The sequence below is a fragment of the Sarcophilus harrisii genome, chromosome 4 (genome assembly GCF_902635505.1).
Source record: "Sarcophilus harrisii chromosome 4, mSarHar1.11, whole genome shotgun sequence".
In the NCBI taxonomy this organism is placed as follows: domain Eukaryota; kingdom Metazoa; phylum Chordata; class Mammalia; order Dasyuromorphia; family Dasyuridae; genus Sarcophilus; species Sarcophilus harrisii.
This window is the reverse complement of record NC_045429.1, coordinates 281091843-281236021: the sequence shown is the minus strand read 5'-3', so window position 1 is coordinate 281236021 and position 144179 is coordinate 281091843. Positions and strand designations below refer to the sequence as shown.

Below are 144179 nucleotides of genomic sequence, written 5' to 3'. Positions count from 1 at the left end.
CTCTGAAGTTGTGGGTAAAGGGATAAAAAGTAAAAAAAAAAAAAAAAAAAAAACACGTCATAGGATAATGGACCTAGAACTGGAAGGAACCTCAGAGACCCTCTAGTTTAACTCCCTCATTTTACAGCTGAGAAAAATGAAACCCCAAAGATGAATAACATTGTAGAATGACTGGATGAAAGGAGTATTTAAACACGTCATAGGATAATGGACCTAGAACTGGAAGGAACCTCAGAGACCCTCTAGTTTAACTCCCTCATTTTACAGCTGAGAAAAATGAAACCCCAAAGATGAATAACATTGTAGAATGACTGGATGAAAGGAGTATTTATGTGTCAACTACCTTCTGCCTCCCTGTATCCTGGGGACAATTTTACAAGAAAGCGTTGGAGCTCCTGAAACTCACTACTCCACTCCACTGATCAATTGCTCACAGGGGTACCCAGGGATTCATTCTTGGCAGTCTGACCAGTCACTTTGAGTCAAAGCAAGTGATCCTGTACTCCAGACTGATTTCTCTCTTCTCCCCATTTGGCACAGAGTTCTAAACTTTCCTGGGGGGAGCAGGAGTTAAGAACCTTTCCCATCACACCCAGGGAAACTGGGAGAGCCATAGCATAACACCTTTTTTTCTGACTATTCCACAGTCTCACAACTCCAGTTAAACTTTATCCTGAAAATCTGCCTTTAGGATTGTCAGGTACATCTGTCACCCATTAGAGACCTATTATAGATCACCCTCAGTTAGTCAATAAACATTTATTAAACACCTGCTGTTTGCTAGAGACCGTGCTAAGATTCAAAGAAAGGCTAGACAATCATTGCTTATAGTCTAACAGAGGAAGACGACATAATAAGAAACTGTCCGGCATGGGGCAGCAAGGGGGCACAATGGAGAGAGGAAGACCTGAACTAAAATCCAGCTGAAGAGACTTAACTGTGTGACCCTGGGCAAGTCCTTTAATCCTGATAAACTTAGTTTCCTCATCTGTAAAATGAGCTGGAGAAGAAAATGGCACACCACTCCAGTATCTTAGCCAAGAAAACTCCAAATGGGATCATGAAGAGTTGGAAATGACTGAAAATGACTAAACAAAAAAAAAACCCAACTACCCAGCATGGAGAAATGTCCTAGTATTCCACTTTTAGTAAAGGATCTCGGAGGAAGTCTCTGTGTCCACTCTCTACCCTGTTATCATTGCCCCGTAACTAGGACACTTTCTCCTCTTATCCAGAGCCACTGAAGTTTAAGTAACAGATATCGAAGGAAGGAGATTCCTTGGGCTTCCTGAGTAATGTGTGAAAATATCAACAGGTTTTAGACAGATTTTTCCCTTTTATTCTTGAATCCCTTTTGCTGCAGAAATATGTAATTTTGATTTCATCACCTGAACTAACCTCCTCCAGAAATTTGAGTTTGTTATTCAGTGTCCCCCACTTCTTTAGTTTTCCTCATTTTAGGTGCCATTCATTTTTGCTTCATCACCAGGGGCCCCAGAATTTTTCTCCATGTTTCCTGTTTTCCCTTCCTGTAGGGAACCCAATTTATGGCCCTCCCATTTTAACTACTTGGTCAACCAGAGAGGCCTACCAAGTCCAGACCCATATCTAGGCCTACACTTTAGTTCCCTGAAGCATTTAGGGACAGTATATTTCCCAGGGTAGGGTACACTCCAAGCTTAGGTTATTTGATTTAATGTTCCTTTATGACCCTGGAAAGATCTAATAGCTGCTTCTGACTCTACAGCTACATCTTAACTTGGATGAGAATCAAGCTGAGTATCAATTGTGACCTTAGGGTAAGCAAGTCACTCCATTTTTCCATTTTCCTGGATCTCAGTTTACATATCTGTAAAATGAGGGTTGGATTAAATCCCTCTCTTAAGTCTCTTCCAACTCTATGATAATATAAATCTTTGGTCATACATAGGACATTGATAAGAGTTTTCTACAAAATGATGGGGTTAGACTATATGATCTCTAGCATACCCTCTTGTAGGTATTCTCTGACTTTAAATTAAATGCTCTGGGATTCACTATATCAATAAGGAAGAGTTCCCAGGGAAAGTGGAGCAGTGGATGCCAACATCACAATTCATGGAAGGGAGCAAGAGGATCAAGAAAAACTCAAGAAAGTCCCTTCCGTAGTGACAAGGGAACTGGAATGGGAGGAAGTAATGGTCAGAGTAGGAGGGCCGGAAGAGGCAAAAGAGCAATAGAGAAGTGGTCAGAAGACAGAGGAAGAAGTTATGAAGAAAGAGAGAGAGATAAATAGTGCCAACACCAAATGGCCAAAATAGAGAATGAATTCTCTAACACTGGTACTTCTAGGGAATTAGGGACCTTGGATTGTCCTTGGCCTGGGACTGACCCTGCCTCAAATGCTTTTGATCAGTCCTAAGGAAACACAGGGAGAGATCATGAAGAAAGAAGGAAAATGTGTTTTGTTTTTTTTTTTCTAAAAATGAATGAGCAGGAATTATTCAACCTAAATAAAGCTGAGAAAGCACCAAATAATTCTTTTGCTCTTTGGAGGTTACTAGCAGAGGGTGGAAAATGTATTTTTGTCCATTTATATACAACTGTGCAGGAGGGATTAAGACCCAATATTGACCACTTTCCAACAACTGAGAGCTATAAAGATTTTTGTTTGTTTGTTTTTAATTTGTTTTTAAGAGTAGATGACTTTATTGTTATAAAGACTAGCTGAATATAACTTAGGTGATTCTAATTTTGTTGGAAACATCCAAAGCATCATTGCCTTGGGCAAATTAATAGGCCTTCTTAATTCCATCAAGCCAGATCAGTGCATTGACACTGATAGGACATTGATGTCATATCTTTACAGCATGCTTCATCTGATATTTTTTAGCCTTGGCATCCACAGTGAATACCAGGGTTATTTTCCTTGATCTTGTTTAGAGCAGATTATCTGGTCAAGGAAAACTTAATAATGGCATAGTCAATCAATCAATAAAAACATTTATCTAGTACCTACTGTGTGCCAGGTACTGTGCTAAAGGCTGGATTATTTCTTTTAGGGGCACTTTTTCATGGGCTATCTTCAAACCAAAGTGTTTTGGGTCACCAGAGGATAAGGAAAATTTCATTTTTTTTTTTATGTACATCCTTCAACACTGTTTTCTTGGCCTTCAAGAATTTTTGTTCCGGGGGAAAGCATATTTCCTTCTCCTCATTCATTGCCATTGTGGGGGGGAAAAAGGATAAAAGCTTTAAAGTTTTTTTTAATTTTAATTTTATTTTTTAAGTGGACAAAAATTTGTTTTCTCTCCCTCCTACCTAGTTGCAGGAAAAAAAAAAAAGGAAAACAAAACATTTGTGACAAATATGCTGAACAAGTGCTGAACAGAGAAAAGTTGGCCCCTCTCATACAAAGTATTTTCCTCAGATGATGAAACTGGGAATTTGACAGTCAATGGGGTTTCCTTGCTTCCTAGTTGGTGCCCTTATCTCTAAGTATGGGTCTGATGATATCAGTCATTGTCATCAGTAATTATCTTTACAATCAAATACAAGCTCTTCTATTTGGCATTTAAACCTGATCCCTTAAGACTTCTCCAGCTTTATTTTGCATCCCTTATCCTTATTCTCTCTACATTCTACAATCCAATCAAACCCTGTTCTCCATTAGATGCTATATCTTCCATCTCCATGACTTCCCACTAGTTGTTTCCTATGCATATAATTCACTTCCTCCTCACCTACATTTCCTAGAATCCCCAGTACTTTCAAGGCTCAACTCAAGCTGCATCTCCTATATGACGTCTATCCTGATTCTACCAAATCCTGGTGCCTGCCATTCATTAAAATACCTTCTATCTGTTTTGTTTATTTTCATCATAAGCCCATATTGTCTCCCCCAGTTAGATGTAAGCTCCTTGAGAGAAGAAACTAGTTCATTTTTTATTTGTTTCCTTAGTCAGTAATAAGCACAGTGCCTCTTATGTAATTGTTGTTGTTCAGTCATGTCTTACTCTTTGTGACTCCATTTGGGGTTTTCAGTGGTTTGCCATTTTCTTCTCTAGCTCATTTTACAAATGAGGAAACTAAGATAAATAGGATTAAGTGACTTTCCCAGGGTCACATAGCTAGTAAGTGTCTGAGGCCAGATTGGAACTCCCAACAAGACTTTCTGACTCCAATCCCAGTGCTCTAACCCCTGGACCACCCAGCACATAGTCCATAATAAATATTCTTTCTCCTTACAAAGTTTTTACAGTGTCAAACTCAAAACAGAAAGGAAAAAGTATTTCTGTATCCCACATTTTGACTTAGAAACCACATAGTAACATTAGCTATGTTCTATTGAATTTTTATTTATTTTGTGAAATGTTTTCCAATTACATTTTGATCTTATTCAGCCTCCCTGGTGTTTGACATCTTTGCGATAGCTCATTGCCTCAAATCCAGATCTGTGCTCAGGAGCATCCTTGATGCCTGTGCTAATTTAATACCCAACATCACCTCCACCCCACTCCAGGGTGGGATAACACAGTGGCCCACCTCTAAGTAGGTAGAGAGCTTCCAAGAAGGGACTGGAGTGGACCCAAAGTGTTCTGTCCAATGCAGGAGAAATACAAGGAGAAATCCTACACAGAGAGGAAAGAAGGAGAATAGGAAAAATCATGTGAGTGGTGAAGAAGGAGTCAATGAGCAACTCTCAGCCAGAACATTCTTATTTAGGACAAGTGTTTGTTCTGCTCCCTTCCTTGTGGGGTGGGGGGATGTGTAAGGGTGGGAGGAGACTAAATCTGCTACCCTTCCCCAGAGCCTGGACTTCCTTCAATCATTATACATCCCAGACTTGGGATGTATAGGAACACGAGGAGAAGAGAAGTTAGCAAATGGACCTGAATTCAAATGCAGCTTCATATATTTACTTATGTATTCATATACTTACTCATGTATTCAAAATTTAGCTGTGTGACTTTGGGCAAAGTGCTTAACTCTGTAAAATGGTATATGGAGTAATAGGGAAAACTCTGATCTGGCATCAAAAGACCTAAAATGCGCTCCTGACTCTATCCCTCATGATCTATGTGGCTTTGTGTGCTTCAGCTTTTTCCTCCGTAAAATGACGAATAAATGACCTCTAGAGGAAAAATACATCCCAAACTGAGGGACCTCGGATTGGTTCTGCATTGCTCACCATCCTTGAGATCCCTAGGTCCCAGCCATAATACTCCAAGGTGGCCACACCCCTTTCCTGACCCCAACTGCGCTAGCCAGAGCACACCCTATTCAGGAAGCCATAGCTCTCTGAGGTTTGCCAACCTCTCTGTCTGGGGACAGGCTCTGAGGCCCTGGCTTCCTGGAGCCCTCCCTTCTCATCATCCTAATACCCCACTAGGGTATTTGGGCCCACAATAGTTACAGCCCTGGAATCTATTAGCTTTAGCCCTTCCCCCAGCTTGGACTTGTGTGGGCCTTGCCTAGGGAAGGGCAGTAGCAAGAAAGAGAAATGAAGAAGCTGGTTGTTAAATTGGAAGAGATGGCTGGTGTGATTAAAGTGAGGTGGGGACTGAGGAACTGCCCATACATAGACAGAAAAAGAGTAAAGAGCCAGAAGAGGAACAAGGGACTTTAGAGATCTTTTAGTTCTTGGGTTCAGACAAAAAAATTACAAACATATTAAAATATATTTATTGTTCTATTTCCACATAATTGGTTTCTGTTGTTGTCCTGCATATTTTATTTTGTGCATTTAAAAAGCATACTAAGAAGCACTTTACCAGATTTCCAAATGGGTCTTAAAAATGCTAATCCTTCATTTAGACCTACTTTCTCATTTTAATCACTGGGGAAACCATTTCCGAGAGAAGGGAATGTGACTTAACCACAATCACACAGCTAGTTCTCTTTCTTTCTACCCAGAATGGAAGTAGAGCAGGGAGGCTTTAGGTGAGACATGAAGAAAACTGGTAGGGTATTTGTGATGTGCGCTGAGCATCATACTTAGAGAAACCTGAAAGCAGAAGCCTTTTCCTGAAGGAATGTAGCATACATGTACAAACTTGAGGCAGCTCAGGAAGAATCATACAGACCCAAGAGAATTAATACAAGGTGACCTTTGTCTGAAGAAGGGAGGCACAATCATTTGTTTGAGGTTAATTAGAAGAGGTTTTTTAGAGAAAGAGGATGGCGTTGTTTTGTTCTTAGTTGATTATTTAGCCAGGTTTTGACAGAAAGTAAGTATGTATAAGTTGTTCATTTATTTCTGATCCTTTGTGACTTCATTTAGAGTTTTCTTGGCAAAGAAACTGGAATAATTTGCCATTTTCTTCTCCAGCTCATTTTACAGATGAGGAAACTGAGGTAAATAGGGTTAAATGATTTGCCCAGAATCACACTTCTAGTAAGTGTCTGAGGTTAGATTTGAACTCAGGAAAACAGATTTTCCTGATTCTGGGCCTGATACTCTATCCACAGTACAACTTAGCTATCTATAGACAGGAAAAAACCACTAAAAATAAGGGAGATTGGATCATCAAAACTTTCAGTCTCCCCAGGTAACTCTCTAAGACTGTAACTTTGAGGAGAATTGCCAGTCAGCATCAGTTGTGGGATTTCCCTACATTCACAGGTCTGGACCACAAAATAAATAAATAATAATTTTTGAAATTCATATGTGTGTGTGTGTTTACATATGGGTGTGTGTATGTCACTCTGATGTATGGTTTCTTCCTGCTTTGTCCTTACTTGCTTTGTTTTGGCTTTGGTCCTGTGATTTAGAATGGGGCAGCCATTCTTCCCGGATGCTACCTAGCACCCCCCATAAGTCCATAGATTTACCTACCGTTGGCAAGCTCTATTCCTCCCAGCCTGGGGTTCTGTTACTACAGTCAAGAGCATCACCCTCACAGACTATAGGTAGTCCCCAAACTTCTAGTGATCTGTTCAATATATGTTATTCATGGATTTTCTGGAATCTTTCTTGACCTAATTCATTATAACACTTCAGAGATCAAGCATTGGAGGTATATTAGAAATGCTGATGCTTTAGTTAGTGTCAAGGCTACAAAGCAAGACCCGGCTGAGCATGAAAAGAGAAAGGATTTCATCCCTCAGTACTGCTTCTTATGTCTTGTCTGCAGTATAATGTATACAGAGCACCAAATTTCAACCAGTTCTTAATTTGGAACCCACAAAGAGTCTGTGGATAGAATTAGGGGGAGAGGTGGTTCATGAATTTGAACAGAAAAAAAAAAATTCATATCTGAATTTTTATTAATATCTAATTGAAATTTTGGGCAGATAGGGGATAGAGTGGATAGACGACCAAGCCTGGAATCAGCAAGACGCATCCTCCCATGTTTAAATCTGGCTTCAGACACATATTAGCTATGTCATCATCCAACAAGTCACTTACCTCTCTTTGCCTCAGTTTCCTCATCTGTAAAATAAACTGAAAAAGGGAAAGGCAAAACCCTCCTGCATCTTTGCTAAGACAATTCTAAATGGGGGCAGCTAGATATCACAATGGTTAGGACACCAGCCCTGAAGTGAGAAGGATCCAAGTTCAAATCCAGCCTTGAGTATTTAATACTTATTAACTATGTGATCCTGTGATCATTTAACTCTTATTGCCTTGAAAAAAGAAAAGAAAACTGCAAATGAGGTCATGAAGAATCAGACATGACTGAATAATGACAAACTGAAATTTAGCATTTCCTTCAATTATGAATCTTTAAGAAAAAGAAATTGTTCTGAGAAAAGACCTATAGACGTTAAGAAATTGCCAAAACATAGCAGAAAAAAAAAGTTAAGAAGACCTGATTTAGAGTCTCAAAAGTCTGGATTTAAAGCTACCTCTAACATTTACTATCTCTGACACTTACAATCCAATTATTTTAACTCTCTGATATTAATCAGTAAAATGGTAATTTTAACCCCTTTATTATCAGAGTGATTGTGCGAATCAAAGTAAGAAAAAATCTTTTTCAAATGTTAAGGGGCTACATAAGAATCAGTTTGAGGGTACAATCCTCTGGAAAGCACCTCATCAGGCCTCCCTATACCCATTGCATGGCTGTGAATAAATTAAACCTTGGCTGTTGACTCTGAACGTCTGCCAACGCCTGACTTAGAGTACAAAAAGCAATACTTACTCTTATTTACCAGAAATTTTCTCCTCTTGAGCTTCAAGGGGCCCCCTTGTTCTAGTACAGCCAGGATTTCTCAACAAACTAGTGTTTTTCCTGACCATTCCCGTCATGATTTTATAAACTTTGATCTGATCCCTTCTCGGTATTTTAAAAATATACATTATAGAATACCATAGAATCATCTCTTTAGAACTGGTTGGAACCTTTGAAGGCATGTTGTAAATCTTCAATTTACAGAGGAGGAAACTGAGGCCAAAAGGACTAATTGACTTGCCCGGGATCATCCAGATATCTAGAGTGGACTTTTAAGAATATCTACTCCAGACCCCTTCCTTTCACAAATGACGAAATAAATGCCAGAGCAGTTAAGTGACTTGGAGTACATGTACAAACATGAGCTATCTGGAGAATAATTTAACAGAACAATATGCTAAGAAGGGCAAGTTATTACACTACTGCCTTTGTGCTGCCGAGAAACAGTGTGGATAAGTGGAAATAGAGCTGGCCTCTAAAAGCTAAGAAGACTTGGATTCTTCTGACACAAACAGGCTGGGTGACCCTGGCCAAAAAAAGTCACTTAATCTCTTACTCTGAGACCATGAGTTGTGGAGAAAGTAAAGGCTTCCTTCCTTTGTTAGATTGAGTTGACTCTCTGAGAAGTTCCCTAAATCTATGAAAGCACAAGTTGAGTCCTGATCCCTTTCCCTACCTTTGTGATAAGTGGGAAGGCAAAACACACAAAATGGGCTTTAATCAAAATGGGCTTTCTGCAGATGGGAGGGCACAGAAATCATTCAGTTCAATGCCTTTATTCTTCACATGGGAAAACTGAAGAGGAAATGACTAGCCTAAAGTCACACAATGGCTAGATGAGAGGGAGGAGGTGATTTATGCCAAAGGAGAAATGACTTGCCTAAAGTCACACAATGATAGGATTGGAGAGGGGACGTCATTGCTCAAGGTCACATAATGTTGGTGTTCAGACTATCTTACTAGTGTCTCCAGGTTCCTTGGTCATTCATTACTTTTCTCACTGCATCAAAATACCTCTCAGTTTGTTCTCCTGGAGTTTCACCAAAACTCATCCTTTTCATCATTTGGCATCTGAACCTTCTCCTATGTTTACCTTGAGGTCTTTCTGGAGGTGCACCAACCTGACAGTCCTGCAGGCAGAATGCCAGTTCCAGACACATCTGGGTGTGGAAAAACTGATGGAGAAACAATGAGTGTTTAATGGATTTGAGGATTGAGGCCCCACTTTTGTCCCTTCACTCTGTCATTCTGGAACCCATGATCTTTCTAGACCTAAAAAGGACTCTCATCCAAGTATTCCTTGGACCTTGTAGTCCTTGTCTGGAGTCAGGAGAAGAAGGGCCTTCTGCACTTAGTGAAGTCCTGTGCTGTCCTGTGCTCAATGGGCTGGAACAGAAACCTTTGTCAAAGTTTTGTTTGGGGACTGGAGGATTAAAACAATGACCCCTTTCCCAGGTCTTGTCCCACAACTTGTACACGGTGCTGCACATTCCTCATGACCCTGTGGCCCTGGAGGAGCACTTTCGGGATGATGATGATGGCCCAGTCTCCAGCCAGGGTTACATGCCCTATCTCAACAAGTACATCCTGGACAAGGTGAGAGCCAAGCCCTGGCCCCCACCCCCACCTTTATACCTCTCTCTTTTAACACCTCGTAACTCTCCCCACCTAGTTGCCACTTTCATATATTTCTGTCCCTCCTTGACCTACCTCATTGTCTTGGGTTCTCAAACTGCAACTTTTTAAATCTACCTTCTACCCTCCAATTCCCTTGACATTTCTCTTCTCCCTCATCATCCTCCAACCCACTCCAAGTTACTTTGGCGCCAAATCACTATTCCTAATTTTTCTCACTACTCGGTTTTACTCACTACTCACTCCTTCGCCAAGCCCACTACTCCAAATCCTGCTCCTCTACTTTAACAACTATGAACGCAACTTCATCAAACTGACCCGTTACTTCTTCTCCCTCGCTAGTTTTATCCACGTCTTTTTACTATGTCTCCTTCCTCTGCTTCCCCTCTAATTCCAAACTCCCCAAACTCCACTTTCTCCCCTTGGCTGGGATGGGGCTTCTTAGCAGGGTGACATCACATCAACTCATGTGTCTCCAAACCTAGAGCTCTGATCCCCTAAGGGCTTGGCAGGGCAAAGCAAGCTGAGACTAAGTTTGGGATCACGCTGGGAGTCTAGTAAGCCACCCACTCCTGAGCCCGGGCTGATGTCTTGGCTCTGATCCCAGGTGGAAGAGGGGGCTTTTGTCAAGGAGCATTTTGACGAGTTGTGCTGGACTCTGACGGCTAAGAAGAACTATCAGCCCAACCGAAACGGGAATAGCACGTTGTCCAATCAGGATGCCTTCCGACTCTGGTGTCTCTTCAACTTCCTGTCTGAGGACAAGTATCCCCTCGTCATGGTGCCTGATGAGGTAAGGGGATGGAAGGGGACAAGGAAGAGGGGTTCAGGAATAGTCAGGGGAGTTCTAAGGAGGACTGACCCCCTAAGAGAACATTGAACTTTCCACATCCTAATGGCCATCCCTTCCCTGCTCCCAGATGCCCAATGCTGTCCCTATAATGCCAGAGAAACTGAAGCAAGAGGTTGGTTTATAATCTTTTAATGTGGAGAGTTCAGACTAGCCAGCCAAATCAAACTCATGTTCAAAAATTATCTAACCCTGAGGAACTGAGACAGGGAACTTTTATAGCTAACTAGGGTTTGCAAACAGAATATATAACCTGAGTATGCAATCTTAATAGGGGAAACAAAGATAGATAAGGGGGTGAGAACACTGGGTGAGTGGACAAGCCATAATTCCAGGAAAGGATCATAACTTAATCCTGACAGGATTGGGGTCAATATAGGAAAGCCTGGAGACATCTAGGAGAGGGGTAATATTCAAAAGGAGGGGGAATTATCCTAGCAAGGATTGAGATAAGGAACCTGGATTTTATTTTACAGTGGAATGTAAAATGGCCAGAACTTCAAGGTTTTTCCTGACTCAATTCTCCCAGTCCTAATGACAAGGAAGAAGAGGAAGGGGATGTACTATAATAATTTTATTCAGGGCATAATGTCACCAGTCTCTAGCCACTTAAAACTACCCCTGAAATCATGAATTCCTCAAAGAATCAATCACTGAGCATTAAGTGCTTCCTTAATGTGTGCTCAATATGGAATCTTCAAAGACAAAAATGAAAGGTTCTGTCTTGAGAGAACTTAAATTCTATAGGAGACTACATATAAATACAGGATAAAGTCTGGACCAGTCATTTTGGTGGGATAAGAATCCCAGTGAGGATCCTGGTCTATCAATGCAAGTTGGTGCCTTCTCCATTTTAGTCTTGGAGGAGACCAACACCGGAGTTGTTTAGGACAATGAGGTGTCAAATGACTCCTACTGGTTTTGAGGTCAGCTCTCTATGATTCCACCACATATATAAAATATATTCAAAGCAAATACAAGGCAACTTTTCTTCTTTGAAGGAGAGAAAAAGGAAACTCCTAGTGAGATGGTAAGATGGTGTTTGTGCAAAAGCTAGAGATGAAGGCTGTCCAGGGCTTCAAAATAATCCTTTTCTAGATCCTCAGTCCTCAGCTATCTTCAATCAGAGCTGATATAGCTGTTTACTGTGAAGGTGGTATAGTAGATGAAGCAGTGGGCCTAGAATTAGGAGTTAGGAAGATCTGAGTTCAAATGTCACCTCAGATATTTACTATCTGTGTGACCCTGGACTTTACAATTGTCTGCCTCAGTTTCCTCAACTGCAAAATGGGAATAATGATAGCCCTCACTCCCGTGTTATTGTGAGAATCAAATGAGAATATTTCTAAAGCACTCAGCACAGTTCCCAGAACATAGTAAGTGCTTAATAAATGCTTGTTTCATTCCTTCCTTGCTTCTAAAGTCCAAATTATTTGGTGGCATAACTAAGAGTGCTCGATTTAAAATTAGGAAGGTCTTGCACTAAATCTCACCTCTGTCACATATTAGCAGTATGATCCAGGAAAGTCACTTAACTAGTTTCCATATCTATAAAATGAGGATAATAATACCTTACTGGGTTGTTTTGAGGTTCAAAGTAGATAACACATCAAGTGTTTTTACAAGCCTAAATGTCAATTATTTCTGTTATTAAAGGGTTAACCTTGGCCCCAGTATTTGCATTTTAAAAGAGATTACCTGGAAAGGCCCTTCCCCTATAGGAATGAATGGTAGTGATTGGAATTTCAGAAGGTGGTGTTCTGGCAGGCTGGGAGGAGAAGTGTTTGGGAGGCAGGGAGGCCTCTGCCAGACCAGTCAGATCCTGCCATTTAAGCAACATGACTGTCTTTGGCCTGGAGCATTTCTTTAAATTATTTTCCTTATAAATTTAATACAAATAACCACAATTTAATTCACTTTTACAGAGCACCATACAGTTTCAAATAAAATAAGCAATATAGTTTCCAATAAAACTATATTGCTATATATATAAATATATATATATATATATATATATATATATATATATATATAAACACATATATGAACATTATCAAAACAAGAGTTCACTTGGGATCAAGATTAGATCATAGTTTGAACTGAAAGAATCCTCAGAGGCCATTTAATTCTTTCACTTTCCAGAGGAAAAAAATAAGACACAGAGAAGTCAAATAATTTGCCTAGAGTCACAGCTAGTAAGTGACTAAGGCTTGTACTTTTCCCACCCGTAAAATGAGGGCATTGGCCTTGGTGGTCCCTTCCAGCTTTAAATCTAGGCTCCTGTGATCCTTTATGATCCTTTTTTTTTTTCCAGCTCTGTACTTTTAAGTCAGTTTGTGTTAATGTCTTCTAATTCCTCTTTCTTTGATCCACATCCCTTGGTTTGTCTTTATTCTATATGTCTTAATGTTTTTCATATTTATTTATCTTTACAAAGCAATAATATTCCATTATGTTAATATGCCAATCTTTAGCCAACCTTTCTTCAATTGTTAGAAACATGAATTATTTGCAAATGAGCTCTAGTCCATCCCAAGATGATTACCCAAGAGATTTTTCTTATCTTTTTAGAATATTATTTTATTTTTACATATACATGCAACAATAGTTTTCAACTTTCACTTTTGTTTTGACTTTGTATTCCAAATTTTTCTCCCTCTCCCTCTCACCTCCCCAAGAGAGCAAGCAATCCAATATAGGTTAAACATGTGCAATTCTTCTAAATATATTTCTGTATTCATCATGCTATGCAAAAAAATAACAGATCAATAAGGAAAAAAACATGAGAAAGAAGGAAAAAAATACCAAGCAAATTTTCACAAAGGTGAAAATACTATGTTTTAATCCACATTCAGTCTCCATAGTTCTCTCTCTCCTTTCTCCATCCCAAGTGTATTGGAATTGCCTTGAATCCCTTCATTGTTGGAAAGAGCCAAGTCCATCACGGTTGATTATCACAAAAACCAGGTGATTTTTCTAAAGCACAGAACTAACCATATCATTTCCCTACCCAAATCAACTCTTGTGAGTTGTTATTCAATTGTTTCAATTAAGTCTGACTTTTTGTGATTCCATTAGCGATTTTCTTGGTACATATGAGAGTGATAATCTGCCATTTCCTTCTCCAGGCCATTTTAGAGATAAGGAAATTGAGGTAAACAGGGTTAAGTGACTTGTCCAACGTCACACAACTTGTAAATATCCAAGGTCAAATTTGAACTCAGAGAGGAATTTTCCTGACTCCAGGCCTGGTGGTTTATCTACTGAGCCACCTGGTTGTCCTATTACTCATAAAATGTAATATAAAATGTCCAGTAAAGCAATTGTGAATGTTTTTGTTCAGTTATGTTCTAGGAGTAGAGCATCATGAATTTAGAAGGGCCCTAAGAGATCATCATTTTACAGATGAGGAAACTAAGACTCAGAGAAGTTAAGTGTCTTTCCCCAAGGTCATAGAGGTAGGGAAAGTAGCCAATCCCAAGTGTGAACGTACATCCTCTGCCTCTTTTTGGAGTCAGTATCCTCTGCAGAACCTTTATCTCCCATCTCACCAAACATCTTGGTTTGTTTATGCAGAAAAGTTTGGAAATAGAGAAAGAGATGAAGAATGATTAGAAATGGAATACTTAGGACTATATACAAAAGAAGCTTGTTTGGAATTACAGAAAAGGATGTTAGATGAGAGTAAGTATATGGAGGTTATATATGTGTGGCGGGACTGATGTTGGAGGTCCTTCTAATGACTGTTTTCTCTTAGTTCAGAATTGATGCTGGGACAAAATGAAGTACTCAAAACAAGTTAACAAAGTTAACAAAAAGATGTTTGGTTTGCCCTAACCCAGCAAGAATATGCAATAAGGAAAGAGTGGCACTTAATTTCTCTATAAGAGATCCCCTTCACCTCTGTATGGGAAAAAAATACAATCATGAGAGCAGGATATGACAAAGGCACACTGACTCAAGTGGTCTTCATAAATCTATGAACTCAAAAGAGGCCCCCGGTTTTATTTGGCATAGATTTTTTGTGCTGTAGGTAATCAGGAAGTTTCACCAGGCAATCTGGGGCTAATCAGGTCTTGGGATGGATTTGTTTCCTTTTATTGTTACTGTTCATTTATATCCAATTCTTTGGGGTTTTCTTGGCAAAGACACTGGAATGGTTTATTTACTTCTTCAGTTCATTTTACAAATGAGGAAACTGAGACAAACAGCATTAAATGACTTGCCCAGGATCACACAGTTAGTATGAGGCTAGATTTGAACTCAAGAAAATGAGTTTTTCTGACTCCAGACTTGGCACTTTTATCTCCTTCACTACCGAGCTGTCATTTCCTCTTAGGAAAAACTAATTCCTCTCCCAGGAGGAAAGGGGGAGGAGAAGGCTCAAACCATTATGTGGAGAAATACTGGTAGATATTAATCCTATCACAGACAAAGTAGGAAAAGGTAAAGCCATCTAAATTATTTTGACTAGAGAGGCCAAGGAACCAAGTAATGAAAGAGAGGGAAAGGATCCTGAAAATTAGGAAAGGTCCTTTTCATTATAGATGACATGTACATTTCTTTTACTATCCTTGGAAAATAGAATAAGGTAGTTAACATTAGTGACATTTACATAGCAATCTAAGATTTAAAAAATTACATATAGATATATATGTACATATATATAATCCAATTCATATTTAAGTACATATATTTACACACACATGCATACATACATATATATATACACATATATAATTCAATTTTTTGTTGTTTCTGTTTTTGAAATAATCAGGGTTAAGTGACTTTTTCAGGGTCACACAGCTAGTAAGTATGTGAGGCCACATTTGAACTGAGGTCCTCCTGATTCTAAGCCTGGTGCTCTATCTACTTCTCCACTTAATCCTATATACCACTTAATTTAACCTTCACAACAATCCTTCAAGAAAAGTACCCTGGTAGTATTACCTTCATCTTACAAAAATAAGCTATCTGAGGCTCACAAGGGTGACTTAGTCATGATCACACAACTAATAAATGTCAGAAATGGATTTAAATTCATGTTTCTCCTGCCTCTCTATGTAGCACTTTTCCTACAACACCATGAATTCTAGCCTTCCTCATAAATATTAATGAGAAAGCTTTTTTTTTAATTTTAAAAGTTCCTAGAAGAGACTCAAATAGAGTTCTTTTCCAAATGATATATTTTGTTAATGTTCTATAATGTTTGTAGAGACTCAGTCAATTAATGAGCATTTATTAGACATATCACTGGAATTATTGTACAAAAAAAAGCAAATTCCTTAAGCTCACACTTCAAATAATTCAGTGTAATGGAGGAGACATGTAAACAAGTTTGTGCAAACTAATTATACAGGATATATTGGAAATAAGCCACAGAGAGGAAGATACCAGCTTATTAAAGGAGATTGGAAAATAGGAGTTCAGTTGAGATTTGAAAGAAGCCAGGGAAGCTAGGAGGTGAAGATGTGGAGAGAAAGGACTAGTGAAAATTCCAGAGTTAGGTCCAAAGAGGCTAAGGTCTCTGAGTCACATAGGGGTGAGGTGTAAGAAGCCTGGAAAGGTAGGAGGAGGTCATATCATAAAGAACTTTGAATATAATGGTGATGATGATGATGATGATGATAACAATGACAATAGTGACATTGATGATGATGATATTCTTGTTTAGTTATGTTCAACTCTTTGAGACTCCAAGTACACATGAAATCTTTTTAGGAAAGATACTGGAGTGCTATTTCCTTCTCCAGTATATCCCCATTTTACAGATGCCAAACTGAAGCAAATAGGGATTAGGTGATTTATCTAGGTGCACCTAATTGATACAGTGAATAGAGTGTCAGGCCTGGAATCAAGAAGATTCATCTTCCTGAATTCAATTTTCTGAGCATAATCACATATTGCATCCAATTGCCCAACAAACTGGGACCAGACCCCTTCCTCAGCTTAAGATTCAACAAGAAATTGACTTTTTATACATTAAAAATAATTGATCAAACAAGACCAATTAGTTAAAAAGAAACAATAGAATAATTGGATTTCTAATTGAATGAAAGATTAGGGACTTTCCAAGTTGGAAGGGAGAGAGTGAACAGATAAAATTTTCTAAATTCAGAAAGAGATATCTCCCCAAGTGTCTGTAAACAACCATAGGAATATGGAAACAATACTGATTGAATAATATAGGATCAGTTTTCAGATAAGACATAGGGATTATTTGAGGAACATAATTGTGAGAAAACTGTGTTAAGCTTTGAATCTGACTAAATTTCTGGTCAGCATAACCTAGATCCTTAGTTAAGGGTCTCTAAGCAGCAGAGAAAGGTAGTCCAGTTTCCTAGCCAGGTAGGACTAGGTTCAAACAATAAAATAAGTTTTCTTCCAATTCCCTCAATTGAATAGTTTTCTTACAGGCTAGAAATTGGCTTAGATGGATAATCAAATAGAAAGGGAATTGAGCTAGCTCTAGAAATGAGTGGCAAGATGGAGTCAGGGTGGTTCACTCATTCTCACAATTAGCCACTTGCTGTTCTAATCCCCTCAGCTCCCTCAGTCTTAGTGCCTTCCCTCTGAAACTACCTCTATATTAAAGTATATGTGTGTGTGTGTGTATATATATACACACACATATATACACACATACACACATATGCATATGTATGCATACATTTACATAACAAGAGAGAGAGCATATCTATCTGGAAATGAAGCTGGAGAAATGGGCTGGGGCCAGACTGTACAGGGCTCTAAAAGCTAAACAGAAGAACTTGATTTTTGATCCTAGAGGCAATACAAGTCAATGGAGGTGATTGAGTAGCAGAGTCACCTAGTCAGATCTGTGCTTAAAGAAAATCACAATAGGAGCATAGAATGGACTGGAATTGTGTCATAGTTTCCTTTTATTGTCCTGCCTCAGTTTCCCTAAATTGTTCTGCCTCAATTCTCTTAATTGTTCTGCCCCCTCTTTACCATCAGGACTGAGATCTGGCCACTCTGGCATTCCAAAAGAGTCATGAACTGTAAATGTATAATTCCAGATATGGGGAAGTTCAGATTTCTTGGCTCCTAAATCCTCCTAAGTTATCAAGAATTTATGATCCTTACTCCCCCCCCCCCCCCCCCCCCCCCCCCCCCCCCCCCCCGCCCGTCAGAACCAGATTGATGGTCACTTCTTGGAAATTCCCGCCATTTGCCAATGTTTGGACTCCACCCCCTTGCCTACCCTGATCTATGGAAACACATATAATTCATTGAAATCTCACATTCCTTGCTAATGCTGATGTTGAATGCTTTAAGACATCAGCCCTGGGACCAAAATGGATCCTTTGGTCCCAGAAAATCTCTCCCTCTTAGAAATCCAAATAAAATATTAAAAACTCTCTATCTTGCCTCAGTTTCTCTAACATTACAGAGTGAGAAGAACCTAGGCAAGGAGACCCATGTGAAAACTATTGCATAAACTAGGCAAGATATGATGTCCTTGCTATGTGAGTGGAGAGGAGTCAGATGTGAGATGTTGTGAAGGAGAAACTGGAAAATTTGGGGAGGGAGAGGTAGATGGCACAGTGGATAGAGCACTGGCTTTGGAGTCAGGAGCACCTAAGTTCAAGTCTGGCCTCAGATACTTAACACTTACTAGCTGTGTGACCCTGGGCAAAACACTTAACCCCACCAAAAAAAAAAAAAGCAAAACACAAAAACCCCAGTAAAATTTGGTATCTAATTTGATATGGGAGGGGGCAATGAGAGAGAATGATGAGTCAAACTTTATGGACCTCACTGATTATAAGGATGGGGACAAGAAAAATAAGAAAGTTTGGAAGAGGGAAGGTTTTAGGGGAAAAGATGATGAGTTCTAATTTGGACCTGCTGAATTTAAGATTTCCAATTGGAAGAATTCAATAGACAATTGGTGATGAAAGAGGGACTGAAGTCTAAGGGAGAAACTGAGGCTGTATGTATAGATCTTGGTCATCTGCACAAAGATAATAGTGTATCCTCCCTACATCCCAAGTAGGTTTGAAATCTGATGACCAGCTTTTTGATGCTTTGTAGCCACATCTGCCCCATTACAGTCACATCCAGGTGTGATCTGGATGAGGATGCTGCAGGCTAGTTCACTGTTGAGCTTCTTCCTACAGATTACTCCTTAGGATTGAATATGTCAGCAGATTTAGTTTCCATTGAACTCTAAGATTCCAGTTCCTGAAACTCTAGTAGCTTTTAAACTTCTGAAAGTCTCAAGGATAGTTTAGCCCTTAACTTCCCCAACATTCTTTCACTCAAGAGAAGAAAGATACAGAGACAAGGAAATGGGCCCTCTGTATTTACAGCTGGCATGGTAATCCCATGTGGGAGATAAGGGAGCTTCTCTTCCCACCTGAAGCATTTTAACAAGTCTTTCCTCAATCACAACTCAGAAGGAAAGAAACAATTAGTTAGTTGCAGCTTAGCCAATTAAAAACCAAGTTGTAGCTTGGTTTTTGTTGTTGTTGTTGTTGTTGTTGTTGTTGGTTGTTTTGTTTTCTTAACCACACAGTAAGCAGACCAAAAGTAATCACAGAATACCTGAAACAGGGCAAGCCCCTCCAACAACACATCATCATACACTTCCAGAACCAGATTTATCTACCACCTTTTCCCCATATGAGTTGGCAATAGGCAGAGTTTACTGAATATACTCAAAGAGATGGACCCACCCATGCTCTCACCTGGAATTGGCAGAAGGAAGCCCATGATAGAACCTTGGGGAATGCCCACAGTTAGAGGGCATGATATGAATGATAAAGCCAGATGAGGAGACCAAAAAAGAAGGATGAAATAGGAAGTATGGTATGAGGAAAACCTAGAGGAAAATCCAGGAGTGAACAGTAGTATCAAATGCAGCAGATAGATGAAGAAGGATGAGGCATGAGGGGAAAAAAACACATATTATTTGACAGTAAAGACATAATTGGTACGTTTGGAAAGAGCAGGTTTAGATGGGTAATAAGGTTAGAAACCAAAACTTTAAATGCCAAACAAAAGAGTTTACGTTACTGATAACTATTGCAATTTATTAAGGAAAATGGTGACTAGTCAGCATGCTCTTTAGAAAAAAAAATCATTTCTGCAGCTCTTCATTCTGTTTTTCAGTTTTCCTAGTAGTTTTTGTCAAATGAATTTTTGTTCCAAAAGCTTGAATCTTTGGGTATATCATACACCAGATTACTATGGTCATTTAGTAGAATGCAATTTGCATCTAATCTGTTCTTGATCCACCTCTCTATTTCTTAGCCAGTATCAGATTGTTTTGATAATTATTTCTGAAAAAAAATTTTTTTAAGATAATTATTTCTGTATAATACAGTTTGAGATTTGGTATGACTAGATAATCTTCTCTTGCATTTATTTTCACTGATTCCTTTGATATCCTTGAACTTTTGTTCTTTCAGATGAATTTCATCATTTTTTTCCAGCTGTAATAAAAAAAATTTTGATTGGTATGACCCTGAATAAATATATTAAGTTAGGTAGAATTGTCGTTTTTATTATATTCGTTCAGCCTGTATAACCCATGAACAATTTAATATTTTCCCCATTGTTTTGATCTGGCTTTATTTGTATGAAAAATATTTTATAGTTGTGTTTTAGTTCCTGTATTTGTTTTGGCAAGTAGATTCACAAGTTTTTTGCATAGTCTAAAGTTATTTTAAATAGAATTTCTTTTTCTCTCTTTTGCTGCTGGATTCTGTTGGTAATACATAGAAATGCTGATAAAACAACAACAATTAAACAATCTGTGTTATTAAAAAAAAGGACTTCTTTGTCCATTTTTTAAAATAGTTTATATAATATTGGGATTAATTGTTCTTTACATTTTTGGTAGAATTCACTTGTGAATTCAGGAAGTCCTAGGGATTTTTTCTTAAGCAATTCGTTGAAAGCATGTTCAATTATTTTTCTAATATTGGGTTATTTAAATATTTTACTTCTATTAATCTGGGTAATTTATATTTTTGTAGATATTCATCCATTTCATTTAGATTGTCAAATATATTGGCATAAAATTAGGCAAAATAGCTCCTAACAATTGTCTTAATTTCTTCTTCATTGATAGTAAATTCACCCCTTTCATTTTTGATACTACTAATTTGGTTTATTTCTTTCCTTTTTTAAATCAAATTAACCAATAGTTTACCTATTGAGGTTCCCCCTCATAAAACCAGTTTCTAGTTTTATTTTTTAATTCAATAGCTTTATTTCAATTTTATTAATCTTTTCTTTGATTTTCATATTTTCTAATTTAATGTTTAAAGAGGATTTTTAATTTCTTCTTTTTCTAATTTATTTTGGTTCATTTATTGATCTGTTTTTCTCTGTTTTATTAATGTAATCAATTAGAGATATAAATTTTCCCCTAAGTAATGCTTTGGCTATATCCCATGAATTTTGGCATATTGTCTCATTGTTGTCATTTTCTTTAATAAAATTATTCTTTGTTTCTGTGATTAGTTCTTTGGCTCATTTTTTTAGGATTAAATTTTTAAATTTCCAATTAATTTTTAATCTCTCTTCTCATTATCCATTACAGAATATAATTTTTATTGTGTTATGATATGAAAAGGGTGCATTTACTCTTTCTGCTTTTCTTCATTTAATTAAAGGGTTTTTATGTCCTAATACATGATCGATTTTTGTATAGGTGTCATGTGCCACTGGGAAAAAGATATATTCTGCTCTATTCCCATTCAGTTTTCTCCAGACATTTATCATATCTAATTCTTGCAGAATTTTATTCATCTTCTTAACTTCTTCCTTGGTTTTTTTTGGTTAGATTTATCTAATTCTGAGAGAGGAAAGTTGAAGTTCCCCCACTGGTATAGTTTTATTATCTATTTCCTCCTTTAATTCCTTCAATTTCTTCAAAAATTTAAATGCTATACCATTTAATGTTTTATATATAATAATATTGATATAACTTCATTATACCTTTCAGCAAGATACAGTTTCCTTCTTTATCGCTTTTAATTAGATTTTTGCTTTGTCTGAGATCATGATTGCTAACTCTGCTTTCTTTGTTTCAGCTGAAGCATAATAGATTCTGCTTCAGTTTCTTACCTTTACCCTGTGTGTATTTCTGTGCTTTAGATTTGTTTCTTGTAAATAACACATTGTAGAATTCTGGTTTTTCATCCATTCTGCTTCTGTTTTATGGGTGAGTTCATTCCATTCACATTTAGGGTTATGATAATTAACTGTGTATTTCTATCTGTGCTATTTTTGTTTACCCCACTCTCTCTCTTGCCCCTCCACCTTTTCCCTCCTCACAAGTGTTTTACTTCTGATCACCGCCTTTCTCTATATACATTCCTTTATATCAATCCCTTCTCCCCTTTTTAATATCCCCATCCCTTTTTAGGGTAAGATAGATATTTATATCCAACTGTGTGTGTATTATTCCCTTTTGGAACCAGTTTAGAGAAGAATAAGATTTAAGCTTTGCCTGCCATCTCCATCCCCTGTCTTCCCATCTTGTATAATAGCTTCCTCATGCCTCTTTTATGGGGGATAATTTACCACATTTAATCTCCCTCTTTCACCTTCCAGTGCAATTTTCTTTCTCATGCCTTTATTTTGTTTATAAGGGTGTCATCCCATCAAAGTTGCCTTATATTCACACCTTCTGACTTATTCTACATATATTCTTTCTAATTGCTCTTATAGTGATGAAGTTGTTAAAAATTTTAAATGATTATCTCGCCATATAGAAATATAAACAGTTGAATCTTACTGAATTTCCCTTTTTTGTTTCTTTTTTTTACCTTTTTATGTTTTCCTTGAGTCTTGTATTTGGAGGTCAATTTTGTGTTTTTTTCCAGCTCTGGTCTTTTCATTAGAAATGCTTGAGACTCCTCTATCTCAATAAATATTCATTTTCCCCCAAGAGATTATATTCAGTTTTGTTGAATAGGTGATTCTTGGTTGTAGTCCTAACTTCTTTGCCTTCTAATATATCATTCTAAGCCTTCTGGTTTTTTAATGTGAAAGTCAAATCCTGTGTAATCCTGACTGTAGTTTCTTATCTTTGAATTGTTTCTTTGTTGTTTGCAATACTTTATCCTTGATCTGTGAATTCTGAAATTTGGCTATGATGTTCCTGGAGTTTTCATTTAGGGATCTCTTTCAGGCCGGGATTGATGGATTCTTTCAATTTCTACTGTACCTTCTGATTCTAATATATTGGGCCGTTTTCCTTGATAATTTCTTGAAAGATGTTGTGCAGGCTTTTTGTTTAATTATTATGATGGCTTTCCTGGATCTATTTTCTAGAGCAGTTGTTTTTCCAATGAGAAATTTCACATTTCTTCTGTGATTTTTTAACTTTTAAAATTTTGTTTTATTGTATCTTGATGTCTTATAGAATCATTAGTTTGCACATGTTCAATTAATTTTTAAGGAATTATTTTCTTCAGTGAGCTTTTGTATTTCCTTTTCCATTAGACCAATTCTATTTTGTAATGAGTTATTTTTCTTGGTTAATTTTTGTATCGTTTTTCCTGTGCCATTGACTCATTTTTCATGATTCTCTTGCATCACTCTAATTTTCCACCCATTTTTTCTCTCATTTGCTTTTTTTCAAATCCTTTTTAAGCTCTTCCAGGAATTATTTTTGAGTCTGAGACCAAATTACATTCTTCTTTGAGGCTTCACATGTAGCTAGTTTGTCCTCTTCTAAGTTTATGCCTTGATCCTCCCTATTATCATAGTAACTTTCTAGAGTAAAATTTATTATCATTTTTTTGCTCATTTTTTCCCTGGCTTTTTTTTGTGTGACTTAGTCTTTTTATGTGAGTGTTGGGTTCTGGTCCTGCACTATTTCAAGCTTTCTGTACTGAGGCTCTGGGTCTTACTCCTGGTTTTTACTAGGCTTCAGTACTTAGCTGCTTGCTTTCTCTTGAGGCTAGGTTTCCCTTCTGGCTACTAAGGACTGGGGGAGTGGCAGAGGCTTTCCCTTTGGCCTACCTTGGGTGTAGGATTTAGCTACTGGCCTGCTCCAGGGGTGTGGCCTTGCTGCTGGGTTGTTATGGGTTGTATGGTTTCTGGTAGCTGGTCTTGGTTGGAGGTGAGAGCTTGCTGGTCTGCCATAGGGATGGGGCCCTGTTGCTAAGTTGCTATAGAAACAGGGTCTCTCAGATGGTAGGCAAAAAAGACAAGATTTCCCTGTTGAACAGCTTTATACTATTGGTCAGCAATAGGGTCAAGACCTCACCTCATGGCTTATGCTGGAGTGGGGTGGCTAGAGTGGGGTCTTACTACACTGTACTGCTTACTTGCCTAGGGGTCTGCTGATTTGTAAAAAGGTAGATTGCCCCAGGTTTGGAGCCATGCAGTGAAGTTGACTGCTGCTGCTGCTGTTGTACCTTACTCCCTTCCCACATCAGTGAGAGAGACCTTTTCTGCACAATGCTAATCTGCATCATTTCTGATGTGATTTTTCTAGTTGTTTAGAGGGGAATTTAGGAGGATTTCCTTTGTACTAGAAGTCTCCCCAGATTTCTTCAAGACTCAGCTCAAATCTCACTTTCTGCAAGAGGACTTTTTCTCATCTCTCCCAGCTATTAGTAATATCTTTCCCTCTGAGATGGTTGTCCATCCACCCAGTACATACCATGTATATGCTCATTTATTTTCTTATCTATATCCTCCAGACAGAATGTGAGCTCCTTGAGAGCAAGGCTGGTTTTGTACTCCCCCCTTTTTAAAATTTCCACTGCTTGATGCACATTACCAGTGCTTAATCTACTGACTTGAACTGACTTGCTCTGGATCTTCCTGCCTCAAGTCTCTCCCTACTCCAATCCAGCTTCCACTCCACCATCAAAATAATTCTCCCAAACCACAGATCTGACCATGTCATCCCCTATTCAATAAAGTCCAGCAACTCCTTTTTACCTCTCAAATCAATTAAAAAACCCTTCATTGGGCATTCAAAGACCTTCATACCCTGTCCCCCTCTTCCTTTTCCAGGCTTCCTATCACCCCCACACACTCTAACATCCATTGACCATGACATCCTTGCTGTTCTTCCCACAAGACACTCCCATTTCCATACTCCAGGCATTTTCTTCATCTGTGCTTGGAATGCTCTCCCTCCTCATGTCTATCTTTTTTTCAAGTTCTAGCTAAAATTCTTCCTGATTACTTTTAATATTAGTGCATTTACTCTATAAATTATCTCCAGTTTATCCCATCTGCAAGATATCTCATTTTTACATAAGTTGTTTTCATATTGTCCCCCTAATGAGACTGTGAGCAGGGACCTTGAGAACAGGAATTATCTTCAACAACCTTCTTTGTATCCCCAGCACCTAGCACACACTAAGCACTTAATAAATGCTTATTGACTTATTGACATAGTAATTAGTGACAGAGTGGTTACTCAAATAACCCTCATCCATTATTTTTTCTATTATATCATTATTGCTGTTTTTCTATCAAAACTACTCAATAGGTCATAAGGTAAGGATAGGGAGAAGAGATAGGCCTATGTGTTACAGTGGGATGAGACTAGGTTTGAGAAGAATTTGAGATGGGTTTTCAGTCAAACATTGCTGATGAGAACTGCTGAAGATACTAAGTATTTCTCTATGACCTGCCCCCAAATCGTCAGCAACTATGTGCGCAGCAGCAGGATACATGTAACCCAACCACTTCCTGTTCCTCTTCAAGAGGCTTTCTTGGCCCTGCCCTGCGCCCCATCCTCCCAATCCTCCCACCCCCAGTCCCCTCATCTTCCCTCCAAATGGTAGATTGATGTAATGGAAAAAGAAACGAGTTGTGGTCCCAGCTGTCCCAAACTCTGTGTGACCTTAGCCAAGTAACTTCCCCCCTTAAGGATCCCTGTAACATGACAGGGTTAAACTATAGGATCTCTAAGATCCTTTAGAGTTCTAACTTTTAATAATTTAACATATATTTATGAAAAAATAACCTACTTCCTAGTTTGTATGTTTTCACAGGTTTAATTAATATCTTTTTGCTTGCCTTCTCAGTAAGTGGTGGAGGGATTATAGGAGGGGAGAGAATTTGAAACTTAAAATTTAAAAATAAACTAATAATAAATGTTTAGAAAGGAAAAATATAATAAAACCCTACTTCCTCCTGCCTTTCCAAAATTTTTTTGCAACTTTATTCCTCTCAATGCATTCTATGACAATCCAGCAACACTGGCTTATTTGCTTTCCTCACTTGTTGTTTCCATGCTTTTGTCCTGGCTGGACTCCATTCCTGGTATGATCTCCCTCCTCATCTTTCTCTGCCTCTTAGTTTCTGCTTTCTTTAAGACTCAGCTCAAATCTACCCCCTGTAGAAAGTCTTAGCTATTAATAGTACTCTTCATCTTAGATGACTTTCCATCACTGTATAAATCTGATATGTCTTTATTTATTTTCATGTCTGTCTACAGACAAAATGTAAACTATTGAAGGCAGGGCTGTTTTTTAACCTTTCTTTGTATCCTGAGTGCTTAGCACAGTGTCTGGTACATTGTTGGTGCTTAATAGATGCTTAACTAACTATCCTGTCTAACTGGCTGGTTGACTAAATGTAGCTGACTGCATAATCAGCCACGAGGGTAAAATTAGTCCCTGCCCATCATGGAAACACCATGGCGTTGTTGTGGTAGTTCAGTTCTTTCAGTCATGATCCCATTGGGGGTTTTCTTGGCAAAGATACTAGAGTGGTTTACCATTTCCTTTTTCAGCTCATTGTACAGATGAGGAAACTGAGGCAAAGAGGGCAAAATGACTTACTGGTGTTCTACCCACTGTTCCATCTTCCTGCCGCTTATGACCAGACTCAGGAAAATGATTCTTTCTGACTCTAGGCCCAGCACTTTACCCACTCTATCACCTAACTTGGCCTAGAAAGGGAAGAGAAGAGAAAAGCAAGACAATTAGCTAGGAGGTAGTTGTAAAAGTCCAGTAAAAAGGTCACAAAGGTTCTTTGTAGAGGAAATAGGATGGAGAAGACAATTAATGTGATGTTATGACTTATCAACCAATTGATTTATAAGAAATGAAAGAATCTTTAAAGTGTTAGCCTTAGTGACTAGGAAAACAGAAGAATGAATAGAAATAGGAAAAGAAGGAGAAGGCAGGGGGAAAGATGATGGGGCTACTTTCGGACATTTGAGTTTGAAGCAGGGAATTCAGGGAAAAAAATCTCCCTGCTAATTTTCAATGCTAGGCTGGAGTTTCAGGATTCAGAACCTAGATTCAGAATCTATAGATTCTGCATTGCTGTTCAGGTATGTGTTTTATTTTGTGCTTTTTATAAAGATCCTGGAGTGGTTTGTCACTTCCTTCTCCAGTTTACTTTACAAATGAGGAAACTAAGGCAAATGGGTGACGTGCCTAGAGTCATACAGATTTGAATTCAGGAGGATGTGACTCCCAGGGCCAGCACTCAGTGCATTATGGAGCCACCTAGTGGCTCCCTGTCATCCTAGAACTTATAATTGAAGCATGGGTGTAGTTAGTTACCAAAAGAGAAGTGAAGATGTCCACTGATGGAACTTTGGGGTTTACTCACCCTTGAGGAATTAAAGGAGAATGGAAACAGAGAAAGATTAGTCAGAGTTAAGGGTGGGGGCGGCAGCTCTGACGTATTAAAGCAAGCCTTCTAAGTTCTTCTTTGTTATAACTAATATTAGTTCTAAAGTTTACCAAGCTGTTTATATATTCATTTGATTTTACCAACTAACCTGTGATACTGATGCTATTATTATTCCCATTTTATAGTTGAGAAAACTGAGGCTGAGAAAGGTTAAATTACTTCACAAGGATCTGAGATAGGATTTGAACTCCAGGCTTCTTGGCTCCAACTTCCTGTCTTACACTTTACATAGAAGTAATTTTTTTTTTTTACTGAATATATTTCATTTATTTATATGAAGCAATCAGAGTTAAGTGACTTACCCAGGGTCAAACAACTAGTAAATGTCTGAGTAAAGTGTCTGAGGTTATATAAATCTTCATATTTAAATTCTGATCTTCCTTCCACTGTGCCACCTAGCTTCCGATCTTTCATTTATTCTTAGAGAATTAAATAAGAACTATTTTCTGGCATCCCTCAAAGCCTTCTGCATTTTTAGGTTAGGTGGAAATAAAGATGCTAGCCACTCTAGCAGAAGATAGCGTTAAAAAAAACTTTAATTTTTGAAATAATACAAAGATTTCTCCAACAGTATAATTTAAAAAGATGATTGCACATGACAGTACAAATCTATTATATACAACTTGCTATTCCTTTTAAACATATAATATTATGTAACTTTCTTTTTCCCTTTTTTCTTCCTTCCCCCCCCAATAGATAGCTTACCATTAGACATAAATATTTACACATATATATATAATTATTCTATACATATTTTCATTCATTAGTTCATTCTCTGGATGCAGAGAGACTTTCATAGGTCTATTTGTAGTTAATTGGGCATTCATAATAGTCAAAGTAGTTGAACAAGTTGTGCTATACGTTCCTCCTGAGCAGTTTTGGCTCACTTCCTCTCATCCAACATTTCATCTCCCATCTCCATGCATTTGTATTACCTGTGCTCCAAGGCAAAAATGCTTTGCTTCCCTATATTCACTTCTCAGGACCCCTGATTTCCTTCAAGATTTAGCTTATGTCCTACCTTCCACATTTCCTGGTCCACTCCAATTATTTGTCATCATTATTTCTTTAAACAGAAAGGAAAGAAATCCAGGTTAAAGTGCATGGGATTTGGATAGAGCTCTGAAAAGGATTGGGTTTCCTGCAGGTTCTCACTAATCAAGAGAATCAGAGATTGTCAAAGGAACCTTAGAACTGAGTGTGCTTTGGTATTGTGGAAAGAACACTGGATCTGATGTCACTGGACCTGGCTTCAAATCCTGCTTGTGACCCTTACTATCTGTTTGGCTTTAGGTAAATTTTTTAAGTTCCTCAGGTCTTAGTTTGCTTTCTTGTTAAATTTAGTGTTGGCCTCTGATTATTATAAACCAGTGTAATAAACCTATGATTTTAGGGCAGTGAGGGAGCACCATAGTGTCTGAAGTCAGGAAGACTCCTCTTTCTGAGTTCAAATCCGGCCTCAGACACTTCTTAGTTGTGTGACTCTGGGCAAGTTACTTGATCACATTTGCCTTAGTTTCCTCACACATGGAATGAGCTGAAGAAGGAAATAGTAAACCACTCTAGTATCTACCACAAAACCCCAAATTGTGTTTGGACAAGATTGAAAAATGACTATGATTTAGTCATTTTGATTCTCTTAGAGAACGGACAATAACCAACCAGTCCAACCCTTTGATCATAATTATTAATAATCTAATAATGATTATAGTATTTATATAGTGCTTTAAGGTTTGCAAAGCCTTTTATAAATATCACATTTTAGGTTCACAATTATCACAGGAGGTAGATTCTATTATTATCCCCATTTTCCAGATGAGGAAATTGAGATGAACTTGCCCAGGATCACATAGCCAAGTGTTAGTGGCAGATTTTGAGTTAAGGTATTCTTGATTCCAGGACCAGTGTTCTAGCTATCTTGATGATCCATATACACAAGAATAGTCCTTGGTTCTTAGGAATCCCAGAATCTTTTTTTTTGAGCTCTTGGTATGCTGAGTCCCTGGTAACCCTATGTCCTGTAATCCTGTATTTTCTGGCCTGATAGCCCTTTCTCATTGGCTTTCCTCCCTCCCAGGTAGAATACCTACTGAAGAAGGTCCACAGTAGCATGAGCCTGGAGCTGGGATTTGGGGAGTTAGAAGAACTGCTGACTCAGGAGGTCCAGTCTCCAGGTGGGCTGAGTGTCTGGCAGTTTCTGGAACTCATCAACTCAGGCCGTTGCCTGCGGGGTGTGGCCCAAGACACACTCAGCATGGCTATCCATGAGGTCTACCAGGAGCTCATCCAAGATGTGCTTAAGCAGGTGAGAGAAGGAGGAGAATTGCACTGCCAGGTGGGGGAGGAGGTGTGAGACAACAAATGCTCAATAGTACCCCTATTCCATGTGCAGGGCTACCTATGGAAGAGGGGGCATCTGAGGCGCAACTGGGCAGAACGGTGGTTCCAGCTATTACCAGGCAGCCTGTGTTACTACGGGAGTGAGGAGTGCAAAGAAAAAAGGGGTACTATTCTCCTAGACCCCCAGTGCTGTGTAGAGGTGAGGAACCAGCAAAAAAAAGGGGATCTGAACCTCAGATTTTACTGTACAATGAAAGGAGAGGAAACAATCCTCTAAGGTCTGATTTCACCTTATGCATAAATTTCTGAAAATTGTCTGAGCTTCAAGACTAACATGGAGACCAGGGGATTACCTGGAGAAGTGGGGGTAGTCGGGTAGGAATGGGGAAATGGACATAGATGATGGTTGGTCTGAGGCAAAGTTGGACAAAGAGGAATGAAGAGGATGTGGAGATATTTTAGTACTGTGATAGTTGTTGTTTAATTATGTCTGACTCTCCATGGCCCCATTTGAAGTTTTCTTGGCAAAAATACAGCAGTGGTTTGTCATTTCCTTTTCCAGCTCACTTTACAGATGAGGAGCTGAGGCAAAAATGGGTAAAGTAACTTGCCCAGGGTCACACAGCTAGTAAGTGTCTGAGACTAGATTGGAGATTCTTCCTGACTCCAGGTGGGGCACTCTGTCTACTGTATCATCTAGCTGCCCTTACTCCTGTAAAGCAGAGGGCTTAAATTCTGAGGACCAGGACCATGGGAAAGAAAACCTAAATCCTTCTTAAACTTTTCCCATTAGCAACTCCTTTTGACCCAAGAAATTTTTATACAACTTCAGTTATAGAGGTATATCAAACATTTACTGATAATAAATCATAATTTCATGACTCCCATTTCAGTCATATAGTCATGACCCACAGTTTAAGAAGCTTTGGCTGAGACCAGACAAGGCTACCAATTTTCTGGTGCCACAGATCAATGTAAATGGAATAAATTAGTAACTAAACTCAAAGTACTTACAATGTACCCAGCACTGTATTAAGTCTCTATGGGGCTAGTAGTAAAGTAGGGTAAGATAACTATCCCTGCTCTGAGGGAGGTCTATTTGGAGAATATCTGGAATGATACCTTCCCTCATTTAATTATTTCCCATTTTTCTTCAAAATAGTGTATACATATTTGTTTATTTTCTCCTCCATAAAATTGCAAGCTCCATAAGGGTAGGGATTGTCTTTTGCCTTGTATCTTCAGTACTTAGCACAGTGCTTAGAACTTTCTAGGTACTTAAATGTTTGTCGATTGATTTATTAGTGGTGGAAAGAAGCCCTGATCTTTCAGTGGAAGATCTGAGCCCAACTTCTGATTGACATTTACTGGTTACGTGACCCTGAGAAAAATTATTTAACCTTTTTATGCCCATTTCTTCATATGAAAATGAGGATGATAAAAAATAGAGATGATTCTATTACTAACTTTACAATACTATTAGGGAAGGAGAGGGAGGAAGAAGTTTATCCTTTTTCATAAAGTGCAATTGGAGTGTAAGCTGTTGTTATAAACATATCAGGGAAAGGAAAGAAGTCAGAGGTCGTGGGACCATATTTATGAATATATATATATATATATAATATAATAAAAATATATATAAATATATAAATATGATCCTGGGATCATATTTAATCTTTTGACACTTACTAGGCAATCTTGACAAATCACTTTTCCACACTGAGCCTCAGTTTCCTCATCTGTAAAATGAAGGAGCTAGATTAGACAGCCTCCAAGCAAGGTTCTTTTAAGCTCTGGATGAGGGATTCTTAACCTGGGTTTATGAACTTTAAAAAAAAAAATTATTATTTTGGTAACTATTTCAACAGAATTGATTTCTTTTGTAATGCAATTTTATACATTTAAAAATGTTATTCTAAGAAGGGATTCATAGGTTTCACCAGATTGACAAAGGGATCTAAGACATCCCTCCAAAAATCTTTAAACCCCTGCTTGTTTTAGATGTGTATGAACATGTGAAGAAAACTCTCACTATAAGTCAGTATATAAATGCCAAGTGTGGTTCTAGAGGAACCCAGGAAAGGAGAAGATCACGGTGGGCTGTGCTAGTCAAGATAGTCTCCATCCAAGAGGGAGCACTTGACCAAGGATCAGCTGAGGGTGATGTGAAGTGGAATGATCTGTCTCCCCCAACCAGGTGCTACCTGACCGGGATGGAAAGCGCTGCATGTTCTGTGTGAAGACAGCATCACGCACATATGAGATGAGTGCTTCAGACACCCGTCAGCGCCAGGAGTGGACAGCAGGTCAGTTGTGCGATGTAATTCTGAAAATTACTTCTGAAAGAAGTAATCACTATAAAAATCAGGAGACTCAAGTCTGTCACGTACTAGAAAAGCAAAATCAAGTAACCCCTCTAGGTCTTAGTTTCTTCTTCTGTGAAATGGGCATTTGAACTTAGGTCTTCCTAACTCCATGTCCAGCATTCTATTTACTGAACTATCTATTTGGCACTAATAATACTACGACTACTACCACCACTACCACCATCACCACCGCTACACTATTATTACTCTTCCTAAGCATTTATCTAGTTCTCTAAGGCTTGCAAGGCATTTTACAAATTTCTAATTTTATTCTAATAATGACCCTGGAAAGTATCATCCTCCAAGGAAACTGAGTCAGGGAGTTGACTTGCCCAGATTCACATGGCTTGTAAGTGTCTGAAATCTCACAACCAAATGCAGAAAGACAGAAATAGTAAAAAACTTCCTTTTCAGACCATTTTGAAATAAAAATTATATTCAATAAAGGGCCAAAGAAAGATAAGACTAAAAATCAATTGGGAATTAAATAATTCAATTCTAAAGAATGAGTGGGTCAAAGAACAAATCATAGAAACAATAATTTATCCAAGAGAATGAAAATAATGAGACAACAATAATGAAATACAAACCTATGGAATATAGCCAAAGCAGTTCTTAGGGGAAATTTTTTTTTTATGTCTCTAAATAGTCATATAAATAAAATAGAGAAAGAGGATATCAATGATTTGTGCATGCAACTAAAAAAGATGAAAAAAGAACAAATTAACACCCCACCCCAATTACTGACATCCTTTTTTTTTCTGCTGAGGCAATTGGAGTTAAGTAACTTGCCCAGGGTCACATAGCTAAGAAGTGTTCCATGTCTGAGTTCAAATTTGAACTCAGATCCTCCTGACTCCAGAGTTGGTGCTCTTCCCATTGTGCCACCTAGCTGCCTCTAAAGCCCCTCAATTAAATACCAAATTAGGAATTCTGAAACTCAGAGAGATTAATAAAATTGAAACTAAGAAAACTATGGAACTAATTTATAAAACTAAGAGCTTGTAAGTGTCTGAAGCCAGATTTGAACTCAAGTCTTTGACTCCAGATCTCTCCATTGCACCACTTGCCTATATGTATAAGATGATGTCTCAAGGTCCCTTCTGACTCTGAAATCTGTTACTCTTTAGTTCATTCTGGGCATCTCTGTATCTGAGACCTCTCAGTCTCCCTACCTCCTTATCCTTGGCTCCGTGGCCACTGAATCTTATTTAGTCTCTAGCCTGAACCCCACACCCTTCCTGCACTTAGACACTGGTCCCTCTGTTCCTAACTGACCCTTGTGCTTCTTGCTGCCTCCTCAGCAATTCAGACGGCCATCCGGCTGCAGGCTGAGGGAAAGACCTCTCTTCACAAGGACCTGAAACAGAAACGCAGGGAACAGCGGGAACAGCGGGAGCGGCGCCGGCTGGCCAAGGAGGAGGAGATGCTTCGGCTTCAGCAGCTGCAAGAGGAGAAGGAGAGGAAGCTGCAGGAGCTGGAGCTGCTGCAGGAGGCCCAGAGGCAGGCGGAACGATTGCTGCAGGAGGAGGAGGAGCGGAGGCGCTGCCAGCACCAGGAGCTTCAAGAGGCTCTGGAGGAGCAGCTGCGAGAGGCTGAGCAGGTGAGCTCCAGGCTGAGCTGCGGGTCTGAGTAGGCACCCCTACGCCCAAATAGGAAGTAGGAGGCAGTATGGTCAGAGCTGTCAAATACTCTGCCCGAAGGCCAAGGCTGCAAAACTTCAGAGTGCAGGCTAGACCTGGTTAAAATGCTGTTATTGTTCAGTTATGTCTCACTTCATGATCCCATTTGGGGTTTTCTTGGGAAAGATTCTGGAGTGGTTTGTCATCTCCTTCTCTAACTCATTTTACAGCTGAGAAAACAGAGATAAATAGAGGTAAGTGACTTTCTCAGGGTCATACAGGCTAGTAAGTATCTGAGGCTAGATTTGAACTCAGGCCTGAGCTCGTCATTCTATCCCAAAATTGGACTATTCTGCAATAGTCCAAATGTATTAAACACACACTAGATTAAAATATAATTGGGAAACATTTAACAAAATAAATTAAAAGACAGTAAAACATAGATGATGTTAATTTGTGATTTTCTGAGCCAATATGTGGGCCAGCACTTATGTGTGGTCTAGTGACATCCATTTCTGAGTTGACTGCTCTAGTCGAACAGCCTCATTTGACAAATGAAAAAAACTGAAGCCCTGAGAGTTTAAGTCACCAGCGCTACACAGGTAGTGAATAAGATGTAAACCTAGGTCCTCTGCCTATAAAAGAAGTGCTCTTTCCAGGAAATGTTCTTCCCCTTCAGTGCCAAGCTGCCCCTCATAGTTCAACTCTTTGTGACCACATTTGGGATTTTTTCATCAAAGATACTGGAGTGGTTTGCCATTTCCTTCTCTAACTCACTTTACAGATGAGGAAACTGAGGCAGACGGGGTTAAGTAACTTGCCCAAGGTCACTTCAAGGAATCTAGCTGGAGAAGACAACGTTTATATATACAGAGAAATCCAAGGCTACAAAGGCAAAGTGATTTTGGGGAAAAGATTTTAGTAGCTGGAGAGGGTGATGTAGAAAGTAGTATTTGAGCTGAGTCTTAAAGAAAAGGAGGAATTTTGAGAGAGAGGCAGAGATGAGGAGAGATTGCATTTTAGGCATGGAGGACAACAGTCTGTGCCATAATAATCTTCTGAAAAAGTCTTCCTAAAATTCTTTATGGTGAAATGTAGGAGATTCTAAGGTCTCAGATTCTTTTTTTAGTTTTGTTTTTGTTTTTGTTAAATATTTTTATTTTGGTTTTTTGTCATTTTTTTATTTTGTTAAATATTTCTCAATACATGCAGAAAATAAGTTTTGAGTTCTAAATTCTCTACTTCTGTCCTGCCCTTCTTCCCTCCTTGAGAAGGCAAATGATTTTATATCAGTTATATATGTGAAGTCATGAAAAACATATTTCTATATTAGCCATGTTGCAGAAGAAAATGCAAATTAAAAAAAAAAAAAACAAGAAAAAAGAATTTTTTTAAAAGCTTCAATCTGCATTCAGGACTAATCATTTGGAGTCCTTTTTCATCATGGGTCCTTTGGAATTGTCTTAAAATCATTCTCTTGATCAGTCGCTAAGTCTTTTACAAGTATGTATATATATATACTTTTACAAGTCAGTCATCCTTACAAATCTTGTTCTTGCTGTATACAATGTTCTCTAGCTTCTGATCATTTTGCTTTGCATTAGTTCACAAAAACTCCTTCCAGGTTTTCCTGAAACCATCCTGCTCATTATATCAATAACACAAAAATATTCCATCACAATCATATATCACAACCTGTTCAACCATTTTCCCTCAATTTCCAGTACTTTGCCACCATGAAAAGAATGTCTATAAATATTTTTGTAAAAATAGGTTCTTTTCCCTATTCATTCCCTATTAAAAAATAGGTCATTCCCTATTCCCAGATTCACAAAAGCTATGTTAGTAGAGGACAAGTCCTGCTAGATTTGTATCTCCTTGTCTTTTATCCCCAGGTATCTGTATACATATATGTGGTAACCTCTCTACCTCCAGACTGTAAGCTTCTTAAGAGTAGGAACTATTTTCATTTTTGTTTTTACATTCTCAGTATTTACCATAGTATCAGGCAAATAGTAGACATTTAATAAATTCATTTGTACTGGAAAGGCTTTGAAGGTAGAGCTTTGTCCATAAGGGTCTAATCCCTAGTAACTAAATTAAATTACCTCCCCAGGCACAAAAAGGGCTGCAATCTTCATTAATAGAGGGGAAAGTCCATGCAATAAAATCCTTGAAATATCAAAGTACCAGTAATATGATCATAATTCTTCCTATGTATTGTATGTGGTAAATTGAGTTCACGGAATTGAGTTGAAAAAACACTTAGTAAGTGCTTACTAAGAAGAGGGGCAGCTAGGTGATAGTCAAGGAGACTCCTCTTTTTGAGTTCAAATCTAGCCTCAGATCAGATTTACAAGCTATGTGACCTTGGGCAAGTTATTTAACCCTGTCACTGCCTAGCACAGTGCCTGGCACTTAATAGATGCTTAATAGATGCCTATTGGTCCACAAGTTTGGGCTTCCGACCCAGTGCCCTCAAAAATTCTGTCCCATTATGTCCTGGTTCTTCTGGGCTCTTAATGACCCTGTGCTTCCTCCTCTGGATCAGGCACGAGCTTCCATGCAGGCAGAAATGGAGATGAAGGAAGAAGAGGCTATTAGGCAGCGACAGCGAATCTCTGAGCTGGAGGAGATGCAGCAGAGGCTACAGGAGGCTCTACAACTAGAGGTGAAGGCTCGTCGGGATGAGGAGTCCATGCGCTATGCCCAGACCAGGTAGATTATACCTGCAAATATCCAGAACACCCTGATCTTCCCCTATATTGAACCCATTCTCAACCCTTTCTCTGCATCTACTGAAATTTACCTCATCCCACTGTTCTGTAAACCTCCTCCCATTCCACTCATATTCCTGTCTATCTCCCACTAGGGCTTTGTTGTTCAATTATATCAGAATCTTTTGCCAAGAGGCAAAGATACTGGAGTAGTTTGCCATTTCCTTCTCCAGCTGATTTTACAGATGAGAAAACTGAGGTAAACAGTGACTTAGGTCACACAACTAATAAGTGTCTGTCTATAGTATGTATATATATATATATATATATATATATATATATATATATGTATATATATACACTATTATTGTAATATATATATATATTAGTATATTACAATAATAGTAACAACAACAATAATAGTGACTCATGTGTAAGAAACTTTCCTATTTACAAAGTTCTTTACCTGGATTTCTCATAACAGCCCAATGTAAAAGAAAAAAAAATGAATACTATAAAATACCAAACTGATACTATAAAATTAATATTGTAATTGATGTTGTAGCATGCCAGCAACAATTTTTAAAAATCAATTTTAGGTTAATTTAAATCTTATCAGTGTTCTGCTTAACTCACTTAATCTTTTGGAAACCTTTGGCCATTTTCCTAAAACCACTTAATCCTTCTCTGATCCATCTACCCCAAGGGTTCTTCTCTTCATCTCATCAAAGGTGAACAGAGACTTCTCTGTGATCCTCACCATAATACCTGCAGGGCAGAGAGAAAAGCAATGATCTTTATCTTTGAACACATCTTAACTAAACATGAGGAATGCATAGTCAGGGGTGTTCTGATAAATGTTTAAGATAAAAAACACAAGCTTTTAAGTTTAATCTGAGTTTTTAATATTTTCTTCATTAATTTCTTAAGTAAAAATGATCAACAAAACAATAAATCAAGCCCTGGTTTGTAGCATCTGCTCTTTGCCAGTTTCCAAGATGTTCACTTTCTAGGTGAACAAGTTAACAATCGACTCTTTCAGGCCCAGTATGAGCTGGCTCTAACACAACCTGGTGGCACAGTGGATAGAGTGCTAGACCTGGAGTCAGGAAGCCTCATCTCTCCCTCTGTTCTAAACTGACTTCAGACACTTACCATGTGTATGTGACTCTGGGAAAGTCACTTTGCCTCCGTTTCCTCATCTGTAAAATGAACTGGAAAATCACTCCAGTGTCTGCTAAGAACATCCCAAATGGCATTCAAAAACAACCACTACCTTTAATCCATTAGTTTTTTTAGTAACATGACTTTTAAAATGCTTTCCTAAAAGACAGAGGTTAGTCCTAAGAGAAAGGAGGGAAAAGGGATTTAGTGGAGGACATTGTTTCCAAAAAAATTTGATTAAGTGCTGATAAAGTTTCCTTCTTTCAGGCAAGTCTGAAAAGGACTTTAGACCAGATAAAACTATAGTTCATATATTTCTAGGTGAACTAAAAGGAGGCTTTAATATGCTTCAGATGTCGAAGCATGAGTTAAATCGTGCCAGAAATAATGCAGGAATAATTTTACTTTTTACTACTCCATTATATAGAAGAGGAAACTGAAGCCCAAAGTGGGAAAGTAATTTGCTCAAGATCACACATGCAGAAAGGGCCAGAGCCTAAATCCAAAAATCAGGTTCTTTTATTCCATATCGGCTCTTCTATCTTTTATACAACCTGCTCAGTTGTCTAGGTACTATGATGTTAGTCTGTATTGTTTAGTCAAATTCTGCTCTTCACAATCCTAACTGGTTTTTTTGTGGGTGAATTTTGCATTAGTTCACAAAACTCTTTCCACATTTTCCTGAAACCATCCTTTATACTGTAAATACCAAACTGATACTATAAAATACTAAAAAAAAAAAAATAATAATTAATATCTTTTAGCATCTGCTATTTCCTTTTCCAGCTCATTCTATCTATAGATGAGGAACCTGAGGCAAACAAGGTTAAAAGATTTGACATAGCTATTGTCTGCAGCCAAATTTGAACTCAGGAAAATGAGGTCAAGAACTCTATCCTCCGAGCCACCTAGCTACACAAAATATTAACTAACATTAATATAGTGCTCACTGTATGGTAGACTAAGTGCTATACAATTATCGTCTTATTTTATTTAGACAACAACTCTGGAACTAAGTGCTATTATTTGCTCCATTTTTAGTTGAGAAAACTGAAGCAAACAAGTGATTTGTCCAGGGTTACCCAGCAAGTGTCTGAGATGGGATTTGAACTCAGGAGTCTCAGTTTTCCTGCCTGCAGGCCGGCCCTTGTGCACTCAAGTGCCACTTAGTTACTCAATGTTAGACTCTAGTCCTTCCTATTAACCTTCCAATCCCCTGATCAGGCTTTTGGAGGAGGAGGAAGAGAAGCTGAGGCAACTGATGCAGCTGAAGGAGGAGCAGGAGCGTTATATCGAGCAGGCGCAACAGGAGAAGCAAGAGTTGCAGCAGGAGATGGAGATCCAGAGTCGCTCTCTGCAGCAGGCCCAGCAGCAGCTGGAGCAGGTGCGGCAGAACCGCCAGCGGGCTGATGAGGATGTGGAGGTGAGTCCAAGATCCCATTGTATTATTGTATATAATCTTCCCCTCAACATGTTGTTAGGAGAAGTATATAAAATTGTTCTTCCCCTCAACATGTTGACAATCTAAAGGTAGGGGAAAAAAACCAAACCACTTTTTTTTTTCCCTTGGAGGTTTTACAAAGATCATAAAGGGATTTACCAAAGATCAAAAGGGCACTAGTTGAGATCAGGAAAAAAAAGACATATATTATGTTTTTTCTCCTCTTTTAGCATCCACTGCTCTGGTAAGGAAATGGTTATCGGTACAACCACTCTATCCTTTTATTCACTGTATCAATCTTTAGTGGGAATAGAGTCTGGTTTTTTTGTTTTTTGTTTTTTAAAGGGGGACCTGTGAGGCCCAATTTAAAGGTTTTGCAGTCTAACAACAATGGTAGTGGTTGGGAATATTTGGACCTATTTCTCTCAGGTCTCCTGATTGAACCCATATACTTGAAAAGGTAACTGACCACCCAAGGCAGTGTTAAGTAAATGCCAGATGAGGAGTTGCTAGTATTAGATTGTGTGTATGTGTGTGTGTGTGTTTGTGTGTGTGTGAGTATTTTTTACTCTGCCATTCCTTCTGTCAAATTTTCTGTACCAGTCCAAAGTGGATTCTCATTTCATACTCCTTTCTCTTTGGTACTTGGCCATTATTGTAGATTCCCAATATAATAGAAGCATAGATTTAGAGTTGTAAGGGACCTTGGAGGACATCTCCCCCTGTTTTTACAGATGAGGAAACAGAAGCCCAAAGAGGCTACTTGCCCAAGGTTATATAGGCAGTAAGAATTGGATATAGGATTTGAACCCAGATCCTCCTACTCTAGTGATTTTTTTTCCCCACTGTGTCATAATGCTGTTTCTTTAATTCCATTCTATTCAATGTACATTTATTAAGTACCTACTGTTTACAGATGACAGATTTGTTGCTGGGAGAGATGGAGCTGGATAGGTAGTTATATGTATGAAAATAATTTGCAATACTGAACAAATAAGTGCTTAGGTAAGGTATAAACCAGATATTTGTGGGGGATTCCAGGAAGTTAGTACCTTGTGCTTAACCCTAGACCCTTGTATCTACCACAAGCTAGCACAACTCACTTTTAGGAAAGGTGATCCTATGCCGAAAGCCATAGCCTTGCTACATTTCTCCCTCCTCTGGGCCCTTCTCTGCCCAGAATTTCTAACAGCTCTGCTCCCTTTACTTCCTGGCAGGCGGCCCAGCGGAAGCTTCATCAGGCCAGCACCAATGTCAAGCACTGGAATGTTCAGATGAGCAGACTCATGCATCCGATCCGGCCTGGAGGTGAGGGGGATAATGCCTGAGACTACTCCACCAGGGGCTCCCACAAGCTTCTGGTTAGGCAGCTAGGGTAGGAAATCAGAGCAAGAGAAAATAGAGTATAGAAAGACAGCATTCTAGGCATGGGGTAACAGCAAATAAAACAGTTGGTTTGAACGATAGAGTACATGAGGGGAAGTCATATGAAACCAAGTGATGGAGAATTATTCCTATAGTACTTTGGATAGAGCTGCCATAGTCCAAACCTTCTGCTCTGTATGGTCTGAGAGGGTTGGAAATACAGAAGAAATAATGACAAGGGGTGGGGTGGGGGGAAATGATACCATCTCTCTCTTTATGCAACTTCCTTTTATTCTTCTCCCCTTCTTTCTCGACAGACAAGCGTCCTCCAACCAGCAGTTCCTTCTCTGGCTTCCAGCCTTCACTGCTGGCCCGGCGAGACTCTTCTCTGAAACGTCTGTCCCGCCGGGCATCCCGGGACAGTGAGATAACCAACAGTTGTGAGGCACGAGAGTCCCTGAATAAAGAGGGTAAATCCTCCACCCTTGACCCCACCTCTCAAGAAGAGAAGCTCAATTTGGAACCAACCAACTAACCTCCCCAAAGACCTTCAGCCATGATTTTCACAGCTGGACTGTGGGTGAAACCAGCCATCTGCTAGAAGAAATCATTTAGCCCAGGATATCCAGGGGTTCCATACCCTCAAATTCTGTACCAGTCCACAATTGAGTCAGGTACACCTCTTCCATGTGACTTTTAACCTCAGACAATTGAGAATCCTCAGGTTACTGATCTTTGACTTGGCCCTAAGAGTCTGCCAATGAAATCTGAGACAGAGGGAGGAGAGGGGAAACCAGGGAGCCAGGAGCTCTCTGCGCCCTCCTATACACTTTCTTCATTCCTCCAAACTGCCAATACAATGGATTTGTTAATGTGTACAATTCTAAATAAAACTCTTAAAATTCATAGACGATGTGGGATTTATCCTTTTTTGGTACCCCAATCTTTGCTTATCTCTCGATTACTTAGTAAGTATGTTAATCGTTAATTTGACATGTATTACTAATCCCTCCTTTGTGCCTGATGCTATCTTAAACTTTGTATAGGATACAGAAATAGGACAAAAGATGGTCCTTTACTATAAGTAATTTACATTATAGTTGGAGAGATAACCCATAAAACAGGAATGGGTGATATATGGCAGTATAGAATTTTGTGATCCAAGCAGTAAGTGCTATGTTTGTAAAGAATAAATGAATCAGTGAAAAATATTTACTAGAGAAGAGCTGAGATGATGGAATAGCAGTAAGTAGAATTTGGCTTTCTACTCCAACTCCTCCAATCCAGAATATGCAACAGATTGGGAAAACCAAGAAAAACACCATCAGTCATTTTTCCAGGCTAGGTCAGCATAGTTTTACAAACACTAAGGATAGGGTCTAGGCAGACTCTCCCTGAGCAGAGCATTCCAATGTGGTAAATGAAAGAGGACCAAGATTGTCTACTAGGCAAGGAGAGATCCCATACTCAGAAGGGCTCAACCCTTGTGGGAAGTACCAAGTGGCGGTTCTTTTGCTTACTATTCAGATCCAAGTCATGCATCCAGAGCAGCCTGGGCAGGGGATGCAGGGATGGTTTTCAAGGTAAGTATTGAGGTTGTAAACTCTAAGCTGAATACTGAGAAAGCAGGAAGTTCAGAAGTAAGCACTAGCTTGGTTCAGAGTCCTGGGGAGTCTGTGGTGGTGGTTGTTTATCTTTTGTTCTCAAAGAGGACTGATGACATCAGAACAGTGATGTCTTGACTTATAAGATTAACTGGATTTAAGTGAGGCAGAGCTGTGCAAAATCATCAACCTCAGTCTCTCCTCCAAATTCATAGGAGTCCAATGGCAAGACACAGGTCAAGATGATTGTCAATCGTCTCCGATGCAGTGGCCTTTTTAAGCTAATGTCTTTCTCAGGTCTCAGTTTGTCTAATGCAACACCCATTTACTGTTAAAGACTAGGTAAGAATCGAGGCAAAAAATGTTTGTCTTCACAAAAGAATCCATCTGGGAGGGGAAGACCCTCAGAGTTTTTATGAGAAGAGGGAGAGGTGTCTTTTTTTTTTTTTTTTTAATTTAATAGCCTTTTATTTACAGGTTATATGTATGGGTAACTTTACAGCATTAACAATTGCCAAACCTCTTGTTCCAATTTTTCACCTCTTACCCCCCCCCCCCTCCCCCAGATGGCAGGATGACCAGTAGATGTTAAATATATTTAAATATAAATTATATACACAATAAATATACATGACCAAACCGTTATTTTGCTGTACAAAAAGAATCAGACTCTGAAATATTGTACAATTAGCCTGTGAAGGAAATCAAAAATGCATGTGTGCATAAATATAGGGATTGGGAATTCAATGTAATGGTTTTTAGTCCTCTCCCAGAGTTCTTTCTCTGTGCGTAGCTGGTTCAGTTCATTACTGCTCCATTGGAAATGATTTGGTTGATCTCGTTGCTGAGGATGGCCAGGTCCATCAGAACTGGTCATCATCTAGTATTGTTGTTGAAGTATATAATGATCTCCTGGTCCTGCTCGTTTCACTCAGCATCAGTTCATGTAAGTCTCTCCAGGCCTTTCTGAAATCATCCTGTTGGTCATTTCTTCAGAACAATAATATTCCATAATATCCATATAACACCATTTATTCAGCCATTCTCCAACTGATGGGCATTCACTCAGTTTCCAGTTTCTGGCCACTACAAAGAGGGCTGCCACAAACATTCGTGCACATACAGGTGAGGGAGAGGTGTCTTGCGGAGAGACAGAGACTATCTCTATCAAAAAGAGACAGACTCCGAGACTGGCAGTATGAATTTTGACAAGTAATTTAACCTTTCAATGCTCCAGGAAACTCTCTAAGTCTATAACTACAAAGAATGTACTGACCTGCATGGTAGAAGAAATTTTATATGTCAGGGAAATTACAGTTCTAATCCTTATCTGCATCCCTAATATAAAAATATTTTAGAATGATATAAATAGAATTTATCCTAAACAAAGAGAAACTGCAGACATAAGTTGCTTAAGTTCTCAAGAGTTTGGTTAAAAAAATTAATTGAGCTAGAAATGGTCTTGGGAAAAATTTCTAAACTAATCAAAGGGATGGAATCTTTACCTATAAGAAAAAAACAAAAATACTAGAGCCTTTCATTATGGCTTTATGACTAACCAAGGATATTGATTAAGCTCAAATATTTTTATCATCAAATCCCTAAAAACTAGAATTAAGGTAGATATCCTCTCAATATTAGTCATGGAATTGTGCAGCAGGAAAGTAAGTTGGCAATTGACTCATTTTACTTATGAAGACATTAAAACCTAAGAAGTTGAAGTATGAAAATAAAGTGGGCTGTTTCATTAGATAGATTGTGAATTCCTGTCAGTGGAAATGCTCAAGTAAAAATTGGAAACTGGAATGCTTAATGTCCCCTTAATGACCCAATAGAAAGAAAATATTATTAATATAATTTAGGTTATTTACAGGTAATTTTTAAAAAATAATTTAAACCCAAAGCTATATTATTATTGGGAAGCAGTGTATTTTAAGAATGAGTTTATTGTCATTCAGTCATTTTTAGGTCATGTCTGACTCTTCATGACTTTATTTGAAATTTTCTTGGCATATATACTGGAGTAGTTTGCAGTTTCCTTCTCCAATTCATCTTACAGATAAGGAAGCTGAGGTAAATAGGGTTAAGTGACTTGCTTAGACTCTAGATGAATCTGGCTAGGCCAGATTTGAACTCAGGAAGATAAGTCCCCTGGCACTTTATCTACTCCACCACCTAGCTACCTACAAGAATGAGTTTATTATTTTTTATATATGCTTCTAAGTGTAAAGTATCAAAAAGCATACATCCCTAAAGTGGATTTCATATTGCCCTCTTAATACCACAAAGTTAAAGGGCCCAGTAAAAACTGACACAACTAAAAATATGCTTCAGAAAGGATCAGCACTTTAAATCCAAAATTTCTAAATTCTCAATTGATTTAGTATATATCTGAGGGCTTGAAAGGTTGAACACCTTTATTTTTATGGAACAACTACGTTAGAAGGTTCACTTTGCTAAGATTTCTAAATTGAAATCATCAGTAAGAATCAGAAAACAAATTGTATGCAGTGAACACAAACAGTGGACTTGCCAACTAAGACCCTCACTAGCTTGACACCAGAAAATGAGGCTCCCCATGCAATGCCATGCTGCCTTCAATACATACCATTCACTCTCTATTTATTTCCATCATATCCCATTCTTGCAGGTCAGTCCAGAGCTGCCTGTCTTTTGAGAACAGATAAGAAACTTCAAGTCACAAATTTGAGTTGTAGACAATGATGAATGAGTGTAATGAAAGCAAAATAGATGAAGAATTTATGTCCGTGCAAAAGGTACCCATCACAAAGCTGTTCTATCTCAAGAGGATATAAATGAGAAGTTTGGTGGCTTGAGAGGCAGAGGGGTGAGGGGAAGAAATCCAGCTTCAGAAGAGCAAAAAATAGAAATGGAATTGACTATTTGGTGTGAATTTGACATCAAAAAGTAGCTTCACTGTAAACAACTTGATTTAGAAAGATATTGGAGATGGATAGCAGCAATGCTAAGGAGATATGTTGAGTACAGCATTTGGAGTAAGAAAACATGGGTTCACAAAAAAAAAAAAAAAAAGAAAACATGGGTTCATATCTTACCCCTATTCTTAATATCTTGAATTAAGTCATTTTATCTCTTCAGATCTTGGTTGTTCGTCTGTAAAATAAAGGGTTTAGTTCTTATGTCTGTGAGCCCATGAAGAAGATTATTGTTTCAAAAATCTCAGACTCTAGGAGCTATGTGGAATTTCAGTTCCAGCTTTCAGCTCAGTGAGAGTTCTAGCACCCCTTCTTTCAATAAACATCAGTGGCTTCTTATCACCTCTAGGTACAAATATATGATGCTCTGGTAGGCAGTCAAAGTCTTTCAAAATTTAACACTCCTCTACCTTTCCAGTTTTCTTACACTTTACTTACAAGTACATTCTCTTTGATCCAGTTAACAGTGGTCTCCTAACCATTCTATGAAGATGAAACTCCGACATCTCTTGTTTCAGACATTCTCTCTGGCTGTCCTCCAAGTCCAGAATGCTTCCCCTCCTATACTCTGACTACTGATCTTCCTGGCTAAGTCCCAACTAAAATCCCCCCTCCTATGGAAAGACTTTCCCAACCCCTCTAAATTCCATTGCTTTTCCTCTGTAAATTATTTCCTATATATCCTGTATATAGCTTATATCTGTTTACATGTTATCTTCCCCATTAAACTGTAAGTTCTTGGAAGGCAAGGGAATACCTTTTGCCTCTTTTTGTCTCCCTAATACTTAGCACAGGGTCTGTCACATAGTAGATGCTTAAATATTTACCGAACCAATAAATTAATCAGCAGAGCTTTCCAGCTGACTATTGATAGTGACTGAATTTATCAATTTACTGAAATTCCAAATAGGTCAAATCTTGCTGGTCAGACCAAATGAGGTCAGGAACTTTCAGAGTTCATATCAGAAGAAGAATCAGAATTTGCTCTTTTGCCTCAAGAAAACAATTTGGGCAAAACTAGAATTCCTGGAAATGAGTTTTTTTTTTTTTTTTTTTTTTTTTAAGACTTTAAAGTATTTTTATAATCACAATGAGAGTACTAGAAGAAAAAATGGAAAAGAGAAGAAATATGGATGAAATAATTAGAAAAAGAATTAACAGCTTGGCAAAGTACAAAACCTTGCTCAAGAAACAAACTCCCTAAATATGACATCATGAAACAACAAGAAAGATTAAAACAAAGTCAAAGAACTTAAAAAAGAGAGAAGGAGAAATACGATACCTTGGCCCTTTTTGCACTGAACAAAGAACAGTAGTGCAAAGCATACTCTCTTCTTTAAAAAGAAGGGGCAGGACATCAATTGTGGTGTAGCTGAACAAGTTGGGGTATATGATTGTAATGGAACATTATTGTTCTATAAGAAATGATGAGCAGAATTTTTTCAGAAAAACCTGTTAAGACTTAAAGGAACTGCTACAATGTGAAGTGAGCAGAACCAGGAAAATATTGTACACAGTAATAGCAATATTATATGATGTACCTGAATTAGCTATTCTCAACAAAACAACGATCTAAGACAAATGCTATCTGCATCCAGAGAAAGAACTGATGTGTGAATACAGACAAACATATTATTTTTTATTTTCCTTTTTTTGTTGTTTGTATTTTCTTGCACAAAAATGACTAATGTAGAAACTACCCATGCATAACCCATATTAGATTACTTACTCTTTCAGGAAGTAAGGAGGAAAAGGAAGAAGAGAGAGAATTTGGAACTGAAAGCAAACAAAAAAATAATTTTAAAAATTGTTTTTACATGTAATTGGGGGAAAACAAAATATTATTTTTAAAAGGGGGAAGGAAGCAAATAGAATAAAAATATGAGAAGAAGATTGAGTAAACCACATCATTATCAATGATTACTGAATGTCAATGGGATGAACTCACCCACAAAAGAATAGCAGAATGAACAAGCAGAATTCAATATATTCTTTACAATACATATACTTGAAACAGAAAGATTCACACAGATGTAAAAGAAAGTTTAGGGAAGAAATTATTATACTTTAGCTGAAATAAAAAAGGCAGGGAGAGCAACCATAATCTCAGACAAAACAATAGCAAGTAAAGATGTATTTAAAAGAACTAAACAGGGAAATTACATGTTACTGAAAGATACCTAGACAATGGATTAATAGCAAGACATGTGTACACCAATTGATATAGTATCTAAAAACTTAAAGGAGAAGTTAAATAAGGCTGGAAAGGCAGGAAGGGGGCAGATTATAAAAAGTTTTAAGTGCAAAACAGAGAACTTTCCATGTGATGCTGTAGATAATAGGGAGCCACTAGAATTTGTTGAGTTAAGGAAGGGCAGCTGAAGCTACACTTTAGGAAAATCACTTTGACAGATGAATGGAAGATGTGTTGGAATGGAGAATGACATGAAAATGGGAGACCATTTAGAAGGTTATTGCATCCTCTTCATAAGGACCTGAACTAGAGTGATAGCTTTATGCGTGAAGAGATGGGAGATGTATAGTAGAATTATGATAGTAGAAATCACAAGATTTGGTAATAGACTGGAAAAGAGAGAAAGATAAATTTCATTCAAAATACCTACAGAATGTAAAAAAAAAGTATTTAGGAGTTTGACTATCAGGATACTGCAGAAAATATATCATTGTAAAAGATTTTAATGAAAAGGAATTACCATCTGATTTGCTGCTGCATCTTAAGACCCATAGGACATCTATCCATCTACTTTGCAGCTGAAATTTTTCATAGATAAAAAAAAAACTATTAAAATTCCTTAAAAGCAGGGACTATCTTTTTTTGTTTCTATTCTTAACCCCTAGCAAAGTAAGAGCTTAATAAATGCAACTCATTCACTCATTCATTCATATATGAAAACAAATGCAAAACATCTACATTAAAGATGTAACCTAATACTTATTGTGTATCTAATTTATATTTTAATATATTTAACATCTAGTGGTCATCCTGCCATCTGGAGGAGGGGGTGGGGAAGTAAGAGGGGAAAAATTTGGAACAAGAGGTTTGGCAATTGTTAATGCTGTAAAGTTACCTATACATATAACCTGTAAATAAAAGGCTATTAAAAAAAAAAAAAAAAAGGTGTAACCTAGCCAGTCCTTCTGTTACACTGTTATGCCACAGTTCTCTTTTATTGTCCTGACTCAGTTTCCCTAATTATCCTAACTCAGTCCTGCCTCGGTTTCCCTCCTTCTCAGTTCTGCAAAACCTCCCCTCCCTCTTTATCAGAATACTTGATAGAACAAAAGAATGTCTCTCCCCATCCCAAACTATTAGAATATCAAATACTGTCTTATCAAGATGCCTCTCCCCCTGTTTATGTCATCCCCATCTCCAGTGGCTCATCCCACCCTGTCAGTCCCCTTCCCACTCTCAGCATCCTGACTCCACCCCTGCCTCAGTCTATCCTCTGCATCTGAGCCACTTATATATATGTCATTGAGAACTCACATTGGCTCCTGGATTCTTGGAGATGATAGTCTCATTCAGCCCTGGGACCAAACATGGATCCATTGGTCTCAGTATATCTCTCCATTTAATAAATTATTAAATACTCTCTAATCTCTGTCTTGCTCAATTTCTCTGGCATTACAACACAAGAATATAGATAGACTTAAATAATTGGAAAAATATCACTCTGCCAATATAAGAAAATGACAACAGCACCTAAATTAATGTATTTATTCACTACTCTACTAATCAAACAAGCAAAGGATTACTTTATAGAGCCAGAAAAAATTATAGAAAAAATAATTTTCATTTGGAAAAACAAAAGACCAAGACTCTCAAGGCAAATGATGAATAACACTGAGAAAGAAGGGGACCTCATTGAAACAGATTTTTTTTTTAATTAAAGCTTTTTGTTTTAAAAATATATACATGAATAATTTTTTACATAAACCCCTACAGAACCCTGTGTTCTAATTTTCCCCCTCCCTTCCCCCTACTCCCTACCTCAATTGGTAAGTGACCCTGAATTTCCTTTTTTTTACAGATTAAAGGAGACAGTTTCAGGATTCATCCCCATCGATTATATACTGAATTTATGATATATTTAGAAGGAAAAGCAAGCAGTACATAATAGAGATTGTTTCATTTGCAATTTTTTTTCAGTTCTACTTTGTCCATGGAAATGGTTGTTTAGTGTTTAGTAAATTGAAAATAAAGAAAAATAAAATTGAAAAATACATTTATATGTCATGATTTCTTAAGTTGTTCTTAAATTGATAGGTACTACTTTTTTTCCCTTCTTTTTTGTTACCACAAAATGTAGCTATAAATATTTTGGTATAATATAAGTCCTTTGGTATATATAAGTCCTTTCTGGTTGCCTTTCATATTTTGGGGAGTATATACCCATTAGTGGACCAAAAGATAGGAATAATTTAGTCACTTTTCTAGCATTGTTTTTAATTTGTTTTCTTTTTCCTTTTAAAAAATTTCTTTTTATAACAAACTTAATAATCAATAAATATGAATGTTTTAATTTAGGAAGAATAAATGGGACATTATATCTGAAATTGTAAACTTCACGTATGGGATAAGCTGAGTGAAGACTCTCTCATAAGGATGTGGCTTCGACCTATGTCCCAATTATGACTTGAGACTTTGCAATAACAAGTTAAGTTATAGCTAAAAAGTTGCAGGTGTTCAATTGTCTTGAATGAACATTCCCCTCCTGTTTCTCACCATCTCTTAATTAGCATTTAAGTACTTCTTTTAAAGACAATTTATTCTTTTGTTTCTGGAATAGATTTCTGTGTTTAAAATATAAGCCTGGACTCCCCCAGACAATGGGAAAAAAGGTCACCGGGGACTTTTGTTCTATTTAATCTTGTTTTCCAGTTTGTGCTTTGCACTTCTTTTCTGACAACACCTTGTCAGATGGGAGTTGTTCTTTCTCCCTAGATGGTAATAAACCTTTTTTTTTTTTTTTTTTCCGCTTTTCTTACTCTGAAAGTTTCTAATTGTTTTTGTGGTTGCTATTGTCCCACACACTTCGTATGATTTTAAAATGTATATTAAGTTTCACAAGACAACAATAAAATTGCCTTATTTGTGTCTTCAACTGCCTTTTATTTTTCTGAACATTTTCAATGTTTTACCAAGATCTTTTTCTTTTATTTTTTTGAAACCTCCTTCACTACTCAAATCTGCTACCTCTCATTTCAATTTGTTTTGCAGAATTGTTTTGACATAAACTGAGATCTTTTTTTTGGGGGGAGGGTGGCAGAAACAGTACCCTCTTTGTGAGTTCCCAGACCCTGGGAAAAATCTGCAAACTCCCAAATTAAGTGGTTTTATTAAATTGGAGAACTTGGTCAATCACTGTCTGTTGGAATCTTTACAAAGTGTTAAGACATTGGAGTTGATAGAGACGGTAATTATCTAATTTGGCATGGTTCAATATGATTGATTTGATCTTAGAAAGAGAGATTTTGGGCCAGAACTTGAAACAAGGTACTAAGTACAACTGATAGAAATGATGCTTGTGTTCACACCTTTAGAGAGCTCATAAGTATCTAAGTACTCAATGGAGTTCACTCGTTTGGGAGAGTTCAGGGATTAGTATGAGATCCAAATTCACACCTCCCTTAGGGCCAGAGAGCATTCTGGGAGATAACCCAGAATCCCTCTCCCTCCAGAAGGCGGAGTTAATCTTTGGGAGATCATATATATCCAGGAAGATCTTAGAGCTGAAAATAGTTTCTTGAGAGAGGTTCTTGGGAGCATTCCCAGGAGTTAGAGAGGAGCACTCTGGAAGGAATTTCTCCGGAGACATTGACTGGGGTTGGAGAGGAGCACTCTGGGAGGAAGCCCACAAGCCCTATCTTCGAGGCAAAAGAGATTCATTGCATCTTCCAACTTGGTGCTGGCTGGAGGCTGAAGAAAGCAGAGGCAGAAGCCAAGGACAAAGCTGCAAGATCTCTTGGAACCAAGCAGAGAGAAAGACCTCTGAGCTCACCAGGCTATATTGAAGGACACAATAAAAGATCTGAACTCTTTTATCACCTGGCTGTGTTTTGGAAAAAGAAACACCAACATTTTGGTGCCTGACAGGGACCCCAAAAACCGTCCATTGGATTACCACAAAACTCTCATCGGTTCAGACTCCCAGATAAAAGATTTTATTCAATTAGAGATCTCTGTCTGATGGTCCTCTATTGAGTACCCCATATAGCCCCCAGCCCCAGGCCAAGACTTATCCCATACAATCAAGATTTTGTTAATCCATCTCTTGACAAATTCCCAATAGGGAGTTTTACCTGCTAAGAAAGCTTCCTTCTTAGTGAACAACAAAAATCCCTTTTTGACTGGAACAGGAGGTTTGGCAATTGTCAATGCTGTAAAGTTACCCATACATATAGCCTGTAAATAAAAGGCTATTAAAAAAAATTAAAAAAAATAAAAATCAGGTATATATAACATAAGAAATAAAAAAAAAAATCCCTTTTTGCCACACAGATTTCGGGTTTGGGTATTATTTCACATAGGACTCGTGCCTCGCTCGACCAGAGGGAATCTCTCCCTCCCCCCTCCCCCATTCCCTACCTCAAGAGTTTGATTAATTTCAGGTCACTAACAGCCACTTCCTATGTCTCTTTCCTCAGTTAATAAGTATTTATTGTCTATTATGTTTCAGGCTGTGCTAAGTGCAAAGGATACAGAAAGAGGCAAATGCAATGCCTGCCCTCAAGGAGCTCACAGTCTAAGAACAGACAGCAAATATCTAGGAACAAGAGGCACAGAGAGAGGAGCGCTTGGAAATAATAAAAAAAGAAGGCAGGCACTAGAATTAGCGGAAGTTTGGAAAGCGGGTGGGCTTGGGTCCGGCTTTGGAAGTAAGGAGAGGGGGTGACGGTTGTTCAGGCGTTGTCTGACTCTTCATTGCCTCATTTCGGGTTCTTTGTTTGCTTTTAGCTCAGAAGCCGCAATGACCACGGTAGAAGACCCGAGTCCAAGGGCTCTGCCTTTATTAAGTAGTTATTTGGTCTTGAGGGACTTCATTCAGCTTTTCTGTGTCCAGATTACCTTCAGCTCCATTCCTCTCCATCTCCCCAGTCTAGTGACGCGCTCTCCATCAAATGCAACGACGCGCGCAACCTGCCTGGCCCAGGATCTGGCGCCGAATAAGTGGCTGGTGGATGCTTGTGGCCGGGCTAATTCTCTCCTCCTCTTCCCTCCCCCGGGGAGTCCAGACTTGCAGAAGTCCAGACCTGGGGCCTGTCGATGCAAAAGGGCCACTCCCACCTTGGGCCCCGCAAATAGCTCAGATTCCTCCCGATCGGAAAAGAGCTAACTAAGCAAAAATCCCAGCCAATGCCGCAGGAGGTCACCTGCGCACGGAACACCTTACCTGTCAGCCTCGCCCGCGATGGGACGCCAGGGGGCGCTGTGGCCAAACCCAGCAGCCTCAGGCGCGGCTCGCCGCAGGCCGCCGGTCTTGAGAATCTCTCCACAATTAACCACCGTCCGTAGCGGGGATGGGACGAGGTCGGAGGGAGGGAGGGTGGGAGGAAGGCTACGTGATGAAGGCGCCGGAGGGAGGGACCGGGAGAGCCCCAGTGGGAGGAGGGTGGGCGGGGCGAAAGAGGGTGCGTGGTGACGTCACCGTGTGAGGGCGGGGCCTTCCGGGGCGACGCAGCGTGTGACGCCTCCGCAGCTGTGCCGGGGTTAATGGGAAAAGTTTTGGCCGGACCGAGGATCCCGGGGAGTCCGGGAAGCCGCCGCGGAGGTGGAGGTTTAGCTGGTGCCGGAGTCGGGGCGGGCGGCAGTCCGGGCAGGTAGGCCGAGGACGCTGGGGTCCCGAAGCTCGAGTTCGCCTTGAGGGGAAACGAACACTCCGCGGGAGGGCGGAGGGGGCGGGGGAGGCGGCGCCGAGCGGGCTGGGGGCGGCCCAGGCCGAGGAGTGCGAGTGGGGACCGTCCGAGCGCCAGCCGCCGGCCAGGCCCGCTCTCTGCACTCCCCGCTTCCCTCCACTTCTCCGCCTCGTCCTCCTGGGGTGACGTCTCCGCAGCCGCCGCCTCCTCCCCGTCTTTCCCGTCTAGTTCCTCCCGTCTGTCCTGTCTCTCCTCCCTCTTTCTCCCCTCTCCCCATCTCGTGTCTCCTTCCCCGCCCCCCCCCCCCGTCATCCTTCTCCCTCCTCATGTCTCATCTTTCCGTCCCCTCTCTTTTCTCCGTCTCCATCTGTCCCACATTTTGTCACCTCCCGGTTCCTCCTCCCTCCCTCCCCATCTCTCCCATTCGTTCTCTTCTCTGTCTCTTCTCCCTCCCTACATCCTTCCTCTCCTCCCTCTTTATCTCTCCCATCCTTCTCTACCCGATTTCTGCTGTCCATTCTCTCTTACCCATCTCTTCGCCCTCCCCCCTCTTTCCTTCCTTCTCCATCTCCTTCCCTTCTCTTTTCTCCATCTTCACTTCTCGTCCATCTTTTCTTCTACTTCTTTCCCTCCCCATCTCTTACTTTACTTTCCCGTCTCTTCTTTCTTCTCCTTTCCTATCTCCCCCTATTCCTCTATCACAAATCCCTCTTCTTTGCCCTCTCTTCCTTAGCCACCTCTCCATCTTAATCTCCCATCCTTTTCTTGTTTCTAATTCTCCCTGCCCCTAATCGTTCTAGATCTCTACCTTGTCCCCATCCTCTACCAGTGTTTCTATACTCCCCTTCTCCCAAGCTTGTGTCAGGACCATTTCTGTTTTGTCTTGGTTTCTACTATACTGTTTCCTTGTTCTTCCTCTCCTTCTCTGACCTATTGTGCAGTTTGTCTTAATGCCATCCACATGCCCCACAAGTGTTACCTCTTAAACTGAGGAGGAGATTGAGTCCCATTTTCTCACCATACTTCTAGTCCCCACAGGTGCATCTCAGTTCTGTCTTCTTATCACCTTCTTGTCTGCTTGTGTTTTCTTTTCTTCCATCAGCGTGTCACTGTTCCCTCTGAGTTTATTCCCCTCCTGCCCCAATCCTTGTCAATCTTCTTATCCTTTTCCCTATTCCCCCAGTTCTGCCCTCTTATATCACCTTGTTCCATGTTCCATGAATATCCTGGTTTTTTTTCTTTTTTTTATTTAATAGCCTTTTATTTACAGGTTATATGTATGGGTAACTTTACAGCATTAACAATTGCCAAACCTCTTGTTCCAATTTTTCACCTCTTACCCCCCACCCCCTCCCCTAGATGGCAGGATGACCAGTAGATGTTAAATATATTAAAATATAAATTAGATACACAATAAGTATACATGACCAAACCGTTATTTTGCTGTACAAAAAGAATCAGACTCTGAAATATTGTACAATTAGCTTGTGAAGGAAATCCAAAATGCAGGTGGGCATAAATATAGGGATTGGGAGTTCAATGTAATGGTTTTTAGTCATCTCCCAGAGTTCTTTTTCTGGGCATAGCTGGTTCAGTTCATTACCGCTCCATTGGAAATGATTTGGTTGATCTCGTTGCTGAGGATGGCCAGGTCCATCAGAACTGGTCACCATATAGTATTGTTGTTGAAGTATATAATGATCTCCTGGTCCTGCTCATTTCACTCAGCATCAGTTCGTGTAAGTCTCTCCAGGCCTTTCTGAAATCATCCTGTTGGTCATTTCTTACAGAACAGTAAGAATATCCTATTTTGATCCCTTTATTATTCCAGGGGCTTCATCTCTTGTTCCAGTTTTCTTACGTCGTATTGTTTCTCCAATGTCTTTTTTCCAAACTTTTCATGTTCTATTCTCCATCCTTGGGCTCTCTGTTACTATACTGTATGTGTGTGTGTGTGTGTGTGTGTGTGTGTGTGTGTGTGTGTGTGTGTGGTTTTTTTTTTTTTCAATGAAGATCCCCACCCTAATGTGTGTTACTTTCTCTGTCCCCCTATTTCCCTTTGTGCTTCTCCTTAAATTGTCAACTTCTTTTCATACCCTGTTGACCTGATCTACTTCCCAGTTGTCTTCTCCAAGTCCTTGTCTCTGCCTTCTTTCCTAAGTCCTTGTTGTTTCACCTTGTTTTTTAATCTCTTTTTATCAGTTTCTCATCTCTTCATCCTTACCCCTAATTTTTCATTCAGACAAATCCCTATTATCCCTAATGGATTCTCATCCCCTTGCCCTGGTGGTGGAACATTAGCACCACACATTGTTTTCCCTTTTTCCCTTAGGCATTTTAAAATCCTGTCTGTAGTGCCTGAAGAGTCAAACTTGAGGAAGATAGGAATGTAAATATGGAGAGTGGGAGGGAAGGGGGAAGGGAAACGAGGCAGTGAATGTGGTATTCCAATTAGTAGGAAATTTTTTGTAATCTCAACTCTAGAATTTCCCTCTTTATGGCCAATGACTTCCAGGAACCTTCAGGGAATGAAGAGCAGCTGAACTGGATATGGGCCAAGGATTGCTAGAGGCCTCCTCCAATTTTTTCCCTTCCAGGAATAGAGACAGACAGACAGACCAACTGAGAGAGGGAGAAGGGAGAGAGAGGAAGTATTTCTGTCTGTCTGTCTGTCTCTGTGTGTATGTGTGTGGGGCTGAGTAGGACCAAAATCCTCATTTTCCTTAAGATTTTTCCATAATATCAATTGGCTCCAAGCTTGTCCTTGTTATCACTTAGCCTAAGAATTACTCTCCAATTCTGGTTTTAGAACCAGATTTCTAGTCTGATAAGCTCTGGAATTTCCAGATATCTATCCCTTTTAAGATGAGAGATAGTGGAGTAAAGTAGTTAGTAGGCCTGTCATGGGATCAAGAAGACCTGGATTCAAGTTCAGCCTTTGACACATATTAGTACTATGATCCTGAACAAATTACTAAACCTCTTACTGCTCCCCTGATCAATATACCCCTGAGATAGGCTTTCTCTACTTTCCCTCCCTGCCTCCGACCTCCTTTCTGGACTGCAAGTTATAGATGATTTACTATCTTCATGGAGGGAATTTCCACTCCTGAAATTCCCTGCAATATTGAAATCACAGAGTTTTTAAAAATCAAAATCTTCCTCAATCTTTTGTAACTTAGCACTATTAGCCTTTATTCCAAAGTTCTGACCCCCCATCTGTCTATGAGTCCCATTTTCCCACTTTCTGAGATGTAGACAGAAGACAGGGAGCCTAGAACTCTAGTTTCTTTCTTCATACTGTAGGGTGGCCCACAGGCACAATTTTGTGGTCAACCTACCTCTCAGCAGTAGACCAAAAGCTTAAAGAGAATAGAGAACTCTACAACAGGAATGACTCCATTTTTAAAAGATCCCTCAGAGAGGAAAAAGATCCTACCATTTTGATAACTTCTCATTTAATTTCTCTGAAGGCAGTTAGTGATTGGTTATTTATTGTGATCTTCTGTAGAAACTTCTATTTAGATGATATAAAACACCTTTTATTTAGGTCATGTATTTCTTGGCTTACGTTGGAAGATCCTAAAAGTGGAAAAAAAAATGAAAATAAAAATTAAAAAAATTAATTTCAGAGCAAAACTACTATTCGGTTAGACTTCAGTTTTATGATCCTTTGGCTTTATAGAATTGTTTGATTTTTGTTTTGTAGGCTGAGTTGGATGTAGTTGGAAAATATAAGGGGAGCAAAATTCTCAAAGATTTGGAATCAGATCCTGAGGTTCAACTAAAGGAGCCTCACAAAGGGAAGCAAAACTTGCAAGTAGTATGGTTCACAAGTGAACTTTAATGTCAAGAGATCAAAGAAGTCCTATTGGCAGAGATTGGATGTGTACTTATCTTCGATGTTGTCTGAGGGCCCTTCCCACTTTGTGAGCTTGTAGAAATAGGATAGGAGGAGATTAAGGAGCTTCCATTTTTCTGTGGACCTCTTAGCTTTGAGATACATATCAACCATAAAAGATGGAATGGCCATCTTGTTTTTCTTTTAAAATATTTTCTTGATGCACCTTTTTTTCACATCATTGTCTTATCCCTGTAATCACTGCCCTTCTTATAATAAAGTCCAGCTGAAAGGTATATTATGCTATTTTGCATTGATAAACCATCAACATAATGCGAAAAGGCAGGAAATGGGCTTCCTCATCAGTCCTTTGAAGTCGTTGCCCTTTTGTCTTTATGAAAAATTTCCCTATGCTAGATCTAAAACTACATTATAAAGCTGCGGTCAACAAGACCATTTGGTACTAGCTAGAAAATAGAGTGGTTGATCAGTGGAATAAATTAGGTACACAAAAACCCAATATTCAGTAACTATAGTAATCTATTACTTGGTAAACCTAAAAACACTTGCTTCTAGAATAAGAACTCACTATTTGACAATTTGACACTATTGTTGGGAAAACTGGAAAATAGTATGGCAAAAACTAGGCATAGATGAACATCTCTCATCCTATACCAAAATAAAGTTGAAATGGGTTCATGATTTAGACTTTAAAGGATGATACTATAAGCAATTTAAAAGAGTAAAGAATAGTTTGTCAGATCTTTGGAGAAAGGAGGAATTTGTGCCAAAGAGGAAATAGAGAACATTATAAAATGAAAAATGGATAATTTTGATTACATTAAAGTTTTTGTACAAACAACAAATGTAACCAAGATTAGAGGGGAAACATAAAGCTGGAAAACAACTTTTACAGCCGGGGTTTCTTTTTTTTTTTTTTTTTTTTTTTATTTTTTTATTTTTTATTTTTTATTTTTTTTTATTTAATAGCCTTTAATTTACAGGATATACACATGGGTAACTTTACAGCATTAACAATTGCCAAACCTCTTGTTCCAATTTTTCACCTCTTACCCCCCCCCCCCCCTCCCCTAAATGGCAGGATGACCAGTAGATGTTAAATATATTAAAATATAACTTAGATACACAATAAGTATACATGACCAAAACATTATTTTGCTGTACAAAAAGAATCAGACTCTGAATTATTGTACAATTAGCTTGTGAAGGAAATCAAAAATGCAGGTGTGCATAAATATAGGGATTGGGAATTCAATGTAATGGTTTTTAGTCATCTCCCAGAGTTCTTTTTCTGGGCATAGCTAGTTCAGTTCATTACTGCTCCATTAGAAATGATTTGGTTGATCTCGTTGCTGAGGATGGCCTGATCCATCAGGACTAGTCATCATCTAGTATTGTTGTTGAAGTATATAATGATCTCCTGGTCCTGCTCATTTCACTCAGCATCAGTTCGTGTAAGTCTCTCCAGGCCTTTTACAGCCGGGGTTTCTGCTGAAAGGCCTCATTTATAAAATTCAAATGTATAAGAATACAAGTCATTTCCCAGTTCATAAATGGTCAAAGGATATGAACAGTTTTCAAATGAAGAAATTAAAGCCATCTCAAATCATATGAAAAGATAATCTAAATCATTATTGATTAGAGAAAAGCAAATTAAAACAACTGAAGGTACCACTTCACTCCTATCAGATTGGCTAAGATGGCAGGAAAAGATGATAAATGTTGGAGGGAATATAGGAAAACTGGGACACTAATGCAATTGTTGCATTAGTTGTTGATGCAGTTGTGAATTGATCCAACCATTCTGGAGAGCATTTTGAAACTATTCCAAAAGGACTATCAAACTCTGCATATTCTTTGATAAAGTAGTGTCATTACTGGGTCTATGTCCTAAAGAGATCATAAAAAAGGGAAAAGGACCCACATATGCAAAAATGTTTGCAACAGCTCTCTTAGTGGTGACAAGGAATTAGAAATTGAGTGGGTGCCTATCACTTGAGGAATGGTTGAATAAGTTGTGGTATATGAATAAAATGGAACATTATTGTTCTATAGGAAATAATGAGTAGGTTGATTTCAGAAGAGCCTGGAAAAATTTGCATGAACTGATGCTGAGTGAAATGAGCAGAACCAGGAGAACACTATACACAGTAACAGCAAGATTGTGATCATTAACTTATTATAGACTTGGTTCTTCTCAGCAATGCAATGATCCAAAATAATTCCAATGCAGTGATTCCAAAATACTAATGGGAAATGCCATCTGTATCCAGAGAAAGAACTATATGGAGACTGGATATGGATTGAAGCATCTAATATTTACTTTTTTGTGTGTGGTGTTTTTTTCCTTTCTCATAGTTTTACCCTTTTGGTCTGAATTTTCTTTCACAACATGACTAATATGAAAATGTGCTTAAAATGATTGTATATCTATAGTCTATATCAAATTGCTTGCTGTCTTGGGAAGGGGAGAGAGGTAGAGAAGGATGGGGAGAAACATTCAGAATTCGAAATCTTACAAAAATGAATGTTGGAGATTATCTTTACATGTGATTGGAGAACTTGTTGGGTTATTTTAGTCAGGTTATAGAAGGACTTTTAGTGGTTATCTCTGGCCCCTGACCTTGAAACAAGACTTATACATTGCAAGATGTTAAGATCCACCTTATTCTGACTTTGTTCACTAATCTGCCCTATTGTTTGCCAGTTCTTTCACCTAATCAGACTATGGGACATTTCAGAAGATTTAAAGCTTGTCTGATAATAAGTCCAATTGGAAACTGACAGGCCAGTGGTGATCCTGAGGTTGGCTTAGGCTCTGGCTGTTCCAGCCAAATGAATCTCTTTGCTCAAGTGAATAGTGATATACTTCCATATATAATTCCAAGTCTTGACAACTAGTTTATATTTAATAGTTCACTTTGAGGCTGTATTTTCTCTTTGATTTTTAAAAGGCCTAGCTTTGAGAGGTACCTCATTCTCCTAGATTAGGTCTAGTAGCTGATTTACTCATATTCATATCTTATGTCTAGCCACATGAACTTGACCTGGTTTATTGAGCTTTGGGTTTGCCTTCTTGGCCTCATCACTTTGGAAGATGTGGCATCTTCCTTTCCTGAATCCACTATCTGAGATCTGCTCCTAGTAAGATTTCCTGTCCAATATTCTAGACAGTCAAGGTTCTTCCCTGAGATCATCTAAATAAGTCCAAGTAGCACAGTTTTAATTATGGCCAGGGGACCTATCAAGTGCTTTCTTTTGGCATGATTTAGGAAAGAAGGCAGCTGTCCTTTTCTTTATGCAAGCAGTCCTTAGGGCTTACAGATCTCAACATGTTTTCAAGCACTGTAGGCCCCTGGGTCCCTTCCCCTTTTCTTCCCCATCTCCCCAAGCCAGGAGGAGTTGGGACCTGTCCCTTTCCCAGATTCCACATACTTGTGGAGGAGGAAGATTATCTTGCTTACCTTCTTTTGACTTGTGAGCTATTATTTTATACCATCTATTCTCCAGGACCGACTCCTGCCAAGTCATAGTACCCTGCTCCTCAGCCCTGAGCGTAGAATCTCTTTATTGCCAACCTTGACATCTCCCAGTGCCTTGTCTGTTTCTTACATGTCATATAAAAATACTGTGGATGAGGGAAAATTTGGAAAAGAAAGTTTTGCAAGGGTCAGTGTTGAAAAATTACCCATGCATATGTTTTGTAAATAAAAAGCTTTAATAAAAAAGAAAAGAAAGAAATAATCTAGGTGATTGATGTTCATGGGATGCCACATAATGTCATTTAATCAGCCAGCAATCATTTATTAAGTACCTGCTAAAACTAAGGCAAAAAAGACAAAAGATGAACCTGAGAATCACCTCCTAAGGACTTCTAGGAGCTTGCCTCAGGGTAGGCGATAATATGTCAGAGTCTGTGATGAACATCTAGTCTGAGAATAACATGAAATGAATTACTTCTCTAATTTCAGACATGTGAATCTTGCCTCATTGGCAGATGGCTCCTAGCTTTCATTTTGACAAGGACTTAGGATGTGACTTAGGATTTGTCTACAAACAGCTTTGGAGTTACAGAATCAGATCTGACTTGGGGTGTTAACATTTTGTAGGATTGTTAACATAATTGATGTCTTTTTTTTAATTTAATATTTTATTTTCCCCCCTAATTATGTGTAGAAACAATTTTAACATTTTTTTTCCAATTTGAATTCCCAAATCTCTCTTCTCCCTCCTTGAGGAACCAAGGAATTTGACACAGGTACATGTAGTCAAATAAAACACATTTTCATGTAAATCATACTGTGAAAGAAAACACCAAACCCTCATCCCCACCCAAAAAAAGAGCAAAAAACAAGAAAAGTAAAGAAAATGTATCTTCAATCTGTATTCAGACTGCACCAGTTATTTCTCTGTAGGTGAACAGCATCTCTCTTCAGTCTTTCAGACTTGTCTTGGATCATTGCTGAAAATAACTGTTATTCACAGAAGATCATACAATATTTCTATTACTGTATACAGTGTTTTCCTGATTCTGCTTATTTCACTTAGTAACAATTCATGTAAGTCTTTCCATGTTTTTTTGAGAGCATCTTGTTCGTCATTTCTTATAGCACAATAATATTCCATCGCAATCATATACAACTACTTATTCAGCCAATTCCCTATTTGATAAACATCTCAATTTCCAGTACGTTGCCACCATTATAAAAAAGCTGCTATAAATATTTTTATACATAAAGGTCTTTTTCCTTTTTGTTTTTTGCCTCTTTGGAATTCAGGCCTCATAAAGGTATTGTTTGGTTAAAAGATACAAATAGTTTTATAATCCTTTGTGCATGGTTCAAAATTGTTCTCCAGAATTTTTTTATTAAAGCTTTTTATTTTCAAAACGTATACATAGATAATGGTTAACATTCACACTTGCAAAACCTTGCATTCCAAATTTCTTCTCCCTCTTTTTCCTCCCACCACCTCTCTTAGATGGCAAGTAATCTAGTATATGTTAAACATGTGTACTTCTTCTATACATATTTCACAATTATAGTGCTGCACAAGAAAAATCAGATCGAGAAAGAAAACAAAATGCAAGCAAATTACCGCAAAAAAGTGATCCACACTCAATCTCTATAAAACTTAACCTACAGTACATTATTATTTTAATTTTCCCAAGTCTTTCTCATTTGTCACTTTCCTTTTCTGTCATATTAGCCAATCTGCTAGATATATGGTGGTACTTCAGAGCTGTTTAATTTGCATTTTTCTAATCAGTAGTGATTTAGACCATTTTTTCATAGTTCTATAGATAATTTTGATTACTTTGTCTTAAAACTGTTCATACTCTGATCATTTATCAATTGAGGAATGGCTCTTATTTCTATAAATTTGACTCTGAGAAATGAGGTTTTTATCATAAAAAACTTATACAAAGTTTTTTTTACAGTGATGATTACTATGTATTTTCCCTCTAACCCGTTTTCTTGTTCATCATACTCTCTCTCCTTTCACCCTGTTCCTTTTCAAAAGTGTTTTATTTCTGACTTTTACTTCCCATCTTCTCTGATCTGTTTCCCCTCCTACTTTACTGTATGCTAAGGTAGATTACTACAGTCAACCAAGTGTATATATTATTACCTTTTTGAGCCAATTCTGAAGGTAGTGTGATTCATGTTCTCTTCCCACTTTCCACCCCTACTTCTCCCATTTTCTCCTTCATTGTAAAATCTCTTTTGGGCTTCTTTTATATCTTGGTTTGCTCCATTCTATCTCTCCTTTCCCCCAGTGCATTCTTCCTTATCACCCCTTAATTTTGTTTTTTCAGATAATAGATGCCTACTCTCAGTTCTTTACCTTGTTGGTCTTGCCTACTCCCTGGCCCTCTCCCTTACCCTCACTTCAACCTGGGCTTTTTCACTTCTTATGAATTATGTCACTTTAAGAGTGAGAGACATTTGCAGATTCCAATTAAGAGAGTGATGACATTTCAGGTCAAAGAAAGGGGGACGCAGGAGGAGCTAGCTTATGTTGTTATGCTCTGTGTATTTTGTTCTCCAGTTTTCTGTGGTGTGTTTGGCATGCATGTGGCACTTCCAAGACTGTTGCTGCTCACTGATACATGAGGATGCATTCTTCAAAGAGGTAATCTCATTTTTGTAAACTTGGAATTTCCCATTCCTTCAGAGTACAATGCTAGGGGGTTTAGATAAATTCATGTGGGGGAGCAGATCCCAAAAGACAAAACTCCTGGGTCTGACAATGATTCTGCACAAATCCTTACACAGAGTAGATGCTTATTAAATACTCGTTGGATAAATAAATGACTGTCAGTATCATTGCATTTTTGTGGGGAAAACCAAGGCTTCCATGCTTTTCCCCCTCTCCCCCCAAAAAAAATTCCTGCTTCCATGAGGATCTAAATGTCTGAGATTACCACAATTTCCAGCTGCAAAATTGTTTCCTCCATCTTTGGGGGGCCACCTCACTGTAAAGCAAATGATCCTTTCAGCTTACACTATTTGTTCTCTGATGTTTTGTGGCATCCTAGTAAATGAGCTTTGGGTAGGTAATATTTGTTGCCCTTCTCTCTGTCTACTCACATACAGAAGATCTGGCTGCTGCAACTAGTTCTACCTGGGACAACAAAACACAAGGCCGCTGTTTATGTTCTTTTGCTGTCAGAGTTATTGGTAGTTTCTTTGATATGCTTCCTGTCTTCAAAGATTTCATTTTCCTTTCTCTGTTTTTCAGATTATTTAGATTTTTCTGTAGCCAAATAAGGTAGTAAGCCTAGTATGTCTGTTGGTTAGGACTAGGTCAGGAGAGGAGAGGGAGATGAAATTTGTTTACAGAGCTTACAAAAAGACACAGCTAGAGGTCCATCTTGTTCTCCTATCTACACTAAGTCTTCATGAAAGGAAATTGGAGGTGTTGGGCTGGGATGTAATTGTGAGGAAAGGAAGGGGTCTTTGGGTTACTGAGACTCACTGAGAAGAATTGACTAATATATGTATATGGAATGAAGTTTCTCAAGATTTTGATCTTTCTTAAGGGGCTGTTCAAGAGTTGTTGCTGTTTTTAATTTTTTTTTTCCCCCATTGGAATTATCATCAGCTGGACAGTCAGTAATTTTTTATATTTTAGAAATGGCCCACTTAGCTCATCCTTCTGCTTCATGTCCTTATTTCCACATGGATGGATGAAAAACTCTAATCCTGGATTTTTTTGAAAAGGAAGTAGTCTGCTACATCTCTCAATCAGTCTTTCCAGTTGGTCTCAGGGAAGTGATCATCTTCCCTGCCCATCTTCAAAACAATAAATAGCTATTAAGCTTGACACTGAGTTTGTCAACCTTGCCCTGAGAGTTGTGCAATCTAGCTGAGAGATAGGATGTACAAGTTAAAAGATAAAAACTTGTTGTGGCAGCCAAGGTAGTAGAGTCCTGAGTTTAGTCACAAGGTCTGGATTTGAATCATAGCTTGTGAAATACTGCATGCGTGACCTTGGACAAGTCACTTCCTCTCTCTCTCTCATCTATAGATTGAAAGAATTAGACTGTTCTCCCAACTCCAAAATCCTTTTTTTCCTCTGACTCCAATGAATGGAATAACATACATTAAGTGTGACATAATCAGGACAGTCAAAAAGGGTAGGTACTCAGAGGAGAGAGTAATCACTTGAGTTTCAAATGATTGGGAATAAGATGATACTTGGAAGGAACAAAGGATACAACTTATAAAAATGAAGGGCTTTTTTAAGGGAAAAAAGATAAGATTCTGAATGTATGTAGTATATATACAAAATGATGACTTCAAATTAGCTTCAAGTTAATATTACTTATCTTTACACTACTACTACTGCTGTGTAAACTGCTTCTCTCTTGGAAAACTGTGGTCAAATGACTATGATATGACCCCAAGGTTGGGTAAGCAGTGAAAATAGATGTCTCTGATGTAAAACTCTGAGTAACAGTGATTTATTTTCATTAGTCTTGGAAGATGAAGTTAGAGAAGTAGAATAGTAGGGACTTCATATACTTGGAGCAACTTCTTTCTTTAGAATCTTAAGTAGACAGTCATTCATCTTTTTTTTTTATTGAAGCTTTTTATTTTCAAAATATATGCAAGGATAATTTTTCACCATTGACCCTTGCAAAACCTTGTGTTCCAATTTCCCTTCCTTCCCCCTATCCCCTCCCCTAGATGGCAAGAATCCAATATATATTAAACATGGTAAAAATACATGTAAATCCAATATAGGCATACATATTTATATAATTATCTTGCACAAGAAAAATCAGGTCAAAAAGGGAAAAAAATGAAAAAAAAATAAAATTAAAACAAACAACAATAAAAGAAGTAAAAATGGTATGTTGTGATGCACACTCAGTTCCCACAGTCCACATGGTTCTCATCATCATAAGATCATTGTAACTGGCCTAAATTGTCTCATTGTCGAGAAGAGCCACATCCATCAGAATTGATCATAGTGTACAATGTACAATGCTGTGTACAGTGACCTCACTGGTTCTGCTCATTTCACTTCGCATCAGTTCATATAAGTCTCTCCAGGCCTCTCTGAAATCATCCTGCTGGTCATATTTTACAGAACAGTAATATTCCATAGCGTTCATATACCATAATTTATTCAGCCATTCTCCAACTAATGGGCATCCACTCAGTTTCCATTTCCTTGCCACTACAAAAAAGAGCTGCTACAAACATTTTTGGACACGTGGGTCCTTTTCCCTTTGGGCATAGTTCCATATTGCTCTCCAGAATGATTGGATCAATTTACAACTCCACCAAGAATGTGTTAGTGTCCCAGTTTTCCCACATCCCTCCAACATTTACCCATCATACTTTCCTGTCATTTTAGCTAATCTGAGAGGTGTATAGTAGTACCTCAGAGTTGTGTCTTAATTTGCATTTCTCTGATCAATAGTGACTTAGAGTACCTTTTCATATGACTAGAAATGGTTTCAGTTTCTTCATCTTAAAATTATCTGTTCATATCCTTTGACCATTTATCATTTGGAGAATGGCTTGAATTCTTATAAATTTAAGTTCTCTATATTTTTTAGAAATGAGGCCTTTATGTACCCTTAAATGTAAAAATGTCTTCCCAATTTATTGCTTTCCTTCTTATCCTTTGTTTATACAAAGACCTTTTAACGTAATATCAAAATTATCTATTTGGTGTTCAGTAATGAATTCCAGTGCTTTTTTGGTCACAAATTCCTTCCTTCTCCACAGATCTGAGAGGTAAATTATCCTATGTTCTTCTAATTTGCTTGTAATATCACTCTTTATGTCTAAATCATGAACCCATTTTGAATTCATCTTCTTTTTGACTGCTGTAACTGACAAGGAGCTCAATCATCATTTCATGAAGTAGCCTTTTTCATTGAATGATTCTTAAGATCTTAAAAACTTCTTAGTAGAGTCTAGTGGAAAGACTTAGCGTTAAAATGCCAGGATTCCAATCCCAGTTTTGCCATTGATTATCATTTAGGTATGTCACTTCACCTCTGTTTCCTCATGTATGAAATGAGAATAATTCTTTTTTTTTTTTTTTTTTTATAGCTTTTTATATACAAAACATATGCATGGGTAAAAACTTCTGTTTCAACTTTTCCCCTCCTTTCCTCCACCTCCTCCCCTAGATGGCAGGTAGTCCCATACATGTTAAATATGTTAAAGTATAAGTTAAATACAATACATGTATACATATTTGTACAGTTATCTTGCTGTACAAGAAAGATTGGGTTTAGAAAGAAGGTAAAAATAACCTGAGAAGAAAAAACAAAAATGCAAACAAATGTAACAGAAAGAGTGGAAATGCTATGTTGTGGTTCTTAACCATTTCCCAGTGTTCTCTCTCTCTCTGGATATAGCTGGTTCTGATCATTACTGATCATTTGGAACTGATTTGGATCCTCTAATTGTTGAAGAGATCCACTTCCATCAGAATTGATTATCATATGGTATTGTTGTTGAAGTTTATAATAATCTCCTGGTTCTGCTCACTTCACTTAGTATCAGGTCATGCAAGTCTCTCCAAGCCTCTCTGTATTCATCCTGCTGGTTATTTCTTATAAAACAATAATATTCCATAACATTCATATACCACAATTTATTCAGCCATTCTCCAATTGGTGGGCATCTATTCAATTTCCAGTTAGATTCTAGTCACTTCAAAAAGGGTTGCCACGAACGTATTTGCACATGTGGGTCCCTTTCCCTTTCCCTTCTTTAATATTGGGATATAAGCCCAATAGTAACACTGCTGGATCAAAAAGTATGCACAGTTTGATAGCCCTTTGGGCATAATTCCAGATTGCTCTCCAGAATAGTTGGATCCATTCACAACTCCACCAACAATGCATCAGTGTCCCAGTTTTCCCACATCCCCTCCAACATTCATAATTATCTTTTCCTGTCTGAGCCAATCTGAGAGGTGTGTAGTGGTATCTCAGAGTTGTCTTAATTTGCATTTCTTTAATCAATAATGATGTGGAGCATCTTTTTATATGATTAGAAATAGTTTCAATTTCTTCATCCAAAAATTGTCTGTTCATATCCTTTGGCTATCTATCGATTGGAGAATGGCTTAATTTCTTATAAATTAGAGTCAATTCTCTATAATTTTGGAGATGAGGCCTTTATCAGAACCTTTAGCTGTAAAAATATTTTCCCAATTTATTGCTTCCCTTCTACTCTTGTCCACATTTGTTTTGTTTGTACAAAAGCTTTTTAACTTAATATAATAGAAATTTTCTATTTTGTGATCAATAATGACCTCTAGTTCTTCTTTGGTCACAAATTCCTCCCTCCTCCATAGGTCTGAGAGGTAAGCTATCCTATGTTCTTCTAATTTATTTATAATCAATGAAGATAATTCTTGTACTGCATGTCTCACAGGCAAACTGTCTCACTGCTCACAGTGTTGTAATGAGAATAGAAAACTTTATAACTTTAAAGTCCTGTAGAAATGTAAATGCCTTTGGTTTTTTATATTAGTCATGCTGGCCAGCTTGGGATTGTGAAGGCTGAAAAGTTCCAGTAGGTAGAAAGGGAAGGAGGAGGGACTTAAAAAAAAAAAAATCATAGGCTAGGGATATGGTGTGATGAAAACAGAGTTGTCAGACAGTTACAGTAATATATGCAAAAAAGATAATGAGTGGAAAATTTTGAGAAAGGGAGACTGGTTAAGAAATCGAAGCATTTTAGTAAACCTTTAGGAAGGTATGAGTAAGTTCTTTCAGGTAGTTAGTCTAAATGAATGAAGAAAAAAGCTTCCTATAGGCCCAGCACTTTTCTGACAGCTAGAGATACAAACCAAAAAGCCAAGATATTTCATGTCCTCTGGTAGCTTATATTCTTAAGAAGGAAATACCATTCATAGATAGCCAGAAAAGGCTACGTGTTTCATGGAGTCATTTGGGCAGGAAACTTCAGATTTTTATCCAATTTAACCAACATATGAGCCAGAGTCATCTAACTACTTCCAGCATGTGGTCATCAGATAGATGCTTGAAGTCTTACTATATAAGAACTCTGATCAGTTTAAATTGACCTAAAGCACTCTTCTACCTCATTCCATATTTATCTGCCTCTCCCAGCAAATAGTTGTGGAATAAGGGATAAATTTGTATAGATAGCCAATTGTTTTACTTGACTATACATTTATTACTGGAGAAGATGCTTTAGGGATAGAAGTCATTTGAAAGTGACGGTGATATTTAAAAAGAAAAGGCCTCCCTTCTCTGCCCTGTTTTATTTTTTGACATTTTAAAGAATGTTTTCCTTATAGCAAGCCTTCTGCAACTTCCCTAATTCTGCCCTCTAGGGTCAAGCTGAACTAATCTAATCTTTCATGTGACAATTCTTCAGATCCTTGAAAACCACTATCTTGTCCTATTCCTCCACCAACCTCTCTTTTCTAGGCTAAACAGCCCCAGCTAAAATAGAGTATAGTAAATAGAAACACTAGAAAGTTGGAGTGTTGGAAGGAGCATGAGAATATAAGTTCAAGTTCTCTAGTGTGAGGATTTAACATAGAAAGATTGTCAGCTAGGCACTGAATTCATCGACATATTAAGGAAAGAGTCCTTGGGTTGTAGAGAATAGTACTAGATTGGGTGATAAATTTGGATTGAACGAACCTCAAAAGAAGAGAGCTCATTTACTGATGATGATAGATGGAGAGTCCAAATGTAGCACTGAGGAGCAAGGAGTATTCCAACACCTATCTGCAGGATTATTGACTTGTGGGAGGGAGTATATGATACAAATGAAAGTATAATCAGTGCCAGAAAGGGGTGACAAGGGATGCTGAGTCATTAGGAGGGAGCCTAGACTCTGTGAGTGCTAGAAGGTGGAAGGGTAGAGAAAAGAAAATATTTAAGGTAGAATAAATTTGAATGGGCATAGGGTTCAGAAGGGTGGGCATAGTTTGCCAGAGTGGCATTAGGCTAACCATTGAAGATAAGTTTCAAGCAGATTGTCAGTGACTAGAGGGAGGTTGTCATTGAGGAAGGCTTGTAATTAGACTACTCAGGGTCCTCCTTCAAAACCTAATCTGGTAGGTAATGATATTGAGTCCTGTGAAGCCCAACATCTAGTAGATAGGTGTCAGTGGAAGTTCACTTTCACTTTCTTCCCTTTCTTTCTTATCCATCAGGCTCAGCTCTTACCTCAGTGGGTGACCTGGTTTCCTTCTGGGGCTCCTAAGGTGGCTGCTCCTGAAAGAAAAGGATTTTGGGAAAAAGACAAAAAGGAAAGAAGAAAAACTAGAAGAGAATGAGACTTTGGTAGGAGTGATGAAAAAAATTGAGACCTAAGCTAGTTAGGTTTTCTTACCTACTGTTTTGTTTTCTTGGACCATGAGTACCTGGAGTTTCTATTTTTTGATCTTGGAAATTAAAATAAACTGGTTAACTAATATTCTTTGCTATTCAATTTTCTTCTTAAACTATGAGTAATTCTTTTCTGAAGGGGCAGCTTTCTTTAAAAGGATAAAGTATTCTCTGGAGTAGTTGAAGATATCTTAGGATCATATATCTAGTCTGGGAAGGAACCTGAGAAGCCATTTAATTCAGCCTTTATACAAATGAAAAAATTAATGCCGTGGTTTCATAACTTGAGTAACTTATGGTACCTAATGGTGCCCAGCAATGTGAGAGGTGGGATTTCAAAGTACTTTCTCTGACTTTGGAATAGTTGGTCATCATTTGGGATTCATGATCCTGTGTTGGCATAGCTTTGTTTAGTTTTTGAATCCAGATTTGTTTTCTAACACTATTTCACCTGATTTCTTTGGAATTATTTATAAATCTCTACATCTGGTAAATTACTGAGGCCAGCAAATAGTAAGGAAAAGGATACACTATGAGTTTTAGAGTATGTTGTTGAGTTGTTTTTCAGTCCAGACCAACTCTTCATGACCGCATTTGGAATTTTCTTGGCAAAAATACTGGAGTGGTTTGCCATTTTTTTTCTCCAGCTATTTTACAAATGAGGAAACTGAGACAAATAGAATTGACTGGCCTATGAACATACATCTATTAAGTCTCTCAGGCCAAATTGAAACTCAGAAAGATGAGTCTTTCTGACTCCAGGCCTGACATGCTTGTCACTGTGCCATCTAGCTACCCCTTTAGACTGTTATAGCCACTTTTATCATTCCTGTGTGTGTGTGTTGTTTTGTTTTAATGGATTTGCATTGCTACCTCACATTGTTTTGGTTCACTTATGATCCTTTGAGTCTTCTCTTATTACATTATACAAGCATTGCCATTCTGATATTTGTAGAGTTTATTTTTCTTCCTCTGTTGCATTTTCCCCAATACCTATTAAATTCTAACTTGTCTAATTTGAGATCTTGTGGAATTTAGCTTTTATACCTGTGAGCAAGAGTTTCTCAGGAATTGGCTTATTAGCTTTTAAAGAAATATTTTTACTGTCTTTTATTAACTCAAAGTACCTGTTTGACTGGCCAGACTAGTACTTCCTTCAAAGAAAGCTGTGTAAGCTATCGCGGCCTCTTGCTGGTCTCCATACAGAAGACAAGGGTTGGGTGGGCCTGGAAGATTCTTCTTTCTTCAAGAGATTTAATTCCAGATCATAAAAGCAAAAAGAAACTCTATCATAAAAAGCAGCAGAGGAAAGGAAAGAACATAAGCCTTAGAGCCAAGATACCTGAACTTGAATGCCAGTAGTGTTGAGACTAGAAGAAAATCATTTACATTCAAAGTTTGTTTCTTTGATAATGTGGTTATGATAGTTGTATTACATATCTTACAGAAGTGTGAAAAGACCTGTCAGTTAATGAGCAAGCATGTATTCAGGCTTTATTTGTTAAGAGTTGAGGATACAAAGAAAAAGCAAAAACAGTTCCACTTTTCGATGGCCTTACATTTTAATGGGAAAAACAATATGTAAATATAAATATAGAAAGAAGGAAGGGGGGGGGTGTATGTGTGAGAGAGAGAGTGTGTGTGTGTGTGTGTGTGTGCGCGCGCGCGCGCACATTGATACATGCAAAAAAGATACAAGATACTCTTCAGCATCTTGCTGAAGGGGGTTCCTGAACTGACTGAGTCTTAGAAAGAAAGAAACCAGGAACTCTGCTAGGGAAAGGGGAGGAGGGACAACTTTCCAGTTATGAAGGACAACAAAGCATAGTGATAAACAGTGGAGCGCGTCGTAGAAGAGGAAAGCAAGCAAGCCAGTGTCTGTAATGTGGGGAGAGGAGAGTAAATGTGTAAGATAGAAATGGCTTGTGAAGAGCCTTAAATACTATATGGAATAGTTTCTGTTTTATCCTGAAGACACTAGAAAGCCACTAGAGGTGACTGAGATGAAGGATAACATGGCCAAATCTAGAATTTAAGAAAATCATTTTGGAAGCTGAATGGAAGGCGAGTTGGATAAGACACTTGACACAAGACTGTTGCTCTAATGTTATTATTTGTTGATATCAATTATGAATAATAATCAGTAATAATAATATTTTCACTCTTGGTAGAAAATGGCTATTTGAAACAGGCAATAGTCAACCAACAGCTATTTATTTCACATCTGCTATGTAATTGTAGAGAGGAAAGAGACATGGTGCACAGATCTTGAAGACCCTGATCTTAGAGTCAAGAAGGTCTTCATTCAAATCCCATTTCTGGTGCTTACAAGTTTCCTGATCTGGGTAAGTTACTTAATACCTCAGCATCCTTAGGAACTCTTTAAGGACTATAAATTGCATTGCAGAGTATAATTACCAGTCTTTATTGGAAGAAAAAGGTCCTATACCATTAAAATTATAGATATAGACCAAAAGTTGTAGTCAGAAGAAATAAGATGTATATGTGCTTATATATACACACAAACATAAAAAATTAAAAGTAATTACTTAAAAGTTCCAATATTTTGTCAGTATGTCCACTGATAATGTTCCCAGCATGCAGATGGAAAACCCTGAATACCTTTGTCATGATTATTTTTTCTTGAGTTCTTATAGTCAGAAACCTCATTACCCTTCAACCAACCTAGTATTCTACATCATGTAGTCTATCATACTTGAAACTTTCTCATATTGAATGTAGGAATGAACTTGATCTTCACTATAATATCTTTTAAGAGCTCAGGGTCACCTGACATTAGCATTTTTATATATTACCAACAAAGTCCAGCAGGAAGAGATAGAGAAATTCCATTTAAAATAACTGCAGACAATATAAAATACTTGGGAGTTTTAACATGCCAAGACAAACCTAAGAACTATGTGAACATAATCACAAAACATTTTTCACACAAATAAAGTCAACTCTAAACAGTTGGAGAAATTTTAAATGCTCATGGTAGTCTGAGCCAGTATGATAAAAATGACAATTCCACCTACATTAATTTACATATTCAACGCTAGTTGTTGTTATAGTCATTTTTTCTGTTCCACTTTTTGTTGCAACTTTTTGTGATCCCATTTGGGATTTTCTTTTCAAAAATACTGGTGTAGTTTGGCATTTCTTTCTCCAGCTCATTTTATAGAATAATTTTTTCAAATCTATAGAGAACTGCTTCAAATTTAAAAGAATACTAGTAATTCCACAACTGATAAATATTCAAAGAATATGAACAAGCAGTTTTCAGAAGAAATCAAAGATATCTATAGTCCTATTTTTAAAATGTACCAAATCATTATTGATTAGAGAAATGCACATTAAAACAACTCTGTATGATTTCATACTTATCAAATTGGTTAATGTGACCAAAAAAAAGGAAAATGGCAAATGACAAATATTGGAAAGGATTTGGAAAAATAGGGACATTAATTACTATCAGTAGCATTGTGAAGTGACCCAATCATTCTGGAGAGTAACTTAGGACTACAAAACTGTATGTCTTTCAACTAATCAATATCTCTACTAGATCTGAATCCCAAAGAGATCAAAGAAAAAGGATAAAGTATTTATAGCAGCTCTTTTTGTGATGGCATAGATTTGGAAATTGAGGAGCTGTCCATCAATTGAGGAATGGCTGAACAAGTTGTGGTATATGATTAAATTCCATTGTGCTATGAGAAATGATAAACAAGATGCTTTCAAAAAACCTGGGAATATTTACATGCACTGTTATAAAGTGAAATGAGGAGCATAATGACAACGATATTGTTCAGTGAAGAATTGTGAATGAATTACCTATTCTCAGCAATACAATGATCCAAAACAAATCTGAAGAACTTAAGATAAAAAAAAAAAAATACTATCCACCTCTGTTAAAAGAAATGATGTTCTGAATGCAGATTGAAACATAGCTTTTGAACTTTGTTTTTTAGGGGGAGTTCTGCATTTTCTTGCGCAAAATGGTTAATGTGAAAATATTTTTCATGACTGTGCATATATAATCTATCCCAAATTGCTTGTTTTTTTAAAACCTAAAAAAAATTTTTTAATGTAATTGAGGGGGAAAATATTTTTAAAAACATAGACTTCTATTTCCTATGTTTTAAGAAATATTTTCCCTAGCAGTTCTGTGTTTTACTTTTTAATCTGGGCTAAGGATGGTAAAATAAGGGTTATCCTGTTGATCTTTGTTAGGATTATTCTCATTGGTAAGTAGCAACTGAGAAAGGATTAGAACTCTTGAGTTCTAATGCCATGTAACCTTGAACTGGCATCTGGAACATCACATTTACTCTAAGCTATGCTATTAGTATTGTATTATCTGTTCTTTTAGATCAAACCCACAATTCTGTTATGTTTTCTTTCTTTCTTTGAACATTGCAATCTCTGGTTTATTTTTAGAGTGTTTTCTATTTCTGTTTCCATTTCCTGACTAGAGTACTGCTTGGATGATACAAGGAAGTAAAAGAGCAGCTAGTGTGTGATAACTCATGGGAGCTTCAGCTGGGGACATGCATTCCTTTTGGTAAGAATCAAGGCAGCCTACTATCTCTTACCTACTAGTTTTTCCACAGGCTAAATTCAGGGGTTTCAGTTTCCAGAACCAGGAATGTAGCTTTGTTTTTATTTTCTAGAATAAAATGAGTTTTCCCCCACAGTTAAAGCATAAGGTATTTGGAATCTTACTATACCTCTTCTGTGAACTTTTGTGCCTGAAAACTTAAATATCCCCATGTGAAGAAATAGTTTTTCTGTGAAAATGTGAGGACACAAGAAGCCTGAATAGAGAACTTAGAGGATCTGTTTGGGGACAACAGAAAGACTTGAGTGTGTGGTGAATTAAGCATTGTGGTCCCTCAGCTCATTTGCATGTTGTCACTATTTTTAGAGCTTGAGAGGTTGAAACTCAAAAGGTAGCACCTCAAATAATTATTTTCAGACTATGGGAAGATTAAAAAAGGACTGTTGGTTTCATGAATGACTAAAAGTTGAATAGTGTGAGTTTTACATCATAAGGGAAAGATGTGTCATTGACCACTAGGAAGTTCTTATTTTAGCCAATAGGAGCTGTAAAGAACCTAGTGACAGAATATTAGAAGGAGCAGTCAGATGACGAATGCTTCAGAAACTCGATGATTGAAAGAGAAACATTACTTTGTGGACTGGCTGAAAAAAAAAAAAAGGTTGGGAGCTTTTTGGTTGGACAAAAATGAAACTGATGCAGTTTAAGTTGTCCTTCGGTATTCTGTCTAGATTGAGAAGAGATATAGCCTCTAAGAAGCTGTTCCTGGTTGTTCTCTCCTTACCACTTCTTCCCTCTACTCTTTATTGAGAGGGAAAAGTGGAGGAGGAAAAGACAGACCTTGCAGTTGCTTTGTTATAAATATAGATAGAAAACTGATTGATTTGATGCAGCATCCTGTTGAGTTAAGAACTGGCTGAACTTCTCTGCCTTTCTCAGAGAGCCAGCTTGAGGAGCTTGGTAGTAAACTTTGATTAAAGGAATTACTTGTCACTGGAATAGCATTAACACTTTCTCAGTACCCTTGAAAGTAGAAGAGGAACAGATTTGCTTAGCATTAGAGCCGTACAAATACAAATATTTTTCCGAGAATTAGATTGTCATGAATGGACCAAGCACGTAAAGACCACATTCAGAGTTGTGAGTTGCAAGTTGCCCCAAACAATTGAGTTTTCCTAACCCATGTCCCTCCCTTCTAGGTTTTTATAAATCTGTGTTCACTCTTCCCCAAGGATGTTGTCAGTGTATTTGTGGAAGTCTGTGAGCTCCGATACTTTTATTTCATTATCTTTAGTAACTAATGTTTGACTATTATCAATTTCATCTTATTATCAATGTTTTATATTTGAGGTAATGGTGTTATCATGGTAGTTGACTTTGGGTACATGAGGACATATGTTGCTAGAGACTTATGGGCTTCAGTGATGAGAAGTAAAAATGTATTGCTCTTGTAATAGAATGACCCTGAGAGAATCCTGGGGCTGTGACTTTGTTGTAGTAGTCTGTCTTTAGGAAATTCAGACCTGGTGGTATGAGGATGGATTGGGCACATGAACTGACCCAGAGGAAGAAGAGAAGGACGCTACATTTCTCATGTCAATGGTTCTGTGTCGGAGAAGACGTGTTGAATGCTGCCCCTTATCCATGCTATATCATCAGCACATCAACCAAGCTTGATACTTCTGCAAAGAAAAAAGAAGGTCCATTCCTCTAAATCTTCTTGTAGGCCAAGGTTATTCACTCAGTTTTCAGTTTTGATTTTTTTTAATTATCCTTTCCATTTATATTGCTGTAATTCTTGTCTGTCTTGTTTTGCTAGTTCTGCTTCTCTTTGCAGTAGCTCATTTAAGTCTTCCAATTTTTCTCTCTATCCTTCCTATTTATTGTTCCTGATAGTACACTGATATTCTTTTATATCTATTTGTATACCAAAGTTCAGTCATTTGCTGTTTAATGGATCTTTACTATATTTCCATTTCTTTGCTATTACGAAACGTATTGCTACGAAGTCTTCCTTTCTACCCATATTTTAAAACCTAACTCAGATTCTAGTATTTCCATGAAGCCTTCCTGGATTCCTTTGTCTGACCTCACAAAGTGCTGTTATGTTTTAAAATCACCTATGTCCTACTTTCTTATAAGTTCTAAACTCTATGAAGGGTGGGAAACAAGTCTCATTGAAATGTCATGTCTCCACAAGTTGATGTTTAATTCATTTTCTCATTCAAATGTGTTTCAAACTTTAATTATCCACTTTCTAGCATTACTTGAGTCTATGACACAGAGCTTTACATCTTTAGCACCAGCAAAGTTCATCCTGATATACTACATCTGTGAAACTGATGATTCTTGTTTTTAAATCATAGTTGACAAGTGAAAGGAATAGGATCATGAAGTGCACTGTCACTTCATTTCCTAAGAACCCGGTTTATAAATCAGTACTGAGTAAGTTGCTGTTTGTGTACAGAGGCATCAGTAAGTTCACACCTTTCAGTCCCAAATTTGAATCAAACTTCTGGCCCACATTGATGCTATGAAGCAGGACAGCTTGCTGCCTTCCTTGTTGAAGTGTGTCCTGTTCCATTCTTTTATGGCACTCCCAAGCTATAATTAAGTTTCTGTGTGAAACTGTATCCCTCAGCTGGCACATACTGTGACTACGATCCCTAGAATTACATTTGAGATGATTGTTAGGAGTCTAACTGGCTTCCACCTGATCTCTTGGGGACATAAAATAGGGGCCAGAAAAAAGCCAGGAAATGGCTCCAGGAACTATGTCTTTTCTTTTTTTTTTTTTAATTATAATTTTTTATATACAAAACATATGCATGGTAATTTTTCAACATTAACCCTTGCAAAAACTTCTGTTTCAACCTCCCTTCCTCCACCTACTTCCCTAGATGGCAGGCAGTCCCATACATGTTAAATATGTTAAAGTATATGTTAAATACAACATATGTATACATACAGTTGTCTTGCTGCACAAGAAAGATTGGATTTAGAAAGAAGGTAAAAATAACCTGAAAAGAAAAAACAAAAATGCAAGCAAACAATAACAGAAAGAGTGGAAATGCTATTTTGTGGTCCATACTCATTTCCTAGTGTTCTTTCTCTAGGTGTAGCTGGTTCTGTTCATTACTGATCAATTGGAACTGATTTGGATCCTCTCATTGTTGAAGAGAGCCATGTCCATCAGAATTTGTAGCGTTCTTCTCTAAAGTGTAATGTTCTCTGGGAGCAGATTTCTTGCGGGGCTTCTGGGAGCAGCCTTAGTTTCAGTTCAGTGTAATAATCACCTCAAATGCAGCCAAGTGTTAAAGTCCAAATCCTTTATTTTCTCTTTCAGTATTGTCTCCTTCCTTGGGCCCAGTTAGCTTTCTTAGAGGACTATCTCTCTCCTTGGTTCTGAGAGCTCTTGCTGCTAGTCCTTTGCCTCTGCCAGCTTCTGCCTCTGCTCCCTCCGAATGTCTCCAGCCAGTACAAAGGTGGAAAATGGAATGAATCTGTCTCCTCTTCCAAGAGTGGGCTTGTCCTTTCTGACTTCTGAATGTCCCAGGCTGAATCCTGGTTGAGACTCCTAGCTTATATATGCTCTCTTAAAGGTGTGAATCTTGTAGAACTTGAATAAGTACTAAGTACAATAGTGAACTAGAGAACTGTTAAGTACCATGCTAAATTAGATAACTGATTTAACTCCTTGGAAGAATCCTAACAAGAATTGATCATCATATAGTATTGTTGTTGAAGTGTATAATGATCTCCTGGTTCTGCTCATTTCACTTAGCATCAGTTCATATATGTCTCTCCAAGCCTTTCTGTATTCATTTTGCTGGTCATTTCTTATAGAATAATAATAATCCATATCATTCATATACCACAATTTATTCAGCCATTTTCCACTTGATGGGCATCCCTTCAATTTCCAGTTTCAAGCTGCTACGAAAAGGGCTGCCACAAACATTTTTGCACATACAGATCCCTTTCCCTTCTTCAGTATCTCTTTGGAATATAAGCCCAGTAGTAGCACTGCTGGATCAAAGGGTATGCACATTTTGATAGCCCTTTGGGCATAGTTCTAAAATGCTCTCCAGAATTGTTGGATCCATTCACAACTCCACCAACAATGCATCAGTGTCCCGGTTTTCCCACATCCTCCCCAACATTCATCATTATCTTTGGCTGTCACCTTAGCCAATCTGACAGATGTGCAGTGGTAAAGGAATTATGTCTTAAGGATGGAGGCTCAGACCTTCGTTATAAATTGGTAAGAGGATGGAATGCTGCTTGGATGAAGGTGACTTGATTTCACTTCTGGCTCCTTATTCACTCATAGAATGTGTTCTCTTCCTGAGCCATAACATGTTGATGAAACATGCTGGCATTGGCTCATCCCTGTGATGGAGAAGGGGTTGATAATGTCTGTCCTTTAAATTAAAGATCAAGAGCATTGTTGCCATTGAACCCTTGTTCAAGAAGGGAGAGGATTACTGAGACCCCCAAAGGCATTTTAAGTTTGTTGGAGAGAAGGATATGGTCTTCTAAATGCAAGTCACAGTGCTTATTTTGAGGGGTAGATCTCTTAGAGGCCCCAGGACCAACCCCCTCATTTGAATGTAAGTATTTAGATTTAAGTAGGAAACAGCTTTAGAGGTCCATTTCAACTCCTTTTGTGAATGTGGCATAAGTAGCAGCAGTCTTAGCAAATTTATGAGCAAGCTCATAATTTTATTTTGACTCTCATGATGTCTTAACTCCTTTTAGGGACCATAAGTCCAAGCTATAATTTTAGATGATGTTCAAGGTCACTCCCCATACATTTAGATCTTACTTTTTTTAGAATTTTCCCCATAGTTCTCCCAAAGATGAAGCTATATTTAAGGCATCTGTTCACATTACTTTCTCAAGATGTCTGGATTGGACTGGTCAGGATTTACTAAGATGTTGCTAAATGGTTTTGTGCTAGGCCTCTTTTACTTTTAGTTCCCACTAAAAAAAAAAGTCCATATGGAGTTCCCCTCTCAAGCATTCCTCTGTCCTATGTGGGTTCCTAGTGTTCCAAAACTGAAAGGGATTTTGAGCAGTCATCTTCTTAATTCAAAGAAACACTATATTCAGACCACTCCATATAGGTGCTTGTTGACTAAGCCCTAATGAGTGATTCCTTCTGCCGCTATATGGTTTCAGGTAGTTTCCAGGAAGCATCTAATTCAGTCTGACTCAACTTAGTCACACAAATCTTCAACACTCATTAGCTGTGTAATTATGACAAGTTATTTAATCTCTCTCAACCTCAGTTCTCACATATAAATTAGATCTAATAAAATTGCATAAAACTCCACAGGATTGTTGTAAGGAAAACAAGTAAAAACTCTAATATATTCTAGAAATGGGATCCATTGTTAAGCTTTTATTGCTGTATTTTATTTTTTGATTGCTTAGAGTTGATAGTTAATCCATTTTTCTGGACGTGTAATTTGGAGTGGATGAAAGCTCTTTTACATTTTCTAGAAATTCTTCCCAAGGAGTTCTTAATTTTCCTTTTCATATAGACAATCTGAAGTCCCTTGTGCCTTTTACAGACTTGGATTTTGATATAAAATCCCAAAGGATTTCTAAGTAGCCAAATCAGTTGTACTTCCTCAGTTCCATGCCTTTAAAAAGACCTCCCATTATCCATTAGTGTGTGCTCTTTTCTTAGGCAGTTATCTGTCTGGCACTGCTGATCCACACATTATTTTCAGGCCTTCTTTCTTACTGGATAACTCGAGTCAAGGTGAGCCAGTATATGTGGGAGCTTTGACCCATGGCCTGCTTCCTATACCCTTGGCAATCTCATTGTTTTCTCTCTTTCCATTGTCAGGTGTGTGTGTGTGTGTGTGTGTGTGTGTGTGTGTGTGGTGTGTAGTGGGAGGCAGCATAGCGGGTTTAAGATATTTCATGCTTAAAAAATATTTCATACTAGTAAAATATTAAGAAAATGATTTCCTTGTTAGGGTGGAACTACTTTTCTCAGGATTCCTTATTCTGAAGGTTGTTTATTTTTTAAAAATTAGAAATAAAGAATTGCTTACAAGAACCTCTGGATTTCATTTCTTCCTTTCCAGGTTTTAAAGTCGAGTCTGTATTGCAGATACATTTTTGTAAACTCTTCCATGGGGGGAATTTGTTAACCTTCATTGTGACAGCTTTTCAAGACTTCCTATCTGGGCAGAGGTGCCAGGAGCCCATAGAAAAGAATTGCTGCCCCATAAAAAGTCAAAGATCTGGAGTGAACTATTACCCTAGGATGGGGAACATAGGTCTTTTCAGGGCAGAGACTCTCAGTCTTTTGGGAGTTGAAACACCTGCTGTTGAATTTCACAATGTAGCTCCCCGTCCTTTCAAAAAGGGCTGTGTGGTACTTATTTTTAAAATTAATTTTCTAGTACTCAATGAGATTTGGGTGGTCTGGAGGAACTTTTAGTTTTGTTCTTGTTGTTCTAACTTAGATGTGCCTTGTAGTTGGGGGTTGGCAAGATGTTGTACATCTGTCTCTGTGTATGTGTGTGTTGGGGAGGTTGGGGGGCAGGAAGAGTTCTCTTATGTGTCTGTTTATATATGTGTATGTATATACCCACACATTCTTTCATTTCCATTTGCTGTTTCCATTCTTAGGATTTCTATCTGCTTAACCAAGTGGACTCTCATGGGAAAAAAATCTTTTTGGTTTAATGTATCTTGAACTCATGTTGTGAGTTCACAACATGAGCTTTGGTTACACCGCAAGTTTTTAAGAATTGCCATTACCATATCTCAGCACCACAGCAGAATTATTAGAGCAGAGATGTAACATGCTGCCTCATGGTTTATCACATCCTCTCAGTGTGACAGGTTCCTTATGAATATTACTGAGTGTGTAAGATTTTTTTTTTCTCTCTGAGAAAGAAAAGTTATGTAAGTCCATGAATAATGTTAGTTCTCCAAGCATCATCTTCTTTAGAAGAATTCAGAGGCTTTAGTGAATTTTCATTACAAGGAAGTGTTTGGCTGGGGAGTTGAAATTCTCTTGAATTGGTGGGGGGAATTTAATGTCTCCATGAATTGCTTTTGGAGAAAAAGCATTGGAGAAAAATAGGATGATGTGGTAGACAAGAAGCCAGCCTCTGAGTCACTTGAGTTTTTATTGTGGTTCTACATCCTGTCTATGTGATCCTGAGAAAGTCACAGAGCTTCTCATCCTTAGAGAAAGAGAAATCCCTCCCACCTACCCCCATTGCTTCTACCCAAAATGCCAGAAGCCTACAGGAACCCAACTTCCTTGATGAGTACTAGAAGAAGTGCCACATTCAAGTGGCTTCTAGCCTCAAGAATCACATGCTCCTTCTTTATATTCAGAAATTTGGCCTTCAGTGCCAGAAATCTCAGTACAAGCTTATTTTAGCCCCTAGAAGCCAGATGAAAGCTTTTAATTTTACAATAAGGCCAAAATTTCTAAAAGGCAAAACTAGTTTGCTAATTAATAATAACGAGAGGCTGAGTGGGAGCCTTAGCCAAGAAAAAAAAGGTTCTACCTCAAAGGAAATGTGCTCAGAACTATGGGTTTCAGTGGTTTTCTTCTGGGTATTGTGTATGAGTACCCATCATTTCCAAATGGGTGAAGAGTAGGAATAAACAGTACTCAACCTTTTGAGATTTCATTAGCCAAAAAAAGAGGAATGGACAGCCTTTAGATCAAGAGAAAATGGGTCTTTTCTCCCCTTTTTTTCAGAATTTCATGGGTTGTATATCTTATTTTCAGTTTGAAATTCTCTTAAAACTATTTGTTCTTTGCTAGAAAAATAGAATGGAAACCTAATTGTTTTTTGTAACTTATCATGTGTGATTAGCTCTCTACTACATGTTGTTGATGACTGTATTTAAGAGGACTTGAGGGAAATTACCTATGGCATCTTGGACAAGTCACTTAACTCCTCAGTGCCCCAGTCAACTTTCCTAAGTCTGTACATTGCAGAACAGCTGCTAAATTTTGTGGCCATAAAAAATCTAAAGGAGGGGGAAGTCAGTTATGACTGGAGTAATAGAATATTTAGAGTTTTTTTGTTTTGTTTTTTTTTTTTTTGGCTGAGGCAATTAGTGTTAAGTGACTTGCCCAGGGTCACACAGTTAGGAAGTATTAAATGTCTGAGAACAGATTTGAACTCAGATCCTCCTGAAGACCCAAGTTCTATCCACTACGCCACCTAGCTGCCCCCAGAGTTCTTTCTTCGCTGTAATCTAAGCCTCTGAGAGATACAGTACAGTTATAACTATTATCCTAGTGAGGCTCAAAAGAGGTGGTGATGTTTGATCAGTTACACAATTGCTACTTCTAATCCCACAGAACAAGGACTTAAATCTGGGACTTCTAACTCCAAGTTCAATGTTTTTATATTTTTAAAAACCAGTTCTTTTTGTCTTGAACTGAAAAACATTAATAAATGAGAATTTTTGTGTATAAAGAACAACAGAAAAGGCTTTACATAGGAATTTCATGTGTCTGCCCGACTCCAGGTCCAGCACTCTTTATCCACTTACTGCACCACTCTACTAACCTAACTGTACCACTTACTTGGCCCTAAATAACATACGTATTATGGTTATTAGTAATGATAATGAAATCTTGTGTTTATATAGAAATCTAAAGTTGCAGAGTCCTTTACAAGCATTATTATTTCATTGAATCCTTTCACAGCCCTATGAAGTAGTTAGTACAAATATTTTTTAATAGGTAAATTGACTATGAATTAGAATTTTAATGTGTTATGGTGTCACCCCCGAAAAATTGGGAGGCTTACTCAAGAGCACACTATCATTTTTCCCATATAGCTCTTAGGTAATATGCCTTCTTTCTCTGGGCCCTAGGCTCATAGACTAGATCATAGCTAAGATCTTTTTTAGCTCTAAATCTCAAGACTAACAAAAACCAGTAAGTGATGAATCAGAATTTAAAATCCAGTTCTTTTAATACTAAAACTAGTTCTCCTTCCACTGCACTAATTTTATTGTCTGTTTATTCTTTTATATACATCTTGGTTGTATTCACCCAACCAGACTGTAAGCTTTAGGGCAAGGACTTTGTCTTAAAATTATCTGCACATCAGTACTTGTCTTCAGTAAAACATGGTTGAATTAAGTGTCTCTTAATCTATTTCCTCCTCTCAGCCAAAAGCATTAGTTAAGAGTCTGTCTAAACTTGTGCTACTCCCTGCAGAGTGGGAGGAGGGAGGCTGTTCCCACTTGTTTGTCTCCCAAGAAATACTAAAATTATCAGAGGAGCTATTTGAAATGGTGCCACCCAAAACTCAAGATGGCAGGTCAAGAGTTCTGCTCTTCCATTTATCCTTAGCACTTCTATGCACCAATCTTTCTTACTTTGGGAGAAAGGGACAGTTGTTGTATTTGAACCTGAGTCACCCTGACAGTTGGGCTTCATCTATCTGATTCCCAGGGCTCACATTAACTTTGAAAAGAAGCATCATGTGATCAATTCTGATGGACATGGCCCTCTTCAACAATGAGATGAACCAAATCAGTTCCAATAGAGCAGTAATGAACTGAACCAGCTACACACAGTGAAAGAACTCTGGAAGATGACTGTGAACCATTACATAGAATTCCCAATCCCTCTATTTTTGTCTACCTGCATTTTTGATTTCCTTCACGGGCTAATTGTACACTACTTCAAAGTCTTATTCTTTTTGTGCAGTAAAATAACTGTATGGACCTGTATACATATGTTATATTTGACTTATACTTTAACATATTTAACACGTATTAGTCAACCTGCCATCTGGGGGAAAGGGTAGGGGGAAGGAGGGGAAAAGGTTTTGCAACTGTCAATGCTGAAAAATTATCCATGCATGTATCTTGTAAAAAAAAAAAAAAAAAAAAAAGCTATATAATTAAAAAAAGAAAAGAAGCATCATGAGTTCATAATGGGCAGCTAACAGCAACTGAGGTACTTCCCAGATAGTTTCTTCCTTCTTCCATTTTATTAATTTTCTTTTAATTTCTTGTCTTCCACAAGCTCTATAGGATGAAATGTTGGAGGAAAAGAAGTAGTTTTTAATGTCATTTTTGTTCAGAGTACCTTGCTGGGGAGTCTCTTGCTTTGGGGGGGGGGGGGGGGGGGGGGCATAGCATGATCAGTGTTTTGTCTTTTCTGTATTTATGTTCCCTTCCAGTCCTTACATCTGAATGGCCTAGATATGTTTCTGGCCATACTGTTTACAATCGGGAAACAGACTGTATTCTAGGAGCCTTGTTGTGTGTTCTTGGACTCCCAGATTAATCCCTCCTGGTATTTGGTTCATTAAACTAGCAGATAGAGTTGCATCAGTTGCGGCTGTTAGTTGCTGCTCCTCACCAAGTCCCATTGCGGTATGCTGTGGTGATCTAATAGACTGTTTTCATATCCAGTATCTTATGTTGAAATTCTGTCTTGGTATCTTTTGCAATGTATCTGGCTTTTAGGGGACTGCACCTGGCCCTCTGTCTATGCCATGGAAAGCCTCTTGCACATTCCACAACTTTCTTTAAAATTGATTTAATATCAGTAAAAACTGAAGTCAACTTAGGATTCAAGTTGAAATGCTACTTTCTGCCCGATCTGCAGGTTCTCACTGGTTTCTGTTCCTCTCTCAGATTGACATTCCTTATGCCATCCCTTGCACAGACTAGGTAAGCATTCACTAAGGGTATTAGCCATTTCCAACTTGTCCTGGGTGGTTGTTGGGAATCTGGTCCTGTTTTTTAGTCCCACAGTACCATTTGTTTTTGAACTACATAAAGAAATGCAAGGATTTCAGCCAAGTGAAGCCCAAGTAGAAGGTAGCAGGGGCAGTTGGGGTTCTCCTCTCACTTTCTTCATTGATACAGTGAAAAAATCCCTACACGAGGAGTTAGAAGATTTAGTCACTGTGTTAAGTCAGCTAACCTCTTAGGGTCTTTATTTCCTCATTCCTAAAATTAGAATTATAGACTCTTAGAACTGGAAGAAGCCTTAAAAATTAGTCTAACTCTTGTTTAAGAAGGGAAAAAAAGAAACTAATCTAGACTAACAGAATGCAGGGAAAATCAGTGACATGAAAAGAAACTTTATTTCTCACTGATTATTCATTATTTTTAAAAATTGTGATGAAGCAAAAAAAAAAATCTAATGAATATTCAATTGCATAAAATCCTAAGAGAATTTGGAATGTCGATCATACATGCATCTTTTGAAGTTATGATCATTTTGTGTATGTATTATTCACTTAATACTTATATATTTATTGATGTATAATCATAGTTCACATAGTTCATATATAGTATTGTATTTTATTTCTACTACTGTTTGTCCATTTCCCTAATATTTCTAATTCTTTTAGCAATTATAGATAGTGCTGGTATGAACATTTGGACAAATTTATATTTACTTTTTTTGGGTTATTTGCCCCAGATTTAATTTACCTGGTTAAAGGGAATAATTAAAAAAAACTCATTATGTATTACCAAACCTTTCTCCAGAGAGACTAAACAAACTTGCTATATTCCATTAAGGACTAAGTATCCATTTTCATGAACCCTGCCAACTTTGGGTTTTGGTTTGTTTTTGCCAACTTAATTATAGTACCATATTGTTGTGATAATTTGCATTTCTTTAAATGTTAATGAGAATGTATATTTTTCTAAGAGATATTTACTCCAGTGTAAACTGTTGGCTCATTTTCTTTAATTACTTGACCAGTATTGACCTTATGTAATTGTATCAATTTTACATGTATTTTGGATAGCAAACTTTCAGGTAGGTTTGTCACAAATAGTTTTTTTTTTTTTTTTAATTTTGTCATACAAAAATAACACACACAACCACATACCATCTCATACATTCTCATTCAGTGATGATCAGCCCATTCACTCACATGAATCTTATTCATAAATCATCTATAGAGTTAACCCAGTGCACTGGAGGAGTTTGTATGATTCTCTTAATATTTCATCATTACCAGTGCAACATTGGAGCTGTCCCTCACATCTGAACTTTCTCTTTTCTTAGATCATACATATTTCTTGAATCTGGGGAGTAAGGGTGGGGGCAAAGGGGAGAGACATCAGTATAACAGTATAAGAGCCAGCTTAGCTAAATCAAGAGAAACTGGTCACTGATGAATTCTTTGACCATTGCAGTTGATGAAATAAAGAAAAATACAAAACAAATCTCAGACCTGTATGGTCCCTTTCTACTTCTGTAGCAGCAGTAGTGGAGTAGCAGAAAAGGAGCAAGAGGGTGTTCAGCATTAAAGTTTTTACATTATCTTTCACATTAATTTAACTGATTCTATGATTTGTGAAATATAGTTCTTGAGTCATTTGGTCATTTTGTATTACAATGACCCTGATGAGAATTAATTAAAAAAAGATACTCATTAATAATAATGTAATTATAACTGAGGTGCTAACACGAGTTGGTGATGGTGGAAAGATTCTTCAAAGGACTAGTTCATATCCTCCAATTAAGTCAACATGTATTCTAATACTGGCTGACTTCAATGTAAAGTTCTGTCAAGTCAACAAGCATTTATTATGCAATCTTGTATACCAGATGCTGGGCTAAGCAGTGAATAGAAAAATAAAGGAAAAAAAAAATCAACCCTTTCTAAAAGAACTCACTGTGTAACAACATATACATGTTGTTAGGGGGAAACAACATATATACAAAGAACTGTGTACAAACAAGATACATACAGTTTAAATTGGGAATAATCTCATAGGGATTAAGGAGTGAGAAAGGCTTCTTGAAGAAGGTGGAACTTTTGCTGAGACTTAAAGGAAACCAAGAGATGGAAATGAGGACAGAAAGTTCTAGGCATTGGGGACAGCCAATAAAATTCTCAGAGTTAGGAGATGGAATGTGGTATTTAGGGCACCAATGTCACTGCATCACAGAGTATATGGAAGGGAATGGGGTATAAAGAGACTGAAAAAGTAGGAAGAGGCAGGTTATAAAGATCTTTGAAAACCAAAGGATTTTAAATCTTATCCTGCAAATAATTGGGGATCCTTGAAGTTTTTTGAAGAGTGGGTGACATGGTAAGAATTACGCTTTAGGAAGATCTGTTTAACAACTTAGTGGTAAATGAACTGGAATATAGATGGGGATGGCAAAAACTATGTTGGATAACATGGTTCATATATAAGAAATGAAAGAGACAGAAGTCTCATAGATTACTCCAGAAGCCAGATATTCAAAGTGTCATAAATATTTTGTTCTGAGAGAGTTAAAAGATGTTGGACTTGGTGAACACTGATTAATATAACCACCCCCATCCCCTCAAAAAAAATTGGAATAGGGAAGCAAATGGTTACCACTGTGAAAATCTTTTTCTTTTTTTTTTTTCTTGCTGAGGTAATTGGGGTTAAGTGACTTGCCAAGGGTCACACAGCTAGGAAGTGTTAAGTGTCTGAGGCCAAATTTGAACTCAAGTCTTCCTGACTTCAGGGCTGGTGCTCTGTCCACTGTGCCACGTCTCTGCCCCTGAAAATCATTTTTGACTCAGCTTTTTGTGCGCCATTGAGTTGTTAAGGCAAAGATCAAAATCAATGCCAAATTAAAAGAGTAAAATGAAAATTAGAGGGGGTATGTAATTAAGGCAACTCTTATTAGCTCTTTTTAAATGAACTATTAACACCAAGAAATGGGGAATGACATCAAGAAATAGAAAGTGGGAAAGAACAGCCACTAATACAGGCTTTTCCTGTTTCCTAAGAAATTTTAAGCTATGTAAATATCACCTTGAGACCCAAAAAACCCAGAAAATATTTTTTTTCCTTCTCTAATCAAATTAAGTCAGCAAACATTTATTAAGCATATACTATGCTCCAGGTATTGTGCTAAGTTTGGGATATTAAGAAAAAATAGTCCTTGCTCTCAAGGAGCTTACTATTTAATGGGGACAGCATTCAAATACTTAAGAACAAATAAGCTATATGTAAGATAAACTGAAGAAAAAATCTTAAGGGAAAGACATTAGTTTCAAGGGAAAAGAGGAGTTGCTTCTTATAAAAAATGAAATTTTAACTGAGATTTGAAGGAAACCAAAAGGTAGAAATTGATTGGAAGAGCCTCTCAGATATGGGGGAAACAGTGAAAGTAGGATCTCATGTTAATGTATCTTTTGTGAATAGTAGCTTGCTATTGTCCATGTCACTGGATTGTAGAGTATATAAAGAAGAATAAGTTGTAAGAAGACAGGGTAAGTAAGAAAGGATCAGATTATGAAGAGCTTTAAAAGCCAAATAAAGAGTTTATATTTAATCCTGGAGGTAATAGAGAACCACTGGAGTTTATTGAACAGGGGCAGTGACATGAGTGGATGAGGGACTAGGATAGGGAGAGATTTGAGTCAACCAGCAGACTATTGCAGTAGTTCAGTTGTGAAGTCATGAGGGACTGAGGCCTTCAGAGTAAAGTCATTGTCGGGGGGGGGGGGGGGGGGGGGGGGGGGGGGAGGAGTTACAAGAGATGTTTAAGAAGGTAGAATCCATAGGGTTTGGCAGCAAGTAGGATGGGGAGGGGGAGTGAAGTAAGGCAAAGACGGAAGATGAGACCTAATTGATGAGGCTAGGTCTCTGAGACAGTATTGCCCTTGACAGCAATTGGGAATTTAGAAGAGAGGAGGATTTTGAGAAAAAGATAGTGAGTTGCTTTAGAGCTGTTGAGTTTAAGATGTGTATGTGATATCCAGGTTGAGATGTCAATAGCCAGTTGGATATGTGAGTGTGGAGAGCAGGAGAGAGGTTAGTGCTGCTTACGTAGATCTGGGAATCACTAGTATAGAGATAATTGAATCAAAGGGAGCTGATTATTTCACCAAGCAAAATAACAGAAAAAAGAATAAAGCCTAGGATAGAGAGTTGAAAACCAAGCTAGAGTACTGCCACCAAAACTTAGAAAGAAGAAAATTTTTAGAAGGTTATTAACAACATTAAAGGTTCCAGAGAGATCAAGCTGGATGAGGATTGAGAAAAAGGCTATACATTTTTGTAGTGGCAAAAAACTAGAAACTGAGTGGATGTCCATCAGTTGAAGAGTGGTTGAAAAAATTGTGGTGTATAAATGTTATGGAATATTATTGTTCTATAAGAAACGATCAGCAGAATGATTTCAGAGAGATGTGGACTTACATGAACTGATGCTAAGTGAAGTAAGTAGAACCAGATCACTGTACATGACAACAGCAAGATTACATGATGATCAATACTGACAGATGTAACTCTTTTCAAGGTAATTCAGGCCAGTTCCAATGGTCTTGTGATGGAGAGGATCCAGTGACAGGACTGTGAGGATTGAATGTGGATCATAATATAGTATTTTCATCTTTTTTATTGTTGTTGGCTTGCATTTTGTTAATTTTCTCTCTTTTTTTTCCTTTTTGATCTGATTTTTCTTGTGCAGTATGATAATTATGGAAATATGTATGGAAGAATTACATATTTTTAACATATATCGGATTACTTGTCTTCTAGAGGGATGGGGGTGTAGAGGGCTGAAATTATTGAGTCGATGCACTGAGGTCAAGACTGCCAAGCACTTGAGGCTAACTATTGATTGGACAATACTCTATGGGCACATGCTTGGAAAATGGTCCTTTCCACTATCCGTGCTGGCTCAATGATTGGTGTATACAGAGGATTGTAGGAGAGACTAGGGGGGTGGAATAAGACTAGCCAGAGTCACATTTTGGCGGTAGATGAGGAAAAATGCGCTTGTGGAGATTCTCTTCCATCCCCTTCACTTCTACCCCTAAAGACCAAGAATAAAGAACAAGGACTTTTGCTTATCCTGACTCTGGCTGATTCTGAGGTATCCTGAGTGCTAGCGTGGTCGTCACATGGGGGAAACAAGGTTTTGCAAAGATGAATATTGAAAATATCTATGCATATGTTTTGAAAAAGAATTAATTTTAAAAAAGAAAAAGGCTATAGATTTGACAGTGGAAGGTAATCATGACAACAACAGATAGGAAGGATTGTGGAAGGAAAAATGGATAATTGTTGTTATATTATTTTAAAGTTTTTGAGTAAAACCAATGCAGTCAAAATTAGAAGGAAATTTCTCTGATAAAGGTCTTGTTTTGTGTATATATAGGGAGCTGAGCTAAATTTTAAATTTATAAAAATAATTCATTCCTCAATTGATAAATGATTGAAGCATATGAACTGTAGTTATATGAAAAAAATGCTCTAAATCACTATTGATTAAAAAAATGCAGATTTGAGGTACCACCTCATGCCTCTCAGATTGGCTAACATTTGGGACACTAATATTATTTATTGGTGTTTGGAGGTGGCCCAACTATGGTGGAGAACAGTTTGGAACTGTGTCCAAAAGGCTGGAAAATTTTGATCCAGTAATACTACTAAGCCCCAAAAGAGAACAAAAGAAAAAGACATGTATATACAAAAATATTTATAGCAGCTCCTCTTGTGATGACAAAGAATTGGAAATTTTTTAAATGCCTGTCACTTAGAGAATGGCTGAGCAAGTTGTATGAAATTGTAATGAAATATTATTTTGCTGTAAGAAATGATGAAGGAGATAGTTTCAGGAAAACTTGAGAAGACCTGTATGAACTGATGCAAACTGATGAGTAGAACCTAGAACATTGTACACAATAACAGCAATATTATAACAATAATCGGCTTAGTTGCTCAGATCAATGATCAATTATGGTTCCAAAGGACTTGGAATGAAAAATGCTATCCACCTCCCAAGAGAGAACTGATGAATTCCAAGTGCAGACTAAGTATGTTTTTTCTTGGTTTTTCCCCCCCACAGTGCTCATGTTTTACATGACTTCATATACATAATGGCTATCATATTTCTTGCCTTCTTACTGGGTGGAGGAGGGATCAAGAAAGGGAGGCTTGGAATCTTTAAAAATAAATAAGGAAAGAAAGACAGACTTAGGACAGTAATAATAGTTGCATAACCTACCTCAAAGGATTGCTGTGAGGAAAATGCTTTGCAAACTGTTATATAAATGTGATCTATGATTATTATTCTATTCACTCAGCCATATTATTTCTGATGATACCCTTCATTTTTTTAGTAGTCATATCTTCTAATGCAGCTGAAATAATGCTGCTCTATTTTCTTTTTCAAATTGAACTGACCTATTTGGAATGTACTTCTTTATATGTTATGAAGTATAACATTTTATTCTTTATACTGATCTCCAGTTGTTCCAACAACATTTATTAGATAATTTCTTCTCATTTAGTAATACCATCCTTCCTCAGTGGAAGAAAGTGTGACTTCTAGAATAAATGACTTATCCAAGATTACTAAGCCATTCTGTAGCTAGCCATCTGTTTGAAACAGTACATGCAAATATTTTTGAAAAATATAAAACTTGTTTTCAAATGGTTTGTTCTAAAACAAATATAAGATTATTATTTGGCAATATCACCTATTGTTTTCTTATTATATATTCCTACTAAATAAATAGCACAATACCAAAAAAGTATGAATTGTGGACCCTGCCCTCAAGGGGGTTATGATCTTGTTTTAAGTATACATACATATCACATAGAGTAGGAAAAAATAAAAGGTAACTTGTATCCCAATTATAGAGAGGACCTTGAAAACCAGACTAAGCTTTTATGGTCTTTATCCTGTAGGTAATACTTCCCTCTGTGTCTTTTTCTTGCCTCCTCATAAAAACAGTTTGAAGGCACTTAAAAAAATTTTTTTCACTCTCTCCTCCCCATCTCATTGAAAAAGAAGGAAAAACAAAGCCTCAGAAAAAACCTACATACATATATCCATATATACAGTCAAGCAAAACAGTTCCCATATTGGTCATCATTTATTCACACAAAAACATACTCATATACATACATATACATGTGTGTGTATCTCCTGACTCCAGGGCTAGTGCTGTATTCACTGCTCCATCTAGCTGCCCCAGTATATATGTTTATACTTTGAGTCTGTCACTTTTCTCTCAAGAGTTGTGAATAGCATATTTTAGCATGAGGCCTCTGGAATCATAGTTCGTCAGTCAATTGATGGGAGTTGTTAAGTCTTTAAAAGTTATTTGTTTTTACAATATGGTTACTATACAAATTAAGTTCCTGGTTCTAATCACTAAACTCTAAATCATAAAGGTCTTTTTAGGTCTCTTTGAAACCATATCCTTCCTTACCTCTTAACTGTATTTCATTTATGTTATATTTCTGTATATTGCATATACTATCCATTTATATACATATATACACACACAAATTTAAATATATGTGCATATATATTACAATTTGTTCAGCCATTTCCTAGGGGATGAGAAATCCAATTCTTTCTCAACACAAAATGAGCTGTTAGGGACAACTCGGTTGAGGTTAGCACAGAGGTTAGAACATTATGCCTGGAGGCTAGAAGAGCTGAGTTCAAATCTAGCCTCAGGTACTCATTGTATATCACTAAGCAAGTCATGTAACCTCTTTTTACCTTAGTTTTTTCATAAGTAACATGGAGATCAAAGATAAGAAATACCATCTACCTTCCAAGATTGTTGTGAAGATGAAATGAGGTAATAATTGTGAAGTACTTCGCACAGTGTCTGGACACATAGTAGTAAGCACTGTAAAAATGTTGGCTTTTATAAATACTTATGTACATATGGGTATTAGAAAAACCTTTTCATTGACATTTGGCGGGGGGGCATGTTTAGAAAGTAATTATTTCTTCATTTGAGTTCATTTGTCTTAGTCTGAAAACTGAAATTCAGGTCAAGGCCACAACTACATATAGCATATTTTGCCTAAGAAGAGCAATTAAAGGAATGGCTTATGGGATGGGAAAAAGAAGAGGGCATGTAAGAGTGCTTAATATCTGAGAAGCAGCTTGATATGCCTATTATTAAATCTTACCATAGTTTTTCCAGAAGGGGAGGAGGGGAGGAATGTTAAATCCTTTGTTGGAGGCACAGAGAGCTACCTGATAGTAGATTCATGGCCTTACCTTTATAAATTAGCTATCTCCTCCTACACTTAATTGTATATTTCTAATACTTAGAAACCAAGAATAGTACCAACTGTGAGAGATTCAGCTGATGAAATGGGAAGGAAAAAAGCTATCCTCTCAGTTTCTCATTGGCCCCCTAGGTAGCCAACTAGCCTTTTCAAGCAGATTGTGCTTTCTCCGGCCACCTTTGGAATAAATTAGTTGGCTGTCTGTGTTACAAAGGTGAGTTGTCAGTATGCCAGTTCCTGGCCCTGCCCAAACAGGGAAGTGTTAGAAAGCACCTTCTCGAACTATAGCCAAACCCTTTAGTGTTTGGGACATAGTCCAGAGAATCTCAGACTCTACTCTGTCGACCCAGGAGGCAGCCTGAATGGAGAAAGGTACTACTCAACCTGTACCCCAAGGAGAAATAGGAGGAAGAAAACCCCAGAATTGAGCTAGGCAGCCTAGTTATTGTGGGTGGGAAGTACTTCCTGATGGCTGCTGAAAAGACTTCTCAGCAGGAATTCTCCAAAGGGGAGTTCTTGAAATAATTGTTCCAAAGTCATTCATGTGGCAGACAGGATTCTGGAGGATGCAGATCTGGTTTGGCTCAACTCCAGCAGCCTCCTCCAGGCTAGGTGGTTTATGTCTTAGAAATTGGGTACTTGTTAACTCTTCCTTATAGCAGGGACCTTAGATCTAGGTGACTGACCAGGAGAGATTCTGGTTTCATTCTTCAGGTGTGGAGGAAGATTGTCTTCGTGGGTAGAGAGAGTGAGAGGAATAGCTAGTGTGAAGTTTTAGTGGTTTTTGTTTTTGTTTTTCATACAAGCCATTTTAAAGGTAATTGGGCTACCACTAGAGTTTGCTTTCTCAATCTTTAATTAACTGGTCAGTCATTCCTCATAGATATCCAAATTCCTTAATTTTCCAAAAGGCCAAAAGCCAGAGTCCCAATTGGGGAGCAAACTGCCTTGGGACAAGGAAGCAGCTGTGCTGAGTATACTATGCTCTATTACAGTCCAGCTCTCGAGAAGTGAAATGAAACGATGTGTTCCCATTCATCTCTTCCAGAATGACCTGTTGCCCTCCTGTTCTGATTATTTTTTTCTGTTCCATTTGTGTCCTTGGTTATTGGGCAGGTGGGTGTGGCTGAGCTACATTTTCTACTCTGGATAGCAAAGTGGGTAGTGATTTTGAAGACAGTGTGGGACTTAAAGAATGAAGTGTCATTGGGGAATGACTGAGCCCTGAGGAGAAAATGTGATATTTAAGCACAAACTCTAAATGATTAGTCTAAACACCAGCAGTTCTCCAGGAAGCCTTAAGTCGTTTTTTGTTTTTGTTTTTTCCCTTTAGCTGGTGATTGATTAGGTAAGTGTATGTAAGTGTTCTCCAAAATGGGCAGAATTTTCAGGCTTGAAATCATTAAGTCACTTCATTATTTCAAGTTTCTCCAATTCATCCATATTAGCAATAAGTCTTCCTTCTCCATTATGTTCTGTGATTCTGGGAACCTCAGAATGAGATCACCGTTTTAATTACCAACATTGTCACTAAGTAGGTATGCTGGCCGCTCCTCTGTCACTGTTGTCAGACTCGTGTAAATATCAGTAGCTACTGAATTCAGTGTCACTTAAGTGACTTGCATTAGGAGACCAATGTGATGTTAGGACTTTTGGAAGTTTACATGATTAAATTCTTACCATTTTTTATTGATTCTCTTTTCTTTAATGTCATTTATTTCCAAATATGTCCTCTCACTCTTCCTCTTCTCAGTGACATGAAGCCTTTCTAACAAGATTTAACAAAAATTGAAAGGAAAGAAAAAAGGCAAAACCAAAACACATCAGCCATCTTTGAGAAGATAAGCAATTTTCTACTTTCAAAAGCCATCACAATCCATATAATAAAGAAGGTACCTTAATATTCAGACTGCCTTTTCTTTAACTCTATTTAATCCTGTTTTCTTTGTCCTTTTACTCTTTTGCACTACCCTAGCCTTCCATTGAAGTTTTGTGTTTTTCAAATATTTGTTGACCAAGATCTCTCTCTAGGATCTTAAAAATCAACCCAGGTGAGGCCAGCATGAAAATGAAAGAACAGAAAGCCAGCATCAAAATGTTTTTGAAAATCTATCAACTCCTGGAATAGGGCTAAACTTTCCATCTTATTGTAAATATTTGTCCTTAATTCATAAGCTGCCTTCTCTCATATAAGCCTCAAGAATTCTGTTTTGAATTTGGTTCAAGACCTTTCTTGAGCCCCTAATGTACAAGGTGCTGTGCAATGCATTCTGAGGATGATACAAAGATGAACAAGATCAGTCTAATAGTAGAGAAATTTAAAAATTCTTTTAATTTCAAACTCTAAAAATGAGAGACTTAGACTAGATGAGATCCTCTAATGTCCTTTTTTGGTTCAAAATTTGTAATGGTAATAATTCTATTTTAAATAGCATTTGAAGACTTATAGCTCTTTATATCAACTCTGTAAGGTAAATATTATAAATATTGTCATTCCCATTTTACAGAGGAGGAGAATGAGTCTCAGATTAAGTGACTCACCTGTGTTCTTACAACTTTAATGTGTTGAGAGCCAGAATTTGTTAAATTATTTGTACTTTGCTATGTCAGCACTAACTTCACAAGTAACTATGTGGTAGGAGGTATAAATGCTTAAGAAAAAATACAGAGTTGTGAGTAAGGGGAAACTGAGGCTTCAGGAAGTTACCTGGATTAAGTACATTAATGACAGTCATGCCTAGAAACTAAATTTCATGACTTAATTGTATTTTTTTCTACCATGCCACAGAAGAAATGCTATAGTTCGAGAATAATAATAGTAGTTTACATTCGTATAATACATTAAGTTGCTTTGTTTAGTTTTTTTTTTATTATAGCCTTTTTATTTACAAGTTATATGCATGGGTAATTTTACAGCATTGACAGTTGACAAACCTTTTGTTCCAATTTTTCCCCTCCTTCCCCTTACCTCTTCCCCCAGATGGCAGGTTGACCAATACATGTTAAATATGTTAAAGTATAAATTAAATACAATATAAGTATACATGTCCAAACAGTTATTTTGCTGTACAAAAAGAATTGGACTTTGAAATAGTGTACTATTAGCCTGTGAAGGAAATCAAAAATGCAGGTGGACAAAAATATGGGAATTGGGAATTCTATGAAATGGTTCATAGTCATCTCCCAGGGTTCTTTTGCTGGATGTAGCTGGTTCAGTTCATAACTGCTCTATTGGAACTGATTTGGTTCATCTCATAGCTGGAGATGGCCACGTCCATCAGAATTGATCATCATATACTATTGTTGTTGAAGTATATAATGATCTCCTGGTCCTGCTCATTTCACTCAGCATCAGTTCAGTATATTAAGTTTTGAAAAGTGCTTCTGTCATGAACACTGAAATAAGAAGGGGAAGTTTCATAGGTGAGAGAGTGAATGTAGACAGTAAGCTAGTATGTTTAGGTGGATTCAGAATAGATTGACTAGTTCTGCCTAAAGGATATAGCCAGAAGAGGATGTTACCATGGCCTTTTGCAAGGTTCTGTCCTTGGATTTGTCTTTTAACATTTTTATCAGTGGTTTTGTCAAAAACAAAAGGACATGGTTTGGGGATAGCAAAAATCTGGGAAGGATAGCAGAAACATTGAGGTGACAGAATTGAGGAAGTATTATCAATGAAAGGACAGATTTAGGAAAAATGGGTAGAAATTAGGAAGACTTTTCCTATGATCAGACCTATCCCACTGTGAACAGTAGGTAACCTTCTATCATTGGACATTTTCAGGCAGAGGCTTAATAAATACCTAACACTTATTAAGATGATCATCAGATAATACAGAAAAGGTTCTTGTGTTGCAAGGGAGCCTAAATTGACTAAGTTCCAATTCATTTCTTAGGTTCTATGATGGGACCCCATCCATAAGATTAATATTTATAAATGAATGCCAATAAAGTGTTCTGGGGGGCCCGAAAGGAAATAGTTTACCCTTTGCATGCATAGTGAACATGATCTTACTAGAAACTAGAACTTTAGAGCCAGTATGTAAAAATGCTTAATTTTGGAGACTTTTGTTTCTATTGGTTTTTATGATAGCACATGATAATGGTACTACTACTTCTTTAAGTATTCTTTCTTTTGCTCATTCCTCTCCTTCCCATTCCTTAAATGTAGATATTCTTTAAAATTTGGCCCATGGAGCTCTATTCTTTTTTGCCACACTCTTAATTTGGACATTTATTTCTGTGTTTTCACCTATCAACACTTTAAGATGACTCCCAAATCTTAAGCCACACTTTACCTCTATCAGGTACCAATCTACCTGAAAAATATTTCTATTCATCATTAGGGCTTGAAATTATGAAGTGATTTCTCTTTCTCTTCCTTTCTTCTTGACCCAGATAATCAGTCTGATAAATTACTGCTTTATAACATCTCACTCTTACTATCCCCAACTAATTTGAGGCCTTATTACCCTACACTTGCTTCACTGATTCCTTAAGTACCAATGTGATCCTGTACCTCCCTTCAGATACCTTCAGTGATTCCATATTGCCAGCAGAACAGAGGTTTTTACTTCTTCTGGAAATCTAATCTTGTCTCTACTTCATCTAGCCTCATCATTGTTCTCTGAACATACCTTGCATCTTCTTGTCTCTTTTTCTTTTCTTGTACCATTTCTTCTCCTTGGAACAACCATCTTCATTCAAGATTCTGTATATCTTTGGACTGGCCCAGTTACCATCTTGTTCATAAAGCTTTTACAGAGAAGAGAACCATTTCTCCTTTCCAACCCTAGTGTACATGAAAACTTACTTTATCCTGCCTTGTGTCATACTCACTAGGTTATAAGAGACTAGATGGATAGGCCAATGCAAGGAGTTGTAAACTCCTTGAAGGCAGGAACTTGACTTCTTATAACATGCTATCAGATCGATTCCTTTTATGACTCCAGCAATAAATCATCTACCTTGTATTGAAGAGATTGTTCCCTTCTTTTCCGTAATATTTTCCCCTTCGTTGTCCCCAGTATTTTTATGGCAATATATACTGACCCTGCTTTAAGTTATATTTATTAGCTGCTTTTTACAGTGGACTGGTGAAATCCATTTCCTCCTGGTGAGGAAATCCCATGGACAAATGAGCCTCCCAAATTCCTGTTTTTTATCTCTCTATCTTTGAACCTTGAATTACTCAACCATTTTCTTTTTTTTTTTTTTTGTACTGTTATCCTTTGTCATAGTTTGTCAACTTGTTTGGTTCTTGCCTTGTCTTATATCTTATCCTTTTCCCTGGAAGTCGAGAAGTACTCACTGATACTTTTCTATTTCTAACCTAAATTGCCATTCATGATTTGTTCCATGGTGGAGAAGAGGGGAAGAATCAGAGAATTGCATTTCATCTCAGTAATCCTGCCCACTCTTGTAGTCTTGCTCTTTCCCCTTGTCAGCAGTCTCTATCCTGTCCTTAATATTTCTCTAATTTGTATGTAATCATTGAAGAGCATCCTAGCTTCATAGCCTCCCTTCCCCGTAGATAGATACTATGACATAGAAGATAGAGCCCTGGATTTGAAATCTGGAAGACTGGGCTTTAAATTGTGCCTTTGATATTTAGCAGCCTTGTATGTTTAGACAAATCATTGAATTTTTCTGATCCTGAGCTTCTTTATCTGTAAAATGGGGCTAATAATTTCTACTTCAGAGTGTTCTTACAAAGCCCTAATGATATAATGAAAATAAAGTACTTTTCAAACTTTAAATATCAAATAGTATTATTGTTGTTATTAACAACAACTTCATAATCAGAATTTTCCTGCCTCTTATCCTGGAAGATGAGTTTGTAAATACCACAAAAATGGAAACAACATATTCTCTAATCCTCAGTGCTCAAGTAGATGTTCAGAAGCACCAGATAGGCATGAAGGGGTCATTGTGGAAGAAGTTCAGAAGCACTCTGAAGTCGTCACTGGTTTGGTGATGGGTAATTTCTGGCTATATTTACCATGCTAATTAATTCTCCCATAAAGTTTTTCCAAATTGTGATCTCTGCTTCCCAGATGTTTGTGGTGATTTTGTATTGGCTTACAGAAGGGGAGCAATTGTATTTTCCTCACTGATGGGTTAGGGTAACCAGGGACAGTAGACTTTTCGGAAGTCTTAAGGGTTCCTTAAGGGTTGTGAAATAATTTGAGAGGAGAGAGGGCTGTGACTTGAAGAATGAGGCAAATAGTTGATAGATTTTAGGGAGACGTGAACTTTCAATAAGTTAATATTCATGCAGCTTAATTTGCTATTTCAGTATTCAGCCCGTGTTTGTTAAGCACCTACTGGGCAGAGCAGGTGCTGGGGAAAATCCAAAGTTTAGATTAAGATCTGATCTCAACTTCATAGTAGAAGAGTAAGACACTGTTGAGACAGGAATAATGTACAATGTAAGTATATCAGATAGGGAAGAAAAAAATTGCCATTTATGAAATCCAGGGTAAAGAGAGACTTAACTAACTCATCTAAGAAATATCCTTTCCTCTAGAAGAGGAGTGTCATAAATTGGAGCATAGTATGAAAGAATCTGCCAGCTCTGAATCCACTTTACTAATATCTAAACCACATCTCTTTAGCCTCTTAAGAACTTAGTCCAAATAATACTGAACTTCTATCCAGTGTATCAGAAGTCCTATAGGAATATGGGGGAAACAGGTGGGCTCTTTGGCTCCCCAATGCCTTTAAACCATAATTTTATTATTATTATTATAGTAACTTTTTATTGACAGAATCCATGCTAGGGTAATTTTTTTACAACATTATCCCTTGCACTCACTTCTGTTCCGATTTTTCCCTCCCACCTTCCACTCCCTCCCCTAAATGGCAAGCAGTCCTATATATGTTGAATATGTCCTAGTATATCCTAGATACAATGTATGTTTGCAGATCCAAACAGTTTTCTTGTTGCACAGGGAGAATTGGATTCAGAAGGTAAAAATAACCGGGAAGAAAAACAAAAATGCAAACAGTTTACATTCATTTCCCAGTGTTTTTTCTTTGTGTGTAGCTGCTTCTGTCCATCATTGATCAATTGAAACTGAATTAGGTCTCTTTTTCAAAGAAATCCACTTCCATCAGATTACATCTTCATACAGTATCGTTGTTGATGTATATAATGATCTCTTGGTTCTGCTCATTTCACTTAGCATCAGTTCATGTAAGTCTCTCCAAGCCTCTCTGTATTCATCCTGCTTAAACCTTAATTTTTTTTTTAAATTCTTTTTAATTCTGGAAGATTAGAATTGTCAGTGGTAGAACTTGAGGGACTGAGTCACAGAAATTCAGTTAGAAGGAACCTCAGTGGCCATGTTGGCCAGCCCCTTTCTGAAAACAAATTCCTCCCACAAAGGTGGTCTTCCAGGGAAGGGAAACCCACTACTTCCTGGTGCATGCAGTTCCACTTTTGATTAGCTCTCATTGTTAGGAAGCTTTCCTGACATTAAACCTAAGCTTGCCTCTTTCTATAGATATGGTCCTGTCCTCTGAGGTTAAAGAGAACAACAACAAAAACTTACTTCTTCATGAAAGCCCTTAAGTACCTGTCCTCTTCTCATTTCTTAAAGCTAAACATTTTAAACATCTTCATTTCCTTCCACAGATCTTCTTAGGTCATAAACTGAAAACTGAAAACTATCTACTCAGAGCTCTTTATGGGAAATAATTTCCCTATAGAACACAAAATAAAAGAGCTAAGTCTGGAACCCAAGTGTTCTGAATCTACAACCTAATGGTTTGTTCTCATCCTCATGCAGTTTCCACTTTTTTATATCTGATGGCAGCCCCAGGATTCAGGCTTGTTGCATTGGATGTTAAGTTTGTGGTACTATCTATCCCACTGCAGTGGGATAGATTCATTTTGTAATGAATTTTCTTCTCTTCTTCCTTTCATTCTGATGGCAGATTTATCTAGGGTTCCTGCTTCCATCTTTCTGTTTCAAATCAGTGAGTAAAGATGGCAGGTAGTAACTTAGCCTCTCATTTGGCCTTGCCTCCTGGAAACTGAAGGCCAAGGATAACAAAAAATCTGAATGGCTCCTTAGTGTGCAAGAAAAGGACTCAAAGGGATCTCTCTTCAGATTTTGTTCCCATTGCCTCTCAGACTAGCTTTTCCTGGGAATGGAGAGACAGCAGTTACTTCTAAAGTCTGTAACTGTTCCAGTCCTCTAGGTTGTTGTTATACTGAGTCTGCTTCCTGTCTCAAATCTGCAAGGCAGCTCTCTTTTTTCTGTTTCCGAGCTTCTCACTGCCTTCTCTTGGTGCTCTTAACAATTCCATACTGTTCTTAGAACATTACCATTTAGCTTTATATTTGGTAATTTTGTGGTAGTTTCCTAAATATGGGCTGGGTTGTTTCTTCTTCTTCTAAATGCTCTGTACCCTGCTTTCTAATGAGTACAGCCAATGAGCTTCCTAAGCCAGAAGCAGTGTCTCTTCTTCCACAACCAAATAGTGACTACAAATGTAAGGATCTTGCCACACTAGTACCCAGACTTTCCCAGCTCAATATATCCCAGGCCACTCTCACCAGCTGCCTGATAAAACCTTCCAGGCAATATTGCTCTCATCTCGTCTCATCCCTTCTGCCTTTCACAACCTGCTGTGCTGTCTTTGGTCTGCCCAAACTTCAAAAATAATAAACATCACTTTAAAAAAAATTTTGAAATTCAATTTTATTTTCAGTTCCAAATTAATGATGTCACTTCTGACTAGGACCTACTGACTCCTTCCCCAGAACTAATTTTTGAGAGCCTGCTCAGTGTCTATCCCCCATCCTACTGATTGCTCAGGGCAAATAAGGGAGGTAAGTGGTTCACAGATAGCCAGAATGTTCCTTGGATTCAAAACTAAATAAATGAGTGGGCTCAGGTAATGTTATTTAGTGATTCCATGTCATGTTAAAAGGAGACTTCCAGTAGAGATCTGTTCAACCTTTTACTGTTTATTGTTTTTATCAATATTTTTATAAAGGCATGGACAAATTTGTCATTGACACAAAGTTTGGAAAGATAGTATACTAGATGACAAAATTGGGATCCCCAAAAACCTTGACAGACCAGAACATTGAACTCTGAAGTTAATAAAATAGAATTATAGGAATAAGAAAGGGCTTTTAAAAGCCCTTTATTCTCTTAATTTCTTTATCCTTTCCTCACATTTTTGATTCCTCAAACCTTTAGGTCAAAAAAATTTCACAAGTACAAAGGCAGATATGAACAATAGTTTGGGAAAAAATTTTGGGGTTTTGTGAAGTACAAATTCAAGGTAAGTCAGCATTATGATAGGAAAACCAAAATTGCCAATGAGATACCTGTTTGAGGGAAGCAGAGCTATTGATCTACTGTAGTGTACCCTGATCAGACCACACACAAGTAGAGGATCATATTCAGATCTAGGCAACACAGTTTAGAAAGGATGTTGGTAAGCTGGAAAGTGAGGAAACCAGGATAGTGAAGTGCTGAGAGTCCATGCTGAGTAAGGATCAGATGAAAAAACTGCAGGCATTTAGCTTGAAAAAGAGAAGAGTTGAAAGAAGGAAGAGACTGATAGCTGTCTCCAAGCCTCTAAAGAACAATCACATGGAAGAACAATGAGAAAAAGTTGGAGGGAAAAAAGAAACTTAGGCTTAATGTCTGGGGGGGAAATTTCCTAGAGATAGGAGCTATCCTAATATAAAATAGGCTATCTCTAAAGGTTGTAGCCTCCTCCTCATTGAAGGTTTTCAAGAGACTAGGTGACCAGTGTCACCTAAGAGTCACATAAGTTGTAGTGGAGATTTTTTTCCAGGACTGTTTGACTTAAAACTTTCCTAAAACTTTCCTAATTCTCTTTTGATTGAAATTTTGATTCTGTGATTTTCAGATTGTTTCCAATTGACTTCTTTCTGTCCTGAACACAACTGGCATTAGGTGAAGAGCTGTGGTAAGAAATATGAGGTTATCATCAGTATTATATCCTTTAGGTATTGGGGCACTATGCTTTGAATCCTGGAGCACTAGGTAGGGAAGGGTCCTCAAGAAGTCATATAGTCCATCCTTTTTGCCTGTAGGCAGAATTATTCTTAATAAATCACCCTCAAAGGTAATGCTTTATTCTATTTTCAAATCTTCTAGAAAAGGAAATTCCAACTCTAGCTTGATCACCCACCCACCCAGTGTCTTATATTATTCTTAAAACAAATTTGAACTTCTGCTTTTGTCTGTGGGAGAAAAAAAAATCTTCCTCAACTTTCTCTTTTCTAAACTGAAATTCCTCAAACATTCTTTGCTCAGACTTCTGGTTCCCCAGCTTTTTGATACATGTCTGTAATTAGCCCCATTATTGCTCCAAGATCCATAAGTTGTTTCCTTTATCCTTCTTTAGTAATGAGATACAGGAATCTAGTTTGGATGTGATCAATGCCAAATACAATGGGAGAATCTCTCATAACAAACACCATCCTAGAAATAAAACTGAGACAACTTCTATGGGAAAAGGTTTGTTTGGTTTTTGTTTTTGATTTTTTTCCTCTTGCACTCTTTCTTCCCTTAGGAGATTGGGGGGGGGGGGTGGGGTGCGAAGAAGGACAATTCATGAAGTCAATAATGAATTTATTTTTTAAAATGCTTCCTAGTAGAGAGCAAGAAGAAATCTAAAGGGAAAAAATAATCTCCAAAGATAGGTAGAGGTATTTGAAAAGGGAAAGGCCACATTATGTTGTAATCTTCCCTTCTCAAGCAGAAACCCTTTAGTTCTATGTAGAAGAAACCTGGTGATGTTCTCCCTTCCATCCCTGAAAACAAATACCTATCTTTTCTTGCCCCATCATTTCCATCTGTTTTCAGATCCCAGAATTCACACTGCATGGCTGCCTGAGCCTCTTAGAAATGACATTATCTATTGTGTCCATTCATCTCTCTCCAGAAGACATATTGTTTATGTCTTCATACAGCCCAAGGGCCAAATCTGGCTGCCTACTCACCCAAATTCTGTCTTGGATCATAAATACCATCATGAGTTGGGTATTGATGTGTTTTATCTTCTACTTCCACCCTCCAAAAAATGGTAATTCCAATATTGTGGTACCTTATACTTCTCTGTCAGGAGCTAAAGAATATAGAATTAGCCATGACAAGATATTAAGCATGAACATATCGTTTTGCATGTGAGGTTCAGTGCTATAAGATGGAGACAGGATGTGTTTCAGGGCAGGGGGAAGCAGCCTCTTTTGGGATACAGGTGATCATCAAAGTCATTTTTGTTTTTTAAACACTGATCTTCACTCATCTCTACAAAGAATTCTTCTTTATCCAGGGTTATCTTTTCTTTCTAGACCTTCTTCTATTTCATCTTTAGTCTAGGAGTGAAGTTTTTCCCTGAATGGGGAGAGAAAAAGGCAGCTGACCTGGAGTCAGACCTGGGTTCTGCTAACTCCCTATCTTTGTGACCATGAACAAGTCCCTTCTCTGAGCCTCAGTTTACATATTTATAATACCTACTTACAGAGTTGTTGTGAAGCTCACATGAGGTAATTTATGTGAAGCCTTTTTTTAGATTGTAAAACAATGTATGTGTGCTTACTATCATTTCAGGCATTGTTACTTTCCCTTTCTAGGCCTCAATTTTTTCATCTGTAAAATGGGTCAGATGATTATTCCAGCTCTAAATCTTCTATATCCTCTCTGGATTTGCTGTCAGTATTATAGTATTAGCTTTCAGGATTGTAACCACATTGGTAGGGATTCATCCTGAATGTTGAAAGGTCACAAGCACCTTGTGCCTCTGATAAGGCAGCAGATTATTGACCTGATTTGGCACATAGAGCACTCAAGAGTCATTGGCCTGGAAAAACTAGGACACATTTCTTAGATGGAGGCTACTAGATCTGGCATCTTGGATTAATGATTGAAAGAAAGAGGGGGAAGGGAACAGAGAGACTATGGGAATATCAGATTGATACCATCCCCTAGGAGAGTACTAGCCACCCCTTCCTTTATCTTTTCACCCAAACTGGAGGATACCTATTGAGCTGGGTTGGATTAAGGAAGAAAGTGATAATGACCAAGTCACCTTCAAGGGAAAGTAGTAGAGAATAACTTTTTCAGGGAAGGAGAATTGTGATCCTACTCCAAAAAGAATTCTGTTCTGGGTGATAGTTTCCTGACTGGTTACCTCAACTGACAGATAAGGAATCTATCATCTCCCTGGTCACCTGAGTCAATTATTGATTTGAGCATTTATTGAGAGAGGTAGCAGCCAAGAGATACCCAAATTCAAGTCACAATCTGATTCCATGTAACTATGATTAATTACTTCATTCCCCTGTCACAATCTGATTCCATGTAACTATGATTAATTACTTCATTCCCCTGAGTCTGTTTCCCCTTTAGTATGCAATTCATATTTTACAAGAATATGAAAATAAAATAAAATACTGTGTGTGGAAAATACTATCATCAAATTGTACACATACATATCAGCTAAAATATGTACACATACAACTAAGAGAAGCAAGTGCTAAATATCAGCTGAGGATGAAATCCCCATCATTAGTGAAGTGAAAATTCCCCCTTCCATCTCCTAGTGATCCCTGAAGCCAGGCCAGATTGCTAAATGTTGTCATTTCTGCCTCCCTCCTTGGATTGACAGTGAATTGGCAATTCAGCAGTGCCTATAAGAGTTCTCCCATCATAATATTGCTATATTACATTACCCTTGAACAGAAACCTTTGACTTCCCATTGATTACTGAATATGATATAAATAAATGGCTGATCCTGGCCTTCAAGGCCTTCCACAGTCTGGTTCCAATCTGCAATTCCAGTTTTGGCTCATCCTTCTTTCTTTTACATATTGTGTTGCTATCACCTGAACCAGCCCCAGTTCTTTTTCTGCCATCTCAACCCAAACTTTTGCTCATATTGTCTCCTATGCCTGAAATGGACATATTACCATCTCTTAAAGGTCTTCCTTTTCCTCAGACCTAACTCTTTCATGTTCCGCTAGTTCCGTGAAGACTTTTCTTTATCCCCAATCCCTAGCTGTAAGTGATATCTTCCTTTTTACTTTTTCTTTTACTACTATATGGACCTCTCCTTTGGTCTTTGCATTGTGCCTTGTCTTAATTTTGGTGCATATTTTATCCTTCATCCACTTTTAATTATAAGCTCCTGTGTTTTATTTCATCTTTGTACTCCCAAGTGCCTAGCCTAGACTCTTGCAAGTAGTTGGCACTTAATAAATATGGATTTAATTCTAGATTTAAAAGTATCCTTGCTTCTGACCCTGTGATACAAAACTGGAGCCAGAACCATATCCTTCTGCCTGATCCAGTCTCCCTCCCACTACCCTGTTAACCTGAGCCTCCATCTAGCCAAACGATCTTTTGACAGATATTAAATTATGACTTTAAGTTTGTTGACTGCGGTATCATTCCAGCTGTCGCTCTTCCTACCTTGTAAGCCCTTCATATTTTTCCCTGGATAGATATTCTGCATATCCTGGAAGGTCTAGTTCATCTCTCTCCTACCTTCTTCAAGTTGCCTTTCTCTGTGTGTTCCTCCCCAACTCCATCCCATAGGGTCTTACATCTGATAGGTGCCGAGTCCTTGTTACTAAACCATTCTCAAAAGAACCTGAAGCTTATTCCATTCTCCCATGAATTCCAAATCCTCCTCATACTTTTAGTATTGGCAGGGGTGGGGCCTACCATTCCCTTAGCCAGCCCCTACAGAGTGCTTGAGGGTAGAGCCCCCTCCCTGGAAACCCAGAGGCATGGACCTGTAATGCCGACACATTGTGTTGCTATCTCCTTGCATTCATTCATCCCTGCCCTCTCTCCCCTTAGCGGGCTCAGGCTGTGCACTCCTTATGTCTGCAGTCTGCTTGTGGGGAGCTGAGAAGCTGTTTACAGCTTCCACAATTCTGGGTGTGCCACATGTGAGGAGGAGGTAGTGAGCTACTCAAGATGAGGCTGACTGACCCTGAATGGGGATGGCCAGCTCAGACCTGGACTGTGTATTCTTCTCCTAGTCAGGAAGAACCCTGTCTTTCTGTGTGCTTGCTCACTCGGGTACAGAGGCCCTTCAGTTTAGGCCTTAATAGAATCCTAGATGTAGAGCTGGAAGGGGCCTGGTCAACCAGCCCAACTCCTTCATTTTATAAACCAGAAAGTTTGTGACTCAAGATTTTGCAAGGATGAATGTTGAAAACTGTCTTTGCACATATTTGGAAAATAAAAAGCTATTATTTTTTTAAAAAGAAAGTTTATGACTTTCTTACAGTCGTTTAGTAGTAAGCCTTCTAGGAAGGATTTAGCAATGTATATCAGAGTGGAATACTATACTTCTTGCCCTCAGTTGGGAGATGGGGTAAGGGGTGAGAAGGAGAGAATAATGACATATACAAATGTATGCTCTAAGTTGATGGAGGCAAGGAAGAAGATCTTTTCAACTTTTCATTGTAGCATAAATGAGCGTTTAAGGGAGCTGTGTCTATGATGTTTATCTGCTTTTGCAGCATTCAGAGGATTAGAAGGTCAGTTTCAGTTGACATATTTATTAAGTGCATCCTGTGTATAGATAGTGTATAGCACTGTGCGTGCTAGGTTTTAAGAAGATATAAAGTTTAGATAAGACCAAGTCTCTTCCTTCAGGAAGCATGGAATATGATATGTTAGGTGTAATTATAATAGAAAATAATACAGAATAGTATATAAACAGTGCTATATGAGGTCCAAGAGGAAAAAAGTTATTGCCAACTAAATGAGTCAAGGAAGGTTTCATAGGAGAGGTTGTAATTTTGTGGGTATTAAAGATGTTGAAAGATGTAGTTTCTTGGTAATTTAATCATGTTATTAATAAGGTCAACACATTATTAGTAAAAGGATAGTCATTTGGCCATTTCTCTTAGACCAAAGATCCCTAATGCTTATAGTTTATGTGCCTTTCAAAGAGAAATTATTCCCTATTACCTATTCAATTCTGATTGTTTAACACAATGGCAGGTAGGCAGTCTTGGGGTATGTGACTTAGGTCACTCAAATCCTGGCAAAGAGACATCAGTCTCCATATCACTTGTCTTAAGGAGAATCAACATTTTCCCAGATCTGTCCCAAGGAAACACAATGGGCAGGAATATATCCATTAGCTCAAACTTAAAATTTTTTTAACTGCCTAATTAGATCTTGGCTTGGGTAATTTTCTTAGAGAGATTTCCCACACTTGTTGATTTCTGGATCAGAAAGTAGAAAAGTATGCTGATTCAATAATTAGTTACTAAATATAAGAGAAATAATTGATTTCTCACAATTTTAAAGAATGGGACTTTTAAAAGTTCTACTAAAGGAAAGAAGAGGAAAGGGGTTAGGAAATAGGGGGAAATTCTAGGCATAAAGAATAACATAAACAAAGATGAGGCAGAAACTTGGGCCAGAGCAGTGGTTCTTCTCATTCCTCATTGTATTTAGGGAATGAGGCAGCCTGGGAGTTTGTTTTGCAGGAAATTCCTTCCTTGGAGAATTCACTCTCTGTTCTGACAGGCTGCCTGGTAGCCCTTACTCAGCCTGTCCTCCTAGGCCTGTACTGACTCTGAGGGAGGGAGGGAGGGAAGGAGCCACTGCTGGGGGGTGTGGCTTGCACGATCAGGAGATACCAGACTACCAAGTGGTGCTATGGGGCAGGGAGAGGGCGTAGAAACTTGAACCCGAATGAGATGGAGGTGTAGTCAGTGCTGAGCCCTCAGGAGGCAGCAGCGACCAAGGCTCTTTCTATCATGCTACACCGAAGCTTGTGCAAGGGCGTGTTATTTTTGGTGAGTGTGCTGAGGAGAGGAAGAGGAGGGAGGTGTTCAGTTGTGGGAAGGAGGATGGGATATTTAGGAAAACAGACTTGGATCTGGTTCTTGTGTAGTTTGAGGGACTTTGTATAGGTTGTCATTTCTCTCCCAGGTTCAACAAGCTGGAGACACTGGTGAGATTGTACACTTCATTTTGCCTCAGTTTTCCATTACCATTGTCTGTAAATTGGTGGTGGGTGGAGCAATAACAAAGAGAATATAAAAAATGAATGGCTTTTGGTAAAACCCAGACATAGGTTGCAACATGGCAGTTAAATATAAGTATTAAGAAACCCAAGGCCTGTGGGTTTTTGTCCCCCAGTCTGAAGCCACTTCCCCAGTTGTGCTGGAGGCTTCAAGGAAGCACAACTGGCACAAACACCCACATCTGGTGAGGAAAACAGGCTTCCTGGCACTGGGCCAAAACTCTTAGCTAGGAGCTCTAGAACCACTCTGGGAGTCTGATTGGTTTCCTACCACAAAACTAAGCACAGATCGAGCTATTACCTATAGCAAACTGATGTTTACAAGACACTTTGGGATCCCTTAAAATCAAACTCCTAATAGTCTTTTAACTATGGCTACTACATCAGGCCAAAACCTAGGTGGGAGTTTTGATTTTTATCCCCCTTTGTCTTTCTGACCCTCATATACTTAGTTTGTCATCTCTTGTTGTACTTAGGACTTCAATCTTTATGTCCACCCTAGTTTCCTCAAGCCTTCTTCACCTGTGTACTCTAGGTATTTCTACTTGGATGTCTGCCAACACATAACATTGAAATGATCTGGGCTTTAGCCCAAGTGAGATTATTTCTACATCACCCCAGCTTCACTCTCACTATTTCCCCTGCCTCCTGTAAACTCAGAGTCACGTGTAAGGCATTGTAAATTGTCTTTGTTCATCTCCCCATCTCTTTCAGTTCCAGACTGTTGTCCTTATCTGTCAGTTTTCTCCTTCTAATTACATTTCTCATATCATTCCTCTCCAATTCTCCACTATCCAAGTTCATGCTTTAGTTACCTCACACTTGGATTACTATCTCAGGGGCTTCTCCCACTTTTATTCCATCATCCTCCAAGGCATCAAGAATCTTGTTCAAGGGTCACATCATTCTTTCCATCCAATTCTGGTTTCTTAACTTCTTTTCAGATTAATCTCAGATCAAATTAAAACTGCTCAGTATGAATTTTAAGCCTTTACCCAAAAGATGTTCTGTTACGCTCAGTACTCTAGCAAGGTCGTCTAGACCAGGGGCATCAAACTCATGGGCTGAGCAGATATCCAGAATAAAGTTCAAACCAGCTAAAAATAATAATTGGGAAATATTTAACAAAATAAGTAAAAATCTAATACAGCATAGATATAATGTTAACTTATAGTTTTCTAAATCCATATTCTGTGTGGCGGTGGATAGAGCATTGGCTCTGGAATCAGGATGACCTAGATGCAAATTTGGCTACAGATACTTGACCTGGACCTGTGTGACCTGGACAAGTCACTTAACCCTGATTGCCTCAACAGCAACAACAAAATCAATATGTGGCCAACTGGAATTTGTTTCATTTGATTTGGCAGCACTGGTCTAGATCTGCTAACTTGTTGCCTTTATAATAAAGATAGGTAATGGCTTTTTTAGAACGGACATTGTTGGCAATAACCTCAGGATTATCACTACCCTAAAGGCTGATCCTCAGTTTTGCAAGGTCAGAAAATAGAGTTTATTTAAATAAATTCACTTGGATTGTTATAAGCTCATTACCTTAGAGAGCTAAGTCATACCAGCCATTCTGACAAGAAACTTTGTTATAAATTATAAAGCCAGTTAATTACTGAAGCGGTTGAAAGTGGAGAGTATTAAAAAATGTAAATTAAAAAAAAAAAAAAACTACATTAAAGGGGGTATAATTTTTCAGGAACCAATATACCCGAGCCTATTTTTCAGGTTGTCACCTTCTCTAGTATCAAGACAGTGGGGAAACTAAATTAGTAATTAGAAAGCTATATAATCATCAGGAAATCAGAACAAAAAGATGTGAATGATCTTAAGGGATATATCATTTAGACTATGATAAAATCTGGTGAAATTCCTGTGGAGTACACTCTTCTAATGATCTAATATTTATATAATATTATATTATTTATATATTGTTAATTATTTATATAATTATATAATTACTTTCCTTTTCATGACAAGGGCATTCGCTTTAGACTCAGAAAGATTTGAATTCAAATCTTAGTTCTGATACTTAGCTATATTACCTTAGGCAAGTTATCATTCTTCCCTAAGTTCTGGGAGGAAAAAAAGTCATCATGCTTGTACTTCTCTCCTCATATGGTTTAGAAAAAATAAGTATTGGACGATATAGTATAAACTGACAAATTCTTGTTCTCTATAGCAAGTTGGTGTGAGGAGAGTTGTGTTCAAATCTTGATTCTTCACATTTATTTTTCTTTGAACTTATTTTTTCTCATCTGCCATTTAGGTTAAATAATGCTTATTTTACCTTCTTCATAGGTTGGTTGTGAAGGCAATGCTATTTGTTTTCAGATCTCCTTCTGAACTTAAAAAAAAAAATTTAAGTAGGTTGAAATAATTATCATAACCTTGAATCCCACGAATTCTCAGAATATGGGATCATGAGACTCCCAAGTTCTATATTCATATTTTTAAATACCTGCCATCAGTCCATGGTAAGCAAATGATTTCATGGGACTTTCACTCAGGTTAAATTAAACTCTATAGAGACCTTATTTTCTCAGTTTGATGGATGGGCAAGGTGCTTCTGAAAAGGCAGAAGGAGAGGTTGGCTAGTTTCCTAAGCTAACAGATAGACTTTTCTGGCCAGTAAAGCTATCCTAAATCCCATAGTCACCAATTTACCATCAACAGGCGGAAATGACAAAGAATGTGAAGGAGGAAGTGCTAACTATGAGAATAAATTCAAGAACACTCTCTAGTCCTGCTTTTTATTATGCCTTAATAAGAGCAAGGGGATTGTCTCTGTTTCTCTTCAGTTGTCTACTTCTTTCTCAGACATTTCATAAATGGGATATAGTCTTCTGAGAATGAATCCTTGGTTATCTGCCATTGTCCCTGCCCAGCTTTTATTTCTTTTTCCTCTCCCCAGGCTAACAGGAAGCCCCCTGTAGAGGTCTACCTGTGAACAGATACAGATGATGCCAGAACTATGACAGGGCCGGCAGGCGTGGCACTGAGGGGTGATCAACCATGGAGCAGCTACAAAAGGAAGTACCTCAGATCAGGGAAAAAGAGGAGAAAGAGGAAGTGGCAGTGACAGTGGCAGAAGAAGCTCCAGACCAAAATGGGGGACCGGAGAGTTCACTTCCTTCCAGCAGCTATTCAGGTAAGGGGGAGGAGGCTTAACGTGGGCAGCACATGGAGCAAAGGAAGGGAAGGGACTGTAGTGTGCTGCACAGAAGAAAAGAGATTTTGTCTACTCTACCCCAACACCAAATTTTTTACTGGTTGGAACAAGTGGATATTTCCAGAAATCCATTATTGCCCAATTCCAGGAGCCTAATAACCTGATCACATCCTTTTCTCTTGGGAAATCCTAAGAGAGAAGATTTCTAGTTATTGGACTTTGCCAAACACTTTCTGTGTATACTACCAATGGATGCTCTTTTTTAAAAGTTGCGATGGGACAGCTGGGGCTACTTCAATAAGGACATATGAGAACCCTGTGTACAAGAAGAGTTTATTGTTATAATCAAATGAAAATAAAATTTATAGCAGCTACTCTGTTACTATTGTGCCCATATGTTCAAAGATTCAGAGTAGCGATTATAATTTAAGATCATTTTCCCATAGTCAAACCAAATAATTTTATTATTAAAACCAAAATTTACTTTATTTCTTTATGCCTTGTAATCAGTAGCAATCTTGTGCTCCCTGATGGTAGTGTATCACTTAATTATTACTACACACAGAGCTACAACATCAATTATATTAAAATGTTTCTTAATAGAAGTTCACTTGCTTTTCACACAGCCTTTTCCCCTAAGATTCCTGGCCAAAGGTTCCTTGTTCTTTCATTCACTCCTCTCTTACTCCTTTCTGTATCTTCCCTTCTGGCCCCCAAATATGAAGAGCATTTGCATACTACATCCACCTGCTTTTTGCCCTCTTCCCTGAGGTACCCAAGATGCTAAAGCAGCTCTACCACCTAAGGATTCCTTAGGGGGGAGGGGGAGAAGATCATTCTGTTGTGAACAGATATAGAATTTCCTGACCATTGGTGTTGGCACAAGAGGGGAGAACAGTTTAGGATGGGTTCTTAGAGCATAGAGATAGGAAAAGAACATGTTATTTAATAGAGCCCCTCATTGAGGAGGACTGTCCCAAAAGAGAGTGTACTCCCCAAGAGTACGCTCTCTTTTGGGACAGTCCTGCAAGAAACCACTGATGCCAGGACATACTTCTCTTCAGAACTAGCATGTCCCCAAGAAGAGATATTCATCAGGTATTGTTGCTCCTGCTCCCTGGGTGAGTAGAAATGGCATTAAGTTTGGAGATGGTCCAGTTATAAGTCCTCTCAATCTAGTAGCTCTCATCCTAGGTATCCCAAAATGGCTAAAGTGAGGTTAAGTCTTAGGCCAGTTAGATTTCAAGAGTAAAGAAAAGCCTGCTGCTCCAACCTGTTGGTTGATTTCTTAAATTCCTTATTTGAGGAGCAGCAAGTCTTTCATTTCACAAATGTATGTCTTTTCAAAACAAATAATGGTGGGGCCTGAGAATAATGAAGGGGTTTCAGTTAGCAGATCTGTTACTGACTATGATCAAGTCATTTCTCATTTAATAAAAAGAGGAATGGGCTAGAAAGCAAGAAGACATTGTATCCCTGGAGTAGTGTAGAGACAGTGCACCCCTTCAGGGGAAGAAGGAGTAAAAAATATGAGCTAGGGCTTCCAAATTCAGCTATTTTTGCAATTTTGCCTAGAGCTTGCCATATTTTATCTTCATTTTTGCTCTAGCAAACAGTAGCTGGTCTTCAGAAGTATGTTATTTCCTGTTCACACTGGCACCCAAATGGGAATGTTGCCCACCACCCCCTTAGGCCTTAAAAGACAAACTTGCCATTTGTGAGCCAAAGTGGCATGTTTGTGCTGGAGCTGGCATTAGTTGGGAAGAGAAGGCCAAAAAGTTAGACCAAATAAAGACTGGAGGATAAGAACCCTGACAATGAGCATAACCTAGGAAGGATTCTGGATCATTGGGATTTTTTTTTCCCAAGAGGCCACTGGAGTGTTGTATGCCACCCTGGGCTGTCATTTCATTCTTGCTTATTCCTGCAGTACTGTGCATTTAATAAATTTTTGTTTATTAATGAATTAATAGTGAAATGGGGTAGGGGGACAGCTAGTTGGTGTAGTGGATGGAGCACCAGCCCTGAAGTCAGGAGGACCTGAGTTCAAATCTGACCTCAGACACTTAACATTTCCTGGCTATATGACCCTAGGCAAGTCACTTAACCCCAATTGCCTTAGCACCAAAAAAAATTTTTTTTTAAATTAGTGAAATGGGAATGGCACCAATAGAAATTTTTCTTTGATCTAGAATAGAGACAGGAAGTGTTTATTGTTCATTAAAAGAAAAATGCAGAAGAGGATACTAAAATACTCTTAGTTCCAGGCTTTGACCAAGTCTGTGCCTGAGTACAGTTCTTTCTGACTTTTAAGCATTCTCCCTTTTTAATAATGCCCCTGGACCTTCCAGGTATCAGAAAGGGCTCAAAGAATGTTAAGAATGTAACTGTCATTTATATTGTCCTGTAATCATCTTTGCCCCAGGCAGCAATAGAATAGTTTCATGCACAAGACTTTCCTCTAGGATACACATGGGGAAAGGACTGTATCTTCATTGTCACTAAAAGGTCTCATCTGATTCTCCTGCCTTCTCCTTCTAGCCCCATCAGTGCTATAGCTTTGGTATAAAAGTCAGCCTAGAACATCATTCCAAAGTTTGAGATGCTTTTTATGTTACTTACAGACAGTTTCAGACTATCTTATCTCTTGATAAACTGTTGCCTTCATTTGGGTTATTGGCAGGAACTGTTGACTTTCTCCTCTAATGGCTCAATTGTCTTGGCCCCTTGGTTGAGAAAATATCTGTATCTTAACTCTTCCTAAGCCATTATTTGGGATTCAGAGCCCATTCTTTCAAGCCTTTCCATGAGCTGACTGTAAGGGGCTTTCCAGAGCAGCTCCAGCATGGGAAAGTATTGTCTACTAGCAGGGGAAAAGCTGGGTCTTAGCTCTACATAGCTAACTCTAAAAATCTTTAGAACTAAGTGGTAAGGATTTATATTTATATAAACCTTATATAAACCTCTGCTTCCTCCCAAAACAAGGAAGTTCATTCCAGCTCTAAAGTTGCTTAAACCTGAGTTTGCTTCTATATAATTTGTCTTCCCCACCCTTTAAAACCCAAACTAAAGTGAATCCTTGCCTGTCTGCCTGGTGTAAAGGCTCCAGGTAATGAATTACTTTTCTGTAATCCAACTATATGTACCGATAGAATTGTATCCTGACCTGTGCTTAGTCTCAGAAGCCTTTATTCAGTGTCTTTGGATGTGAGGTTGTACCTAGCAAGGTAGACATAGAAATTCCCCGTGTACCCTCTCAGACTCGGGCAACAAACAACCCTCCCATCTCTGATAGGGAGAGAGATAATTAGAATTATATTAAACAAATGCATCAATTAAAAGCACATGGTAAATAGCCATGTGCTACCCTTTGCCATCTAAGATCAGGCTTTTTATGATGGTCCCTATCTTGGTGACTCACTTAAATATTTACAATTAACTCAGAGGAGTCCATGTATTTTAGTGATATGCCTTAAATAAATATAATGAACTGAGGACATTTCAGGCCAAAATAAATACTCTTTCAATTAGAGAAAGCTTTCTTATAGGTGGAAGATTTTTAGAAGTAGTTAAGAAGCATTCATGATAAGCTCAAGGAGAGGGTATTCAAACATGGGATGTGGTGGCTGGGTGGTTCATTGATTAGAGCTTTGGGTCTAGAGTCAGGAGGATCTGAGTTCAAATCGGATCTCAGACACTCAACTAGCTATGTGACTTATGGACAAGTCACTTAACGTCTGTCTGCACTTTTTCCTAATCTGTAAAGATGGAAATCTCCCAGAATCATTGTGAGGATTAAATGAGATAATATTTATAAAGCTCTTAGCCTGGCACAGTAGGAACTATATATGACTTATATTACTGTTGCTGATATTATTATTATTAAAACTTAGGTGTGGAATGTTAGAATTATGAGAAGCCTTAAAGATCAATTGTTCTAAATCCCTCATCTCATAGAGCAGGAATTTAGCTGACATTCATATAGTGCTTTACATATTTCATCTAACAGAAGTCTTTAAAGGGAGGGTGTCTTGCTAAAAAGAAGGTCATAGAGCTAGTTCACTCTAGAAAACCCAGGTCTTCCCCAGCCTGTCTACAACATCAGCAGCTTCAGAGATAGTACTGAATAATCAGAAGAAGAAGTCATATTGCTTTTTTTTGATTAATCTTGAAATAAATGAACAGAAGAGTGTTGTTTAGTTGTTTTTCAGTTGTGTTCAACTTTTTGTGACCTCATGTGGAATTTTCTTGACACACATACTGGAGTGGTTTGCCGTTTCCCTCTCCAACTCATTTAACAGATGAAGAAACTGAGGCAGTTAAGCGACTTCCCCTTAGCTAGTTCCGAGACTGGATTTGAACTTAAGTCTTCCCTGGCTTTAGGCCTAATGCTCTAACCCCCTGTGCCACCTAGCTGTCAGACAGGAGAGTAGGAAGAGGCAAAGTGATGAAGGATCATAGATAAATCAGCCAGCATCTGCTTTGTATGTGCCAGACACTGACATTGCTAAGCAGTAAAAATTGTAGACTTAGAGCTGGCAGGGACCTTAGAGATAGTTATCTGGTCTGATTTACTCATTTTGCACTTAAGAAACTTACCAAAGGCCAGAAATGCTAAGATATCTTAAGGTTATACATATCAAATGAGTGGCAGAACCAGGAATCCTCATATTCTGATTCCATGGGTCTCTTTGTATTTAACAGACCAAATCTAGAATAGAAGAGCCTACTGAGGTAGGCCTCATTGTAGTAAAATTGAAGACTATTTTTCCAGGATCTTTTGGTGATGAACAATCTTCGCAACTGGCAATCATTCCAGCAAGAGTTAATCTGAACCAAGGTTAGCCATATCAATAGTGTCACAGTCCAAGAAGGACTTTCAGAGCTTGATCCCCTACTTCTTACCCTGCTCCTATAATACACACACATATACAAAAGAAGGAATAAGGATTTTATCATTTTTATTTTTACTTAGAAATTAGTAGCATTTTTATTTTCAGCCCAAGTTCTCTACTGGTAGCCATGTAATGTCAATGTGATGTCATAAGAATGAGAAGATTTATGTTTGGATATAGATAAGAATCTCACAGAGTAAGTAGGCATAGTTGGGCTGGGATCTGTAGTGTTGAAGGAAGTATCCACATGAATGAGATCATAGATCTCTTGGAGTTTTAGAGTGGGATTCCATTATTAATGCAGCATAAACATGAAAGCTAAGTCAGTGACTGAAAAGAGAATGGAAAAACTTTTCTTCAGAAAATGTACTAGACTCCTCTCTCCCTTCTTCCCTCCCTCTGGAAACTTCTCAGTGTTTGGGACAACCTACTCAATTTGACTACTACAGAGATCACTCAATAGAAAGCAGAATTATTTATTAGAATCTTGAGAAGCAGACCCTATCCTGGTCTGCGAGCCAAATTTCACAGCAGGATAGGGCCAGAGCCTTGAAAATGCTTACAGCTTTTATACATTTCAGATAAAGAATCTCCATAATCCTACTCTCTATATGTTTAGTCACATAAGTCTACTGTTCCCCTAGTTGGTCAGTGGAATGTAGTAAACAAGGTGATGTACATTCTTTGGCCACGGTGGACAATGGAATGTAGTCCAGGTGTGACTCCAGAGAAGCTGAAACTGAGGCCTATAGGCTTGATCTACTTTAGCTAACAGTCTCTGATCAATATGAGCTTAATCTGTAAGTTCTTCATCTTTTCCCACACATCAGATAAGGCCCTAAAACACCTCAAGTAAAAACTTTACAGAATGAAATAGAAGCATGGTATTCTCCTTCAGAAATCACTAGAGATTTGATTCTCACAGCATCTATGTTTTGGCAATATTTATCACCAGGAGATCAGACTAGACAAGTTTAAATTACTGCTAGCCCCTTTATCTTGGCTATTCTTTCTGCCAACAGCTGAACAGCCAGCTAGGAATTGAGATACTGCACATCCCTCAGCCTCTTGTCTTCCTCACTCAGGCTCAGCCTCCTTTCTACTTTATTGTTCTCATATTTCCAGTATTTCTAAAGCAAGGTAAACAGGATTGAGGGGGCAGGAAACAGACTTGACCCAAAAAGAATCTAATCCTGGGGAAATTTAGGGGAGATCCCCTTACCTTCAAATGCAGAGTTCTTAGAGTAGACTTTGTGGGGTGATAGAAGGGAAGGAAGGGTTCATGGCACCTACCTTTGGAAAGCTCAAGTTCTGTTGAAGAAGATGAAAAGGCTGGGGCATATTGACAAAATCAACAAACACAGATCTATATGTGCAGCTGGTTACTTCTTAGGCAGGTGCTTATAAGCATTCTAGAGCCAGGATGAAGGGTTATAGTCACAGCTGGACAAGAGAAGTCTGAGGAGGTATTACAGGCAGGGCTGAGTCTTATGGAAGAAGAAACATAGGTGGGTGTGTATTGTGCTGCTAGCTGAAGGTAATACAAAAGAACTGGAAGATTGCTACAATCTGAGCTAAATCTCTGGAGTCAGGAGACCAAAATCTCAGCTTGCCAATTGCTTCTTCTTTCTGGGCTTCAGTGTCCCACTCTGTAAGAAAAGATAATTGACATTGCTCTAAAGTCATTCAATCTTGTCCAACTCTTAATGACCATGTGGACATTGCATGCCAGGCTTGTATACGTCATTACTGAAATCCATCCAAGTTCATGTTCATTATTTCCACAACACTGTCCCTCTCACCTTTTGCTGTTCCCTTTTCAAGACTTCAGATTATCTTAACATCAGGATCTTTTCTTAATCTTAATGAAGACTTAATGAGTGTCATCTTCTCATTTCATGACCAAAGTATTTAAGCTTCAGCTTCGGTATTTGACCTTCTAGCAAATAGCCTGAATTAATTTCTTTATGTATTGATTGATTTGATTTCCCTGCTGTCCAAGAGACTTTCAGAAGTCTTCTCCATCCCCGATTCTGTGACCCTCAGCTTTCCTTATAGTGTAACTCTCATAGCCATACATTGCTATAGGAAAAATTATAGCTTTAACTATAAAGATCTTTGTTGGCAAGGCAATGCCTTTTAGCATGCTGTTCAAATTTGCTAGAACTTTCCTCTTTCTTCATGGCAGCAGTTGCTATACATAGTGATCTTTGAGCCCAAAATTGATAAAAGGGTGAGAAAAGCAATATTGACATAAAATCTCAAAAAACAACAGAATATCTGTTCAAATCCAAGACAAATTATTAAACGTCACAGTAGCCAAATCTCTGCTCCAACCACTGATACAAAGAGGCGAAAGTTGATCAGTTCTATGGAGACCGACATCTAGAAATAATACCAAAAAAAGATGTCACATTCAACAGAAGGGATTGGGAATGCTAACATAGGAAATTAAAAGATAATTGGAATAATAGGCAAGTTTGGCCTTGGAGTACAAAATGAAGTAGGACAGATACTAATAGAGTTTTGTACTTTGCAGCCTGAGATGGAAAAGCTCTATACAGTCCATTAACAAGACCTGGAGTTGACTGTGGCAGCAATAAAAAACATTCCAAAGAAAAATAGTTAATAATTTTATTCAAATTCTGGGTCATGTAACATGGAGGAGACATTGACTGTGTGTCTGTCTGTCTGTCTCTCTTGTCTCCCTCTCTCCTCCTCTCTTCTACCTCCTCCCTCTCTACACATACACATACATAATCTGTGGAATTGTGGGACACGTCTATTACTCACCGATAAGAGTATGTGCCACACTCTTGAGTGGATAAATTGCCATGGACCTATCTGTAAAGAATAAAATAAGAAATGGGGCAGCAAGGTGGCCCAGTGGATAGAGCACCAGCCCTGGTCTCAGACAATTAACACTTCCTATTGTGTGACCCTGGGCAAGTCACTTAACCCCAATTGCCTCAGCAAAAACAACAACAACAACAACAACAAAGAATAAAATAAAATATAGCAGTTGAGCCAGATGATCTCTAAGGCTCCTCAGCACTGATTTGCTGTGGTCCTGAGATGATAAGCAGGGTCTTCTTGACCAGAAAGTCTTAGCCAAAGAATAGTAGGAGATGAGGAGTGACACTCAAAAGATTGTTAGTGGACTCCTTATGTTTTGGGGTTTAATTTCATGTAAAAGGCAGACAGAAGTCATGTGCCCCCAGACAACCCATGAGTAAGCAGGTAGAAAGCCTCCTGTCAGCTTTTTCCCCAAATCCCATAGCCCCTGTGACTCTAATCTTTCTCATCAGACTCTGGCTTTCACAATACAAGCAATATATCCCCAAGCAAGGAGGAGCCACTTTCTGAGGATCAGCTGCAGCTGTATTGCTGGAACTGAGCCTTTATCTGAAAGCTCTCTTCTGTCCTCCCCGAACAAAACCAGCAACTTCCAACAGAACCCCATCCCTCCAGACCCACTGAATGAGGTTTTTTTGGGGAGGGGATACACACACAGAACTCCCCAGGTTGTGTGTCCCTGGTATTGGTCATCCTTGGGGGCCCATGCCTGCAGTGTGAAACTTTTGTGTCCTATCCCTTTAGACCTTTCTCAGAGCTCCTCGCCATCCCTATCGGATCAACTCCAGATGGGCTGTGATAGCGCTTCCTCCGGGAGTCTTAACATGGAATGCCGGGTCTGTGGGGACAAGGCGTCGGGCTTCCACTATGGCGTTCACGCGTGTGAGGGCTGCAAGGTATGGCTAGGATTTCAAACCCTTCAAATGGAACAGTGAAGAGACTGAGTCTTTAAGGAACAGGGTGGGGAGCCAAAGGCTGCTGGCTCTTGCCTGCACTTCTTACAACCTCCTCCCTGTCACCTTGTCAGATGAGAGTTCTGGGCGTTCCTAAAGGTGGCTGCTGAGCTGACTGGAGGGAAAGGCGCTGAGGTCAGATCTCTTCTCCTGGGTCTTTTCCACCCTCTCTCTCCCCCTGCTGGCCATTTGTTGCACTAGGCCAGCTCCTCCTTTATTGCCTTTCCCTTCTACCTCCTTCTGGGTTTCCAGCGTCTCCTGGGGTCCTCAACTTGAAACAACGGCATCTCTGCTGTAGTCAGTGGCCCAGTGAGAGGTTCCAGACTTTCTCTGCCTAAAAATCTGAAAACCTGGAAAGAATTGAAAAGCATTAGGAATGTTATTTTCTGAGGCCTGCTCAGAAAACCATCCTCTGCTTTTATCCTTTTCCCTTCCTTCAAAGGGGGAAGGGGGAGAGATAATGTTAGTGTTTCTGTTTTCTAAGATTTTTACCAACATGTGCATTTATATGCAACTCAAGTTAGATATAATACATCTTTGTGTTCCTAAATTAACAATAAATTTGAGCTTTAAGGGATTTTTTCCAAAATAAGCATTTTATATATTACCCTTAATTTTTTTTCTTCCATTCCATTTGTCCCCCATCAGAAACCAAAACAAAACACTCTTAATTCACTACCCCATATATGTAATATATGTTCCTACCACTGATTTTAATTTGGCTTAATGAGCATGCTTAGCATTCTCAGTGAACCCATTCATTTAGCTCAATGCATTAAGTATCTACTACCATGCATTAGACACCATGGTAGGTCCTGAAAGTGCAGAGATAAAAAGGATTTGAGACATGTGTGATACATACAATACTATGTAGAATATGATAAAGGCAAGGGAGAAAGGCAGAACCATGCTCTCCAAGCTTCTGAGTAGGGACTAAATGCTTTTAATAAAAGAGATGGGAGAATGAGGATGGCTTTGTGGAAGACAGGTTACCTGAGCTAGGTCTTGGAAGAAAGGAACAAACTTAATGAATGAAAACCCAGAGCACAGCAGACTAGTCCAGCATAGTACAAGGCTGAGACTCGGGACTGGTCAGCCAACAATCCAGGAGTCATTTACAGTACAGCAGAGATGTGTAGTTTGGAATCTTATGGTGGAAGGAGGGCTAGAGCTGTCTGTGATTTCTCCACAAGCCTTTCTTCAGCACTCCTCTTCTTCCCCTCCTCTTTTTTTTTTGTTCCTACTCCTCTGTGTGAACAGATAGAGGACATTTAGGCCCTTAATGCTTCTCTCTTTCTCTGTGTTCTTGTTTGCCAGGGCTTTTTCCGCAGAACCATCCGTATGAAGCTCGAATATGAGAAATGTGACCGGAGTTGCAAGGTCCAAAAGAAGAATCGCAACAAGTGTCAGCATTGCCGCTTTCAGAAATGTCTGGCACTGGGCATGTCTCACAATGGTGAGGACTCAGAGACTGTCAGGAATAGTTCTGTCGTGGAAACAAGTGGAATGAGGGTGGGGAGGAATACACAGAAGCTGTGGGGTTGCTCGTGCTGTTCAGTCCTGATAAGGGTCATCATTGTGGTGAGTACTGTTTTTCAGCCCGTTTGTGCTGGACTCTGAGCTAATAGTTTAGGTTGCTCTAAGCACAAAAAGCATGTTCGTGGCTTGGAGAAGTGATGATAAACCAAAGAATCTCAGTGATGGATATAACCACATCTTCTAGAACCCAACTTCTTAAACTGTGGTTCACTACACCATATGGGTTCTCATAACTGAATGTGGAGGGTAGTGTCACAAAATTATGATTTATCTTTCAGGAAATGTTTGATCTGTATATCTATTTTATATGCCATGGGGTTATGTAAAAATTTATTGGGCAAAAAATTTTCTCAAGTGGAAGAAGTATAAGAACCCTATAGAATAGCAATAACAGAAACAGTATCCCCTTCCACATGCTTTTATCCCTCATAAGTGGCCACAGAATGTCCCTGATAGTGAGCTTTTAAGGAAAGGACATGCTAAGGGAGGATGTTAGACCATAGGAACATTACTTATAGCTTCCAAGCTGTAAGTGCCTTAACTCAGAAGAAGCATTTTGGGGGTATGACAAACTTTATATTCTCATTACTTATGGGAGAATTGACAATACATGTGAGTCATACTGGTAGCCAAGCAGGAATTTGATAGATGGCTTGATCCCTAAAAGTTATCTTTTCTTTGGGGACAGTATCCCGCACATATTAGGAGCTTCATAATCAGTGTAAATTGAACTGACATTTGCCTCCTCCTTGCTCCTAAATAAGGGCCCTCCATTCAGGGGTAGTGCAGCTTGTTCTTCTAATTCAGTTCACAACAGCAAATATTTAGTTCCTATTATGTGCAAGTATTGTGCCAAATCACCATGAAACTTCTTTACCCTGAACAAGCATATATTCTACTTTTTCAGTATGGACACCCAGATCAGGGAGAACTAAAGTCCTATGGACACCTCATGTTTATGTCTGTTAAGAAACTAGGCTGCTCCTCATTATCTCCCATCTACCCACTTCTCTTACTAAACAGAGTTTAATTCCAGAATCCCTTCATCTGCTTAAAGTCTTGGATTTCTCCTGTGTATTTTAAAAATAACTGTCCCCTACTTTGATTTTATTATATGGGTGATAAAGCTCACTCATTTTTCCCTGTAATCTTTTCTTTGAATATCTTTCTTCTGTTTCACTCTTCAGGCCACAAGAGTTTTCCTGAGCAATTTTTAAAAATAAATTGATTACCCCTCTCTAGCTTTCCCAATTATTAAATCTCCCCTAACCCCCATAAAAGGAAACCAGCTCCTCAAGTTGTTCTGTGATCTTAAAAGGATCACAGACATGAACAGATGGTGGTTATAAGCTCTCTCCTAACAGTAATAATATAGTCCTTTACAATTTACAGAGTGCTTTCGTATGCATTTTATCACTTTTAAAGGAATTATTGTCCCCACTTTATAGATGGGAAAGGAAAAGCTAAGAGGCCAAAGCCGTGTAGATATGGTCAAGTAGCAGAGGTTCTCCAAACCCTTAGTCTGGGGCTCTCCGTTAACAACAGGCTGTATCATCACAATTTGTCCTAGGCTCCCCAGTCAAGAGTAGGGCAGATCCAGGGCTAGCCAGCTGTTAGCCATAAAAAAATTTTTTTTTTTTTTTTAATTTAATAGCCTTTAATTTACAGGATATATACATGGGTAACTTTACAGCATTAACAATTGCCAAACCTCTTGTTCCAATTTTTCACCTCTTACCCCCCACCCCTCCCTAAATGGCAGGATGACCAGTAGATGTTAAATATATTAAAATATAACTTAGATACACAATAAGTATACATGACCAAAACATTATTTTGCTGTACAAAAAGAATCAGACTCTGAATTATTGTACAATTAGCTTGTGAAGGAAATCAAAGATGCAGGTGTGCATAAATATAGGGACTGGGAATTCAATGTAATGGTTTTAGTCATCTCCCAGAGTTCTTTTTCTGGGTATAGCTAGTTCAGTTCATTACTGCTCCATTAGAAATGATTTGGTTGATCTCGTTGCTGAGGATGGCCTGATCCATCAGGACTGGTCATCATCTAGTATTGTTGTTGAAGTATATAATGATCTCCTGGTCCTGCTCATTTCACTTAGCATCAGTTCGTGTAAGTCTCTCCATGTTAGCCATAAAAATTACCTGTTCCAACCCTGTAGTGGGGTTCCAAAGGTCTCCAAAGCTATCAACATAGCCCAGGGCTTTGCAAACAATAGGTGCTTAAGTAATAAATAAATGGTGCTTGGATGACTGACTGACTAGGCTGTGAGAGATTCACAGTACTCTGTGGGCATCTGCCCAAGAGAACGTTTATAGATAGAATCTGTCTTCTTCCTACACCACGTCCAGTTTCCCTGTCTTATTCCCATGTACCAGCAATTCGCTTTGGCCGGATGCCAGAAGCAGAAAAGAGGAGGCTGGTAGAAGGACTGACTGCAAGTGAAGTGAGTGGTCAAAATCCACAAGGAGCTGACCTGAAGGCTTTCTCCAAGCATATCTATAATGCCTACCTGAAAAACTTCAACATGACCAAAAAGAAGGCTCGAGGGATCTTGACTGGCAAGGCCAGCAGCACACCTGTGAGTATAGCAGGAAGGCATGTGACCTCGGAGCTCGCCATGTCTGGGAAAGCCTCACCCTCTTGGGAGGAGGGATGGGGGGGATCCTGTGCTTCCTGCCTGTCTCTTTTGGAAGGGGGCTTTCTTTTTCCTGGGTGTTGATAAGGACAAGTGTGGAAGGCAGGGATTCTAGTGGTGAGGTATAGAATTCCCATGGGCAACCTCTCCTCACACACACTGCTTCCACTTCTAACTAGGGCTGGGGGGGGTGGGGTGTGCTGGGGTTTTGTAGCCCTTTGTGATCCACGACATGGACACGCTATGGCAGGCAGAGAAGGGACTAGTCTGGAAGCAGCTGGTGAATGGGCTCCCCCAGTACAAGGAGATGAGCGTACACGTATTCTACCGCTGCCAGTGCACCACAGTGGAAACAGTTCGCGAGCTCACCGAGTTTGCCAAGAGCATCCCCAGCTTTGTCAGCCTCTTCCTGAATGACCAGGTGACCCTGCTCAAGTACGGCGTCCATGAGGCTATTTTTGCCATGCTGGCCTCCATTATGAACAAGGATGGACTCTTGGTGGCTAATGGTAATGGCTTTGTGACCCGTGAGTTTCTCCGAAGTCTTCGAAAACCCTTCAGTGAGATCATCGAGCCCAAGTTTGAATTTGCTGTCAAGTTCAACGCCTTGGAGCTAGATGACAGTGACTTGGCTCTTTTCATTGCTGCCATCATCCTTTGTGGAGGTGAGCAAACAGGGAGCCTGAATTTACTATTGGAGGCCATAAGATTGTGGGTCTAGAACTAGCAAGGACCTTACAAGTCATGCTCCACTCCCCTTATTTTATAGTTAAGGAAATTTGGGTCCACAACAATTAGTTAAGTCACCCCAGTGGGAAGCCAAGATCTCAAGTCAGGTCCTCTAAAGTCCTTTAGTCACTTTCTAGCTGCTCTGCCCTGCCTTGCCCCCTCCATGCCAGATTTCTCCTTTCCCCCTCACTCCCCCTCCCCCATGTTGGTTTTGACCATTCTGAGGATTGAGCTGTTCCCAAAGGGACTCAAGATACTGATAACTTAGATCATGTTTTATAGGGTACTTTCTGGATCCAGAGTTTATACCACACTGCTCATGCTTGCAGGATGAAAGCCTATTTATAGAAGTGGGCACAAATATAAGCAATAGCTAAAATTTTATATATTATCATATTTGGTCTTCACAACTGACCTGTAAGGTTAGAGATGCTTGGATCACCTCCATTTTCCAAGTGAGAAAATCAAGTTGAGATATGAAGTAACTTGCCTAAGGTCCCATAGTAAGTGACAGATCAAAGATTCCAAAGCTAGGCTTTCCAACTTCAAGTACATTTTCTTTTTATTCTGTCACATTGCATTCCACCCTACAGGATAAGTTTAGTGACAAGTGAATGAAGCCACCTGCAAAACACATTGTAGGTGATACCTTTAGATCCATTTCAGAAAGAGCACAGGTACCTCCCCATCTTGACCCAAGATCACCTACTAAGAAGGCAGCCAAGAAGCTGTCAGGTTTCAGCTGTCAGATGGAGACAGGGAGAGAATAAGGCTATTGCCACAGCTCGAGAAAGGCTAGTAGATCAGCCTGGAGTGTTACCATATAAATGGCCATACCCCAGGAGATCAATGCAGGAGTTGGTTGGAGACTGCCTCCAAATTTTTCTCCCCAAAACTCCCTTCTCCCCATAGATCGCCCTGGCCTCATGAATGTCAAGCAAGTGGAGGAGATCCAAGACAACATCCTAAGGGCCCTGGAGTTCCACCTACAAGCCAACCATCCTGATGCACAGTACCTCTTCCCCAAGCTGCTGCAGAAAATGGCTGACTTAAGGCAGCTGGTGACAGAGCATGCTCAGATAATGCAGAAAATCAAAAAAACTGAAACAGAGACCTCACTGCATCCTCTACTTCAGGAGATCTATAAGGACATGTATTGAAGCCCTGAGATAAGAGATGCCCAGGGTGGTCTAGGCCACATGTGAGCTATCCAGGTACTAAATATCCTGGTGCTGAAGGACACATAGTGGCTTGAAGAAGCACTGTCCACATCCCAGTTCCGTTGACTTTACCCAGAGGCACTTGCATTCCTCTGGAGTAGTCCAAACTTACACTTGTGCTTGTGTGCATGCGTGTGCATACACACACACACACACACATTCTCTTTGTCTTTCTGTCTATCTCTTCCCTTCTTCCCTCCCCATCCCTTTCTGTCTGTCTCTCGGAACCAGGTTTGTATTATCTCACCAGCAGAAACTAGAACAGGCCTCTACTTTTTCCTCTTTGCTGGATGAGGCCTTTCTATTCCCTCCATTCTACTGGGACAAAAAGGTGGAGGAGGTGCCAAGCTTCTCAGGCTCTCATTTTCATAGTGTAAGACGTTTGAGACATCCCAAAGAAACACTAAGCTGGGTCTAGGCCTCCTGTCCCTCTCCCAGCCTTTAGCAGTTGACAAGATTTCATTCCCCTTTGAAACATCCTCCAGCTGTCTCCAACTTTCTCTCCAGTTCTCCTGGGAAATTGGTGGATAAGGTTGGAAGTAGTAACCTCAAGGAAATGGAAGGAATATGCAAACCAGAAAAGGGTCACCCAGCAGAACCCCTGTGGACTTCCTGGGACTTTGTGAATAGGTCTCCTAGGGTCAGTTATGGGCTTTGGTAGCAAACTAGATTGATGTCTAGCATTTCTGTTCTTCCGTGTTGGTGTTTACTACAGCCTCTGGTGCTGACTGACATGGGGACTCCCTCTTTGATGTCCAAGAGACTGGATGAGTATCTCTGAAAGCAGCAAGCCCCGTGGTGTTTGGGGAGGTTAAAAGGAAACCCACAATCCTTTAAGCCTTAGGGCTAATTTCATTTTGAAGGCCTTCTCCCTCCCTCTGGACAGTTGATGGGATTCAGCCATGTCAACCTCCTGTCCCACATTTCATTACTAAGTCTTAGTACACACTACCCTGCCCAGAAGCCATAACCAGTATCTAGATATTTTGAACTGAGTTTGAGCTTAACCTTCCCCCTTCCTGATAAGATGTGGAGAAGCTGGTGCTGTTATCCAAGTCCTAACACCCCCTACTGCACTCCCAAGAGCCACCATGCTGGCACCAACCACAAGCACTGAATTCACTTTAATCACAGGTTCCATCCCCTTTCCCTAAACAGGACAGAGCTTCAGGAGCCACATAGGGCTCCAGGCTCCCGGGTTGTTAGATTGGGTGAGCTGCATTCTCTTTTCTGGAAAGGTTTTAAATAAGAAATTCCCAGTGAACAGGGCATCTCTGTTGACTCAGCAGCTGCCCCAGCCTCTCCAACACCTGATGACAGTTTAACTGAAAGAGGTGGTGACTGGGGATGAGAGCAAAATATTTCATTCTGTATAATCTTCTGTAGGCTAGAATGACCTATCCCTTTTCTTCAAAGCTTACCACTACCACCTATCACCCAGTAGCCCATTGCACTGCTGGGCCCTGAGGAGGTCAGACAGGCTGATCTGGCCCAGCTCAGCATGTAGGTGCTTCTGTGAACCACCTCCCTCATGCCTGACATGTCCCTCACACTCCCTACCACCAGGAGAGAGGTCCAGGCCATTTTTTAAATTGTAACTTCTCACCTTGGAGGTAGGCACTAAGGTCTGGGGCACAACCTAGGAATATTCCTAGGAAGTCATTCCTAAGAGAAACAGCAGACTATCCACTCCAGCTCCTTGAGGGGGAAAATTATTTACTCTAGGGTCATCCTGGCAGAACTAGGACTGGAACCTAGTTCAGAGGAATCAAAGCTGGGCTCCTACAGCCTAGCAGATGGGTGGGAGCACTGGTGCAGGGAGCCTTTCAGGCTGCTGGCAGCCTTGGGTTAATGGGGTGGAGCTGGGAAGAAATGAGAAAGAAGAAAAGAAATCCCAGCTATTTTACCCCCTCTGCATTCTTTATGCTTTTTTTGGGGGGGAGGTGGGGGAGAGGAACCCAGACCACCTTATCCCTTCTTTATTCTGTCTTCTCCAAGTCCACCCTTGGCTTGGTATTGAGGTCAGAAGTTCCTGATGCAGGACCTCCACCACCCCCCCCCCCCCCCCCCCCCCCCCCCCCCCCCCCCCCCCCCCCCCCCCCCCCCCCCCCCCCCCCCCCCCCCCCCCCCCCCCCCCCCCCCCCCCCTTGCTGGGGCAGGCGCCCTGGAACAGCTTTTGCACACTCCCTGGGGGGTCCTGCCCTTGCCTGATGCTGTGAAGGAAGACACTGTGCCTGACCATCCAACCTTTCCCTCTCCCAGCCCCCACTGTGCAGTTGCTCAAAGCTGCCGCTCCTCCTTGTGTCATAACAATCTCCAAAAGTGAAATGTATATTTTTGCTAGGAGCCCCAGCTTCCTTTGTTTTTAATATAAATAGTGTATACAGATTGATGAAACTCTAAATAAATGGGACTTAAATATCTAAAAGCTGTTCCTAAAATGTTTATCCTTTATAATTCTCTCCTTCCCCTCTCCCCCATTCCTACTCCAAGGATAATTTAGGATTCTTGGAGCTTTTCTTCCTTTGCAGGTCTCTGGAGAGAAGGAGGCTACAAGTTCTTAACTCAGTCTTCCCTCTAGGACTTTACCTGAGGATAAACATTCATTCTGAGGGGTCATATAACTTACTCAAGACGTCTCTCAATCATGTGCTGTTTTCAGCATTTCAGCATAATGCACCACTGGACATCTTTTAGGGGCATTAGACAATGGGAAATGGAGAATGGTAGGTGGGAAAACAAAGTGAACACCTATAAAACAACTAGAGAATACAAGATTATAAACCTCCTCATTCTTTGAATATTCTTAGATCTGGTAGGATGTGCCCAATAGCTCTATGATAAATGTGTTCCTTTTGTTATCCAGATTTCTTCTGTTTTGAGGGAGCTGGTCCTTCCGTTCTTGAGGATGCCTCTTCTGATCCTTGGCCAAGTTCTACTCTTAGAGGGAAGTCCAGGGGAGAAATAGAAGCATTATCATATAGAAAGAGCTCTTCATTTGGTACCAGAGGTCTTGGGTTCAAATGTTAATTCTGCTTCTTATTGTGACGTTTTCTTGGACAACTCGCTCTTTTATAGGCTTTCATTTCTTCATGTTAAATGGGAGTGGGAGTTAAGAGGAAATCAGGAAAGGCTTCTCACAGGAGCTGGCATTTGAGCTGAGTTTTGAAGGAAGTTTGGGATCATAAGAGGTGGACAAATAGGATAGTTTAAATAGAATGAATGTTCTAATCAAACATGGAGCTGGTGGCAGCAGTGTGGAAGGTAGCTTGAAATCAGAGACAGCACATGGCGGGAGGGGAGGATTTCAGAAGTCTTAGAATAGATGAATGAGGGTGATGTCAGTGTGGAGAAGGGCCATGATGCTGGAGATCTTATCAACAAGACTTGGCAGCAGTTATATATAGTGACTGAAAAAATGGTGCTCTCAACAAAAACAGGATAGTTTAGCAGAGAAATAAATTTCATTTTGGCCATATTGCATTTAAGATCAGCATACCTACTGTACCTCCCTAGTGGGATTTGTCCAGCAAGCAGATGGAGATGTGGAACCTAGAGTTCAAGAGAAAGATTATGGCTAATTAGTGATAACAATTGAACCTTTAGAAGCCAATGAGATCATTGAGAGGGAAGAGAGCCCAGGACAGATTTAAAGGATGTTTGCTTTTAGTGGTTAAGGAATGGATAACAAGAGGCAAGTGGATAGTTGGCTGAGCCTAGAGTCAGAAAGACCCGAGTTTAAATGCAGCCTCAGACTCTTGATAGCTGTATAACCCTGTACAGGTCATTTACCTCTGCCTCAGTTTTTTATATGTCCATTGAAGATAATAGCACCTCCTAGGGTGGTTGTAAGATGAAAATGAAATGGCATTTGTAAAGCACTTAAAAGTTTAAAGAATTATATCAAATATCCAGCAAGGAGACAAGTCAGAAAGACAAGAGAAGCAAAAGAGCCCTCATGAAGCTAAGGAAAGTACAGGTCTATAGTGTCAAATGTGTCTGAGAAAATCAAGGAGGAGGATGGAAAAAAGGCGATAGCCTTTTTCAGATTTAGCAGTTAAGAAATCACTATTAACTGTTGAAAGAATAGGCTCAGTCTGTTAATGGCATGTTGCTGGATTGTAAAGGCTTCAGAAGGGAAGAAATGGACCCAGTGAGGATAACCAGCTCTAACTAGGAAGCTATCCATTAATAGAAAGAAGAGGTAGAACAATAGTTGAAGGGAATGGCAGGGTGAATGTGCCTGGTGCTGTGGTAAATTCTGGGAATATAAAAACAAAGACAAAATATTCTCTAGAAGTTTGCAATCTGTTAGGGGAAGGCAATACACAAAAGGAGATAAAAAGGCAGTTACTTGCCATTTTACAAATGAGAGAGAATGTGACAGTTGTCTTAAGATCACACAACCAGCATTAAGGACAGGATTCAAACCTAGATCTTCCTGGACTTCCGAGTCCAGCACTGTACCATGCTGCTTCCCAGAAAATGCCCCTTCCAACTACTTGGTGTAGGAAAGAAGGGAGGGAGGAAGAAGGGAGAGGAAAAAAAAAGAAAAAAGTTTGACCTCAAAAAACTTACAATCTAACACAAAAAAGAAACCTGAAAATGGGAAAGGAGCAGAGGTAGTGATGCAGTACAAGTGATGAAGACTGATTGAATCTTGCAATATAGTGATATTTCCTAATGAGTTTTCTAGAGACATGATAGAGAAGGCAAAGAAGTCCAAAATGAGTGCAGTGAAAAGTGGAACTTCAAATGTAATGGTGCATCCCTTGTTGTTAAGAAGGATGACTGAGGCTGGTGGATCACTTGAACTCAGTTCTAAGCTTCAGTGTGCTGAACAGGGAGGGTATCCAATGCCAGCACTAAAAACATCCCCAATGTGGAGAAATCTCTGGGAGTTGAGGACCAAGTCAGAAAAACGGAGCAGGACAAAGTTTCTGTGCCATTCAATACTTAAATCAGACCCATGAGTGACCAAAAAAATTTTATCCTGGGCAAGATAGGAACCTAGTCTTCCTACCTCCCATCCCCCCAAAATCTTCTATTTGATACTTCTTCTGTACATCTAATACCAACCACACTGTAGGATATTGGAGGATTGATAACATCTTACATTTCTTTTTTTTTTTATTCCCCCTAATACTTAGTACATAGTAAGGACTCAATAGCTTCTTATTAAATGAAGAAGTTAAATTGATGGAGGCCTAAGAATTAAGGACATGAAGGAAACAGGATACCTATGTTAGACTACCTAGATTGATCACTTCTAGGAGTTGTATCTTACAGAGATTGTTAAAATGCTTTTTGGTATTCAAAGCCTTTTATGGCCTAGCCTCCTTCCTAGTTTTCCTGTACTTTATTCCTGACATGTCCTCTCAGATCCAGTGATACTGGTCTCCTTGCTGCTCTAGGAACAAGACACTCAGCTTCAGGAATTTTCTCTTGACTCTTCGCCATATCTGGAATGGTCTCCCACCTCATCTCTGACTACTGACTTTTCTGGCTTACTTTAAGTCCCAATTTTTACAGGAAACCTTCCCTAAACCCTCTCAATTCTAGATCTTTCCCTCTTAATTATTTCATATTTATCTTGCACATAGTTTGTTTTGCATAAATTTGTTTGCACATTATCTCCCCCTTTAGATTATAAGCTTCTTGAATTGCAGGGACTATCTTTTTGCCTTTTTGTATTCTCAGTTCTTAAAGGCACAGTGCCTGGCACGTTGGTAGACACTTAATAAATGTTAACTGATTGACAATACTAAGTCCCTCTCATGGTGGAAAGCAGGGAAGGAGACTAACAACTTGGAGAATCAAAAAGTAATGTTTGAGGTTTTTTTAATCACTTATCAAGGATGTTGTGGGACACAGGACAACTAAATTCTGTGGCATTAAATAAGGAGCTTCCTGGGGAAAGCAGGCCTGAGTGAGGCTTTGCAGTATTCAGATTGTCCAGGACTGCTTAAGGTTACTGAATGCCAGAAGTAGGAAGTTACCACAAGAGAGTAGAGAGGGCTATAGAAGTGAAAGGTAGGAGAGCATCAGAGGCCTTTCACACACTTCACAATTTTGCTTATTTGATCAATACAGAGTACACGTTGAAGGATTCATCAAAGTTGTCAGCAGAAGGAAAAATTACAGAATATAAACACCCCCACAGAACCCACACCTACATTTTCCTACTCTGGGCCAGCCTCTGGAGTTGAAAAGTTGGAAGTGCTTGAAGATTACTAAGGTGATGAGTAGGTCAAAACAGTAGCCTACCCTTTACATCTTATTGGCCCTTACTCCCATATGGAGGAATCCACTGCTCTCCTCTCTTCAATCAATGATCAGTTATTAAGTGCTTGTGTAGCAGGCAATCTGCCTACTATATAATGCACCCAGTGCATTCCACTGTGTTTGGCTCTCTTATTTAGCAATCCTTTCTTCCTCTCCTTCCAGCATTCCATGGCCTCCTCATACTTCAATAATAATATAAAGATAATAATAACACAACTTTCTCCACAACAATTCTAGGATAGAAAATGCAGTGTAGTCCTTGCTTGTAAAATAGGCTACAAGAATTTGTTGTTGAGGACCAAGGAGCACTCGTGTCCCTGTCAGCATCTTCTCACATAGACCAAGGCTTGGCTCTCCTCCTACTGCATCCATGAAGCCTTCCCACCTCTCTTACCCTCAGTGATCTCCCCCTTCTCAGAACTCCTATACAGCCTTATTTGGCACTTATTACACACAGTCTTTTATCAGGTCTCTGTCTCTTTTTGGCAAAATAATTGGGATTAAGTGACTTGCCTAGGATCACAGCGCTAATAATACTTAAGTGTCTGAAGCTAGATTTGAACTTAGGTAGGGCTGGTGCTCTATACACTGCATCATTAGGCTACCCCATTGATTCATCTCTCATACTGTGGCCTTGAACTGCAGAATTCTATGTATTTATTTGTCTTGTCTACCCAAGCAGCAACTTGAAAGCATAGATCCCTCTTTAAATACCTAGGCCAGTGCCAGACTCTAAAGGCCCTCTTCTTTCTCAGATATTCTTAGAGTACTTTAATTTCTGTTTTGACTCCTTTACTCCCTACCCCATTGTAATTCTTACCAGTGTACATGTCAGGGAAGCAACCTGGTACAGTAAATAGAGAGCCAGTTGTAAAGTCAGGAAGATCCAAGTTCATGTAATGGCTGTAACAAATATTGACTGTATGACCCAGGCCCAGTCATGGCACTTAATCTCCCAGTGCTCTAGGCCAGAGATGTCAACACTGGCAATACTTCTAAGTGCCTCCTAAATCAAATTAAAATGTAATCAGAAAGTAGTTTAAAAAATAAATAAAAATTCAATAAAATGTAAAGATAATAAATTTTAAAACTGCTTCCCTTAATAGCCCTACTTTGAGTTTGAGTTGCTCTAAGCAAGTCCTTAAAGTTGTAGATGCCAACCTCTGTTGGGAATTCCTATACCTATGAAAGGGCAGGTAGATGGCACAGTAGCGAGAGCACTGGACCTGGAATCAAGGAGTCCTGAATTCAAATCTAACCTCAGACATCAGTTGTGTGACCCTTGGCAAGTCACTTGATCCTATTTGCCTCTATTTCCTCATCTGTAAAATGAAATGGAGAAAGAAATGGCAAAGCACTTTATCTTTAATATCTTTGCCAAGAAAACCCCAACTGGAGTCACAGAGAGTCAAGCATAAAGAAAAAATACTAAATACCTATGAAATCACAGGCCTATGCTATGTACATGTCACAACCCGCCTCTCCCCAAAGCTGAACAGAAGTTTCTGAGGGCAAATACTTCATGCTGCCTTGCATATAAGAGATATTGAACATTTTTCACTGAAATGAATAGTACAGGCAAGGCCTGCAGCTAGAGAGGAGCAACAGTCATTCAGAGGCATCAGCACTTATAATGATGGTTCCAAATTTGGGCCTTGGAAAATATTTGTACAAACAGGTTTATATATATTGGATTTAACATATTTTAGCATGTACAACATATATTGGATTACTTGCCATCTAGGAGAGGGGGTGCTGGGAAAGAGAGGAAAATTTCAAACACAAGGATCAATGTTGAAAAATTATCCGTGCATTTGTTCTTAAAATAAAAAAGCTTTAATAAAAAAATGAAATGGAGATAATAATTTTAAAAACAAACACAAATTTGGGCATTGAGGTCCTCTGTTGGGCTCTCCAGATCCTGCTTCCTTACCTGATCTCATTTCCAGGGGTTCCTTCACCAAAGAGCCTTTTTCTAGTGGTTACCTTGACCCCCTTTCGTCAAAACTTCCTCAAAGAGAAGGGAGGCTTTCCCAGAATGACAAAATGCCCTTCTTTTTAAACTTAATTTGCTCCTCATCTTTGCTTTCTTTCTCCACTGGCTTGCTTCAAAGCCCCAGCTAAAATCCCACCTTCAACAGGAAGAACTTCCCAGCCCCTCTTAATGTTAGTGCCTTCTTTTGCTTCCTTCAAAAAAACTAAGAGAACTTACCTTTCTGAGTTCAATTCAGGCAGTGTTTCCTTAAAACCCCAAGGTTTCTTCTCAAAGCCTTTACAGGACTCGGCTAGAACTTGAAAACACATATGGGGTTAATTCCCAAGACAAAACAACCTAATAGAACTATTCATCCCAGCTTCTCCCAATTCTCCACCAATCAACAAGTACTCATCCTGTAATTGCATACTTAGAGAGCATTTCATCAAGTGCCCCACCCAGTTTTAGACTATGGGACCAAGGCAGGATAAAGAGAATGGGAGAACCTGGTTCCTGCCTTTGAAGATGCTTTATAGAATTCTTGGTGTCATCACTAAAACACACACACACACCCCCCAAACTTAAATCTCAGTTCAAGCTGTGCCACAGTGTGACTTTAGGCACGATATCTGTCTTCTTGGAGCCTCAGGTGCCTCATTTGTAAAAGGGAAAGGATTGGATATTGTGATGATCTCTAATATCTCTCCTACTGCCTTACCTCCCTGGGGCTGTTGTGGGCTCAAGCATCAAGTAAAAGGTAAATGTAATCTATCCTTAATGAGGATTTTTAGCAGTATTCCAGCCCTGTCATTTTATATTAATACATAAATGCCAAATAGGTGATACATCAATAGACAGTGCTTAGAATCATCAGCCTTCCTCCATGAGTGTCTTGTCACTATCCTCCCTACTCAATAAATTCCACTGGCTTCCTATTGTCCCCAGGATCAAATAACCTATCCCCCTCCTACCTTCCAGTCTCTTAAACCATATTCCCTGATAGGTGCTCTTCAACCTGGTCTCCTGCCTCTTCCATGAGCAAGAAATTCTACCTTCTCTGGCTATTCCCAGTGCTGGGGAACACTGTCCCTTCTGAACTGCTCCCCACTAACTTCCCTGACTTCTACAAGCCTTTCCTAATCCCTCTTATAATTATTTCCTATTTATCCTGTATATAGTTTGTTTATACATGGTTTTCAGTTATTTCCCTCACTAGATTGTAAGCACCTTGAGGACAGATGTTTTTTGTATCCCCAACACTTAACATGGTGCCTGGAACAAAGTAGGTACTTAAATGTATTAACTATTTTGTTTGAATCTCCAAATCCTTATTCTTCAATTCTGTTCCATCTAGTCCAAGTCCTAGTTGCCATTTGGTCTGGGGAAGAAAAGGCTTCTTGTTTAATCTTGAGGCTGATTAGTGATAGGCCCCCTCCTCCCATTGGCCTGGCCCTTACAAGATTAGGATAAATAATTGGTGGGAAAAAACTAGGAGTCATTAGTTCCAGTGACTCCAGTCTGAATGGCTGATTCTGGTGATGGTCGCAGCAGCAGCGGCAGTGGCCGAAGTGGAAGCAATGAGAGTCCTCGGGCTTGGGGCTGGTATGAAGGGCAAGGGCTGGGGTTCCTAAGTAGAGGAGGGAGTTTTCTTAACCACATCTACCCTGCTTATTCAAAGAGGTTTATTCAAAAGCAAACATCTAGTTACTGGCTTAGCTTTTAATTTTTGAAATTTAACAGTCTCTGAGAGGCATCAGTTCACTTACACTTAGGAGATGGGGAGAAAGAAGGGGAAAGATGGGGCCTTAAAATGCAGGATTTTTCATTTCAGGACTTGGTCAGAATCTTGGCTATTTTATAACCTGTAGAAGCTTTGGGCAAGGCCCATTCATTGCCCTGGGCCCTTTCTTTTCTCTCAGTGATCTTTAAGGCCCCTTCCCGTAAAAACCAGATTTTGTTTTGGATTCGGTGTTTGTAACTGGATATTGGGGTTCTTACCAGAATATACCTGAGAAGGCCTAAGGAACATGGGAGAGTTGGGAAAGAGTCATGCATTGTTAGAATTAAAAAAGGATTTTGGAGTCCATCTATTTTAAGAGGGATTTAGTCTCTTCCCCCCTCCTCTCTGTCTCTCTTTCTCACAGAGTTAGTCAGGAGCCACCTCCAGGAGGCTGTTCCTGATCCCACCCTCACCCCTGTTAGTGTCCTCCTAAACCCTCACCCCTAGCCTGAGATTATTAAATGCTCATTTTTGTATGTTCTTACTTTGTAAATGTGGTCCCCCTTGCTTCTCTCCACCCCCAGGCAAAATATAAATTCCTTGAGGATGACCTGTCCTTTTTTGTTTTTTTGGTTGTTGTTTTTGTTTTTTGGCCTTTGTCGCTTAAAACATATAGCAGGGTTTCATTTATGTTTGTTGAATTAACATGATACAGCCAGAACTAGAAACTAAGACTCCAGACTGCTAGTTTTGATCTAATCAAGCAATTACTAAATTGCTAAATGCTAGGGATTCCGGAAGCAAAAGACATGCTTTGTCTTCAAGGAGTTTATCACCTATTGTGCAAGTAAAAACATACAAGATAAGCTATATGCAGGATAAATAAGAAAGAATAAGCAATAGAGAGAAGGTTTTTAGAGGGATTGAGAAAGACTTTCAGTAAAATTCCTCTATGTACTCAAACACCAAAGGAGAACTTCATGGTGAAAACCTTGGCAGACCTATAAGGGAAAGGTTCTTTTTCTTTTTCTTTTTCTTTTTCTTTTTCTTTTTCTTTTTCTTTTTCTTTTTCTTTTTCTTTTTCTTTTTCTTTTTCTTTTTCTTTTTCTTTTTCTTTTTCTTTTTCTTTTTCTTTTTCTTTTTCTTTTCTTTCTTCACCTTTCACCTTTCTTGAGTCACCTTCTCAAATGTCCACATAGGTAGTATGAAGTGAAGAATGTTGGAACAAGAAGCCTGAAATTATGCTAGTTTTCTGGTTACGCAAGTCCCATTTCTCAAGCCAGTAAATGATTCTTGTTTATAAATTTCTTCAAAGCAAACTAAGCACTTTCCCCAATAATGAACCTGCTAGAAAAACCCACCAAATCACTTTCTCTTTTTTGGTTCTCAGTTTATCTTATAAAATGATGCTAAGATCCCTCCTAGGGACTCTAGGGAATTATTCAATTCAACTTCTACTTGAACCTCTCTTTGAGGAGTATATTATTGTGCTGTGCATGCAATCCAAGATGTCTTTTGGTATTGTCCATTCTCTCCTTTGTTTCCCTGGCTATCCTAGCTTTTTCTTCTCACCTTAAACCCTCTAGTCTTCTAGACATTTTTTACCAAAATTTTTTTGCTGTTCACTAGTTCAGATTCTTTGTGAAGAAATTTCGGATTTCTTGGCAAACATATTAGGGTGGTTTGCCATTACCTTCTCCAGCTTATTTTACAGATGAAGAAACTGAGGCAAACAGGGTTAAGTGACTTGTCCAGGATCACATAATATCTGAGGCCAGATTTGAAGAAGTCTTCCTCTTAGACTAAATCCTGGACCTCCTAAGTCTTTCTTCTATGTATCTACCTTATCCCCCTTCCATCTCTTGCTAACCCACCAAACAATCTAATTCAAAATTGGGATCTGTGCTAATATTGTGCTAATTGCATTTCAGTATAATTAGTTCCTTTTATAATCCTATGCATTTTATTTTATGCAGGTAAAAATATTGTAAAAAAAAAAGCAAAAAAAAACAAAAAACTAAGATTCCTAATTTTGGGGAGGTTATAATGACAGGATCATGGAATCGTCAAACTAGAGGAGGAAGATTAGAGTTTAATTCCAATCTCATTTTGCAGAGAAGTCAACATGCTCAGAAAAGGGGAATGACCAGGTTAAGGTTATTCATGTAGTAAAATCACAAAGCTGGAATTTCACCATAAGTTCTTCAGAACAGTTGCCAGAATCCCAGAACATTGCTCTTACTTTGTACACTGTATATTTCACTTTGTTCATGATGGATTTTTTTTTTTTTGGTCTAGAAACTTTCAATAACTCCGAATTTCTCCTTCATATCTAATTAGTCAATAAAAACTTATTAAACTCTATGTGCTAGGCACTGTGCTAAACACTGAAGATAACAAATATGAAAGAGAAAGTCCTTGCCCTCTATTGGTTACAATCTAAAGACAGAAGAGAGAAAAACAAAAGAAAGCTGAAAGTGGGGAAAAGGGAGAGATCCTGCATTTACTAGGAGCATGGTAGAAAAGCCAAAGTATCCAAAATGAGTGTAGTTGGGTAGGAAATGAAATGTTTAATATTCAGACCAAACTCTTATGAGACTTTTACAGCCCACAGCCTTCCATACCTTGGTTTAACAGATCTAGCCAAACTTTTCTCATTATTTCCTAATATAATTGCTCTGTTTAGTTAAGTCTTTGTGCTCTTATTCGTATAATCTTTTTCTCCCTCTCCTTTGCCCTCCTTTTGCTCCTTCCTACCCAGCCCCACCCCACCCCCCCAAAAAAAAAGTAAAAGAAAGATTCTGCTATTAAGCTACAGGGGTTTAGGCCTGGTTCTATCCTCTCTTAATTTTACACGTTAATTTCCTCACCATGAATTCATTCAGACAATTAAGTACCTACTCTATTTTAGGTATTTGTTTGGGTTGTTTTTTGTTTTTTTTAATCATTTTGACCTTAAAAAAAAAAAAGACAAAAAAAAAAAAAACATGTCTGTGTACACAACATAACATAAGAAGAGGATTCAATTTAAAACCACAAATTTCCATTTCATATTGTTTACTTTTTTTAAAAAACTGTTACACATCATTTTCAAAGCTACTCTGCTTTTTTGTGGTTTCTTCTAATTTTTCTTTTGTTTTCTGCTGTGGGTTTTTTTTTTCCTTCCTCCCTATCTTACCCTAGAGAAGGCTATCATTCATTAGACACAAATACACACAGACATAGGTGAAATCGTAGTATATATACTTCCATTTACCAATTCTTTATCTAGATGTGGATAGCATCTTCCTTCCTTTATAGTTAATTTGGAATTGGTTGATCTTTAAATATTTGGTAGAATTCACTTGTAAATCCATTTGATCCTGATTTTTTTTTCCCTTGGAAGCTCTTTTTATGACCTGTTTGTGCTAGGTATTTGAGGAAATCTAAAAATTTACACAAGGCCTTATCCCTCATGGATCTTATAGTATATAGAAGGATAAATGTCAACATATCTCTTTTGTTTTATAGTTAAGTGTACAAACAGACGGGGAAAAAAGTTTAATGTTTCCACTTTTCCCCTAAGGGATATAGTCTTTTACCCTCTAGGTCTTTTTTTTTTTTTTTTTTTTTTTTTTTTAAACAGGCATTCAGGTTTGTTATTTGCCCAAGATCACATAGTTAGTAAGTATCAATTTGACACTTTTCCTTTTCAAGACAAACTGTCTATGTACAAGTGATCCCATTCCATCCTACCTTCTCCAGCAGACTGTTCCCTCTATCATTTCCACTCTCACTTTTCAAAAAAAAAAAAAATTTTGTTTGTTTGTTTGGAGATAATTGGAGTTAAGAATTTGAACTCAGGGTTTGAATTTGAACTCAGATCCTCCTGACTTCAGGGCCAGTACTCTTTCTACTGTGCCCCCCAGATTCCTCCCCTATGCTCTTTAAGGTCTATACATTCCAATAGAAATGAGAAGGTATGAATGTGGAGGGGAAAGGATGATATAATATACAAAGGTAAACTTGAGAGAACACTGCAATATAAGGGATGAGAAACATGGGAGATAAGAGTAGTAGGTACAACAGGCTTAAACAGGATACATAGGAATAAACATAAAATACATAAATATCATACATAAATAGAATATGCATATACAAAATGGAATAAATAGATAAAATAGGAGGAATAAATTTAGCTGAGGAGATAGTTTAGTTTTTGATAGAATAAGTTTGAGGTGCTGGTATATACAAGTGACTAAAAGCCAGCTTGATGAAGGTAAAAAATTGTAGCCCAGAAAAGATGTCAGGATTAAATAAAGTTTTTGGAGTCATATAAGTAGAGATGGTAGATAAATCTGTGGTAGTGAATGAGATTGTTAAGAAAGAGAGAGGTAAATTCAGGAGAGAGAGTAACATACCCCTGTGGAATATACATCTTAAGGAGTCAAGAAAAACCAAAAAGTGAGAAGGATAATTAGAAAGAAAAACTGGGACTTGACAATGGGTTGGATCTGAGCTATAAAACTGTATATCCTTTGATTCAGCAGTCTCACAACTGGGTCTGTATCCCAAAGAGATTGTTAAGGAGGGGAAAGGACTCACATGTGAAAAATTGTTCGTAGGAGCTCTTTTTGTAGTGAAAAGGATCTAGAAACTGAATGGATGCCCATCAGTTGGAGAATGACTGACTAAATCATGGTATATAAATGTAATGGAATATTATTGTTTTGCAAGAAATGATGAGCATGCTGAAGACTTACTAGAACTGATGCTAAGTGAAGTGAACAGAACCAATATTGTTCATAGTAACAAGATTATATGATGATGAACTGTGATATACTTGACTCTTTTCAACAATGTGGTGATTCAAGGCAATTCTAATAGATTTGGGATGGGAAGTGCCACCCACACTATAGACCTATAAAAAATGAATATGGATTGAAGCTTAGTATTTTCACCTGTTTTTTTCTTTCTTGTGTTTTTTTTTCTCTTTTAGTCTGATTTTTCTTGCAAACATGACAAATAGGGCAGTGTTTAAAAGAATTGTACATATTTGACCTATATGGGATCACCTATTGTCTTGGGAAGGAGGGAGAAAAATTTGGAACACAAGGTTTTGCAGAGGTGAATGTTAAAAATTCTTTCCATTTGGAAAAATAAAATACTATTGAAAGAAATAAAGAAGAGAAAGAGAGATGAAAGGAAATGGAGGTTGTCTATCTAATCTGAAGAATAGTCACTAAAGAAGGGAAAGAATGACAACAAGCAGAGATGGATGATCAAGTGGAGGTTTTTTGGAGGCTGGTAAAGACAAGGGCATGTTTGCAGACAGTACGGAATCAGTCATTAGAGATCAAAGATTGTGAGTGGTTTAACATGGAAATAATGCAGTGAATAGAACACTGAAAATTAGGAGGACCTAAAGTACAGCTCTATCTTCAGATACCTACTAACTGTGTGACCCTGAATAAGCCACTTAACTTCTATTGTCTCCAAACAAACAATTTTTTTTTTTAATTGAGAGTGAAGGGGCAGCTAGATGGCACAATGGATAGAGCACAAAGCCCTAAGTTCTAGAGTGGCCTCAGACAACACTTCTAGCTGTGTGACTGAGCAAATCACTTAACCCCAATTGCCTCATAAAAACAAAAAAATTGAGAGTGGGAATGAGAAGAAGGAAAACAGTCTGCTGGAGAAAGTAGGATGGAATGGAATCATTTGTACTTCCTCACGGTTTTTTCCCTTTTAGTCTGATTTTTCTTCTAGACAGTTTGTCTTAAAAAGGAAAAGGGTTACCTCTTCATGTGACATGGTAACATTAAAGATATGGGGAAAGGTATATATAAGTGGCATGAGATAAGAGAAGAAAAAGTTCTTATATAAAATAACTTTTGTTTTTGCCTTTTTTTTTTTTTTTTTTTTTTTTCCCCCAATGTAAAAGCCCTTGTCTCTAAGTTTGGGAGAGGGATAAGGAGAAAAGGTGCTATGAGAAATGAAAAGGGATGAAAAGGTTTGGAATTGACAATTTGGTAAATGGCAAAATGAATCAGTTAGGTATAAAAGGATTACCTTGCTTCAGTAAAGATCCAGTTGAGATTATGTAACATCGATTTGAAGAGAACCAAGTCAGCATTCTTTCATTGCTAAAGAAAATTCTCACTCAGTAGGATCATAGAATTTAGAACTTAAAAGGAACGTAGGTTTTATAAATAGCTTTGGTAGACCCCTTCCATATAATCCTATAAGGAGGTCTTGATTCAGTTATCCAAGTAACAGGTAGTCAAAAGATTGGGGTTCAAATCTCAGTTCTGCTCAGAACTCATTAAATGTTTACTTAATTGAAGTAATATTTCATGACTCTTATCTATTCATAGTAATTTCATAGAGAAGAATTAGGATTATATTGAAGGGGATAGAGACAGGACTTTGTTGTGATGCATAGACCAGGCCTAGGGCCATGGGTTTAGCTGCTGAGTATCCTATCTATCTATATCATATTACAGGTATTTTGCTCAGGAATTCTGTCACTAAGGATGGAATTCCCCCTTTTCTTATGACAGGCAGTCACTGACAGTCTGCAGGTACTTTCAGCAAGGGTTCTGTTTTCGTGGAAATGATTGCAGGTAAGAGTTACCCCTGCCCCAGGTCCATTCTTTTCTTCCTCCTCTCCAGCTAGACCCAGTGAATGGTGGGGTTGGTGTCAGGGGAGACTAACTATCCAGCTCTCCTCAGAGCTCAGAGTATGAGGCTAACTAACTCATCAGAAGCATTCAGAAGAAAAGCTGCTCCTCTTCACCTTTCCCCAAAGGGCACCAACCCATGCCCACTGTGTCTAGGATTACTTCCCTTCCTCCCATAGGTATCGGCACTGCCAAGCTCCAGGCTCCTCAGAATGCACAACAGAGCCTCCTCTACCCCTGCCAGAAGTTAGACCAGAGCTGATGCCAGCCACCCCACATTCAGTACCTGAGGAGTTTAGTCCACCATGTGCCCAAGATGGTGGGAGATTTGGTATGAAACATCTGGGCACAAAGGAGGAAGTCAACAGCACTTTCTCTG

At 38.6% G+C, this 144179-nt stretch overlaps 3 protein-coding genes across 15 annotated transcripts in view; all 3 read left to right on the top strand.

Annotated features, from left to right (window-relative positions):
• The window catches only part of DEF6 (DEF6 guanine nucleotide exchange factor), a 43975-nt gene extending 2676 nt beyond the window's left edge, over positions 1-41299 (top strand). Inside the window, exons 2-11 of the mRNA XM_003768990.4 lie at positions 9615-9755; positions 10402-10587; positions 29384-29611; positions 29699-29845; positions 31844-31952; positions 33317-33615; positions 36186-36352; positions 38740-38938; positions 40174-40264; positions 40639-41299. Of these exons, the coding sequence (XP_003769038.2) occupies positions 9615-9755; positions 10402-10587; positions 29384-29611; positions 29699-29845; positions 31844-31952; positions 33317-33615; positions 36186-36352; positions 38740-38938; positions 40174-40264; positions 40639-40856 (1785 nt within the window). The 3' untranslated portion in view covers positions 40857-41299. The remainder of the gene's footprint in view (positions 1-9614; positions 9756-10401; positions 10588-29383; positions 29612-29698; positions 29846-31843; positions 31953-33316; positions 33616-36185; positions 36353-38739; positions 38939-40173; positions 40265-40638) is intronic.
• Positions 41300-52566: 11267 nt separating this feature from the next.
• On the top strand, positions 52567-129248 carry PPARD (peroxisome proliferator activated receptor delta). 13 transcript variants are annotated; one of them, XM_023502926.2, is made up of 11 exons: positions 52568-52724; positions 62674-62757; positions 71717-71820; positions 73951-74039; positions 94822-94960; positions 112049-112285; positions 120802-120953; positions 122328-122466; positions 124950-125152; positions 125424-125874; positions 126851-127098. In XM_023502926.2, the coding sequence occupies exons 6-11, from the start codon at positions 112150-112152 to the stop codon at positions 127096-127098; spliced, it is 1329 nt and encodes a 442-aa protein (XP_023358694.1). In that variant the 5' UTR covers positions 52568-52724; positions 62674-62757; positions 71717-71820; positions 73951-74039; positions 94822-94960; positions 112049-112149. The 13 variants fall into 13 exon arrangements, with proteins under 13 accessions (XP_012404462.1, XP_023358694.1, XP_031820864.1 ...); XM_031965004.1 differs by lacking the exon at positions 94822-94960 and adding an exon at positions 69301-69430; XM_012549008.3 differs by lacking the exon at positions 94822-94960 and having other exon boundaries at positions 52567-52724; positions 125460-125874; positions 126851-129248.
• Positions 129249-136447: 7199 nt separating this feature from the next.
• Positions 136448-144179, top strand: part of LOC105750500 (probable E3 ubiquitin-protein ligase makorin-1) — a 10922-nt gene continuing 3190 nt past the window's right edge. Inside the window, exons 1-3 of the mRNA XM_031965011.1 lie at positions 136448-137020; positions 143681-143743; positions 143980-144179. The exon at positions 143980-144179 is cut by the window's right edge and continues 18 nt beyond it. Of these exons, the coding sequence (XP_031820871.1) occupies positions 136941-137020; positions 143681-143743; positions 143980-144179 (343 nt within the window). The 5' untranslated portion in view covers positions 136448-136940. The remainder of the gene's footprint in view (positions 137021-143680; positions 143744-143979) is intronic.

Coding starts and splice junctions, on each gene's coding strand:
- PPARD (XM_031965009.1), top strand. CDS start 112,150: ATGGAGCAGCTACAAAAGGAAGTACCTCAGATCAGGGAAAAAGAGGAG. Junction 120,954..122,327: donor ACGCGTGTGAGGGCTGCAAG/GTATGGCTAGGA, acceptor CTTGTTTGCCAG/GGCTTTTTCCGCAGAACCAT. Junction 125,153..125,423: donor GCAAGGCCAGCAGCACACCT/GTGAGTATAGCA, acceptor GGGGTTTTGTAG/CCCTTTGTGATCCACGACAT.